Source organism: Dendropsophus ebraccatus, chromosome 4, assembly GCF_027789765.1.
Source record: "Dendropsophus ebraccatus isolate aDenEbr1 chromosome 4, aDenEbr1.pat, whole genome shotgun sequence".
Taxonomy (NCBI): Eukaryota; Metazoa; Chordata; class Amphibia; order Anura; family Hylidae; genus Dendropsophus; species Dendropsophus ebraccatus.
The window spans coordinates 155,936,654-156,080,832 of record NC_091457.1 but is presented as its reverse complement, the minus strand read 5'-3'; positions in this window follow the sequence as shown (position 1 = coordinate 156,080,832).

Sequence of the window (144,179 nt, the reverse complement as noted above, 5' to 3'; positions counted from 1 at the left end):
AATTGGGGCGGGGGGGGGGGGGGAGAAATTTTAAAAATTTGTAAAGCAGTATTTTTTTCAAATGTCCCTAAAGTGTTGTATTTTTAATTCTTAAATTAATTTGACTCCTCATTAATATTCTGCGCCTATGCAAATAAACCCTGTAAATTCAATATTCATCAGACCATTCAATCGTTATGAACTGTATTATAGAAAACCATCCTGTCAATTTGCTTTTTGGGCCTAAGTAAATCTTTACGGTATCTCGCTCAGTAAATGAAACCTTCGGTAAACATTCCCCATATCGGCTGTTTAAGTGAAATAAAGTCAGGCTAAGTGCTATTAGCTCGAGTTTCTCATTATTAATTTGGGTCAGCCGCAGCCGTTGACGCCGTCTTTATATCTTTTTAATTTGTATCTGCTCCATTGTTGATGGCTGAAATCCCAGCCCATCTGTTGACAGGCAGGATGGAGCAAAGGTCAAGGACTGCATTACACCGCTAGGCATACCTCCGCAGATAATAGGATTCCAATGCTGACGTATTATACAAAAAAAAAATGCTTTTATAATGGAAACTACAAGGGAAGAGATGATAGAATCCATGTGGTCACATCAAATGCCGCACACTATACCCCCAGGACCAAGATTACAAAGGTGTCCAATGAAGAGTTATGGGGGGTGTAGTAACATTTATCGGGGCTGTGTCATGTAAGTGGATAGAGAGCAGTGACATTCATGAAGAAGCGACATCATTGGGCTTCATGCTGTTCAGGGATCAGGCACTTGACTTTTTTGTCATTTTGTTCTTTTTTTGTTGCTGGTTGAACTGTTTACTATGGGGATCAGAAGTAATGAGCTAAAAAACGGGGCATAGAAGGATGTTACTGTATGCTTAATTGCAGTCACCTATTCAGATAAACTAAAGTAATACTTTTGCAAAAATAGGTAAATAAATAAATGATAATTATATATATATATATATATATATATATATATATATATAAATATATATTTTATTCTATTTTTTCTCATATCAACTGGCACCAGAAATTACTTCTATTTAAAAATCTCCAGTCTTCCGGTGCTTATCAGCTGTTGTATGTCCTGCAGGAAGTGGTGGATTCTTTCCTGTCTGACCCAGTGCTCTCTGCTGCCCCCTTTGTCCATGTCAGGAACTGTCAAGACTAGCAGCAAATCCCAATAGAAAACGTCTGCTCTGGACAGTTCCTGACATGGACAAAGGTGGCACTGTGTCAGACTGGAAAGAATACACCACTTCCTGCAGGACACACAGTACAGGAAGACTAGCGATTTTTAAATTTAAGGAATTTACAAATCTATATAACTTCCTGACACCAGTGGATTAAAAATAAATAAATAAAAAAATACCTGGGTGGGTGGACCAGCACGCTTGGGGGGCTGGGGGATGCCCCTAGTGCACCAAATCAGCCAATTTATATATTATTTTACCTATATAAGGAAAGGTGCAACAGATCAGTATAACAGAGGTAACATTGAAATCAGATTAATTAGTCCTCTAGCCCAGTGCTTCTCAAATCCAGTCCTCAGGCCTCACCAACAGGTCATGTTTTGAGGATTTCCCATACAAAGAACTCCTGTGATAATACCTGATGCACCTGAGTATAATTATTGCACCTGTGTAATACTAAGGAAATCCTCAAAACATGACCTGTTGGTGAGGCCTGAGGACTGGAATTGAGAAGCACTGCTCTAGCCCATACCAGTAGCTTCCTATGTGAAAAACCTAATTTTTGCAAATAGGTGTAGTGTGAACATAGCCTCAAATTGCATTCTCCCTACTCTATGTTGAATAGCGTTATCAAACCAGTACATAAGCTGTACACTTGCATTATACCCGCATACACTACTCCTATGGATTTGATGTATGATATTGTCAATCTTTTTTTCTACATTACGCGTCATGTATACACTAGTACTCACTAGCTGAGCTTTCTCATTTCCCCCTAGCTTCTTACACGCTGGAGTCACATAAGCCCCTAAGACTCTGGGCTGGCTGTAAATCCAGTGACTGGACGGTATGGAATTCATTATGATTAGGTGGAGGGGATGGTGCAGGTTCCTGGTAATAACAGGCGGCTGGGAACCTTGGCTCAAAGATCATAGAAATGTGAATAGCCCCAAGTATCCTAAGGTGAGTTCATGTGCTGACCACCCTGTTCTGTACTGCATTATATAACTGGGCAGGAAAGGAATGAGCGATTGTAAGGAGGAAAAGAACATGTTTTATGCTTTTTCACAGTCAGCTTTTAACATTTTAGGTGCATTTGCTGTAGTATATAAAGGGGTATACCAAGCTGAACATTTATGATATATCTGTAGGATTTCTTATAAATGTCTAAAAGATGTGGGTCACACCTTCTGTTGCCTAGTTTAAGGATCTGTTGCCTAGTTTAAGACCAAGGCATGATACTATATAGGGGCACAGGGACCAAATACTGTATGGGCACTTCACAGTGGGGCCTAATACTATATGAGGTCTGCACAGCAGGGCCTTATTTTATATGGGGGCCTGATACTGTATGAGGGCTTCACAGTGGGACCTAATTCTATGAGATTTCCACAGCCGATCCTTATTTTATATAGGGACCTAATACTGTATGGGGGGCTTCACAGTGGGGCCTAATACTATATGGGGTCTGCACAGCAGGGCCTTATTTTATATTGGGGCCTGATACTGTATGAGGGCTTCGCAGTGGGGCCTCATTCTATGAGATCTGCACAGCCGAGCCTTATTTTATATGGGGGCCTAATACTGTATGGTGGCTTCACACTGGGGCCTAATACTATATGGGGTCTGCACAGCAGGGCCTTATTATATATATAATACTGTATTAGGGATGCTCAGAGAGGGCTTAATACAATATAGGGGCAGAGAGGGGCCTAATACTATATGAATATACATAGGTGGGCCCCTGTGAGTTATTGAATGGATTTAACTGCATAATAATAACAACATATCTGCATAGCCTTTGTAGACTTTAAAGGGGAACTACTAGCAGGTTAGATGAATCTAATCTGCTGATAGCCCCCTATTGTACACAGGGAACTTAGGTTAAAGGTGTGTCTCTTAACTTTCATCCTCTTTGCCGATCCTGTGCAGTTTTAGGCTATGTTCACATTACGTGAACACCCGGCCGTTCCATGACCCCGGCCAGGTCACGGAACGGCCGGTCTCAGCCCGAATCGTCGCGGCCGGTACTTAAGTACCGGCCGGGTGATCTTTCTGGCTGCGGAGCTCTGATAAGGGCGTATCATCCCGGCCCGCATCAGAGCTTCCCATAGCCGGAGCCGCTCGCTTCACTGTGTGAACTGACAGATCTTTCTGCGTCCGGAATTCACTGAATTCCGGCCACAGAAACTGACATGTCAGTTTTTTCCGGCCCCATATGGGATCCCGGCCGAAGCGTATACGATGTGTGTACGCTCCGGCCGGGATCCCATTGAAAATAAGGCATTGTTCCACACCACAAAACTACGGCCGTAGTTCTGCGGCGAGAACTACGGCCGTAGTTTTACGTAGTGTGAACATAGCCTTAATGTACAGTAACACTTATCAGTGGAGCGGGCTGGCTGGGCACGTTTAGGATTGACACTCTGGGGGAGTAGCAGGGGTCAAAACAACCTTACCGTACAGAGGACTACATTAAAATTGCATGGAAACTGCACCAAGGATGAAGGCAAGAGACGTAACTCCTTCCTTGGCACCCCATGCAATGCGTCTAACCTGTTGATAGTTTCCCTTTAATGTGGCCACTGTATGGGGGAAATTTTGGTCTTTGTATCGTGGATTTTTTTAGTTGCATGGTGGTGTTAGTAGTCATTATTAGAGATGGGCGATTCTCAAGTACGCTTGAGTTTGTCTAAATCCAAGTAGTCTGAATTTGATTAGCAGTGGCTGAAGAAGATGGATGCAGCCGTAGGAAGTCCTGGAAAACATGGATGCATGGATACAGTCTGGATACAAATCATTGGAACCCATAGAAAAACTCTGAATTGGGCCACCTATAATGTAATTAGTTCAAGGCAAGCTACAAGCTTTATGTTTAAATCACTGCTTCCCACAATATAGATAGATAGATAGATAGATAGATAGATAGATAGATAGATAGATAGATAGATAGATAGATAGATAGATAAGTCCAAAATCAAAACGACTGCGGCACTCCAGTAATGAAAATTGTGCAAAGATTTATTGGCTCATAACAAAAAACAGCAATCCATGTTTTTTGTTATGAGCCAATAAATCTTTGCACAATTTTCATTACTGGAGTGCCGCAGTCGTTTTGATTTTGGACTTATCTATTACACCGGTTGGACCGAGGTGGGACAGCTGGCACCCATATACAAGTCTCCAGAGTGCTGCGTATTTTTTGTATTTTAGATAGATAGATAGATAGATAGCTTATTTGTTCATTCTGTTATTAATACAAATGCTTCTGTTATTTTATTTGTGACTTCTGCCTGATCATTCTTTTCAGACTTACTATAAGTCTTGGGGGAATTTGAGGACTGAGAGTCATTGTAAGTACCTAAAAAGACCAGCCAGTCTTATTACATCACTGCAGCATCTAAAAGGTTAAATGTCCAGGATCTGAGTTATCTCCAATCCCAGCCTTTTCGGAAGGGTTTAGTTTCAGCTGTATAAGGCTATGTTCACACTATGTATGTTTTAGTAAAACTACGATTGAAACGACGACCGTGATTAATACGAAACTGTATGTTATGTTGCTGTCTATGGAATCCCGTCAGAGTTTATACACATCGTATACGCTCCGGCCGGGATCTCTAGCTGCACCGCAAAAACTGACATGTCAGTTTTCTGCGGCTGCTATTCATTAAATAGAGGCCGCAGAAAACCCTGTCAGTTCACACAATGGAGTGAGCGGCTCAGGGGGGCTAAAGATCATCTGTCCGGTATTACAGTACCGGCCTGGATGATCTTTTCTGATCTTTTTTGGTCGGGTCACCGAACGGCCGGTCTCATACAGCATGTGAGATACTGCGTAGTGTCAGAATGGACTTAACCTTCTGGAGAGAGAAGTCCTGTACGGCCACCCAATAGTAAATGGGCGGGGGCATCACCCACCAGAGCCTTTGCCCTCTTTCTCAAGGGCTCCCTGGCAGCCACAGGATTTGCCTCTATGCTCTGTAAGCCGTTAATATGTATTATTCAGTGTTGGGTAAATACATTACACAGACAGACTTCAGATTTAGAAAGGAACTGATGAACTTAAAAGGAAGTTTGATTTTTGTGAAGAGCTGCAGAATCTCTTTTGAACAAATGTTCCGATGTTTCAAAGTCACTACTATGCGGAGACTTTGTGACATTAAACTGTTAGTATAAAGGGACACCTTGAAAAATACAAGGTGATATTCTGAATGAAACTGAGCCCCTGAATACTCATCTTACTGTGAGTAGACTCTACAAGTATTCCCCTCACTTACATATGAGCTACAGTTCATTAACCTTCCCCCTATCTGCAGCACGTTTCTCCTTTCTGACATCTATAGTTCTATCTATTGCAGTCACTATAGGAAGTTTTATCTGTAAAATATTATCAAAATGTATAATAGTGTTATAGGTCTACACAGTATTATAAGCCTATTCAAACGGGAAAAGAAAAAAAATATATATGGCTGCGTCCATAAAGAAATAGCACAACCCTTGTCCTCAGGTCATGTGTGATATTGCAGCACAGTTCCACTGAAGTGAATGAACACGAGCTGTCATACCACACACAACAGGGAGGCACCCTTTTTGGAATGAAAAAAGTATTTTTTCCCCTAATCCTGGAAATTCCTATAACTCTCTCTCTCCACTGCACTGTAAATTAACATTGCTGCAGCCTATGCCTGAGGCTGCAATGACGTTAATTTACAATCAAGGATAATACAGGCGCAGAAGCTGCACCTGTGTCATCCACATCGGGTCCCAGCTATCAGTGATGGCCGGGGACCCGCCACAACTCTCGGGACTGGAGCCGTGCTGAGAGTTAACCCTATAGATACGGTGGTCAGCACAACCGCAGCATCTATAGGGCTCCTGACAGAGAATTCTCCCTCTACAGAAGGAGAATTCTCTGTCCGGTGTCCATTGGGGCTTTGCGAAGTGATCATGTTTCCGGGCTACGGAGGCTGGCGGGGGGGGGGGGGGGGAGGGAGGAAAGGCAGGGCTCGCTGCCGTGAGCTCTGTCCCCTCCCCTCTCTCCCCTGCCACTGTCACAAGATTGTAACAGTGGCAGGGGACAGAGGAGAGGGGGCAGACATGGGGACATCAGCTTATGGGATCATTATGATCCCATAAGCTAATGTCTGAAAACGACCTGGGTATTGATGTATCAATGACCCCAGGTCGTGAAAGGGTTAAAGCACATGGATATATGCTGTTATATACCTGAAATTTGGTTTCAGACCTGAATTGGTAAAATTGATCAATGGATATGATTGAAGCTAGAAATGAATGTTCACAATTGTTTATGACAAAATGAGGTCTCCTCCGACCATATCCAACTGTATTCAAGCTCTTTAACATACAGACAGTGTAACTCTAACCCCCATCCTAAGTGAGGGCTACTAGGGTTAGGGTCCTGAAGCCTGTCCCTACTAATCTTATCTTTAGCAATAACCTTCTGATCACTAAAATGGTGGCTACTATTTTAAGCTTTAAACCAAAAAGAACACAAAATATTTCAGATTCAATAAATCCAGATGGGTACTTGATGATCCCTAGATGATTCCTAGGGGTAGTTGTTCGCCAATGGGAGCCAGACACAAAGGGCGCATTGGTTTTCTCTGTTCTCATTTTCCTGCACCAAAGCCAGGACTACATGTCTCTCTTCTGCCTTTAGAGCGAAAGCAAAAAGTTATTGTGAGAAGTAAATTTTCTGTAACATATGAGTAATGTTGAGCGAGCATGCTAAGTTAAGCATAGTGCTTGATCAGGCATCAGGGTGCTCAATTGAGTTTGATGCTTGACCAAGCACCCGGGTACCTTTACAGTAAAAAACTATGAAGCATACTTACATTTCTGTGCTCCTCCCGATGCCTTCTGGTGCTTCTGTCCCCCACTTAGAGACAGCCTGCTCAGCCAATCACTGGCTGTGGCGGGAAAGCAAAGACATTGGTTGAGCAGGCTGTCACTGAGCGGGGGACAGGAGCTGGCATCGAAGGGCATCAGGAGGAGCACAGTCAGCTAAGTATGATTTGCTTTATTGCTTTTTACTGTAGCAGCTGCACAGCAACTTGTAAAACCCAAGATGACACATTAGAAATCTGGTGGTATACCATGAATTGACTGCATACCTCTGAAGTTCTAATGTATCTTTCAGAAACCTTTTGCATTTTTACAATCTAATTTTTGTATATTTTTTTCTTTGAAGGGATGTTTAAACAAAATATACAAAAACTTTATTGAAAAATATGAAAGACACATTAGAACCCTGTCGGGATGCCATTAATTTTCTCGTTGTCCACTGATTTCAATGGGATTTGTTCCTCGAAGCACCCGAGCACTGAAAAATGCTCAGCTCGAATAACAAGCACTAAAGCATTTCAGTGCTCACTCACCCAACTTACTGGATGAGAGCACTATGGCTGTAAATCTTACAGGAGTGCCCCTCCTTACCTTTCATCCTTGTTCAATATATCTGAGTGGCACAAAATGACCATTTTGGGAAAGTGATGTCTGATGCACAAATATTGGTAAATAATAATAATAAGAATTAGAGATGAGGGAATCACTCGGAAATTCGTTTTGCGAAGTTCGCAAATATTTGTCCAAATTTTCGAAAATTCGTGAATTTCATATAAACGAATTCCATTAAAAATGGCGAGCGAACATGTTCATAAATGTTCATATGTTCTAATTGTCCGTGTTCGCCGATACGAATAATTTGTTTGATGATCGGAATGGTAACAAAATTATTTTCAAACATGCGAACGTTTATCTCGTAATATTCGCCATTGCATAATGTACGCAACTGTGTAAGTGTAAGTTAACATGTGCGTTCGCTTTTGCGGCCGCCATGTTTAGCAAATATGCAAAGCAAAATCTGGCGAATTCATGAATCGCAATGAGGCGAACTAAAAACCCGATATGCTGTGAATCAGAATTTGTCAAATTCGCTTTGCTCCTCTCTAATAATAATAATAATTTCAGCCATATACATATATTTTTTATATATATTTTGTATATATCTTTTATATGGTAACCCATGTATGACGGATGGCCCTAAGTGCTAGCCATGGTTTATATACTCAACCATACCTCAGTTGAGGACTACTACATAGTGAAAACCTAATAGTAAGAACTAGCAGCCGAATCTGTTGAGCCCTTCTGACCGCTGTACTGTAGATTGTACGGTATGCCGCCGTGCTGTGAATAATGTATAGAAGGCTTCTTAATCATTTTTTGATCAGCATTATCAATCACTGGTGATCCGGGTGATCATGGTATTGTGTGTGCACTGTTTGCCGTGGGCGCCAGGGGTCCTTTTTCTCTCTTTGATGTAGATCTAAGCATTGGTCAGTCGGCTCCGGTTCCTCGGCGTTCACGTCTTGTGACGGCTTGGGGTAATGATGACATGCCAATATTGTGTCAGGCGGTTAATGGGAATTAGATTGAGAGAGCAGTTGTGTAGTTTATCACACCTGTTTTACATTTATACGAGCCTGTGCTGTGGGCAGGAGAGCTCGGCAGTCATTTCCCTGGTAATCTACCCAGGAGCCTCCTGCCTCAGCACTTCTATTCCCCCAAGCTCTATTTGGAAAAACACATTTTTTGTCTTAATGTCGCCATTCCATAAACCTTTTTTATGCTTTTCTCTGTGACTATAACCTTTTTTCCACCTTTACCGGTGTGTAGAGGACTTGCTTCTTGCAGGTGCTGAGATCTCCGCGGACATTAGACATTCCTTAAAAATAGATTTTTTTTCTTAAAATAGGAGTCACGGCAATGGTGCTCAGTCTGTATAACATAGAGACAATCACTTCATTTTAAAGGTGAAAATCTTTTTCTTTCACATCATCTGGTTTCAGAAAGTTATATAGATTTGTAATTTACGTCCTTTTTAAAATCTCAAGTCTTCCAGCTGCTGCATGTCCTGCAGGAAGTGGTGTCTTCTTATTAGTCAGACACAGTGCTCTCTGCTGCCACCTCAATTCATGTCAGGAACTGTCCAGAACAGCAGCAAATCTCTATAGAAAACCTCTCCTGCTCTGGACAGTTCCTGACATGGACAGAGGTGGCAGCAGAGAACACTGTGTCTGAACTGGAAAGAAAACACCACTTCCTGCCGGATATACAGCAGCTGATAAGTACTGGAAGACTGGAAACTTTAAAACTAAAGTTAATTATGTCTATTTAACCTTCTGAAACCAGTTGATTTTCACCATAGTACCCCTTTAAAGTGGTGCTGTATAAAGACTTGTTGATAACGAAGTATCACAAGCATACTCGTCATGCAGACATTAAGGGTAAACAGAGTGGGCTTCCGGCTTGAGCCCTCTCTGCAGCCCGTGGTCCCCGGTTGCTATGTGCAGCTGGGGGACTGCGGGTATTAGCCAGCGAAGCCAATCGCCGCTCCCGGCTACTTAACTATTTAAATGCAGCCGTGGGTCAGTAGGGGAAAACATGCAAGCACAGTGGCCTTTTAAACTAGAGGAGGAAAAAACGAAAGCACAAAAATGAAAACTGGCTCTTTCCTTAAAGGGTTAACTGAATACTCTTGGTAAGATAAAGACCAAGCCCAAGATTCATAGTCAACAACAACAACAACGGACGTACAATTACGTAGTGTGAACATAGCCTAAGAAGGGAAAAGAAAAACAAAATTCAATAAGCGAAAGGCACCAAAAAGTAGGCGCAAAAAACCATAGCTAACATATTTAAAGGTGGCTTACCTTCCTCCTTGGTGCCAGTCCCGCACTGTTATTTGGGTAATCTTGGACTGGGAGCACTATAAGAAGCACTGCCCGGCCCCCACAGCCTAATTCTGCCCGCCCGCTCTATTGATAATTCCGAGTGGACCTGCTAGATGACACTGTGGGGGTGGGACAGTGCTCCTAACCCCCAGCTGAAAGTTACCCTAACTAACAGCACCGAGGAGGACTATATGACACAGTGTCCCGGGCGCTATAGGGGGGCTATCAGGAGGTTAGATTCGTCTAACCTGCCGATAGTTCCCCTTAAAAATGTGAAAAAAAATGCCTTTTAGGTAGAACATTAGACAATCCTCCTGTGGACGTCCAGCTAACTTGACTGCAGTTAAGAGAAAAAAAAATAAAAAATCTGCAAAAAAGTGCCCCCCCCCCCCCCCTGGATAAGGGGACATCAGTCTAAAGCTTGACCACAGTTTTGTGCACAGGGTCTCTTACAGCTATTTATCCTTACCATAAGGCACTAGAACAGAGATCATTGATCAAAGAGAAAAGACATGAGGGAACATAGGAAAGTTAACTGAGCATTTCAGGATTATCCACTTTGGCTGCATCCATCTCATAAATTGCTTTATTAACCTCATTTGTGAGCAGGATGTAAATGGCACAGCGGAGAGATGAGAGGAGCGCAGGATTCAGGGCTATTTTACTAGCTATTCTCCATCTGCTCGGCCCATGGTGAAGCAGGCGGTAGGATAAAAGAATGAAAAGGAACACGCGGCCCTGCCTCAGATGACCCTTCAGCTTTATGCACTTTACGAGAAAGCAATTGAAACATCTCGGTGTACACCGTACCAGATATCAGAACGACATCATTAACTAGGAGAGAGGCCTTGTAGCAAAGGCAAGGGAGGGCGCCGACTTCTACAGCATAATGCAAAAACAGCTGCTCCGAGAGGAAGGGAAAACAAATAGACTCGGGCCAGCACCACTTGGGTTTTACTAATTTCTTCCCCATTGATGGTAATGGAAAAATAATGCTCAAAAATGGTAAAATTGCTCATTTTAATGAGGCAGTCAGCGAAAGGAAAATGAATCTTAAATCTTAAAGGGGGCATTGGAAATTCAGGCCAATCTAATAACATGATGCCACAGAGCAGAAGGAACTGAGAAGATTCATATACTGGTTTATGGGGGAAAGAAAGATTCAGCTGCACTTCTATCTTACTTTCTTTTATATAATATAATCCCATTCTGTGCTTAGGAGTCCAGTAGGCGGTCCTACTAAGTGATTGTGCTACATCTGTACACATAGGGCCACCCACTGGACTCCAAAGCCAACAGATATTTTATATGAACAAAATACAAACCTTTCTCTGTAAAATTATATCAATCTACTTGACTCCACCTGCTCTATAACATGTGGACAGAATGAATGCACCAGATTCCCTTTAAGCATGTTTGGCATATGCATATATTCATATATTTTTTATAGCTTTATGGAATTGAATGGAGAGGTTTCCTGGTGGTCACAAGTAGTTAACAATCATCAGTAGAGATGAGCGGACCGTGTGACTTTTGGTCCGACGGCATCAACGCTCTCTCGTCATGCCTGGGATCCCGGCCACATAGTTGCGATCCTGCGAATATGCGGCCAGGATATTCCAGGGATTTCAACATCGATTCCCTGGAATATCCTGGCCGCATATTCCTGGGAGCGCAACTATGTGGCCGGGATCACAGGCACGACGAGAGAGCGAACTGCTTTCGGGCCAAAAGTCCAAACAGTTCGCTCATCTCTGATCATCAGACATTTATTGCATAGTGATGGTGCAGCCTCCATGGGTGGGACTTGTTCCTCCAGCACATCCCACACATGATAAAGTCACCACCTTGATCTTTTTTTTCCCCATGGTCCTTATTCCTGTACAATGTCTGCAGTGCGGCCCCCAGGCATTATCCATTACAAACATTAGGGGGTCCCACTTCCATGATTTGGGGGTGGGGGGCCGGACAGTAACAGTAACATCCACATGATGCCAGGACACAAGGTCTCAAGCAGAACATTGCCCATCACACTGCCCCCACCATCTTGTCTTCTTTCTATAGTGCATCCTGGTGTCAGGTAAGTGACGCTCACGCACCCGGCCATCCACATGATGGAGAATGTGATCCTTCTTCCATTGTGCCATTCTCCGTCTCTGAGACTCATGAGACAATGTAGGCAATTTTGGTTGTAGACTAGTCAGTATGAGCTTTCTGATCAGTCTGTAGGGCCACATGCCCAGCAAACTGCGATGATCTTGTGGTCTCACCTTTTTCTACCATAGCCAGAAGGGACTTTCCCGGCAATTTGCTCTACAGACTATATGGCTTAGTCTATTTTCTATGCACATCGGTAACCAATGGGTTGTCCTTCCTAGGGCCACATTTGGTAGGTACTAATCCCTACATACCAGTAAACATTACCACCATACATCGTTAAAAAATATTTGATGGTATAAAAGTGACCAGGAAGTAGGGTCCCACCAAGCAGTAGCTTGTTCCTGCCTATATAAAGTCACCCATCACTATTATAAGTTGAGCCATGATGTATTTAAAAAGGTTTCAGAGCATCTGTGTCTTCACAACTATCTGTTCCATCTATATAGCCTGTACTATTCCTCATCACTTTTATTATTTTGCCAATTTTACTTTTGCATTTTGCTATTTTTAATGGAAAACCAAACCCTGCAGCATCTACATATACATCATCTTTATGCTATGTATGCAGCATATAACTATAGCTCTTTGTATACAGCCATCCCTGCTCAGTGCATTAGCTCAGTAATCCTCTTCTCATTGCCTCTGATTCCCGTCTCCCTGTGTACAGGGTCACTGGATGAGGTGACATGCTGTAGATAGTGTAATGTACGCTGTCAGTGACCGAAGCTCTCACAGACCGCTGGTAATAGGCAGTCATATTAATGGAGTGTGACAGGAACAGGTGCGGGCTGTACAAGGGAGGCAGAGAGCTTAATATCAGGGAGCAGCTGCCAAGTAATCGCCCTTTTAAAACATTGTTACGAGATTGCAGATTTATTTTGTTACATTAACTAGATTGTAGCTCGCACATTTGGGCAGGTACCAAAATGAACATAAGAGCCCCTCAGTGTTTGAAGTACCTCAGGCCTCTCTCCACCAATAGGAAACCCCCCTGTAGCACAAAAAATAGTAAATGGTATAGGTCTGTGAGTTTCTTTTTCTAGAATCCTCCTCAGAACCAGAGTTAGTTAGAGAGTAAATCTTTCCAGCAGCCTGGCTGCTGGCCAGGGCTCATACCCTTTTCAGTGATCCAACCAGAGTCTGTTCCAGTGTTCCTGTGTTCTTGTATACCAACTAGCTATGCAGTGCTGATCATCTAAGATGTGACTACCACTGAGGTTCGCCAGTCCACACTGCAAGGTCCATCACTTTCTTCTTCATGTCTTTGTCCAGGGTTGGAGAAATGTGTTCTTGCTTATGGGTCCCCTGGCTCCACCATCTTTCTTCAGGACTTGGGTCACAGATGGCAAAGATCAGCTTCCATGTCGATGATCATGCTCCTGCATGTGCCAACCAAGCACAGCCATCCAAACTGTGCAAAGCCTCACCAGCAGAGTCTAATTCCATTTGGACTGAGCATTCCTTATGAAGTTGTCCATCTCAGCTTAGGTCAACTGTACAGAAATGCACATGCAATACTGAAATAATACTGGTGACATATAAATTTAAGCTAATGTCCATATTTTGGATCCATATTACAGACATTAACCAATACGCCGGTATGAAACTTAACCTTGGCCGATAGTGATGGAGCAATCAAATATAGATTTTGGTCATTTAACATGTGATATAAATGACCTGTGTGATTTTATCATTTTGTGCTTGACGTATTTGACCTTATCTGATTTTTTAAGCACTTTTTTTGTCTATTTTATATTTTCACCATGCATTGAGGGAACAATATATTCGAGATTCTAATCTAATTCATCATTCTTAGCGGTGAATGAATATCTAAGCCTGTTTCCTCCCCCATCATCCACTCAGGTCAGGTGCTCAGTGAAGAAAATGTATTTAAACTAGCATGTCCTTCTCCATTATGAAGAGTGCAGCGAGGAAATGTCAGCTCATATTTGTTCCCATCACTTTCAGCATTTTTGGCCGCACACCACGGCTTCGATGAAGGTAAAAGTCCACAGATCAAGTCTCTTCAAATAATCCAGGATCGGTTCAGGCTGCATTAGAAATACCACAACACTGCCCATTAGGTCTATTGCCTGAACATGAACAGAAAATGTATCGGAAAGATTTAGGGCGGATTTAGGATACTGAAATATATTTATTTGACAGAACGCATTAGAGAATTGCACTTATCGAAATTTCCACACATTTGTATTAAGACTTTGTGATGGCAAGGATGTGATTGTGGAGTTTCCGATTTTCGTAGCATGCAAAAAGATTTGGCCCGTGTTATACACTTATTAACGAAAAAAATAATGCACCAAAAAGTTTTTGTCAACTGAAACTTTATATGTGCCAATTAGAGATGAGCCAGTAGTGAAATATTCGACTTTCAAGAATTTGAATCGCATAGTCACCGAGATTCGACTATTCGAACGAATATTAGATCCCATTATAGTCTATGGGGAAAAATTCACGGCACTTGGAAATTCAGATTCGACCACTTGGAGGTCACCAAGTCCCCCATGAAACCTCCTTAACGATGCCAACACCTCCGGAATGGCACTGGGACATTAGGAGGAGAAGAAGAAGGAAAAATATTTGCGAACGCTTTGCGAACGTTTACGGCATTGTTCACACATTTCCTTCGTATTTCTTATGCAGCGTTACCTACATAATTCCAATGTGCATTCATAGAGCATCATGTTTTTCGTGCGTAACACGCGTCATGCTGTACGAACGTTACTAAAACAGTATGTATGACATGCCTTTTTCTGGGCTACTGGAACAGTATACTGTATATTAGGTGCCCTTAGAGGGCTACTAGAACAGTATATATCAAGTGCCCTTAGTAAGCTACTGGAACAGTATGTATAACATGCCCGTAGTGGGCTAAACCAGGGACACTATAAGTCACTTGTACACACAGGGTACTGGAATGAATACACCTGCTGCTGCTGCTGTTATATCATCTATTTCTTAGCACTGAGAAGGGCTTTGGATTCAGAGATGACTTTTTCGCTGGATCTTAGCTCTGAAAAGGACTTTTGGGTTCTGTAGTAATCCTGCCTAACCAAAACTAAAACCTATCTCTCCCTGCTGCAAGATCTTTCCCTGGCTAGGTTGAAAGCGCATCTACGGTTGAGAGGCGGGAGCCAAGTATTAAAGATACGAGGTCATGTGGTTAAGCCATCCAATGAGGGTATTTGCCGTTTTTGCGCTGCATGCATACTCCCAGGGTCTCTCACAGCCTCCCTGCATGGTCATTGGATTAAAAAAAGCACCAACTGTGATGGGAGGGCTTTCGAATGTTTCCCACGTATTTGCCACACTACTCGATTGAATCCAAATCTTTCAAATACCGCAATATTCGATCGAATACCATCTCGATCGAATTGTATTCGCTCATCTCTAGTGCCAATATAATAATAATAAAAATATATTATAATATGAGAGCAAAGAGAAAACTGTACAAGCAGGAATCCCTAGTACCCTGTTTGCCACCTCCAGCCCGGATACAAGATGAGATACAGTACAGATGAGACATCAGTAGTGTTGAGTGGCCATTTTCAGTTGAGCATAGCGCTTGATTGAGCATTGGGGTGCTCAACCGAGCTTGATGTTCGACCCAACCCCTTGTGATATTTGGGTAAAGGTGACCATACACCTAAATAACTGATGGACAAAGAACCATTTAGCTGTCAGTTATAGCTCCCACCCATAGTAACCTATTGCATTTTTTTCTTCTAATTTTGATATTTTGATTGATTTGTACACAAAAAAAGAAAAGAAAAAATGCAATAGGTTACTTGAAGTTACTTGAGTGCACCCTCCACTTGCTTAACAGAAGACACCAGTATAGGGAAATGTGTCACTCCACAGAAAAGTGCCCACCATGAGGCTCTATACTCCAACCTGACCCTCATCAGATCTCAAACAGTACTTGGATTCACAGGTAAAGATGGTGTGGTTCCAGTCCGTTGCAATCCAGCTTCTTGTTCATGATGCCATGGCAAACAAATGCAAAGAAGGCTAGCTGTCAATGGCTGGACATGTAGTCGGTTCTGTGATACTTAATGTTCTTCTACTAATACCTCCTAAAAGTTTGGTCAGTATGGCCTAGATACTGGCAATTTGTAGAAAGTACCACTCTGCTTCTCTTGCCCTAATATTGTACCTCCTTTGTAAGTTAGTCTGATTAGGCAGGAACAGGGGCGTAGCTAGGGGTTCAGCCTAGGGGGGGCGAGCAAGTCTGAGTGGGCCCCCAACCGATTATGTTACCCAAAGGGAACCTCACTTAACAACAATGCTTTCTAAATAATAAAGGGTATATTCTGCTCCATTACTCATAGTGAATTAAGATAAAGAGCAGTGTTAGAGGCTTCTACATTTACATATATAGACACATAAAATGAAAGAGGTTCTTCAGGATAAGAAAAACATGATTGCTCTCTTCTAGAAAAAAAAAAACACCACCCCTGTCTTTATCTTGTGTGTGTGTGTGTGTGGTATTGAAGCTCGGTTGTTTTCCACATGTTTCCACATGTCCAGCTCCCCCAGTTTTCCACATGTCCAGCTCCCCCTGTTTCCACATGTCCAGCTCCCCCAGTTTACACATGTTCAGCTCCCCCAGTTTCCACATGTCCAGCTCCCTCAGTTTCCACATGTCCAGCTCCCCCTGTTTCCACATGTCCAGCCCCCCCAGTTTCCACATGTTCAGCTCCCCCCTTTTCCACATGTCCAGCTCCCCCAGTTTCCACATGTCCAGCTCCCCCTGTTTCCACATGTCCAGCCCCCCCAGTTTCCACATGTTCAGCTCCCCCCTTTTCCACATGTCCAGCTCCCCCAGTTTTCCACATGTCCAGCTCCCCCAGTTTTCCACATGTCCAGCTCCCCCTGTTTCCACATGTCCAGCTCCCCCAGTTTTCCACATGTCCAGCTCCCCCTGTTTCCACATGTCCAGCTCCCCCTGTTTCCACATGTCCAGCTCCCCCAGTTTTCCACATGTCCAGCTCCCCCTGTTTCCACATGTCCAGCTCCCCCAGTTTTCCACATGTCCAGCTCCCCCTGTTTCCACATGTCCAGCTCCCCCTGTTTCCACATGTCCAGCTCCCCCAGTTTTCCACATGTCCAGCTCCCCCTGTTTCCACATGTCCAGCTCCCCCTGTTTCCACATGTTCAGCTCCCCCCTTTTCCACATGTTCAGCACCCCCCCTTTTCCACATGTCCAGCACCCCCCCTTTTCCACATGTCCAGCACCCCACCCCCCTTTTCCACATGTCCAGCACCACCCCCCCTTTTCCACATGTCCAGCACACCTCTGTTTTCCACATGTCCAGCCTCACCCCGTTTTCCACATGTCCAGGTCGGCCTTCCCCTGTTCTGTGTGCAGCAGCAGCAGTCATAGGCGGCCGTCCGGCTCCTATGCTGTTCAGCAAGTGACTGACCTGGTGCGAGCGCGGGAGACGGAACCCAGAGGGACAGCGCCGCGCCGGAGGTGATTGACAGGTGGGCGGCGCACGTACCAGCAGTGGTGCGCTGAGGCCATACTCAACCTCAGTGCACCCGATCAGCTTAAGATGGCGGCGGCCGCGGCGGAGTGACATGGGGGGGCAGGGCCGGACTGGGACTGAAAATCAGCCCTGGCACTCACACCCCTCCAGCCCACATACCATAACACACTTAGGTCGTGTTGTGTTGTATTTCAACTCATTTTTATTTACAGAAATGGTGCCAAGTCTATCCATCTCCTATCTATCTATCTATCTATCTATCTATCTATCTATCTATCTATCTATCATCTATCTATCATCTATCTATCTATCTATCTATCTATCCATCTATCTATCTATCCATCTATCTATCTCCTATCTATCTCCTATCTATCTCCTATCTATCTCCTATCTATCTCCTATCTATCTATCTATCTATCTATCTATCTATCTATCTATCTATCTATCTATCTATCTATCTATCTCCTATCTATCTATCTATCTATCTATCTCCTATCTATCTATCTATCTATCTATCTATTATCTATCTATCTATCTATCTACTGTATCTATCTATCTTCTATCTATCTCCTATCTATCTATCTATCTATCTATCTATCTATCTATCTATCTATGTATCTATCTATCTATCTATCTATCTATCTATCTATCTATCTATCTATCTATTATGCAACAACAGGCTACAGCAGCAATCAGAGGTGTAAGTAGGGTCCTAGGGAAATTTGTAGGATATGTAAAATAATATTACACATTTCCTGTATAATGTTAGCACTGGTAAGACAATTTTCTATGCATGATAATACTGTATATCTCTAAATAGCTATTATAGTTACCAAAAAACACCAGTATACAGGAAGCGAATATCATCATTACTGTTACTGGCCAATCTATTATAAAGAGACTGATACTACCATTATTACAGTATACAAGTAACAGATAATACCTCAACACTATGGCCACTACCATCATTACAACAACATGACTAATACCACTATACTGTCACTGAATAAAATCCACTACACGAACACAAGTAATACCAATAAAAGGAGTATACACAGGACAAATAATACCATGACCACTGCCGTCATCACCATACAGTGACTGGATAATACTGCTGTACTGTCTATAAATAATATTCCCTTTATAGCACCAGTATATAAAATGCAATATTCTACCTCAGCATTGACTAGAGATGAAGTTCAGAGAATTTGGGTTCATGTGAACCTGAACTTACTGTAAGGTCACTCATCTCTAGCAGTGACCAAATAGAGGTAGAGATCCAGCTATACAAAGGATCTACAGACCTTAAAGGGGCAGTCCACCAAAAAATAATTTCTTTCAAATCAACTGGTGCCATGAAGTGCCAGAGATTTGTAATTCACTTCTATTAAAAAATCTTAAGTCTTCCAGTACTTATCAGCTGCTGTGTGTCCAGCACGAAGTGGTGTTTTCTTTCCTGTCTGACAAAGTGCTCTCTGTTGCCTCCTCTGTCCATGTCAGGAAATGTCCAGAGCAGCAGCAAATCCCCATAGAAAACATCTCCTGCTCTCCAGACTGGAAATAATACAACTTCCTGTTGGGCATACAGCAGCTGATAAGTACTGGAAGGCTTGAGATTTTTTAATAGAAGTAACTAACAAATCTCTGGCACTTCATGGCAGCAGTTGATTTGAAAGAAAATTTTTTTGGGTGAACTACCCCTTTAAGAGTGTGTTCACACATAAAGGATATGCACCAGATTTGATGCTGCAGATAGCTTTGTTACTCAATGACGGAAAAAATGTGTTCATCCGCAGCTTCATAAAATTCAATGGCTTTATTCAACGTCACAAAACATAAAATAACAGGTGATTTAAAAGACACGCCGACGCGTTGCAGGGTGAGAACCCCTTAATCATCCCCATGATTAAGGGGTTCTCACCCTGCAACGCGTCGGCGTGTCTTTTAAATCACCTGTTATTTTATGTTTTGTGACGTTGAATAAAGCCATTGAATTTTATGAAGCTGCGGATGAACACATTTTTTCTTATCATGGATGATTCGGGCTGCGGTCTCCAATATTAGTACCCGCGAGCTTCCACATCACGGAGATCCACACATCAGGTGAAGCAAGACTGAGTGGGTGAGCTGACAACTCTTTTCCTGTTCTATTACTCAATGACGGAACCCGATATCAAATCTGCTGCAGATCCTGTACGTGTGAATGCACCAAAAAAGTGATTATGCATGATTGTGCAGTTACTTCCAGTGACTTACAGGAGGCGTCTTCCTACATGAATCATAAGTGACGTTCTTGGTAGTGAAAGCTGTCTGTTTTTTCCTTTTCTTTTCATCTGGCTCATCCCATCATGAAGATTTCTCCAGCCATGACTCGTCTCCCCAGAATCTGCGAGACAAACACTTTAGGCTCCACGTTCTAGCATCATCCTAACCTTATACCTCATTATAACCTTATATTCCCCATTGCTTTACACAGTAACAGTGCCCCCTCTGTGCTTCCACATAAGCAGTCAGGCCCAATATGTGCCTCCAAATAGTAGTCAGGCATATAGCCCCCCACACATAATATAGATGCCCTGTGCAGTCCCACATAATATAGGCCCCCCCACATAGTATAGCCCTTCACCCTGTGTAGCGCCCATAGTATATCCCCCTTTGTAGCCCCCGCATAGTATAGCCACAACATATTATTCCCCCCTTCTTGTATCCCCCAAATAGTATAGGTCCCTGTGTAGCCAGCCCCCACATAGTAAAGTCACAACATACAGGGATGTCACTCAGTATATGCACAGTATACAGGGATGTCACTCACTATATGCACAGTATACGGGGATGTCACTATATGCACAGTATACAGGGATGTCACTCACTATATGCACAGTATACAGGGATGTCACTCAGTATATGCACAGTATACAGGGATGTCACTCACTATATGCACAGTATACAGGGATGTCACTCACTATATGCACAGTATACGGGGATGTCACTCAGTATATGCACAGTATACAGGGATGTCACTCAGTATATGCACAGTATACAGGAATGTCACTCAGTATATGCACAGTATACAGGGATGTCACTCACTATATGCACAGTATACAGGGATGTCACTCACTATATGCACAGTATAGGGGGATGTCACTCAGTATATGCACAGTATACAGGGATGTCACTCACTATATGCACAGTATAGGGGGATGTCACTCAGTATATGCACAGTATACAGGGATGTCACTCACTATATGCACAGTATAGGGGGATGTCACTCACTATATGCACAGTATACAGGGATGTCACTCACTATATGCACAGTATACGGGGATGTCACTCAGTATATGCACAGTATACAGGGATGTCACTCACTATATGCACAGTATAGGGGGATGTCACTCACTATATGCACAGTATACGGGGATGTCACTATATGCACAGTATACGGGGATGTCACTCAGTATATGCACAGTATACAGGGATGTCACTCACTATATGCACAGTATAGGGGGATGTCACTCACTATATGCACAGTATACAGGGATGTCACTCACTATATGCACAGTATAGGGGGATGTCACTCACTATATGCACAGTATACAGGGATGTCACTCACTATATGCACAGTATACGGGGATGTCACTCAGTATATGCACAGTATACAGGGATGTCACTCACTATATGCACAGTATAGGGGGATGTCACTCACTATATGCACAGTATACGGGGATGTCACTCACTATATGCACAGTATACAGGGATGTCACTCACTATATGCACAGTATACAGGGATGTCACTCACTATATGCACAGTATACGGGGATGTCACTCAGTATATGCACAGTATACAGGGATGTCACTCACTATATGCACAGTATAGGGGGATGTCACTCACTATATGCACAGTATACAGGGATGTCACTCAGTATATGCACAGTATACGGGGATGTCACTCACTGTGTAGCCAGCCCCCACATATTTCCCTCCCCCGATAGTATAGCCATAACATATTATCCCCCCCCCCAGTGTAGCCCCCCCCCACATAGTATAGGTCCCTGTGCAGCCAGCCCCCACATAGAATAATCACAACATATTATCCCCCCCTGAAGCCCCCCACACAGTAAAAGCATCACTCTGTAGCCCCCCACATTGCATTTTTCCCCTGTACAGCCCCCACATAGTATAGGACCCCCTCTGTAACCACATGTTATAGGCCCCAAGTGAAGCTCCCACATGAGCATTCATGTAAAAAACAAAAAAACAAAAGTATACTCACCTCTGGTGGATCCAGCAGGTCCTCTCTGGTCCGGTGCCGTTAGCTGCTTACATATTCTGTTACCGGCAGCCCGATGCAGCCCGGCCCCGGAGGCTCACAGCTCCAGACCCGCGGCGCCTGCATCTCTCTCCCCTCCTGCTCGGGCGGGCAGCAACGGATGACGTCACACGTCTGCCGACGAGCAGGAGAGGAGAGGGATGCAGGAGGCGGTGCTGGAGCTGTGAGCCTCCGGGGCCGGGCTGCATCGGGCTGCCGGTAACAGAGGGGGGGTCTGCACTCACCCATCCAATGGCGGGCAGCGGCGGGCAGCGGCGGACAGCGGCGGACAGCGGCGGGCAGCGGCGGACAGCGGCGGGCAGCGGCGTCAAATTATAATCTCTGGAGATCACAGTGGGCCCCTGCCAGAGTGGGCCCGGGGGCGGCCGCCCCCTCTGCCCCCCATCAAATTTCGCTACTGGGCAGGAAGGATATGTAAATTCTCTCTCACACCTCTTGAGCAAAGTGATGTCCCTTCAAGTCAATTCTCACTCAGTCAAGGACTGGGGATTTTATGCCAAGCCAAACAATCTCTCTAAAAGGAAAGATTTCCCATCTGCAGACAGCAGTTTTGGACTTTTTCCCCTCATCATTGCAGAGCAGGGTGTTGTCTGGCTAGTGAGAGGTCTATTGACATGGTCCAAAGGGGTAGTGATTCCCCAGTCAATGTTCTAAGGCTCCTTGACTGAGTGAGACTTGACTTGAAGGGACATCTCTTTGCTCAAGAGGTGTGGGAGCTAATTTGAAAATCCTTTCTTCCCAGATTTGTCAGTGGAGCAGCAATGGTCTGTAAGTCTCCACACATATTTATGACGAACTCTCCTTAAGGAAAGTTACTACCCCTTTGACCCACGTCGATAGACCTCTTACTAGCCAGCCAACACCCTGCTCTGCACTGATGAGGGGCAAAAACTCCAAAACAGCTGCCTGCAGATGCAAAATGATCCCCTTTGAAGAGATTGTTTGGCATAAAATCCCCAGTCAATGTTTTAAGGCTCCTTGACTAAGCGAGACTTGACTTGAAGGACCATTTTTTGCTCAAGAGGTCTGAGAGCTAATTGGCATATTCTTTTCTTCCCAGAATTCTCAGTGGAGCAGCAATGGTCTGTAAGTTTCTACACGTCTTTATGATGGATTCCCCTTAAGGAGAGTCACTACCCCTTTAACCCCAGTCTGGTAGTCAACGATTGATCACAAAGAGGTACACTATCCCAAAGTAGCATTTGATAGTTTTTCTATTTTTTTATATGGAGGGCGGGTGGTGGGTGGCTGAATGGGGGGGATAAGTTTTGCAGCATTGTGACATTTCTATGAAGGTGCATTATTATTACTGATGATGATGATGATGATGATGATGATGATGATGACGACAACAATAAAAATGTTATTATTATATTGTTGTATTTTTCAACACAAGCAAAGTTGTTAATGTACATGGGGAATCAACGATGCAATTTATTTGTCAAAGATTTCCAACAATCTTCTTGCAAGAAATTTCAGGTCTAATAGATTTATCATCAGGAGATTTGTGGGAAAACTGCTACACTGTTTATACTGTGCTCCAGCGAAGATTAAATTTTATGGGTAGAAACTATTAGTCAGTATGGTCAAAAATATAAAACATAGAAATCTAAAATAAAGAATACAGAAAAAAAATTCTATCTATCTATCTATCTATCTATCTATCTATCTATCTATCTATCTATTCTAAATTTTTAAAATAGGGCTTTTGGTCTGTAGCTACAGTCAGTGTCGGACTGGAGTCCTTGGGCCCACCAGGGGAAATCATTCTTGGGGCCTACCCTTCTGCCACCATACTTATCTATGGTAACATTAATAAGGGTCCAGTAACACGGCGTGATATGGGGCAGTGTAGGGCTGCAAACGATTGCTAATCAGCAGGGCAGGAATATATAGAGATGTGCGGCCAACAACAATGATTTATACAGCCGCACAAAACATCAAATCAGCCGACTATCGGCCATTTGCTCGCTTGTCAGCTGATCTCTGGCACTTTTACATGGGGCTTCCTAGGAGCGCTTGTTACCGATAATTGGCCGGTGTAATTGGGCTATAAGACAATTTTCTTTGCATGATAACACTGTATACTACTGTATGCTACCAATAGCACCAGTATATAAAGAGCAAATATCCCCACACATACCGCCATACTGTTACTGACCAAATCCTGTATACTGAGAGTGATATTACCAATAATACCAGTATACAAGGGGGGATTATTATCATCATACATATTACTGCCATACTGTTACTGACCAAATCCTGTATACCAATAATACCAGAATACAAGGGGGAAATATTACACCACACCACAACCATCACTACCATATTGTTACTGACCAAATCCAGTATACTGAGACCAATAAAACACAGTACCGGATTACAAGTGACAAATACCACCACATACTGACTAATACCACCATCTACTGACTAATACCACCATATACTGACTAACAACGCCACATACTGACTAATACCACCATCTACTGACTAATACCACCATATACTGACTAACAACGCCACATACTGACTAACACCACCACATACTGACTAATACCATCGCTGCTACTGAATAATCCTCCGTACATAGATCACTATCACCTCATCCAGTCATATAGAGGTGGACGCAGCTCTACACAGGCTCTATACACCATATACATTACAGTGCAGTTATATCAGGTGACTCACAGGGGACGTCTTCTCTAATCAGAGTTCTTCCCTCTTCTTCTTGTTCTTCTCCATCTGTCCTGGGCCATTATGAGAACTTCTCCGAGCCACGAATCCACAGAATCTGCCAGGCAAACAATATTAGGCTCCTCACTCTGTCACCATCCTCATCTCTATACTAACTGCACATCTGAATTGGCCCCTTTACACCCTCATTTGGTGGGTAGCCCCGACTCTATGTATGTGTGTGTATGTATATATATATATATATATATATATATATATATATATATATATAAAATATATATCCCTTATAGTATATGGTCCCCTCTGTGTAGACACTTTATAGATGGTCCTTTGTTCAGTCCTCCATATAGATGGCCCCCAGTGTTGTCCATGTCCCATATAGGTAGACCCCCTTATGTAGTCCATCCCCATATATATAGCCCCTCCATGTTGTCCTTCTTCAATATAGATAGCCCCCTCAAGTTGTCTATTCCCCCCATATAGCCTCCTCATGTTGTCCATCCCCCTATAGCCCCCTCATGTTGTCCATCCCCCTATAGCCCCCTCATGTTGTCCATCCCCCTATAGCCCCCTCATGTTGTCAATCCCCCTATACAGCCCCTTATGTTGTCCATCCCCCTATAGCCCCCTTATGTTGTCCATCCCCCTATAGCCCCCTTATGTTGTCCATTCCCCCCCCATATAGCCCTCTTATGTTGTCCATCCCCCCCCCATATAGCCCTCTTATGTTTTCCACCCCCTATAGCCCCCAGTGCTGTCCATCCCCCATGTAGCCCCCCTCATGCTGTCCATAACCCCCTAGCCCCCCTCATGCTGTCCATCCCCCCTGTAGCCCCCCTCATGCTGTCCATCCCCCCGTAGCCCCCCTCATGCTGTCCATCCCCCCGTAGCCCCCCTCATGCTGTCCATCCCCCCGTAGTCCCCCTCATGCTGTCCATCCCCCCGTAGCCCCCCTCATGCTGTCCATCCCCCCGTAGCCCCCCCTCATGCTGTCCATAACCCCTGTAGCCCCCCTCATGCTGTCCATCCCCCCGTAGCCCCCCTCATGCTGTCCATAACCCCTGTAGCCCCCTCATGCTGTCCATAACCCCGTAGCCCCCCTCATGCTGTCCATAACCCCGTAGCCCCCCTCATGCTGTCCATAACCCCTGTAGCCCCCTCATGCTGTCCATAACCCCGTAGTGCCCCTCATGCTGGCCATTCCCCCTATAGCCCCCCTTATATTGTCCATCCCCCTATAGCCCCCAGTGATGTCCATCCCCCCCTATAGCCCCCAGTGATGTCCATCCCCCCCCTATAGCCCCCAGTGATGTCCATCCCCTCCTATAGCCCCCAGTGATGTCCATCCCCCCTCCATAGCCCCCAGTGATGTCCATCCCCCCCTATAGCCCCCAGTGATGTCCACCCCCCCCTATAGCCCCCAGTGATGTCCACCCCCCCCTATAGCCCCCAGTGATGTCCATCCCCCCCTATAGCCCCCAGTGATGTCCATCCCCCCCCTATAGCCCCCAGTGATGTCCATCCCCCCCCTATAGCCCCCAGTGATGTCCATCCCCCCCCTATAGCCCCCAGTGATGTCCATCCCCCCCTATAGCCCCCAGTGATGTCCCCCTATGATAAAAAAAAACAAAACCCAACTCACCTGTCACCACGCTCCGACGTCGGTCGCGGGCCTCTTCTTCTCTCTTCCCCGACAGACGAGAAGCTCCTGGTCCCCCGCAAGCTCCGTCACCACTGAGCTCTGTGCGCGCCGCAGTGGCTGGGACTTCCGGTATGCGCTGCGTGTACCGGAAGTCCCAGCTGCCGCATCGCACACAGAGCTCAGTGGTGACGGAGCTGCGGGGGACCAGGAGCTGCGCATCTGTCAGGGGTGGCGGAGGTACGCTTCCGATTGACAGCGCAAGAAGCCTTAGGCTTCCTGCGCTGTCAATCACTCTTGGGACCGCAAGCAGCTTCTTGCTTGCGGTCCCAAGGGTGATTGACAGCGCGGGAAGCCTATGGCTTCTTGCGCTGTCAATCGGAAGACTGCCACATTTAACTGGAAGCGATCGCTTCCAGTTAAAAGGGTGAGGGGCGGCAGTCGGCGGCTGAGTGGGCCCCCCAGGAGCACGGGGGGCCCCGCTGGGCTTACTGGGTGGAGACCACATTGATGTTTTCTCCAGCCCTGAGTCCTTTGACTGGGGGGCGGGGCCTACTCCTGCTCGGGGCCCACCGGGGAAATCCCCGGTCCCCCGGTGGCCCAGTCCGACACTGGCTACAGTATATCCATGTTTTTCAGGACATCTGCAGCAAAGGGGAATCAAACTCTGAATGTTCGGGTCCAGATAAGATTGCTGAACCCAAACATTTTGACAGGTCCGCTCAGCATTACTTATACATTATCTTTAAAAAATGTGAGTCAAGCATCAGAACAAAAGTTAGACTTAAGTAAAAGTAAAGTTAGTATTTGTCAAAAGATTAATTATCAAATCCAAATCAATTGACACCCCCAACATGTTTTACAACCTAAACAGCTTCTTCAGAGGAATGGGACATAGTGTGGATGATGACATATTTATTTATTTTTTGTATAAATATATATTTATATACATAAAAAAATCCTAGGGGGAAATTTTTTTTGTCCATATCTAAAGGTGCATAGCAAACTTCTCTTCCCTTAACACCCCCCTTTACTATATATTTTTTTTCTGTTTTAGCCTTGGTTGTCATTCAGCTGCTTGTCCTCTGGGCCGGTTGATGCTTTTTACTGTACTCTGCTGTGTTTTATTTGCTGTTTATAAAGCTCCATGTCGCATAGCCTTGTTTAACGTCCTTTCCTACTAAAAAAGGAAAAGTGTGAAAAATTGCCCAAGAAATCACAATAGCTTTTGATGCAATCAAGACAAGAGGAAACTAAGCGTACGTTACAGTATGTGCTATCTGAATACGGGGAAGAGGGAAAAAAGGGATTAAAGAGGTTTTACTGGAGATACATATATTCACACTACATTATTGGCATCTGCTTAGCATGTATGCCGGGAAAGGCTCGTGATCCACATGCTAAGCGCGTCCATTGACCCAACAAAGGCCGAATGAGTGTCCTCTGACTGTCAGTTTGTTTATATTACAGTCATCATGCCTGAAAGGGGGGACACTTTTTACCCTGACAGTCATAAATACAGTAAAATAAAGAAAGTGCAAATCATTATATAAAAAAAGTCCTTCCGGCCAATGGGCCAATATTAGTGTAGAACGAGAACAAAAAAGTTTAAGTGCTCAACTCAAGTAATGAACCCCATTAAAATTAATGGGAGACTAAAGCTTTCAACCAGGTGCCCCTGCTTGGCAGAGCGGAAGATGCCTGATTCACCTAGTGCATTTTTTGCCCCCATTTTTTGTATATAGTATACCTTGGTTTGATAGTAACTTGGATTAAGAGCGTTTTGGTTTAAGAGCTTACAGTTGTTCAAATTTGTAACTTGGTATAAGAGCATTGCTTTGGTTTAAGAGCTCTCTGTACTGGGTGTGAGGGGGAGAGGGGAGGGGCATGGTGTACATAGCGGGGTCTACAGCCCTGTACAATGACCCAGAAAGTCTCCCTCACCTTCCAAATCATAGCAGATCCAGGGGACAGAACTGTGTAGGTAATCTCTCCATAGCTGTAACCCCTAACTCCCCAGACAGAGAGTGCTGCATTTATGCGCTTACATGTACCCTGCTCATTCCTTCATGCGCCCTGCACTCTCTGCCAACCCTTGTGTTTCCCATCCTCTCCATTCCTGCTATAATGTGCCTGCACTTACACTCAGCTATACACACTGCTGCTATAGTGCGCCTGCACTCACACTCAGCTGTACACACTGCTGCTATAATCTGCCTGCATTCAGCCTTCACTCATCCATTTACACTGCTGTATAGAAAGTTTCTGTCACTGTCCTCCTGTACAGCTCTGTGATTCTCACTTGCTAATTGGTCCATGCTGAACCCCGCCCCCCCTCTTCCCCATTGCTGTCATGTGACCACACAGACCTCTGACAGCAGTGCTGCTTCTCTATTCTAGCCTGTTGTACTACGCTCCTGCATTATGGGGATCGGCAGCTCCATCTTGTATCTACAAACTGCTGCTGTCTTATCAGGGTTATACAGTTACTATACATTATACTCCACATGCTGCTATACTGTACAGTAACTTATATATCACATATCCAGCTGCTGTGTTATCAGGGTTATACAGTTACTATACATTATACACCACATGCTGCTATACTGTACAGTAACTTATATATCACATATCCAGCTGCTGTGTTATCAGGGTTATACAGTTACTATACATTATACACCACATGCTGCTATACTGTACAGTAACTTATAATATCACATATCCAGCTGCTGTGTTATCAGGGTTATACAGTTACTATACATTATACACCACATGCTGATTGCTATACTGTACAGTAACTTATATATCACATATCCAGCTGCTGTGTTATCAGGGTTATACAGTTACTATACATTATACACCACATGCTGATTGCTATACTGTACAGTAACTTATATATCACATAACCTGCTGCTGTGTTATCAGGGTTATATAGTTACTATACATTATACACCACATGCTGCTATACTGTACAGTAACTTATATATCACATATCCAGCTGCTGCTGTGTTATCAGGGTTATACAGTTACTATACATTATACTCCACATGCTGCTATACTGTACAGTAACTTATAATATGAAATATCCAGCTTTCTAAATGTTTGTTTCATCTGTTTTAAATGTTATTCAGAATAAAAAAAATCATTATATTTTGGGTGTGGAACCAATTGTCTCCATTTCAATGATTTCTTATGGAAACATTTGCTTTGGTTTAAGTGTGCATTTGGATTACAAGCACGGTCACCGGAATGAATTATGCTCGTAATCCAAGGCACCACTGTATTATATCCCGCAAAGAGATATGTACATGAAACATACAAAAATTGGAACAAAAAAAAATGAAAACCATTAAAGCAAGTAGTTAAGGATAAGTTAGGACTACCGTGCAATATGGTGGCATGCTGTTGTACAGAGTTACCTGTATGTATTCTGGCCTCAGACACCAACAATAAGTGGCCTGATAAGGGTATATGGTAGGGTAGCATAAATGCATGTAACTAAGCTCTGATCCTCTGAGAAGTGACAGAGAAACACGTTGGGATCTCCATGGTGTGGGCATCAGTAGTTATACTAATTATGATTGACTACTTTATTGCACATTCATCATATCTTTGTTATCGGATATTGAAGTGTATGACTCTGTATGCTTGTATTTTATACAATATTGGAGTGGAGTATATTTTTGTAGGTTATATACTGTATATTAGAAATCAGCAAACTTTTGAAAGGTTTGGTTAGGAATGTTTGCCGAACCTTAAATTACCTGCACAAAAACAGTGATTGCAGGTTCCTAGCTGTGTTAGGTCACGTTCACACAACGTAACTTCTGTATTAATCACGGCAAATGCAAATTGCAAAAACGTCTGTGATTAATACAAAAAATACATTGCATAGAAGTCAGAGGGAATCCTGGCCAGAGTGTGTACACATAGTATATACTCTGCCGGGATTCCAACCGGCTGCATTAAAAACTGACATGTTAGTTTTGTGCGGCCGCTATTCATTCCAAAGATATGTCAGTTCACACAATGGAACGTGCCCACATCCCAATTCAGCACAAATGAAGTTCCTCTGGCCGGTACTGCAGTACCAGCTGGGATGATCTTCACAGTCACCGGTCATTCTGTGACACGGCCAGGTCACAGAACGGCCGGTGTCTTACGCTGTGTGAACCCGGCCTTGGTGCGTTTTAGTGCAGTGCACTACACTCCTCGAGAGTCCTTCTTCTCCGGGGTCCTGTGCAGCTGCCAAAATCCTATTCAGCCAACCACTGACTGAGAAGTAACAACTCTGCGACAAGTCACTGGCTGAGATGGGCTGTCATTCATGTTTCTAGAGTGACAGCCTGCTTAGCCAATCACTGGCTGTGGTGCTGTCCCGTCTAAGTCAGTCAGCGATTGGCTGACAGGGTTATCACTCTAGAAACAAGAGTGACAGCCCGCTCAGCCAATCACTAGTCGTGGAGCTGTCCAATCTCAGTCAGTGGTCACTGGCCACCAGAACTCCAGAAGTTCAGACGCTCATTTCTATTATATATTTTATACAGCAATAAAAAAAAAATTACAAATAAAAATTGTACCTTACATTATACATTGTTTTAATATTGGAGCTGATGGATGATGGATGTGTCTACAACTAGTAACTTTTCCAGACATTTACGTCACTGCCACTATACTTTATGTCTGCCACACCCTCTTTGTGCTAAGCCACACCCCTTTTTCTTTTCTGTTTTCAGTGACACATATCTTCTGCTACTCATCCAGAGATAAGTTGGAAAGGTAATAGAGACGTATATGATTTGCAGCATAAGGCTATGTTCATACAGCGTTTTTTCAGCTCCGTTAAAAATGACTCAAAATAACGGACGTCATTTAGCAACCTTGCCTCCCCTTAGTGCAATGACTGGTGTTTGCACATTATTCTAGTTTGGGATTACTAATTGGCCTTTGGGTGTGTCTTAATTAAAAAGTTAATTGACTTTAATAGTAAAAACGGACAAAAGAACGGTGACAAAATAAAAACTGTGTGTGAACAACTAACAAAAAAACGTCCGCTGTTTGAAAAAAACGTCTGAAAATAATGATCATGTTCATTATTTTGACGCCCGCGGCAAAAACATCCGTTATTCAATACACTGTGCGCATTGGACGTCTGTCTTCCCATTGACTTCAATGCATTGCCATTATAGTCAGTTAAAGGGGTTATCCAGCACTACAAAAAAATGACCACTTTTCCCTTTCTCTTGTCTCCAGATTGGGTGGGGTTTTGAAACTCAGTTCCATTGAAGTAAGTGGAGCTTAATTGCAAACCACACCTGAACTGGAGACAACAGTAGGGGGTAAAGTGGCCATGTTTTTGTAGAGCTGGATAATCCCTTTAAATCTCTGCAAAAACTGTTGTTTTTTTTTTTAATACATAAATCATCCGCCTTTTCAATATTTTTGACGTTGTGTGGACATAGCCTAAACATGAACATTGAAGCAAAGGGGAAATACTAGAGAATCCATCCTCTCCCTGTTGTTGCATCCAGAACAGGTAAAATAAAAAAAATAAACTCACAAAAGAATTACAGCGATGATGAGATATTATTCCTTTGGTGTCGGTGATAATAATGAATCTTGAACCGCAGACGTAATTAAAAATGGTTTACACGTCCATAATGATATAACGTATGGACGTTGTGTCGTATATGTGGATTTGTGTACAGTCAGGATCCTATTATTTCACACTTTATAAAAGTTAACAAAGTTATGTGAAAGATAAAAAGGAAAAAAACTAAGAATTAATGGAATAAAAGTCTTTCTAGCGATACAAATTCAATCTGCACCAACAAGTAATGATCAGAAGTAAACAAATCAATTAAAGGGCCGGCGTGTTCTGCACTGTAACACTTAATTACATGAAGATTTACATCCGGAACCTGTTTGTTCTCCTTCAGAAAATCTCATTAATAGTGTTTTCATTTTTACATAGATACACCATTAACTTATTTCAACAAATATTAACATTGTTGTGTTCCAGAGTGATGATTATTCTTCAAACACATAAATAACACATCGTGGAGAAAAACGGCGCCATTCACGATAACCAATCACATCTGTTCTTTCATTGTCTAATTACATTAGAGAAGAGATTAATCTGATTGGCTGCTACATTATAAACAACACTTACAGGCTTTGTTTAGACAACGTTAAAATGACGGCCGTCTTTCGGGACAGTTGTTATTTTAGTTGTAATTGGCCGCAAATAATGTTCACCATCATTACTTGCGGCCGTCATAATCAATAGATGGTCGTCTTTTACCGCTAACATGGTGGCCGTCCGAACCCAAGTGTGCAGCATTTGATCACCCGTGGCTGAAGATGTTGGAAGTAGCGTGGAATGCATGTAACGGACTTCTCCCCCAACCAGGCAGCATCTGTGATAAGATACTGGGAGCGGAGGAATAAGAGGGGGATTGTAATGAATCAGCCGCGTGTTCCCCCGTTACAGTTTCCCCGTTCCCAGCATCTTATCACAGATGCTGCCCGGGTGGGCGAGAAGTCCGTTACATGCATTCCACGTCCGTGTTCCGTGCAGAACATGAAATGTGTGAATGCGACCTAAGGAGTCCTGGAAAACATTGGTACAGCCTATACAGCCAATTCTTTCCATCCAACTACTTCAGCCACAGGTAAGCAAATTACTCTAATTAAATCATTTTATCTTTTATTTCTTCTTTATATTTATAGGTTATGTTTACATAGCGTTTTCCTTTTCCGTTTATTGTTTTCTAATTTTTTATTTTTTTTTAAGGGAACCTGTCACCCCCCGTGCCGGGGCAGAGGCCATCCGACCCCCCGGTGAAGATCCTTATACTTACTCCGTGCATTAAGTCCCGCTGCTGGCCCCGCTCCCATTGCCGAGATATCGACGTCAGAAGCCCAGCACGGGCTCATCAGAGTCTGACGCTCATAGAGATTGACGGCTGCATTCATTTTCTATGAGCGTCAGACTCAGCTCTGATGACCGCGCTTGGCTTTCCGATGGCGATATCTCGGCAATGGGAGTGGGTCCATAAGCAGCACTTCGTGCACGGGGTAAGTATAAGGATCTCCACTGGGGGGTCGCCCCCCCCCCCCCCATCATTACAATGACGGCTGTTGGTACATTATTCTAGTTCCAGTGTACTGATCGCCCTTTCGGTGTGTCTTTAATTGAAAATTCCATTGAATTTAATAATAAAGATGACAGTGAAAAATGAAAAACTGTGTGTGAACAGCTAAAAATAACATCCGTTGTTTGCAAAAGACGTCCAAAAATAATTGCTGTATCATTATTTTGACATCCGCACAAACAATGTCCGTTATTTAATACACTGTGTGCATTGGGTGGCCGTCATTCCATATACTTTAATGCATTCTACTGACATCAATCAAACTGCAGGAATAACGGACATTATCTAATATTATAGTATAAGATCATACACTGGGATCTTCTCTGTGAATGTCCCTATATATAATATTGCACTTGATTACATTTTTTATTTTTTTATTTTTATGAACCAGTAAGAAACTGGTTAGTAGCCGCAACTCGCCCCAACCCCCAGCAGCAGCCGCCATCTTGGTTTACCCAGCACTGTTACCTTTCTAGTTATTTTCTCAGTAAAGTAAAGTGCTGTGGCTGTATATAATTCATTATACTTCTCTTAGGCTTGGATCATGTTTCTATGCAAATGAAAGGAAATCAGTTTAGCATACACGCTGTGCAGGAAAAGCACTTCTCAGTCCGCTCATGCTTTAATGGAAGCCTAAAAAAAAACTATTGATAAGTTTGCTCCGGAATTAATTTCACCGTTGCAGCAGAGTTCAGTTTGTGTTGGTGCTTAGTTTGCTATTTGCCCTTATTATATTACGTTATCTGCCGTTATACAAACCCACAGTAGAAAGTTATCGCAACTTGCAAACAATGAAAATGCCAAAAAATTCTTCTGCTAATACATCTGTACATGCATCTAGCGGAGAGGAAGGAAATAATAATAGCGCTCAATTATGGATACTGGAATAATATTACCTTCTCATATTCTGAAAAATCGCATTTCAAATGGGGAAGTCAGAATGTATCTTACATGAGCGAGCGACAATATTCGTGCCGGAGAATAACTCAATGGAATTCTATTAGATTTACTAGAACTAGGTGCTGTTCACATTGCCATTATGAGCGGTTCTTTTGAGTATCTGTCGCCTTCTGGTCCGCAGATAAGCCTAGTCTGAGACATTATTCTTTTCTGGGAAAAAAATTGAAATCTGTAACAATACGTTTTTGAAAACATGTATGGTTCCCCTAGTAAAACAAGCCTGTGACTGCTCAAATATATGTAATGCGTCCTTCTATTAGCATGTCTATGGACCAGTGAGAAGAAGGAATTACCTAACAGGGAGAAGACAATTTTCAGTATTAACAGCTTTACAGATACATTGTTTCCATTAGTGGCATGCTCGGTTGAGCAAAGTGCTCATAGTGCTTTTCATGTCAGTACACTAGAGCAAATATTTAAAAAGTTTTGAAGCTCCTTGCATCATCATTCATGTACACGCAGACGCCATTGCTTCCATCCTGAACTGACTACACTGCCTAAAAATGGGGGACTCTCATCAGGACGTCTCCCCCTGTACCTATCCAGGAATATAACGCCGGAATCATCTATGTGCTAATCGGTACCTAGACCCAATTTGTGCTACAACTAACAGAACGTGACACTGCCTGTACCGTATCCAGGAATACAATACCTGGCATCATTGACGCTGCATCCTAGCACCTACTACGCCATTTCCAGGCACCTATACCACATCTAACTATTACGGGTGGGCATATAAGCGTTGTTTCAAGCACTGGACGCATGGCAATCTACTAACTATGCAAATGCTACTCCAACCCGCAACCTATCTACAATTAAGCACCTAACTTCTACATATCTACAAGCAAGTGTTGCTTTTTTGGAGGGTATGATTCGTTATCCCGTTACCTCAATAACTGACAGACCAGCCACATAGGAGGACTACCTATTAGAGTCTTCTCAGACTCAACCGATATTGGGCCGTCGCATATAGCCTTATGCACCATACTACATCACCCCACCTTCCTGATGAATCTGTTGATTGAGCAGGGGAAACGCGTCAGCAGACGTGGGGTGCAATTTCTGGTTACCCACCAGAACCTTACAAACACCGCCTGCTGACATAAATTAAAGAATAATAATAATAATAAGATAAAGTTAAAAAATATATACTGTATACGCTTTATACTGTATATATATTTAAGCTTTATACTGTATACGCTTTGTAGTTTATTGTGCTCTGTGCCAGGTAAAAAAAAAAAAAAGGGAAAAAATACTCTCATGTATCGCCTGCTGCCATACGTTAAAGTTCAAAAATATACTGTATATGCCAGGATTGGCAGAGGTACCAAATCAGAAACAAACGGAATAGTTGGGTCACATAGACAAAAGGTCAGGGCAGGCAGAAATCCAGGATAGTCAGGGTACAGATGCAAGAGTCAGGAAAGTCAGGGAATAGCATAGAAGAAATACAGGAACGCTTAGCTTGCTAGGGAAACTAGACTCAATAGCCAGCGAGGGGTTAAAGGGGTACTCCGAGCTGGGGGGCTTTTTGCCTATGGCCAGGGAGGAGGTGGATGAGGGCAATAATGTCCTCTTACCTCACCGGTTCCAGCACCATGTCCCGGAAAGTGCCGCTCCCGGTCTGTGCTGCCCGGCCACTTACTTTTCTCTGCAGGGGCTTGAGATGTGACGTGGGATCCCGGCTCTGCCACTGACTGGCTGAGAAGACTTGAACCGTCTTATCTCAAGCCCGCATCAGAGACCAGGAAGCGGCCGGGCAGCACAGACCGGGAGTGGCACGATCCGGGACATGGTGCTGGAACCGGGGAGGTAAGAGGACGTCATTGCCCTCATCCACCTCCTCCCTGGCCATAGGCAAAAAGCCCCCCAGCTCGGAGTACCCCTTTAATACACTGGAGATGATTTATAGGAGGTCAGGGGTCTGGTCCATAATGTAATTGGAGAAACCAAATGTCGATCAAAAGGACACTGATCATTTAAGTCCATATTTTATTTATTTGTATATATATATATATATATATATATATATATGTATATTACCAGTGTTAAGTGGGCACTAAAATGCTCAAGTCAGTCATTTTTCAATGCTTGGGTGCTCGACTCGAATATTGAACCCCACTGAAATTAATGGGAGACTCAAGCATTTAACCAACCCCCTGTTCAGCAGAGTAGGAGGTGCCAGGTTAGTTTCTTACTTTTTATTTTGTTCTATTTTTTGTTTATTTCATCCCATGAAGGGATATGTAAACTAAATATACAGAAATAAGAATGAAAACATGTAATAGTTTTCTGCAAGACACATTAGAACTCTGGCAGTATGTCGGCAATTGCCGGTGTCAGGTGGATGATATAACTGATGGCTGAACGATTAGTTATTGAAAGTGTACACCACCTTTAACTGAGCACCGCGCCCTCCCGAGCATGCTCGCTCAACACTAATTATTATATGATAAGTACTGATATAGCATCATAATGCACTTACAAATGTGACCGTAATTTTATTTCACAGATAAAAAGCTGTATTAATCAGACTTCGCTATAAAGGCTCATAGCATGAATAATTTGGGAACAGGACATCTGGCACCCATAAACTTCCTTGACGGAATACTAAATAGTTAGGTTGAGGCCGTTACAGCAAAGTCTGATTAATGTTGTCTTTTTGTTTGATATATGCAATAATGATCTAAATGACAAATGGAATAATTTCCTACAGTAAATCTGTTATTAGCCTTTAATTTTTTTGTGATCCTTTTCCTTTGAGTTAATATTTATAAAATACTGAGGTTCTCCCTATTACTTCTGGCATGTATTGCTACATAAAACGATTTTATTAACAGCTCAACTGCAATAATTCCTCCGTTAGAAAGAAAAAAATCCTTGACCTCTTTTGAAGATAGATTGGCTTTCAACAAAGTGGTGTCTCTGTTAGGTCAAATAGCACCATCTATCTCACCTACAATGCATCAGCAATAGAAGATGATCTGGCAACGAGCTACAATAAAGAAGAAAAAGGTTATATTTAGCAATTGTTATCTAATTCCAGGGTGGTTCTCCATATTCACAGAATATATATGTTCATAACTACCTTGTTTCCCCAAAAATAAGACAGTGTCTTATATGAATCTTTGCTCCCAAAGATGTGACGAAACCCCCTCCGCTTTCCTACTCGGCTCCATTAGAATGAATAGAGCCACATCACAGAGGGGGGGATTGTCACACTGAGGGCGGGCTGGGAGTCGGGATAGTGCTTTAAAGAAAGCTGAAAAATTAACAAAACCTGGTGCATGATGTCTATTATAGGGGATTATTGCATGCAATCATTAGATTGCCTATACTGATCAATGCTATGCCATTGCATAGCATTGATCAGTATAATCAGTGATCTGCACAGAGTCTGCTTGATGCAGACTCTTAAGAAGATCGCTGATATGACAGAACGGAGGTAAGTATTACTCATCAGTCAGTGACAGGTACTTCTCCTGTCACTGGCTCCCTTAAACCCTACGAACTCTAAAGATCATGGCATTTTAGGGGTTAATGGAAGGCCGCTCATACTGAAGCTGCCCCGCACACAATTAAACCCCTTTACAGTCAGGAAAGTATATGTACAGTCCCATTGCACGGTAGGAATAGGACTCTGCAGTAGGAATGTATATATACCGATTGTGGACATGAAGGGGTTAAGCTACCGTAAAACGAATTACATGCCTATATGATCAGTGACCATGTCTCTAGAGAGGCTCAAACGTGATCTTATTCTGGATCCTTGTGATCTTGGCTACAGTGGTAATATATTTATATGGGGCATATCCTGGCTCTGACATCCACCCTCCCACTGTAGCTTCTAGATGGTTGTAGCAGCAGCTTCGACCACCTGGCGTGCCCTAACCAGCTGCTGATCCTCCAACCCTTTAATGATTCAAGACTAAAAATATGCGCATAAATTTTTGTCTTCTTCCCATAGTGCATCCTGGTACTATCTCTTCCTCAGGTAAGTGACGCACATGCACCCAAACGTCCACATTATAAAGAACCCATCACATCAGGTATCTTCTTCCTTTGCTCCATGCTCCAAATCTGGTGTTCATGTTCCCATTGTAGATGCTTTGGGAAGTAGAGAAAGTTCAGCATATTTTTAGGTCTCCTGTTGTCCTTTCTTGGGGCTTTTTTGGAAAGTACTAACCACTACATACCGGAAACACCCCACAAGACCCAGCCATCAAGACATCACAATGTGCCGTTTGTCACAGTCACTTAAATCTTTATAATTACCCATGCAAGTGGTCCCTCTATCACAACATATACAATTTACTGTTCACATGCTTTTATTAAATCCACTATGGTCTTTATGTTATGGCTGCTTATTGCATGTGTATAGACACATAACACAAGGGCTCACTGATCTGCACTGTTGCCTTGCAGCACTGGGGATGTGAGTTTGAAGCCAACCGAGGTTAACTGCATGGAGCTTATATGTTCTTCGTGCACTGAACGGGATGCCTCCAGGTACACCTTTTTCCTCCCGCTCTCAAACCACATGCCAATATGACTGACACTCTTTGAAATCGGCACTAGTAGGTAAGTGGCTGAGACTGGGAAAATGGATAGTAAGCCCCACTGGGGTCAGCGACTGATATGAATTTTGACAATCACTATACAAAGCTGTGAAAACAAAAAATGAACATTATAAGCCATAGGAAATAGATATGATCTGGTATTAGGCAAAGAGGTACAGTAAAGCATAACCAATATCTACATATCTGTACCTTGTCGGAAAATTGACCTCTGATCTTAAAGAGTCTCTCACGACAGTGACTCTTTAAAGAGTAGATATGTGTTGCGTGCAATAAGATATTTCAAGTGCAAATGATTGTACAAAGCCAATGTATTCATCTATGTAGTCCTTACCATTAGCATTATACATAATATATTTTGTGTAGGATTTTCCCTATGCACACTAATAGGGAGGGTGGGCCCTAAACGACGACTGACATTTGACTGACACACAAAATTGAACTACGTGGCTTATCATATTACTATAAGTAATTAGAATGATGTTTCCCTTCACAAACACTTAAATGAATGCTTCAAGATGAGAACTTGACTGATATACAGATGTGTCCACCCTTATCTTTTCTTTAGTTAAAGGGGTCACTTGGAGAGCAGAAAAGGTCTTACTCCTCCTGCTTTACAGCGCTCCACTTCCTCCCTCTGCCCATCTGTGCTGATAACTTCCACAGACAAAAGAGGAGTGGGAGCATGTTACCGGCATGTCCTGAATTGGTGGGAATTCACTTTGAACAATAAGGCGAATTGAGGACCCAACTCGCAGTGAATTTTGATTTGACAGATTTGCTTTGCTCATCTCTACTACTGGGATCATGTTATGAAGCAGAAGTTGAGCAGATTTTGTGGAAGTTTTGTTAAAAAAGGTTATTCTCATTTTTCTTAGTAGCCCACTGGGTGCTGTTACTTAGTGGCTGACAGCTCTTTCTGTGCGAGCATGTACACAGAATTTAGCTCCACCCACTGGACACTAAAGTCCAGAAATAGAAACAGGAATTTTAGTCAAATTTTAGTTATATTAAATCTTTTCCCACAAACCTATATATATCAATTAGCTCTATTGGACGAAGTTAGCAGAACTGATTGCTTGTGCACATTGACAGGTTCCGTTTCATAAGATTTATTTTAAGGGAAGGCTTATATCTGGGGATGTGGTTAATGGTTGTGAATAGCATCTTCCATAGAGCGAGTGCATCAGAATAAAAATCCTGGAAACACTACTGCAGCTATGGCTGCAATCCAAAGGAATATATTGAGTTATGTGCAATCTTGAGGACTACAGCTGTCACTCAATAGTTAGAAATCAATCAGTAGTGTCTCAGTGTAGCCTCAGGCGAGGAGGAAAAGATAGGCTTTACCAAGCTGACAGAACTGCCTCATCTTCTCTGACACAAAGAGCTGAAATGAGTAAATATGACATTAAAAGGACAAATATAAAAAATACAAGATATACCATGGGCAGATTCCATCATAAATGTGGAGATATTCGCACATATAACCACGGCTCTGCCTAGAAGACACAGTGCAGTCATGGCGGAAGATAGAATCCTCTTGTTAACAATGCTATAGGTAGAAATGTAGACTGCAGAACCAGTTGTCACCTGTTAACAGTCACCTTCCCTGGGTCCTAATAATGGCTATAAGATACCCCCAGGACTTATGGTAGGCCAGTATAGTGGGACCATTTGGCTGTTGGTAGAGATCATGCTCAGGTCTGATTGTTTGACATTTGAATGTCGGTGGCTAAAGAAGTTGGATGCATCCATAGGGAGTCCAGGATACCAGCTATGGCCTATGGCTGTACCCGTGTTTTTCAGGACTTCCTAGGCCTACATCCAACTTCTTCAGCCATCGGTATTAAAATATTAAACAATTGGACTTGAACATGCTCAAGTTGCTCTCATCTATAGAAGTCAGGAAAGTTTATGTCACATGTCAGCCTTTAAGGGTCATAGATGGAACCTTACAAAGACAAAGGAATCAATTGAAACCAGGCCCAAGAAAAACCTGGCATGGACCAGGTTAGTTTTTACAAACTAAACTAAACTAAACCTGCTCTTAGCAACTAAACATAAAACTAGAGAAGGGAAGATGACATGGAAGGACCAGTCCAGCCATGAATAACTCCAATACAATCTGTATTGAAGGTGTTTGAGATCCCATTCCAGGGGATGTACACCTGAATTTGTTTCCACAAGTAAGGGTGAGCTTACATGAATTTGCAGTGCTATATGAACATTACATTTACCTCTTAGGTGCACATACATACAAAGGTGGAACTAAATTATTTGCAGTAGAGAACAGGGGCGTAACTAGAAATGGCAGGGCCCTATAGCAAACTTTCCAATGGGACCCACCACCAACCCACCACACACACCTCGACCTGCATATGACTCAGCAACCCCCTCCCCCATGTATGCACACAAACACAACTTAGCCTGCATATTACTTAGCGCCCACCCTCCACTGTGACCAGCATAGTACTTAGCAAACACCCAACCTCACACCCACATACTTGGCTGCCATATCAGTTCTTCACTTAACCTGTTATAGCTGCTGCACTGTGACAAACAGGAGCAGCTATTCAGCATCAGTCTGTGGCCAGGTGCTCGCGGCGGTCCTCCTCAATAACGGCACCTGCCTGAGACTATGACTAAGCTCCCCATAAGTGTACGGCAGAGCAGAGGGGACCTGCATACTCTTAAGTGGGGGGAGAAGAAAAAAAAAGATGGTCGTCAACTACTCAAAATGAAATCCTATGTGACTGAATTGAAAGAAGTTTCTGATCTTAGAGGCACCAATTGATGTTGGAAAATTTCCCTTTAAGAAAAGTACAATGCTATGTGCCTTGAAGACACCATTTGGGGAACACCTGTTTTGGCATCCTCCTTTTCGGTAGTTTGTCTACATTGATGACATTTTGATCTGCCTCAGTACCACAGAAGACGAGCATGCCAAAATTGTAAAGTGCTGCGGAATCTGTTGGCGCTATATAAATAAAAATTATTATTATTATTATTATTATGACAAAAGAGTTTAGTTTACAAAAAGGAAATGACCTGAAACGGAATAAAAATAAGTTTCAGTTTAGGAAAACAGAAATTTGGAGCAATCACTCTTGCTAATGGAGTGGAGCCAGATCCAGACAAGAGTCCGACAATTAGCTGAAAAGAATGAAAAAGATTAAAAAAAAAAAACTGCAGGGATTTATAAAGTAAGCCAAATAAAAGTTGATCTAAGCTTGAACAAACAGACAACAGTTGCGATACCATGAGAAATTTACATATTTGCTGATATCTTATCAAGCAAGTGAAAAAAGTGCGTCCTGCGTGCATGCTGTTACACTTGTCTCAGGAATAACAACCCACTTAGCCAATCACTGACTAGGACAGCACAGCGACCAGTGATTGGCTGAGTGGGCTTTCAGTCTTGGGAATGACAGTTTGCCCACCCAGTCACTGATTGAAACAGCATCGTAGCCAGAGATCGGCTGTGCAGGCTGTCACTCTCGGCTCTTTTTTATTTTCTATGTGCATTAAAATGGGAGGCCTCCTTCGTAACAAACTCATTCTGTAACAAGCCAAACTTTTGCAAAGTGCAAAATAAATCTTGGTTTGTAACGTTCGGTTCGCTCATCTCTGAAAAACGTCAAAACCTGAAAACCTGGTCAGGCAGGCTGGGTCACAGCCAAGGAGACAGTTCCCAGTCCTATTTTGAAGGCAAAATCCAGTATAACGTGTCTCAGGTTTGCACGACTGGGCAGAGCTAGATCCTCAACTTATGCTAAGGAAACCGAGCAGGAGACAGTGGGACACATGAGCAAATAGCAATTTCTCCAAATGCTTTAAAAAAAAGTCAGTGTTCACACTTGTAGGACCTTGGAACACTTGAGTTCAACTGTCCTCCTCCACGTGGACATGTGTAATCCCCCCCTCCTGTGGTAGTAAACCCCCTTCTGGCTTTACCAGGCCCTAGCCTGGCTTTCAGGAACTTGTACAAATAAGAAGCTCAGCATACACTAGCTAACTGCTTTCCTCTCATCACTAGGATGATGGCCCTCTCCACTAGAGAAGAGAGTGACAGTCTGCTCAGCCAATCAGTGACTCTCTAGACAAGAGTGACAGCCGTCTCAGTCCCATCTCAGTCAGTAATTGGCTGAGGGGGCTAGAGGCATGAAGACACTGGGGGAACATGGACAAGTAAGCATAATATTTTTTTTCCCCGAATTTTTAAAACAATAATTTGCAAACGTCCAGCAAATCAAGCTCCACACAGTATCAGAAGAAAAGTGGAAAAAGAACCACCTGGCGGTCTACCAAAGCTAAAAAGCATCTAAACACAGTATTGTTTTCATGAGCCAGACCACCTAGATGTACCAATGGCATCCCTAACAACCGGCCCGGCCGGTTGCTAGGGGCGCAATGGCGGAGTCCATAGTAACTGTGCCACAGCCGGGACTTCTCTCCGCCAGCACTGCTGATTGTATTAAATACGTACTGACCAGGGCCGGACTGGGACTAAAAATCAGCCCTGGCATTTCCGAGCACACAGGCCCACTCACCGTGCGGTGATGAATTATGAGAGGATGTTGTGAGTGCAGCACGGCTACATGTATCATCACGGCCATGACTGGAATTACAGATAATAACACAGTAAATGGGGTCAGAAGCTTCTGTCTCTGTACTATGTAGCTGAGCTGCAGTTACAGGTCATCACCACTACACAGTGTACAGAGACAGACTGCTTCCGGCCCGGTCACTGTGCTCAGTTTAACACCACCACCACATACTGACTAATACCACCACACACTGACTAATACCACCACATACTGATTAATACCACCGCATACTGACTAATGCAACCGCATACTGACTAATACAACCACATACTAACTAATACCACCGCATACTGACTAATACCACTGCATACTGACTAATACCACCGCATACTGACTAATACCACTGCATACTGACTAATACCACCGCATACTGACTAATGTCACCGCATACTAACTAATACCACCACATACTAACTAATATCACAGCATACTGACTGACACCTCCACATACTAATACCACCACACACTGACTAATACCACCGCATACTGACTAATCCCACCGCATACTGACTAATGTCACCGCAGACAGACATATTAGGCTCCTCACTCTGACACCATCCTCATCTCTATACTAACTGCACATCTGTACTGTCCCCTTTACACCCTCATTTAGTGGGTAGGCTGACTTTATGTGACCCCCTTATTGTATATGCATCCCTCTATGTAGCCCCCTTATAGATGGCCCCCTCTCTTATCCCCCCTCTCTTATAGATGGCCCCCTCTGTTATAGATGCCCCCTCTCTCTTTTCCCCCCTCCTTTATAGATGGCCCCCTCTCTCTTCTCCCCCCTCCTTTATAGATGGCCCCCTCTCTCTTCTCCCCCCTCCTTTATAGATGGCCCCCTCTCTCTTCTCCCCCTCCCTTATAGATGCCCCCCTCTGTTATAGATGCCCCCCTCTCTCTTCTCCCCCCTCCTTTATAGATGGCCCCCTCTCTCTTCTCCCCCCTCCTTTATAGATGGCCCCCTCTCTCTTGTCCCCCCTCCTTTATAGATGGCCCCCTCTCTCTTCTCCCCCCTCCTTTATAGATGGCCCCCTCTCTCTTCTCCCCCCTACTTTATAGATGGCCCCCTCTCTCTTGTCCCCCCTCCTTTATAGATGGCCCCCCTCTCTCTTCTCCCCCCTACTTTATAGACGGCCCCCTCTCTCTTCTCCCCCCTCCTTTATAGATGGCCCCCTCTCTCTTCTCCCCCTCCCTTATAGATGCCCCCCTCTGTTATAGATGCCCCCCTCTCTCTTCTCCATCCTCCTTTATAGATGGCCCCCTCTCTCTTCTCCCCCCTCCTTTATAGATGGCCCCCTCTCTCTTCTCCCCCTCCCTTATAGATGCCCCCCTCTGTTATAGATGCCCCCCTCTCTCTTCTCCCCCCTCCTTTATAGATGGTCCCCTCTCTCTTCTCCCCCCTCCTTTATAGATGGCCCCCTCTCTCTTCTCCCCCCTCCTTTATAGATGGCCCCCTCTCTCTTCTCCCCCCTCCTTTATAGATGGCCCCCTCTCTCTTCTCCCCCTCCCTTATAGATGCCCCCCTCTGTTATAGATGCCCCCCTCTCTCTTCTCCCCCCTCCTTTATAGATGGCCCCCTCTCTCTTCTCCCCCCTCCTTTATAGATGGCCCCCTCTCTCTTCTCCCCCCTCCTTTATAGATGGCCCCCTCTCTCTTCTCCCCCCTCCTTTATAGATGGCCCCCTCTCTCTTCTCCCCCCTACTTTATAGATGGCCCCCTCTCTCTTGTCCCCCCTCCTTTATAGATGGCCCCCCTCTCTCTTCTCCCCCCTACTTTATAGACGGCCCCCTCTCTCTTCTCCCCCCTCCTTTATAGATGGCCCCCTCTCTCTTCTCCCCCTCCCTTATAGATGCCCCCCTCTGTTATAGATGCCCCCCTCTCTCTTCTCCATCCTCCTTTATAGATGGCCCCCTCTCTCTTCTCCCCCCTCCTTTATAGATGGCCCCCTCTCTCTTCTCCCCCTCCCTTATAGATGCCCCCCTCTGTTATAGATGCCCCCCTCTCTCTTCTCCCCCCTCCTTTATAGATGGTCCCCTCTCTCTTCTCCCCCCTCCTTTATAGATGGCCCCCTCTCTCTTCTCCCCCCTCCTTTATAGATGGCCCCCCTCTCTCTTCTCCCCTCTACTTTATAGATGGCCCCCTCTCTCTTCTCCCCCCTCCTTTATAGACGGCCCCCTCTCTCTTCTCCCCCCTCCTTTATAGATGGCCCCCTCTCTCTTCTCCCCCTCCCTTATAGATGCCCCCCTCTGTTATAGATGCCCCCCTCTCTCTTCTCCACCCTCCTTTATAGATGGCCCACTCTCTCTTCTCCCCCCTCCTTTATAGATGGCCCCCTCTCTCTTCTCCCCCTCCCTTATAGATGCCCCCCTCTGTTATAGATGCCCCCCTCTCTCTTCTCCCCCCTCCTTTATAGATGGCCCCCTCTCTCTTCTCCCCCCTCCTTTATAGATGGCCCCCTCTCTCTTCTCCCCCCTCCTTTATAGATGGCCCCCCTCTCTCTTCTCCCCTCTACTTTATAGATGGCCCCCTCTCTCTTCTCCCCCCTCCTTTATAGATGGCACCCTCTCTCTTCTCCCCCTCCCTTATAGATGCACCCCTCTGTTATAGATGCCCCCCTCTCTCTTCTCCCCCCTCCTTTATAGATGGCCCCCTCTCTCTTCTCCCCCCTCCTTTATAGATGGCCCCCTCTCTCTTCTCCCCCTCCCTTATAGATGCCCCCCTCTCTTATAGATGCCCCCCTCTCTCTTCTCCCCCCTCCTTTATAGATGGCCCCCTCTCTCTTCTCCCCCCTCCTTTATAGATGGCCCCCTCTCTCTTCTCCCCCCTCCTTTATAGATGGCCCCCTCTCTCGTCTCCCCCCTCCTTTATAGATGGCCCCCTCTCTCTTCTCCCCCCTCCTTTATAGATGGCCCCCTCTCTCTTCTCCCCCCTCCTTTATAGATGGCCCCCTCTCTCTTCTCCCCCCTCCTTTATAGATGGCCCCCTCTCTCTTCTCCCCCCTACTTTATAGATGGCCCCCTCTCTCTTCTCCCCCCTCCTTTATAGATGGCCCCCCCTCTCTCTTCTCCCCCCTACTTTATAGTTGGCCCCCTCTCTCTTCTCCCCCCTCCTTTATAGATGGCCCCCTCTCTCTTCTCCCCCTCCCTTATAGATGCCCCCCTCTGTTATAGATGCCCCCCTCTCTCTTCTCCCCCCTCCTTTATAGATGGCCCCCTCTCTCTTCTCCCCCCTCCTTTATAGATGGCCCCCTCTCTCTTCTCCCCCCTCTGTTATAGATGCCTCCCTCTCTCTTCTCCCCCCTCCTTTATAGATGGCCCCCTCTCTCTTCTCCCCCCTCCTTTATAGATGGCCCCCTCTCTCTTCTCCCCCCTCCTTTATAGATGGCCCCCTCTCTCTTCTCCCCCCTCCTTTATAGATGGCCCCCCTCTCTCTTCTCCCCCCTACTTTATAGATGGCCCCCTCTCTCTTTTCCCCCCTCCTTTATAGATGGCCCCCTCTCTTCTCCCCCCTCCTTTATAGATGGCCCCCTTCTCTCTTCTCCCCCCTACTTTATAGATGGCCCCCTCTCTCTTCTCCCCCCTCCTTTATAGATGACCCCCTCTCTTCTCCCCCCTCCTTTATAGATGGCCCCCCTCTCTCTTCTCCCCCCTCATTTATAGATGGCCCCCCTCTCTCTTCTCCCCCCTCCTTTATAGATGGCCCCCCTCTCTCTTCTCCCCCCTCCTTTATAGATGGTCCCCGGTCTCTGCAGCCCGCTCCTGTTACCTCCTATCACCACAGCCTGCTCGGTCCGCCTCCTGTCACCGTAGCCCGCCTCGGTCACCGCAGCCCGCTCGGTCTGCATCCTGTCACCGGAGCCCGCCTCTGCCCGCTCCGGTCACCGCAGCCCGCTCGGCCCGCCTCCTGTCACCGGATCACAGCCTCTGCCCGCTACAGTCACCGCAGCCCGCTCGGCCCGCCCCTGACGTGCGCCGCTAATCCAATCAACGTAGAGCAGCGTGGGGCCGCTGCGGTGCACGTAACACGCGTTCCACGGCCGGCCGCAGCGGCCCCACGTTGATTGGATTAGCGGCGCACGTCAGGGGCGGGCTGAGCGGGCTGCAGTGACCGGAGGGGGCAGAGGCTGTGATCCGGTGACAGGAGGCGGACCGAGCGGACTGCGGTGACCGGAGCGGGCAGAAGCGGACGGGGAAGAGAAACGGGCCGCGGCGGTGATTTTTTTTTTTTGATGCAGCCCGGGCGGCCCACGGACTGGTAATCTGGCCAGCCCAGCGGGCATTTGCCTGGCTTGCCAGATTACCAGTCCGGGCCTGGTACTGACTGGCGGCCGGCACTGCCAGTCAGCTCCACTGTGTGTACTGGGGGCTGGAGTTTCATTCCCAATAACGTAGTGTGGCTGGGACTTCGGCCTCCATAAAACTACTAATTTACCTTCACCATGCTCCCTTGCCTGCGATAGAGCCTCAGTACCTTAGTGTACCTTGACCTAGCGATTTTCCTGATTGAATTACTGGTTTCCTGATTCTGTTTTTTGGCTTCCCGACTTCGCCTTTGTTTTCTGATTTGGCACTACGACTACCGACCAATACCCACACGGCTTGCTGACTAGGTTTATTTGTGTTTGTTTAGTTCGTGTTTCCATGTTTTCACCTGTGCAGGTTTGGGACTGTCGACCAGTTATCGGCTGCCACTAAGGGCAGTTGTGGTATGTAGGCAGGGACATCTGGGCAGATGCCAGCACAGGGCTTCACCTGTCTTGTGTCTTCCTGTCTCTAACCTGACAATTGTCATGATAAAATACTTTGATTAATGTCATCTTAATCTTATGTGGTCAAAAAAACTATGGAAAAATATTGAGGGAGAATAGAAGATATTCACATAAAATTGTAAAAGCACAAAACGGGATGCAGTTATATCAGCAATACTTTGCCAATGGATAATACCCAGACTGACACCAACTCAGCAGAGTGACACCTTTACCAGATAAGCAGATGATAACACAGCTTCACTTGAACAATGTTCTTACATAGGCAGCTACCAGGAGACAAGGCCGTCATGGATGAGTTGTCAAAAAAAAAAAAAAAGCAAGACTCATAGAACAATATTGAAATGTCATGTAATGTCACTTCTGTATAATAAACCCTCTGACTATTTACTGCTGTTGTGTCATTTTTCTATCGTTATTAATTTTCTTAAAAATTGCTATTGAGAAACCCTTCAGCATTATTAATAGACGTCTGTGGGAATGAGTAGCTGTTCAGGTCAGACGCTGATATTGTGCAAGAAGGTCAGGCTCACTATGGAAATTCTCAATGATATTAAAGGGGTGCTCCAGGCAAAACAGACTTCCACAAACTGATTATCTATTATTCAACGTTGATGGCGTGGGTGACAGGTGTCATTACCCTGCTGGTCAGTGAATGAGCTCACTATTCCATTTTGCCCAGAAAACCCCTTTAAGATCAAGATTCAGTGCAGACTCCTACATCTTCTCCACACTAGGAATCACCAGATTTAGCCCTACACTTGCTAGGCTGGGTTCAAATTATAAGAGGTTAGGTGGTAATGCACAGCAATCTTGCAATACTTTACTATTGCTTATCATACAGTGGCAGGGACTGCTGTCAAATTGATGGGAGTCCAAGCTCCTTTACTCAGATTCTGTGCCACAGAAACCACATACTGTGCAGGGGGCATCTGTTGTATATCACACTGCTTAGTGAACACTTGGTGATCTGATGTGGGGAGTGCCAGGCCCAGCAAATGTAAGGTGTAAATGAGGAGTACAGGGACGAAACGTAACACACACCCCTCAGGCCCACACTACCTCATCTACCCCCACCCCCAAGTGTATTAAAAATCATATGTAAGCAAGGTATATGTGCAGAAAACCTGCAGCTTATAAGGATAAGTGCACACACAATCCAGCCATACATCACCCTGTACCAGCAGTACCTTCCATTCTTCGTGAGGACAAGACAGAATACGTTTTAAAGTTTCCATTTCCACAAGTGTGTAAGTTTTTATTTATTTTCATTGCTTTTCCAAGAATAAAAGCCCCTGAAATATACAAGAGTCAATGGATTGTTACTACTACTGGTGATCTTATTCATGGTCATACAACTATTACACCATGTGCTCCATATAAAGGGGTAGTGATCCCTTGCAGTGTTTGCAGTCCTGATTTTCCTGCATTCTATGTCTGTGTCCGGCTGTCATGTGCAGGTCATGGGTTAATGAAGTCAGTGGTGTGTAGCAGATAGTATCATTTATGGCCACTCCTTAAAACATGCCACCCTTCAGAGACTCTACAGATCTGCCGCCTGAGCAATAAGCTCATTTCACTTCATGGGATAGATGACCCTGAGTGAGTATACACTACTTACTGTGGAACGGCAGGGACTTTTTTTGGTTGACAGGAGTCCCTGCTCCTTTATGAAGTTTATGTGACATAAACATGTGATAATGGCTCACCAGCACTGCTGTCTAGAGAGCAGTGGAAAGGGTGTCTAGTAAGATTAGAGGAATAGGGCACACGCAGGACTGATTGGTCTGAATTTCCATTAGTCTGCTCTCCATCTTAGCTGCATATAACATTACAACAGTAAATCATCTGCTCTAAATGGAGTAGTTCATAGGCCATAATACTCTCTGTTTGTATACATTGACTAGATGCCAAATTATTTCCATGAGACAGGAATTCTACCCACTTTCTTTCATTAGGTCATGTACTTCCTGGGCAGAATAATTAAGCAAACGCTGAACTAGAGATCGGACTTTGCAGCTCAGTCAGCTGCTTTCGTTTGACTGATATAGGGGCTAGTGTTCCTCATGTGCATTGCTTTAGGCATGCACACCCATCAGGGACCTTTTTTGTTGCAGTACCGCCCCTTCTTGAGACTGTACAAGCTTATACCTGAGGCAAGATGCTTAACTTGCCTCATGACAGGTACTGTATAGCCCTTTGATATTTAATAGAAAACTGTTTACTAGGCAGCATCAGAGGTGCAAACAATGTCAGAAAAAGTTTTCTTGACTGTCAGCATTTAGAAAATTGAAGCCTGTAGAGAGTTAAAAATCAGTATCTTGCGAGTGTCAAGGAAAAAAATCATATAAGAGTGAGTTTTAATATGTTTGAATTAAAAAGAAAAAAATCTGAGCCAGAGGCCTCTGGAAACCCAAGCAAGATTGAAAAAGCTGGATATGTGTTAGATGTTGCTTTAAAGAGTTGGTTGAAAGGATTTGCAGAGTGAAATTTGCCATGCAGAGAACCCCAGTGGGACGGTAGCGGAAAAAAAAACACAGGCTTTTCTTCCCTGTAACAGTAAGGTCAGTGGATTCAAGAGAAGAGAGGTATCTCATTCAAAGGTTTGAAGAGATGCAGCTAATGAAGGAGGGAATGAGAGAGAGGACACAATGAACGGGACACCATAAGATATATAAATAAAGACTTTAAAAACAATGGGACGCGTAGGCAGCAGGCACGAGTAGGACCGGGAGCAAGACGGAATGCAGCAAGGAGGAATAATTGGCAGCAAACAGCAAAAAAAAAAAAATAGTAAAAGGGAGAAAAATAAAACTTTTTTGAAAAAAAGTCACTACAACTTGTTTTTGCTTCCTGCATCAGAAAACCTTTTCTTTGACGTTATTTTCCCCGTCACGAAACTAATGATTTATTGTTTCTTCCTGCAGTTTTTCTGCATTAGTTGCAATTAGCTAAGTCATATATAGGGAAAACACTCAATGCTTTTTAATGTTTGAAGCACGAAGGAAAAGGTCATAGCAGGCATATAATTCTTCGAGGGAATTTCATAGACACAGAAGTTGTAGAGTGCACAGTGCTAAGAGAGTGCAGGGAGTTACTTGTATCATATACTGTTTCTTCATTAAAAAAAAGTCTAATAAACCTAGTAATTGGGCCCCAGGACGAACACCTACAACAGAGTATGCTCTATATAAGAACAGTATACAGAACAGTATTCTTCTTGTTTTACAACTGATATTTTTTTAATATCTGGGTGTTTGCTACCTCAGTCACTGCTCTTCATAAAAATCATTGGTGTGCCCACTAGGAATAAGCAAAGAAAATTTTTGCAAGCTTTAAAAAAAAAAAAAAAAAAAAAAAATTGGTTTGCTCACCTATCCGCACTTCTCCGGTTTTCACTTCCAGTGTCTTCAGCCGCCTCCACCCTACTCAGACAATCACAGACAGAGAAGGGACAGCATCACAGGCAGTGATTGGCTAAGTGGGCTGTCACTGTTGTGTCTCGAGAAGGACAGCGGCTCAGCCAATTATTGGCCATGGTGCTGTCCCTCAGTTTGTGATTGGCTGAGCGGGCTGGAGGTGCCTGAAGACCCCAAAGACCCAAAGGAGGACACCGGGGGATTGCCGTCAGGTAAATATAGATGAGGGAACTTTGTGAACTTCACTTTAACAGCCAAACAGAGCAAATTTTTCAAAGATTCACTCATCTCTAGTTCCAACCCATCAGTAATTTCAGAAATAGATACCCATGAGTGTAAACCCTTAAAGGGGTAAAGACTAGCAGGGAAATCAATATACTTACCTGGCTCCCTCCCGCTCCTAATTTCCCAAATGCCTGGCTCCAGCAGTGGTCCTCTTCTTTACTAGTTCTGATTATGTTCCAGTTATCTGTACGTGGACAATATTTAATTATTGTACCTGTCCAAATATTTCTGGGCCCAACTTTATGCTTAAAATAGGTATCTCAAGATTAAAATGTATCCAATATATAAAGGGGGGGGGGGATATCCAGCTGATCCATTGTCGTCTGACTACTAAGACCCCCATCTACTGTATCTCAAAAATTAAGGACCCTTGTCCCATGGATACATACTGTACTTGCCCATGTTACTGTATTTGGGACTTCCAAACATTGCCTGTTCGGATTTGGCAGTCCTATACGTCCTTTAGAATGTGACTGGAACTACCACTTCATTCATTAGGAGACAATTGGATTTCAATTTCTGGGGGTCCTAGAAGTTAGGCCCCACAATCATGTCTTGGGATAACCCCTTTTTTTTTTAATTATTGTTTTTTTTATCCTCATCGATAGATATTTCTGAAGAACTTTTCCTACAATTATTACTCTAGGATGTGAGATGTAAACCTTGGTTTTAAGCCTACATTAGGATCCAGCCCAGCTTTACTGTTGACAGCCCATGGATTTCCTGATAAATGAAACTCTATTTTATTGGCGTTTCCTTTGGGGACATCATTGTAATGTGGCTCAGGATCAATTCCTCAATCAGCAGCATGAAATCCTGCAGCACAATTCTGCGCCTCTTCCTTCATCGTATTGGCGATATAGCCGAGATTTTGTGAAGCAACAAGGTTTAGTTTGAAGTCATAGAAGCAAAGGTTATCACATACATGTGATCTCATGTTTTTGACCTGACAAAACCTTTTCACTCACCACTAACACCAGTAACATTTTTGCAGTTTATCTACTAAAAGTCTCAAGTGCATTGAAAAGGAGCGGGGAACTTGTTGGACCTGCTTATGACTGAATGCTGAATGGCTGAGCGGGCCTGCCAAGTCATGTCCCAAGTCCCATCTAAAGACCAGGAAGTGTCCAGAAAATAGGGAATGGGCGGAGAACAGTGCTGGAGTCAGGGAGGTAAGTGGATATAATAGGCATTCTGAAGAAATGGGTTGCAGATAGAGTTCTCCTTTAAATCTGCATATTCTTTCCAGAGAAACTGCTGATATGCCGCAGTAGCTGTGTCCCGCAGTAGTACATAGCCATTAGTTTCACCCCTCTCTTCCCCTGCAATGTTTGTAAAATCACTAAGTGCTCTTATGCAAATTACTTGCTTAAGAGCATTTAGGGCGTTGCTCGGGGCCGGAGAGCATCACCGCCCCCTCCTGCCCTGCCCCCTCCTGCCCTGCCCACTATGCATATTCCTAACTGCATAGTGGGCTCTATTCTCTGGGAAGAACCTGCTGATAGCGACGCTTTAAAGCGTGTCATTTTGAAAATTTCACCCCTTTACAGAGAGTTGGGCCCAGCGTCTGAGTTATGTGCCAGGCAGCTATTAGGTAATGGGAAGGTTTCAAAGGGTTAAGGGAGGTTTTTGAACCTTGATTGGCTTGATGTTTTAATGAACTGATTAATGTCATTCCATCCATAACAACTAGAGAAGAGTAAAGCAAATCTGGTGAATCCAGAGGAGCTGGGAATTGCGCTTTCCATTCACTTCATTGTGCAAAGCGGACCCAGCGTGATTTGCTCCAAAACATGGTGGCTGCACATGTTAACTTACAGTACTGCCTTGTCGCTGTCCAATCACCTGCAAGCCCCACTGTGATGTCAGCACCTACCCCTCTCCTTGTATATAGTATGAGCCACTTCCTAGGGGCAGGCATTCGGCTGTGTGTGCAGAGGAGAGAAGAATCGCAGAAGGAAGGATGTTTGGGCAAGGCAGGGATATAAATTGAGAAACACAGGGAGAGAGAGCCGAGGACAGGAGAGTCCATTCTGGGTGGGTGTCTATAGGTGCTGTGAGTCAAGTTATCCCAGTGTGTGGGAGAAGTGGTCAGTGTCCACTGGATTGGCTGTGGGTGCTGTGGGTGAAGTTAACCCATTGGTATCCTAGTGTGATTGCTGTAAAGCCAGTGTGCAATTCAACCAGTCTGTGGGTGCTATGGGTTAAGTTAACAAATTGATATCCTAGTGTGTGGGTGCTGTAAAACCAGTGTCAACTTCAACCAGTCTGATTTGACTGGTGCACCAATGTCCATTGCTGTCCTGGGAGAAAGTGTCATTTTACTTCACTCATTTACCAATATCCACTGAGAAAATTGATTTTACACTGCTGGTCCACCAACGTCCACTGCTTTTTAGGGTAAAAGTTGAATGATTGACTGGCTATTTGACTTTTTCTAAAAATAGCCATTTTTTGATATTGTTAACACATCGGTTGAACAAAACATTGCTCTGTAATAAATCCACTACTGTATCTACAATAGTTTGGCTGTTTTAATCAGATTAGTTTGCGTACGGTTTGTGAATATTCGCAAATCTGACCCAATATTCACAAAACAAATTTACGTGAAACAAATTTTTGACTGCTTTGCTCATCTCAAATAACAACCTAAATACGATCACCCCCAGCATTGTTGGCTACAGTGATGGTTGATGAGTGATAGTTGATTGTAGCATTGCAGGAACATAGGCAGGGAAAATGGTGTATACATTTGGTATTGTTTTTACGGACCCAGATAACCTCACCCCCCACCCACCCCAGCAATTATACAATGCATTATAGTTCCATTGCGAAATACAAATCAACCTGTATAAAGTAATTTCCTCTTATGGCTACGCTGACAATAAAAAGTACAAAGTCATACTCTTGAAATTTGACGATGAAAAACGATAACCATGCTTGGTCATTAAGACCGAAAATATTCTGGTCATTAGGGGTTAAAGTCCTCCGCAAAATGCTGTGTAATATGACCTAGAGCGGACATTAATCTTTGTCTGGGTAATCTATTGCACAATGTGTTTTTGTCCCAAAGGAAGACACAAACAATTACTCTTTATATTGCTTCTTGGCGTCTATATTCTCTTGTACAGGACATCCGATATAGAGACACACGGACAGGTAAAGGACTAGTAATATGCTTCTTCAGGCTGAACATACAGTATACCCATCCTCTAAGACATATCTGAACTATATACTAGTATTAGAATAATTGCCATATCGATATTTAGGAATGTTCAACTCATTCTGCCTTGGTGGAAGGGTACACATTTAATCTTCCTGTAACTTTGTAGCCCGCAGCTAAAGTGAGCAGTATATGGAATACCAAGAACATACTGTACGAATCCAGCACTCGTTGAAAACACAAAATTCCTTAGTTTATTTCTAGTTCCCCATCACTGTACGTACACAACCTCCAGTCCCTAGAAAACGCTGACGTGTTTTGGGTGTATTTTACTGATCACCCTTACTCATGGCTGGCTATCTATTAACTGATCACAGTATAAGGCTATGTTCACATTTGGTATGAGACCGGCCGTTCCGTGAACGGCTGGTCTCAGAAAAGGTCATACTGGCTGATACTGCTTGTACACTGCTTGTACACTGCTTGTGCACTGAGTTCTGATCAGTGCACACCCACATCAGATTTCCCCACAGCACACAATGGAGCATGCAGATGGAGTCGCTCACTCCACAGTATGCACTGACAGTGTTTTCTGCGGCCGCTTTTCCCGGCCGGACTGTATACTATGTGTATAAACTCCGTCTGAGATTCCCTCAGCCTGCAGCACTACGTAAGTAATGCAGAACTTACGTTGTGTGAACATTGCCTAAATAAACATGTACCAGTCGCATATCATGTTGAGTATTACACGGGGCAATCAGGGGGAGCAAGCAAGCGCCAACCTGTCAGGTCAGCACTCGTTCCCTGCTCACTGCAGGCGCTATTATGGGTAAGGGGGCCGCTGGGAGCTGCAGGGAGCTGCGGGGGGGGGGGGGGGGGCATTCCATAGGAGATAGAGGCGGTCTGCACGGACCAATGGCAGCAGATCATTGCTATTGTTGTCTTTCGTCTTTCAACATGTACAATGAGATAGAAGCTTGCAAATATATTTTTTATTAGTAAAAAAAAACCACATCCCTTTAATCCTTTTGCCTCTTACAATTAAACAATGTAAAATTTTTGAAAAGAACGCGCATTTTCCATTAAAACAACAGCAGTTCTTTTCATACTGTTGCTTTAAAACAATGGCCGTTGTTTAATTCTGTGTTAAAATAACAACGGACATTCTTTTAAAAAAAAATAGTAGATTGTGTGAACATAGCGTAAATATGTATCTGTTAAATGGAAAGCAAAAATGCAGTGTGAACTTAGCCTTAGACACCGACTGATTAAAAACTTTTGACATGACATATCAAAAGTTTTTTCTAATGACAACGCCAATTTAATACTAAATTAATAGTTTTTTCTTATTGTCTATTATACTAGACCTTTCCACTGAATAATCCCTATTGTATTGAGTAGCAATATGAAGCCAATATACATACCCGTAATGTTTCTATAGACGGTAGAGACAAAACATGGAGGCAAGTAAACAAACTCTGCAGGTGAGTGTCCTGAAACCTTCTATTGGGAACCAGTTGAAAGACCGTAAAAATTGAGAACCAACATATGTGCTCTGCCTGTTAAAGGGGTATTCCATCTATCACCCCAAGATATATAACTTGCTAAAGATGAGCGCAATTCAAGCATGCTCAAGTCCAATCATTTAGCATTTGAATACTGGTGGCTGAAGAAGTTGAATGCAGCCCTAGCGAGTCCACAAAAACATTGATACAGCCATAGGCCATAGGATGTATCCATGTTTTCCAGGAGTCCTTAGGGCTGCATCCAATTTCTTCATTCAAAAATCGAATGCCACCCTCTCGGGTTTGGACGAACCCAAGTATACTTGAGGTTTGCTCATGTCTAGAAGCAATGCATTCTGGGAATTATAGTACTGAGGAGCTGGTCAACAAGGAAGAAAAGGGATTATGTGACATTGGAAGAGACCCACCAAATAAATCAAATTTTGGTGGTTTAAGAACCAGATTATTTTCTTGAAGTCAGAGTACCTCTTCAATGGGATTTATCGTGAATATAACCATTCTCCATATGTCCATTTAAAAAAAAAAAAAAGATTTACCTGTAACATTGTATATTATTTCAGCCATTCCTGCTCCGCCTGCCTCTAAACCACCTGTGAGTATCAACTATTCGTAAAATTTACATATTTGCCGGCAGAATTAACTAATTTTATTGCCTCTTCCAACAATATCATTTCCATCGGGACTGTCAGAATAGTCCGTGACAACTGTCATATGGAAAAAGAAGCATCCCACAGGTACATAGGACTTATAGTTTGGGTGATAAGCAGCTAAAGTTAAACTTTATGGACTTTTTCTACCTAAGCAACTATGTAACGTCAGGCTGAATGTACAGTACATGTTAATGGGGTCATAGCTGTCAGATGAGCTGCTGCTCGGCTCTCGGCTGTCTCCCAGATTTTATTCGAAGCATATCTTAGAGACTAATATCATATACTATACATAGCTTTATAGGCTACTTATTTATTGCATAATTTTTTTTTTTATTAAGTATTCATCATTTGCAGGCAAACTATTGAGATCATTTATAGGTAGTAAAGGAGGTTGCACTGCTCAGTCGCCCACAATGTATATCATATCTCAGAGTAGGAGCCGCCTGGTCACTGAATAGTATCACCTTGCCGGGAGCAAACTATTCTATTGCCAAAGGCAAAAGTAGCATTATGTAAAATTATTCCAACTCCTTTTTTTTTAAACTTACATGTATGATAGCTTAACACAGGGCAATGGTTCTTTGCCAGAGATAGAACTTTTCACTAAATATTTGGCTACTATATATATTTTTTTTTTCCTTTAAGAGTTAGTGCCGGAGAACAATCGGAAATGTAATTGATGTGGAGGATTCTCCCCATCATTAACCTGATTGTGCCTTAAGGCAATGAATCAATGTTTAACATCTAATTCTGGCCATGGTTATACAGCGTCGGGTTAGGCACTCATGAATGTTAAGTCAATCTTATATTGTTTTTTTAAACCTTTGAAATTTTTGCTAAAAGACGTGCTCCTAAATGTTTCTTTTCAAGTGGGTCGAAAATGTTATGACTTCACTTTCCACCATTGGAAATAATGAAAGACGTAACAGTCACGACAAGTAGAAAGCATTTCTGTCTCTGAGTGACTGCTCTACCGCCAGCAGTAAAAGGACTAGGAATTTAATTTACTATGACTTTTTTTTTTTTTTTAAATCACATCTTATTTTCTTAAAAATATTTTGGCTCTTACTTGGAATGTTTCTTATCCTATGTATATAATGCCTCCCTTGTCTTTAAGTAGCAACCTTATTCTAAGCTATGCAAGTGACGTAGTTACACATTCATCACGTTCAGCCCCCAAAGTTGCAAAAATGCTTTTTTATTTTAATTTTATCACGCAAATAAAGTATATTTTTTCTTTCACATTATCTTTTACAGTAAAATAAAGACTGCCCTTGAAAAAAGTAAAAATTGGACCCACAAAGAACAAGCCCCCATTTTGCTTCATCAACGCAGCAAGTGAAAGAGTTATGGCTCTCGGAAGCAAACATTTACAATTGGTGGCATCCGTAACTCTTTCCACTGAGTCAAAGTTCATTTTCTCAGTTAGTTTTTTCTCCTCTCTAGAAGGGCAGGATTGGGGTGAGAGTTGCACTGTAAGCCACAAAGGGGGGATTTCCGCCTCTTGCTAAAATGCATCCAGCACAGGACACAGGCGTGGGAACTTAGTATAGACTGATGGTGTAGGGACTTAGGACCATATTACATGGCCCAATTATGTAAGCGAGCGCCGATCTGCTAGATTGGTGCTCACTTACTAAGCCCATACACAGCCCGATAATCATACCGTCCTTGCCTACTAAGTGTAAAATAATAAACTTACACAGCACTTCCTTTCACTGTAGCAGGAGGGGGGCTTTGGGTGTGGGTGGTAATAACTAGCAGAAGGTGGTGCTTGTTGCAGTGCCTGTTCCTCCTGCCTCTGTTGAAGGGGGGGGGGGGGCGGCGCTGGGGGTGGTAAGTGCAGGCGTCGGATGGAATCAATGGTAGTGCCCGCTCCTCCTGTCACTATCCAACTGCCTGGGGGGTGGAGGGTGTTGACGGGAGGTGCGGCCGGTAGAAGGCATTAGTGCTCCTCTTGTCACTGTCCAGGAAGGGGGAGGGGGAGTTTGACAGGGGTGCCCATACCACTGTACCATGGAGGCAGATCCCGAGGTATACTGAGTTTCTGCCTCCATGGTAGCTATGCCACTGGTTACAGGTAAGGTTCAGGTGGGAAAAAATTAACACAAGAACAAGGGGCCACAATCTGAGGTTATTGGGGGAAAATAAAAAATAACATGAGTAAATATTACTATACTGAAAAAGAAGTAAAAGCTTGAGGCCGACTTCCTGCAGATGTGCTTGGTAAATCTACTGTAAGTGAATGTAAAGCTGGATAAACATACTGTATATCTATCCTAAGATAATAAATATATAGGTTTCTTATTGGATTTTTTCTTAAGTGAGGTTTAAACTTTTATTTATTTATTTTTATCCTTTTTATATTCTCTTGCATTGATTAGGTAAACTGATGCTCAGAGACAGAAACTATTAGCAGAGTAACCACCGCAAGCACGGAGTCCTAGTAAAGGCTGACTGTGTCATTTAGGGGTTAAATGACCAACATCAGCATGACCATGAAGTTGGTCATAGCAGCAGGTGTACAGTATACTCTGGACAGTTGCGAAGAGGTTGAAAAAAAAGCACTCCAGTTTTGTTGACCATGTAATACTCATTTCAAATTTATGGAATTTCATTCCAGCAAATACATGCATTTCAATATTGAAAGTGGGTCATGTGATCACCAGCCTGACCCACAGAAAATTACAATGTTTCATTTAGGGTATAAACCCACACACCGTATACGCAGCAGATATGCAACAAATACGCAGCAGATTTGTTGGTACAGATTTGATGCTGTGTTCAGTTATTTAGATCTAATCTGCTGCGAGTTTGCTGCGTATCGCAGCAGTAAATACACTGCATATACGGCGTGTGGGTTTATACCCTTAAGGGAATAGTCTGTCCTTGCTCAGCTGACTTGTGGCAGGATCAGGGGCAGATAAAGACTTCAAAGGGCCCCTGTGCAAAAAATGCATAAACTATTTGTTTCTCCACCTTTCTGCCTTAACCCTTTAAGGACATGGCCCATTTTCGTTTTTATGTTTTCGGTTTTTCCTCCTTGTGCATAAAAGGTCATAGCACTTGCATTTTTCCACCTAGAAACCCACATGAGCCCTTATTTTTTGCGTCACTAATTGTACTTTGCAATTACAGGCTGAATTTTTGCATAAAGTACACTGCGAAACCAGAAAAAAATTCAAAGTGTGGTGAAATAAAAAAAAAACCTATTTCTTTTATTTGGGGGAAATGTGTTTTTACGCCATTCGCCCTGGGGTAAAACTGACTTGTTATGCATGTTCCTCAAGTTGTTACGATTAAAACGATATATAACATGTATAACTTATATTGTATCTGATGGCCTGTAAAAAATTCAAACCGTTGTTAACCAATATATGTTCCTTAAAATCGCTCCATTCCCAGGCTTATAGCGCTTTTATCCTTTGGTCTATGGGGCTGTGCGAGGTGTCATTTTTTGCGCCATGATGTGATCTTTCTATCGGTACCTTGATTGCCCATATATGTCTTTTTTATCGCTTTTTATTACATTTTTTCTGGATTTGATGCGACCAAAAATGTGCAATTTTGCACTTTGGGATTTTTTTGCGCTGACGCCGTTTATCGTACAAGATCAGGAATGTGATTAATTAATAGTTCGGGCGATTACGCACGCGGCGATACCAAACATGTTTATTTATTTATTTATTTGTTTACTTTTATTTAAAACCTGGGAAAAGGGGGGTGATTCAGACTTTTATTAGGGGAGGGGGCTTTTTACTATAAACAACACTTTATTTGTCCCCTAGGGGACTTCTAGTATATACACTTGGATCTCTCATTGAGATCTCTGCAGCATAGATATGCTGCAGAGATCCATGAGATCGGCACTCGTTTGCTTTCGGCTGCTGCAGCCGAAAACGAACGAGTGCCGAGCCGAGGACGGCGCCATCTTGGACGCGTCCCCGGCCGGCATCAGTAACGGAGATCGCTCCTCCGGGACAAGGTCCCAGAGGAGCGATCTCCCGCACTAGACACCAGGGAAACGTTGCCTCCGGTAATCGGAGGCAGCTGTCAACTTTGACAGCTGCCTCCGATTAGCTAATTAGCGGGCACGGCGATCCGACCGTGCCCGCGAATAGCAGCGGTCCCGGGCTACTCGCGGCACCCGGGATCGCGGCACTTTAAAGCGGGGCCGCCGCGCGGCCCCGCTTTGAAGTGCAAGTGAGGACATATGACGTACCGGTACGTCATATGTCCTTAAGAGGTTAAAGGCACACACATATGTACGTCCGGATATCCGGTACATGTGTCCTGTTTTTTTCGGGAGGGCCCTACAGTGCAGCACAGATGTCAGGCCCCACTAGAGGACTGTACTATAGTCTGTGCAGGCATCAATGTGGGACTGGGGTATCGGTGGTCAACCAATTAAACTGATTATGGGGAGCACCCAAATATAGAACCCGTCAGAAGCGACATGCTGACCTGGTCCTATCCTGTACTGATGTATCTGTGACAACTCGCGGAATAACAAAAACTACAACTCTCAGAATGCCTTACACTTACAAAGCACTCAGAGAATGCTGGGAGTTGTAGTTCCTGAGAAGACAACCCCTTGAGTTGTCTACTCATTTGTACTTCAAATCCCAGCATATCCTGAGGGCTGCAGGCTGCAGTAAATGCTGGGAGTTGTAGTGTTTGCAGCTGTTGTACTTGGAGGGTCCTAAGTGCATTATATACTGGATGCTGGATAAGAGAATATAGCTCAGAGTGTGGAAGTAACCCCAGAATAGCACTAATAGGGGATAGAACAAAGGGGCTTTTAATCACTGCGGGGCCACAGATGGGATACATGTACTGTATGTGGCTGTACAGGTGGGATACATGTACTGTATGTGGCTGCACAGGTGGGATACATGTACTGTATGTGGCTGCATAGGTGGGATACATGTACTGTATGTGGCTGCACAAGTGGGATACATGTACTGTATGTGGCTGCACAGGTGGGATACATGTACTGTATGTGGCTGCACAGGTGGGATACATGTACTGTATGTGGCTGCACAGGTGGGATACATGTACTGTACTTGGCTGTATAGGTGAGGGACATGTACTGTATGTGGCTGCACAGGTGGGTACATGTACTGTATGTGGCTGTAGAGGTGAGGGACATGTACTGTATGTGGCTGCACAGGTGGGTACATGTACTGTATGTGTCTGTACAGGTGAGGGACATGTACTGTATGTGGCTGCTTAGGGGGGAGATCAAAGAGAAAAACAACCATGCTACAGGTGGAAGGGGGGCACAGTTATTGGCAAAAAAAGCCATAAACTTACAATCAAACATCAGCATCAGAGGGTGGGGGGGCTCTGTGCTTTCTCTTACACAGTCCACCCTCTGTCTTACAACTTCCAGCAGCCTGACAGACACATTGACAATATTAACTCACTGTCAGAGCTGCTGATGCTCCTCTTTACAGTCCTGTCCCTGGCAGCCATAACTCTGCAGGATCCCTCCAGCCCCTGTCACCACATCCTGTCCCTGGCAGCCATAACTCTGCAGGATCCCTCCAGCCCCTGTCACCACATGCTCCTCTCCTCCTCATACAAAGTATGCCGGACAGTGGAGTACTGGAGGGGGCGGGGCTGTCAGCAGCAGTGTGCAGGGGGAAAGGAGGAAAGAGGAAAACCGGCCCCGGCCGGGCACAGCATCTACTGACTAGGTGGGCCCCACAGGAGCAGAGGGCCTGCACTTCCCGGGTGCTGATACCGCCTGAGGGACTCACTACAGACATGTGACATGCTGAGCTGACACTTTAGAGTCTGAGCCTGGTGGGCCCCTCTACTGGCCTGGGCCCCTGTGCAGCTGAACAGGCTGCACAAGTGATTAGGGTGGGATGACAGCAGATATGCCCTGGCAGCTCACAGACCCCTGCCCTTCCCTTCTTGCTCTGTGTGCTGTTATCTAGGGATCAGAATTGATAGTAGTTACATACTTCCTCCGAGGCTGTGTTCACTTATTTTGGATTTGGAATTTTTTCTGTACATTTGCTGTGAATTTTCATAAAATTTTCGAACTGCTGCCCGATTCCCGCGATCTGCGCCAATTTTTAAATCTGCGCACGTATTTGTCCCACTTGGCAGCAGTCAGCAGCCTGATCTACAGTGTTGAGTCACTACATCCTCTCTCTTTGCATAGCCATGGGCTTTATTAGGAAATCATTTCAGTGGGGAAATATGAATCAGTATGGTTGGAACCAATCAGCTAAAGCAGGTAAGCACAAGGCATACGTTTAGAATGTAAATGAATTTATTTGATGGATTGCCTTATTCCAAGGGAATAAACAAGGAGTTTTTGGTAACTAGATTCTATACAGTAGTTTAATTATTTTATTACATGTTTATTTACCCTTTCCCCCTTTTTTCCTAGTTAGTCTCAGCTATTTTTTAATTTATTCATTATTCTTTCACACCTCATCAAACCTTTTTATCACCGTGTTTGTTTGGTGTTCAACACTTTTACTGCACAGTTTTCTCTTCCTTACTACGCATATATTTTCACCTCTTTTACATGTCAGTGCACATATTGTAACACATTCATTCACATGACGAAACACATTTACCTGTATGTATTATTATCAATTATTAAAGGGGAATTTTTTGTTTGTTTCTTTTCCCCCAAATGATCTGATGTCAGAAAGTGATATAGATTTGAAAATTATTTCCATTTGAAAATCGAAAGTCTTCCAGTATCAGCTGCTGTATGTCTTGCAGGAAGTGGAGTTTTCTTTTCAGTCTGACACAATGCTCTCTCAATGCTTTTTCGGATTTCATAGTTTAAAGCATCTATATGATACGGGGGTAGTGTATTTGGTTGAATTTAGCGCTCTAACATTATTATCTTTTCGATATCTCAAAGTCATTTTATTTTATTTTTTTTAGACTTCAAAATTCACCATTACAGGGTCTATGCCGGAAATTCACCATTACAGGGTCTATGCCGGAAACTCACCATTACAGGGTCTATGCCGGAAACTCACCATTACAGGGTCTATGCAGGAAACTCACCATTACAGGGTCTATGCCGGAAACTCACCATTACAGGGTCTATGCAGGAAACTCACCATTACAGGGTCTATGCAGGAAACTCACCATTACAGGGTCTATGCAGGAAACTCACCATTACAGGGTCTATGCAGGAAACTCACCATTACAGGGTCTATGCCGGAAACTCACCATTACAGGGTCTATGCAGGAAAAAGGTCACAAATCCAGTGAAGGAGCAGCAGTAGTCATTGGAGGCCAGTGGAGGATAAGAGGGATGTGATATACACACTTTCAATCAGAAGGGTCCAAGTATGGAAACTGGGTATATATATATATATATATATATATATATATATATATATATATATAGCACTTTTTTAAAAATACAATGCTATAAACCTGAACCAGATATTTTAGTCTCTCAGGATAAGACGGATGTGATATACACACTTTCAATCAGAAGGGTCCAAGTATAGAAATTGTGTATATAGCACTTTTTTTTTTAAGATGCTATACATCTGAACCAGGTATTTTTGTCTCTCAGGATAAGACAGAAATCAGAAATATAGGACTTGTATATCTGTACAGCACGTTATGGTTCCGTGCACCCTTTGCTCTCCTATGCCTAATCTATCTATCTTTCGCCCTCTCTATATTTCTCTCTCAATCACTAGATGTTTCTCCTCTCCCTTTTCCTAACCTTTCCTTTCCTTTCCCATAATATCTTCTGAGTAGTCTGTAGTACACAACAGCAGCTTGCTTCCTCTCTCTCTCTCTCTCCCTCTACACACTGCATGGTGCGGTCATGTGACCACTCCATTTAAAGCAATACCGACGTCACACAGGGGGTGGGCTAGTACAAGATCCCTGCTGATTAGATATGTTCCAGGCATCATGGGAAAGCGCTTTTCCCACCCGGACGCCTCCTGCTTTCTAGAATGGCGGCTGCCATTTTAGAAAGCAAGAAAAAAAAATCGGAGCGGATTTCCAATCGGACCAGTTCGCTCATCTCTACTCTCTACTGCCACCTCTGTCCATATCAGGAACTGAGCAGGAGAGGTTTTCTATGGGGATTTGCTGCTGCTCTGGACAGTTCCTGACATAGACAGTGGTAGCAGCAGAGAACACTGTGTCAGACTGGAAAGACTACACCACTTCTTGCAGGATATACAGCAGCTGATAAGTACTGGAAGTACTGCACTTGAATTGAGATTTAGATGTACATAACTTTCTGAACTTCTTTTTCTCTGGAGTACCTCTTATTTTTTTTTCTTGCCCCGTCACTATTTGGTACATTAATATATAAACAGAATGTGTTACTCAGGTTTATTGGACCTCTATCATATTAATAGTGCTGCATTAGAAGGATGTCTATATTAGGTTGTATCCGCGAAACCTATTCAAATAGCCTCAATGGGGAGGGGTGTATCAATGACATGATCACATGCTGTATCCGCAGCTCTATTCAAATTAAAGGAGCCAGGGGCAGATGTGGAGATGGCTGGGGGAGGGGGGTACGGAGGTTGGAGCGCCCACAATCTCTTACTTGTTCCCTATCCTGTGGTAGTTTTATCTTGGAATACCCCTTTAAGTAATGAATAATTTAATCTGAAAATATTGCACTGATCACTGAAAGGTTTGCTTTGTATCATTCGGCTCTGATATAAATTTAAAGTGAACCTGTCGTTATAACTTTTAAGATCTGAACCAAAAGTAGATGTGATATAAAGCAAGTTTGCAACTTACATTCATTATTTATTTGTTTATTTTTCGTTATCATGGAGAACACTGCACTTCCTGTTTTCTGACTTTTTTTTTTTTTTTCAAAGAGTCAGTAAACAGGAAGTGCTGTGTATCCCAGGTCATCTGTGCGCTCACAGAGAGAAGGCAGTCATGTGATTGAGCCGTGACTTTCTGTACTGTCCGGAATTCCTTTTTTAGTCTCTTCTTTTCAACCAGAAAAAAAGAGAAAATCTGGACCTGGATTTCTGGTAAGTTCAGCTTTGTTTTACAGCATGATAACAAACAATAAGAAAATGAATGTATATATATATATATATATATATATATATATATAGACTTAAACTTACTTTATATCACATCTACTATTGATTTAGATTTTGAAAGCTATAACGACAGGTACACTTTAACTCCTTAAGGATCCATGGGGTACTGCTACGTCATGGGAGCCTGTTACTTAAGGACCCATCATGTGCCTGTACGCCAGTGTATGCGGTGGCACTATGCAGTGTGATGCAGGGGTTCCGATCATTCTATCTGACTGACGGAGGTCTCTTACCTTTCTCCCGGCAGTCAGATCAGCGATCCATGGCAGGCTCTATGTATTGATCACAGATAACACTGATTAATGCTATGGCATAGCAGTGATCAGTGTTAAAAATGTTGTAATGTAAAAATGTTAAAGTCTCCTAAGGGGACATAAAAAGTGTAAAAAAAAAAATAAAGAACAAAGTTTTAATAAACACACCATAGCCCTTCCCCCAATAAAAATTTCAATTACCCCCCTTTCCCATTTTATAAATAAAACCCATAAAAATAAATAAATAAGTACACATATTATATACCCTAGCGTACATAGTCGTCCAATCTATTAAAATAAACCAATAATGTTCCCGCACGGTGAACTGTGTAAACAAAAAGTGGTGAGAAAATGCCAGGATTGATTATTTTTATTATATATATATATCAATACGTCTGATCTACACAAGTAAGGTACTAATAAGAATTAGAGATCAATGTTCAAAAAATTACACCCAATACAACCCCATAAGTGAAAAAATAAAAGCGATTTAAGAGTGATAGTGATGAGCGAATAGTGAAATATTCGAATATTCGATATTTGTACGAATATCTCCCAGATATTCGAACGTTCGATCGAATATTCGATCCCATTAAAGTCTATGGGAACAAATATTCAATTATTGAAAAAGGTCTATTCGACCACTTGGAGGTTCACAAAGTCCACCATGACACCTCAGGAAAAGGGAAGGGGGATTTGAACGCTTATCGAATTTTTATCGAATATTCAGGGTACTATTCGATAATATTCGATACTATTGAATACCTTACTATTTGATCGAATATGTATTCGATCTAACAGTATTCGCTCATCACTTAAGAGTGACAATAGGGTCATTGTAACCACACCTATTTGCAAAAAAAAAAAGTTTAAGTTAAAGGGGTAGTGCAGCGGTAAAGAATTATTCACAGAATAACACACATTATAAAGTTATACAACTTTGTAATGTATGTTATGTCTGTGAATAGCCCCCTTCCCGTGTCCCACCACCCCCACCCGTGTACCCGGAAGTGTGGTGCGCTATACATACCTGTCACGTGCCGACTCGTCTCCGATCTTCATTCAGTGACGTCTTCTTCGGCCGGCCGGCGAACAGCTCTGTCTGTTCCGAATGCCGGCCGCCCTCTGCAGCGTCATCCGATGCTCAGCCGCGATTGGCTGAGCAAAACTGTGCTCAGCCAATCGAGACTGAGCAGCTGATGACGCGGCCGCGTCATTGGCCGCTCAGCCGCGATTGGCTGAGCATAACTGTGCTCAGCCAATCGCGGCTGAGCACAGTTGTGACGCCACGGAGGGGGGACGGGCGGCAGCGACTCGCCCGTCCGTCCAAAGATGACGTTTGGCACAAAATGGCGGACGGCCCTCGACACGGATCAGGTAGTGTATAATGCACCAACACTTCCGGGTACACGGGTGGGGGGTCACGGGGAAGGGGGCTATTCACAGACATAACATATATTACAAAGTTGTATAACTTTGTAATGTGTGTTATTCTGTGAATAATTTTTTAGCGCCGCACTACCCCTTTAAAAACAGTAAAACATCAGAAAAGCCATATATATTATGTATTCAGTCTGACCTATAGAATAAAGATATCATGTCAGTTTTACCGTTTACAGTATGAGGCTATGTTTACACTGCGTATGAGTCCGGCCGCAGTACATGTGCGGCTGAAACTACGGGCGTTGGAAAAATCAACATGCGGCCGGATGCGTACGAACCGCGAACATACGACCGTAGTACAGTTATGCTTCCCTAGCTTGTTTCAAAGCGATCTGAGGCAGGTGATTTACTTGGAAATCTTCGCCCAGCCCCAAAAACCACACAGAACCTTTTGGATTGAAAAATCAAGTTCAATTTGGCTGAAATAAATACTTCGTACGGGACCGCATGGAAATCCACGGCCGTGAGTTTCAACATTTCCGTCCTCAAACAATGGTCTTGTTCATTTTTCACGGCGCCGTATACGATCCGGCCGTAAGCTCATACGTAGTGTGCATTGTGCGGCCGTATATTGTATATTTTCAAGCGAACGCATCAACCTCAAAACTACGTGTGTATATTCACGGTTCGCACTACGGCCGGAAACATACGCAGTGTGAACATAGCCTTAAAGCGCATTCCGTAAACATGGACCACCCACCCACCCCACTCCAAATTTAGCAGAATTGTAATTTTTTTCCCCCAATGTCACCTCATAAATAATATTTTGGGGGATCTGTCATACATGTTGTGGAATATCAAAAGGCACCTTAAGGGTCTATTCACACGTCAGTATATTTTCCAATCCGCAATTTTGGAACATAGCTTTATTTGCAATGGGATCACGGCCGGAGCGTACACACATCATATGTGCTCCGCCCGGGATCCCATACGCCTCCGGAAAAAACTGACATTTCAGTGAATTCCGGCCACAGAAAAACCCGGCTCCGGGCACTCGCTTCACTGTGTGCTATGGGAAGCTCTGATGCAGGTGCAGGGAAGAAACAGAGTGCTGCACCTCACACCTATGGCTGATACTAGTGCCCCTAGGCTAAATAAAAAACACATCAGAATTTTGTGTATGAATTGATCAAGCCATACTGCCCCATGTACCTCGTGCCGGTATCTGATACACATGGGTCCCTACACTAAGTCCACACCGTGCCAGTCAGTGGCCACCAACCCCGCAGGCGTGCACAGCCAGGGAACGGGGGCCATGGGACGGCCCTGCGACCCCCATGCCACAGGACCAGACCCAAAAACACCACACCAGAACCCGGCCAGCACCGCCGGCGGAGAAGGTCGCCCCCAAGCAGCACAAGTCTGGATAAGATATTACACTCACCATAGCTGCAGCAAACAGAATGGGAAAAAACAGGAGGGATTAAAACCATGTGCACTCAGGTGTCTCCTGCTAATTGCGGTCATGTGGGTCTCACCAGGAGGAGTGCAAAACACGGAGAAAAGAGAGAAACAAAATGCGGTTCAGGGAAGAAACAGAGTGCTGCACCTCACACCTATGGCTGATACTAGTGCCCCTAGGCTAAATAAAAAACACATCAGAATTTTGTGTATGAATTGATCAAGCCATACTGCCCCATGTACCTCGTGCCGGTATCTGATACACATGGGTCCCTACACTAAGTCCACACCGTGCCAGTCAGTGGCCACCAACCCCAGGTGCGCACCAGAAAGATTTCCGTGATGATCCGGACTGAGGCCGGCCGTTCCGTGACCCGGCCGGGGTCACGAAACGGCCAGGTGTTCACGTAATGTGAACATAGCCTTAGAAGTCGAGGAGGAAAAAATGAAAGCGCAAAATTGAAAATTGTTGCCTCCTTAAGGCCATTTTGGGCTCTGCCCTTAAGGGGTTAAGTAGACTCTACTATGTAGAGTGACTGAATATAAAACCCATAGCGCTTTGGAGAAATGCTTTTTTTCTTTACAGAGAGATAAAGAAGAACAAAAGCATTTTTAAAGCTAATAAAAGGATATCTTTTGCATTGTCCCTGGCTGACCCCCTGACATACTGTTCCATACCTGGCCGTGAAAAGTTTTTTTTTTTTTTTTTGTGTTTGGATTGAATGAATTTCGGGTAACCTGACTTAGTAATATTGGAGCCTGAGAATTACATATTTTGTGATGAATTGGTCAGATAAATGTTGGATATCCGGAGATTGTTATCTGACAATGACGACAATGACTATAACCTTGGCTTTGCTTAGAAACTCCTTCATAATATTTGACACAATTTACGAAATGGTAAGTACACTGAATTCTGGAAGAAAACGCTCTGTATATTATTAATTGTTGTTCCAACAGCATAAACAGGATGGGGGTTAAAAGTTTGATAGCTGGGGATCTTACTGAGACCTTGGTGATCACAACAACAGGGTTTGTGTATCGGCATCCACGCTATGCATTCAGGGGTGTAAAACTCTAATACACAAAAAAATACATAATATTGAGAATTTTTTTTTTTTTTTTCATTTTTACTCTCTTCTTTTGAATACTTTCCTCCAATACCTGTGGGGTCAAAATGGTCACCACACCCCAAGATGTATTCTTTGAGGGATGTACTTTCCAAACTGGGGTAACTTTCGCGGGGGTTCTATTCTGCTGACACTACAGGGGAGCTGCAAACGCACCTGGCGCTCAGAAAATTCTTCAGCAAAATCTGAACTGGAAATGCTAATTGTCGCTCCTTCCCTTCTGAGCCCCGCTGTGTGCCCATACAGTGGTTTACGCCCACATATGGGGTACCATTGTACTCAGGAGAACCTGTGTTTCAAAATTTGGGGTGCATTTTCTCTCATGTTGCTTATGAAAATGAGATACTTTAATCTTAACAAATATATTATTGGAAAATTTCTATTTTCCATTTTTTTTCCGGCCTAATTGTGAATACTTTCTTCTAGCCCCTGTAGGGTTAAAATGCTCATTATACCCCTATATTAATTCTTTAAGGTGTCTAGTTTCCAAAATGGGGTCACATATGGGGGTTTACAATATACAAGCCTCCTAAATCAACTTAAAAAAAGAACTGGTGCCTAAAAAAAAAAACCGGATTGGAAATTTCATGAAAATTTCATAATTTGCTGATACATTTCTAAGCCCCGTAACACCCTAAAAAGTGAAATATGTTTACAAAAATGAAGCCAGAATAAAGAGGACATATTCATAATGTGAATTACTAACTAATTTTTGTCATGTGTCTTTCTTTTTTTTGAAAGCAAAGAATTTCAAAGTTCATAAAGTGCAAATTTTTCATGATATTTTGATGTTTTTCACACAAAAAACACAAGACAGTGACCAAATTTTGCCAGTAACATAAAGTACCATACGTTAGGAAAAAACAGTCTCAGAATTGCTAGCATACGTTAAAGCATCACTGAGCTATAAGCGCATAAAGTGAGACAGGTCAGATTTTGAAAAATGAGCCTGGTCATTAAGGCCCAAATAGGCTTGGTCCCTAAGGGGTTAATGTTTCATTGAGTTTCACTATTTCTTTTTTTTTTTTTCTTCTTCATTTTCTTCTTTCATTTTTTTTTCATTATATTTACAGATGATATTATACCAAAAATCTTCAAATAATACCCCCATATAGAGTCTAATTAATATCACCATTACATCCTTATATTACTCCCATAGGCTATGTTTACACTAAGTAAAAAAAAGAAGAAAAAAAGAGAAAAGGCGGCCTCTTATTTCTTTTTAGAATGGCGTCCGTTATTACCGCATTTTAACCAACGTCAATGAATTGCATTGAAGTCAATGGAAAGACGGACATCCAATGCACACAGTCTATTAAACGGGAAGGACTTTTTTTGAACATGACAATTATTCGCGGACGTCTTTGGCAAACAGTGAACTAGAAATATATTCCAGTAGCCAACATTCCACTGACGGGTATTGAAACATGGTAAACCACAGACGTGGATACTGAAAACAATGGCCAACCCCCCCCCCCCCCCCCCAAAAAAAAAGCATAGCCATAAGCTTTGTTCACACAAGGTCCAAAAAACGGGAAAAGGTGTCCGCTTTTTGTATTCAAAAAGACGTACGTTATTGCATTATTTAAGTGACTTGAATAAAATACATTGAAGTCTATGGAATAACGGACGTCTTTTTCACACATTGTAGTGAATGTGTCTGCTTAAAAAGACGCTCCTCATTCAATACAATGGCTATGTTCAGCCAATGTGTAAAAAAGACGTCCGTTTTTCCATAGACTTCAATGCATTTTATTCAAGTCACTTAAAATAATGCAACGGACGCTGTTAAACATTGTGTGAACCTAGCAAATGTGTGAAAAAGACGTCCATTTTTCCATAGACTTCAATGCATATTATTCAAGTCACTTAAGATAATGCAATAACGTACGTCTTTTTAAACACAAAAAGTGGACGCCTTTTTACCTTTTTGGACGTTGTGTGAACATAGCCATACAGCCATAGCCACCAAAAGTGTGCACAGGAGCAGGGACTACTCTTAAGAGTCCCTGCTCTTGTATTTACACGATTATAAAAAATTTTATCTGATGTTTTGAATGAATTAAAGGGGCTGTCCAGCGGAAATCTTTTTCTTACAAATCAACTGGTGTCAGAAAGTTATGTAAATTTGTAATTTACTTCTATTAAAAATCTCAAATCTTACAGTACTTTTCAGCTGCTGTATGTCCTGCAGGAAGTGTTGTTTTGTTGTTTTGCTGACATCTCTGGCCGAGACGGGAACTGTCCAGAGTAGGAGAGGTTTTCTATGGGGATTTATAGAAAACCGAGGCAGAGTTCTTGACCTGTCTCGACCAGAGATGTCAGCAGAGAGCAGTGTGGAGATTTTTTAATAGAAGTAAATTACAAATCTATATAACTTTCTGATATCGGTTGATTTGAAAGAAAAAAGATTTTTGCTGGACAACCCCTTTAAACCCTAAACTAATTTCATCAGATCAATGCTGTATGGCACCATATTCTCTGTGTTTCCTAGGACCCTGTAAGGCAGCACTGTCCTCATACATTATAGTCCTTTATCTGATTCTTTTTTTTTTTTAATGATTGCTTTTCTAAATGTACAAACATACTGTACATGTATAAGAAAAAACATAAAAACCAATTCCACCCCTCTGACCCACTTCTAGAACATAGAATTGTATATAAATGTATTTCTTATACAATACTCTCTTGTTTATCTGCTGTCCTAGATGGATGTCTGCCTGCACTTGACGTCACAATAAGGCTCTATTCTAGGCAATTGTATTGTTGGATAGCCTCAGCGCACTATATTTTCGATGGAAAACAGGTTGGAATTCATCAGGGGTTAGCAAGGTAACATCTACCAGAACTTTTTTTTTTTAATCAGAAAATTCTTTATATTAAAGTTTTCAACAGTAAAAAACATTTACAGAAAAACAATATAGTGAAAATGTAAATGATGTGGAATAAACCGATGCATCAAAAAGGGCCATGAGTGAAAATGACATAGCAATAGTAGTGGATAATGCCGCTATGATAATGCACTTCTTATCATCAGAAGTGTTCAGCAAATAGGTGGAGACCGCACTTCTAGATTAAGTCATAGAGCAATAAACACAAACAGAATAGGGCTATGTTCACACAACATAAGTTCCGTAGGAATCATGGCCGTTGTTATAACGGCCATGATTCCCATGGAACTTATGTAGTGCTGCCTTCTGAGGGAATTCCGGCCGGTATATACATGGTATACACTCCGGACGGGATCCTTAGCAGCGTTGTAGAAAACAGACATGTTAGTTTTCTGCCGCCGCTATTCAGTTAATAGCGGCCCCAGAAAACCCTGTCAGTGCACACTATGGAGCGGGCGACTCCGGCCGCACGCTCCATAGTGTGCAGTGGGGAGTTCTGATTAGCGCGCGCATGGATGCACCCGCATCAGAACTAAGCGGCGCTAAAGATCATGCAACCGCTACCGGCTGGGATGATCTTTTCAGAGACCGTCCGGGTCACGGTGTAAACATAGCCTTGAGGTTGAAAGAGGAAGGATAGAGAGTTGAGGAAAGAAAATAATAGGGAGTTGAGGGGAGGGAAGAGGAGGGAAGGGAAGCATCCCTTGATGTAGAATGTTGGGCATGGTATAAAGGGCATCAGCAGTGAAGTAGCCTTAAAGTCTAGCAACAAAGGACCGTACAGATGTTTGAGAGAGTCCATGGCAATCATTGGTGTGGCTCTGATTCAGTTGATTGTGGTCTTCCGTTATTAATCCCGTATGATATATAAAGTTGAGCTCCGCCATCCATTCTCTTATAGTAATGATTGGACAGTCTGTTACCAATACCAGGCATAACTGTTTTGAAGTAATCCCTTAAAGAGTTTTAAGGGGGCCGAGGAGAGGAGACAATAGGGCAGTCTTAAGGGGTAGAGGGAGTAAGAGCAGTAGAAAATCTAAGGGCACAGGGTAATGGTTAATATAGTCCATGTGGTGGGGCTTTAGGAATATTGAACACACCCAAAGAGTAAGGCTGATCACAGGAAGTCCTAGTAGGCAAACCTATGGTGATTTGCTTATTGTCCAAAGTGTACAACTCGTTTAGAAAGGTAACAAGTGAAGTGTTGTTTGCTTATCTAAAGGAAGAGAAGCTGGTCAAACGTGCCACACCTGAACCTACACATGTCAGTGGGACTGGATTATTGGTCTGAGAAGGTCATGTTTAAGGAGTGATATTGAGAGTTTGCTGTTGGCTGGTTGACTGAGTGTTTGGTGGACGGCTATTTACCGGTATGGCTACCTTAAAGGAGTAATCAAAGATTAGAAAAACATGGCTGCTTTCATCCAGAAACAGTTCATCTCTTGTCTCCAGTTCAGGTGGGGTTTGCAAATAAGTCCCATTCACTTCAATAGAACTTGAAAAACCAACACCCAAGTTACTGTTTCTGGAAGCGGCCATGTTAAGCCTGGAAAACCCCCTTAACAACTATTTTACCCAAGGGACAAAATGGTTAATGGAAAGAAAAAAAAATCTTGGCGGATCCATCTTTAGTTCAATACAGGCCAAGAGTCTACTCTGATCTTTAAGTATTAAGTTCATGAAGCTATATTTTCGGAACATGTTTTAAAATAATATTGTGACTAATGATTATACCAAATTATGCTAAAAATTATTATTATCTCAAAGTTTTTGGATATCGTATTCAGAACCACACACCTCTAACCATCCTTGGTAGGTGCTCTGTAGCAACTGGTTCTTCAACCGTCAATCATAGAGTGGTAGATAGACCATGGCACACTTGGAATATGCTGGTGAAGATTTTTATTTACAGTGTAGGTAGAACAATAAAGTTTTTACTCCGACCAGAATTATACGTGAGCACAGAAAATTACACCATAAATCCATGGGATAGGTAGCAACGTTTTGGTCCTACCAGGACCTTCTTTAGGCCATAGGGCCTCTGTGTTATGAGGAACAAAGGAGTCTCCATTGGACTTGACTAGAGATAAGCAAACCGGGTTCGGGTTCGAGTCCATCCGAACCTGAACGTTCGGCATTTGATTAGCTGGGGCTGCTGAATTTGGATAAAGCTCTAAGGTTGTCTGGAAAACATGGATACAGCCAATGACTATATCCATGATTTCCACATAGCCTTAGGGCTTTATCCAACTTCAGCAGCCACCGCTAATCAAATGCCGAAAGTTCAGGTTCGGATGGACTTGAGCATGCCCGAGGTTCGCTCATCTCTAGACTTAACTCCTTTGTTCTTTATAACACAGAAATCCTATGGCCTGAAGAAAACATCTCTACTTATCCCATAGGATTTACAGTCTCATTATCTGCACTCTTGTATAATTCTGGTTGTAGTAAAAACTTTATTGTTCAACCTCAAAATTTTGTTCATTGTGGAGAAAAAATTGCTACTTTTTACTCCATTTAACCCGTAACCCTAGAACCAAATCTGTACGGAAAAACTGAAAACAATCCTGTTTCTTTTAGGGAATAAATTAAACAGTTGTCCTAGCAACCACTTGTAATTAAGTATAAACGCCAGCTGGCCTGAAAGAGCATAAAAGTGGGAATTACTCTCATAGGATTCCTTTCCCCCCCATATTTCCCAAGTTTTATCATTTTTATGATTCCTTTACCAGAGGGAAAAAGTGAACACAAAGGCTTGTTACATAACGACACAGAGTCATTAGCACGGCAAACGTTCAGACACGCGTAGCCCGGATCCAAGATTTCCCTGGATGCTGAGTGTTATTTGTAAAAGACACAGAATCTGCAGAATGGTTCAGTTCTGTATCTTTAGCTGCCACGGGGGCATGAAACGCGGAGTACTGCAAGGAGGTTCAGACCCTATGGCAGATAAAAGGATGGTTTAACCTTTGTGTGCTCTCTAGCCGAACTTCTGAGATGTGACAAAGTACTCGGTAAAGAGATAAATGTGCACAACTTTATCCGGTCTGACCTTCAAGTGGGATTTGGAGGTAGCAGGAAATGTTAAAATAAAATGTGAATAAAGGTGTAAAGGATGGTGTAGTCTACTAGGTATCGTAGAGCATCGGTAGAGCAGAGCCATGATGAGGCATGCCCATGGACGACCTTGTACCAGGCTTTGTATTCTCCTATTGCCATACTAGCTTCTTTTTTTGGATGCAAGGCGGTAAAGCTAACCATATACATTAGGTAAATGTCAGCCAAACATGCTACTTCAAAGGATCTGGTTAACTATCTAATGATTATGGTGGCCTATCAATGCATCCCTGATGGCCAATGCTGGAGGAGGCAAGAATCGGGCATGTTTGGTTTAAACCATTCCAACTTTTTGTCTTTGAAAAGATAAACCGTTATTGCAATGACGGCCGCTGAAGCATGTTAAACCATGGATGTTATTTGATACTCAAAACAACATCCGTTGTTTTGAGTATCTTAGAACAGCAAAAAAAAAAAAGAAAAATTTACCAACAGCCATCATTGTCATGACAGGCCCCCAAATATGCAAAGCCAATGACATCATTTGGAACTCAAAATGACAGACGTAATTTAAAAAAAATAAAAAATAAAAATTGAAAGAAAAAAATTCCACGTAAACATAGCCTGAGACTACATGGCACTGATAGAAGAAGTACTGTAGTTAGTGGATAAAATAAACATTGGAGGACATGTGTTCCCAGGTCTACTGGTTTCTCACCCCTGTTCTATCTCATACAGCACCAATTCTTTAAATTGAGTTAAAGGAGAACTCCAGTGAAAATTTTTATTAAAGTATTGTATTGCCCTTCAAAAGTTATACAAATCACCAATATACACTTATTATGGGAAATGCTAATAAAGTGTTTTTTCCCTGCATTTACTACTGCATCAAGGCTTCACTTCCTAGATAACATGGTGATGTCACTTCCTGGATAAAATGGTGATGTCACTTCCTGGATAACATGGTGATGTCACTTCCTAGATAAAATGGTGATGTCACGACCAGACTCCCAGAGCTGTGCGAGTTGTGGCTGCTGTAGAGGATGATGGCAGGGGAACACTGAGAGACACAGGGCACTGGAGGGACACTGAGCATCCCCCTCCCATCCTCCTCTCCAGCAGCCACAGCCTGCACAGCTCTAGGAGTCGGGTTGTGACATTACCATGTTATCCAGGAAGTGACATCACCACTTTATCCAGGAAGTGAGATCACCACGTTATCCAGGAAGTGACAACACCATATTATTCAGGAAGTGATATCACCATGTTATCCAGGGAGTGACATCATCATTTTATCCATGAAGTGACATCACCATGTTATCCAGGAAGTGACATCACCATGTTATCAAGGAAGTGACATCACCATTTTATCCAGAAAGGGTCATCACCATTTTATCCAGGAAGTGACATCACCATTTTATCCAGGAAGTGACATCACCATGTTATCCAGGAAGTGAAGCCTTGATGCAGTAGTAATTGCAGGGAAAAAAGCACTTTATAAGCATTTCCCGTAATAAGTGTATATTGGTGATTTGTATAACTTTTGGGGGGGCATTACAATACTTTAATAAAAATTTTCGACGGACTACTTCAATAAAATAATATAACATAAATTTACTTTTATCTAAAATAATTTTATAATTTTTTTGTCTTTATTAAACTTGCCCTCTCTGGTGAGTCAGGAGGTTAAAGTCCCACCTGCTGTGAGCATTGTGCCCGCGGCGTCAGGCGCAGTCATTGCTGAAATTTTGCACATAGGAGTTGCTGGAAAATGAATTTTGCTTCCTAAGCCATGTTGTGTTCTGCTCTGAGACTCAGCGTCGGCTTCTTTTCTTTCATTGTGAAAAAAAAATAGAGAGAAGTGCTTTGTGCTGCTGTTTACATTGTGCCAGGCGGAGAGGAGGTGGGCAACCGAGGATTGACTTGGCATGCCTCACTCCACGCATGGAAAGGTTCCTAACCCGTTTATTTCACACACTGTAGACTCTCATCTGGTTACTGGATGATTGTTTAACTCTTCTGTGGTATATATAGAAAGATGAGTAATATACAGGTCCTGTCTTTGTATTGTAAGGAACATTAGAAAAAAAAAATCAAATACACATTAAAATTTTTGTAAATTAAAAAATATAAATACTTATAATTCCTTAAAGGGATTGTTTTACTTTAAAAAAAAGTCTAAAAATTATAAAAACCTTTTTCTTCCAATGGTCTCTGGTGGTCTTGCAGTGATGGCATCCGATACATCATCCATACGACCATGAGCTCAGCAGAGATGCCTCCATTTATGGCACAAGACCAATCAAGCCAGTGATTGGCTATAGCTATCAAATGAATGATGTTTATGGCAGCGCGGAATTACTGGGTGGGTGATTGATATATTTTTTTAATTTCTCTTAGGATGTTTTTGGCGATCCAAGGCAATCCCTTTAAATGGGGGTTCCCAGTCAAACCCTTTCTATAGCCAGTTATTTGTGGTTCCTGCATACACAGTGAAGCACTACACTGAAGATTGTGTAGTGACCACAGTGGGTTATTGCAGTTGAGCTTCCATAGAAGTAGATGAGAACTAAGCTGCTGTAACCCAGCACGGCCATTACACAATGTATGGAGCTGTCTTCTTTAACCTTGAGACCAAAATATAAATCTTCAACTGACCCAGACCAACATAATGACTGCTTCTAGCCATGATTAAATTCTGCTGAATCTGTTGGATATACATCTTAGGACCCTCAACTATTCTATAAACAGTAAAGTAGGAGACCTGAGTGCATAATCCACTCCACAGACAAATTACCAATAGGAACCGTGCTCAATAGGGGACTGCCATCTAGAACACACTGTCAGCTCCTTAGGTAGGGCCTGACAGATTCCCTTAAAAAAAAAGACAGTGAACAACCCAGGCTTGTAAGTTGGCAAGGGACCGCGAGACCAGAAATACATACTTTTGGGATATCAATTTTGACACCATTTCCATGATCTTGGAAAGAAAAAACAGTGATGGGTTTGGAAGAACAGATGAAGACTTTCTACACAGGACTTACTAAACATATGGATGTCCAGCAATGTAGCAGTTCCATTTATTCCAGGTGCACATAGTTACACTCACGCCATTTAGTTACTCTGCTAAATTTAAAAACTTCTACAATATAACTATATAACAAAAAAAAAACTGTTCATCTTCAAATGCACAAAGCGAATACTGGATATCTGGATAATAAATTTACACTATGAATTGGTTTGGACTTAAACTATAACCCAGTAATAAAAAGATGAGTCGCCCACCCGCAACCTAAAAACTGTCGGCATCCTCTCCGGCCGTCATTGTCCTGGTGACAAAATGCAGCTTGTAAAACCCTCCGGATATTGGCGGAAATTTATCAGAACTTGTTCACGGAAAAGTGAAGCGTATCCGAATTGCAACTAATCAGATTTCTGATCTAATTTCTTGCAAAGTTCTTTTGAAAAAATATAAAAAATGACAATATTTTATCACTTAAAATTAAAAAAGGAAAGTGGAGTGGGGACTGAAGAGCAAGTGCAGCCAGTAGTCAGTCTTCACAGGATATGGCTATGTTCCCTCACCATCAAAATGATGGCCATTTTTATTAAACGGATGATGCCAACGAAGTGTAAAGTCAATGGAGGTTTGGCCAGTAGTGCACACACCGTATAGGATTATATCTGTGCAGTATGTAATATTCATGTACTTACCTGCCAATGTTGCAGCAACGTTCTTCCCTTCTGCTGATCAGGAACGTGCTCCAGCAGCCACACAGTGAGAACACTGTAGGAGCGTGCTCCGAGTCTCCCAGATGCTCCAAGTCTGGTGACGTCATCGGGACCCAACTATTCAAATAATAAACATGTTCATGATTTATGACCTGCTTTTGCAAAATACAGCAGTTTTTTGTTTGTTTTTCAATCTCTTCACACATTATCTTATTTTCACTCAAAATTATGGCCATATTTAGCTTTTATTTTACAGTGTGTAAACCTAGCCTTAGGGTAAGTTAGCAGGGACATCAGAAGCAACACATTTGTACACAGTCCCACTGACTTCTGTGTGGATTTGGCACTAAGATTTTTCCTGCCAATTTCCTTGGAACAATAAAAACACTAAATTAAAATCCATAGTTATAGATTTTACTGTGGATCCATGGGTTATATACAGAAATAGATCTTCCCATTGAAATAATTTGTGGTAATCAGTATATCTACATAATAGGCGGTATGTATCAAAGTCTATGTATCAAAATGTGCAAAATGGTTGCACCTTATGAGCCATATGGAGGTAGAAAAGGTGTGTGTGTGTGTGTGTGGGGGGGGGGGGGGCACAGAAAATTTACAAAGATTTGCACCCGGATTAGCCAAGTTACAGGCTATAAATCTATACCAGCTCTGGGCGAGCATATATTTTTTAAGCTTGTTGCACAGTAGCCTTCACTACGCAGAATAAATGAAGAGGCGTGACCCTCTTGATAAATTTCAATAATAACACAAAACTTTTCCCCTCATGGTTAGTGGTCGGGTGAAGCCATTTATTGTCAAACTAAGGTGTTTTTTTTAAATCATAATAACAACAAAAAACATCCAAAGTGTCTCAATGATACTGCGGTCAGGAGACTGAGATGTCCATTCCAGAACCTTCACTTTGTTCTGCTGTGGCCAGTGACAGGTTGTGTTTTGCATGGTTGTCATGTTGAAATGTCCAAGGACATCCCATGCGCAGATTCTGGGCTAATGAGTGCAAACTTACCTCCAGTATTTGCTGATAACGTGCTGCATTCATCTTTTCTTCATCTCTGACCAAGTTTCCTGTGCCATTTTTGCTTACACATCCCCAAAACATCAGTGAACCACCTCAGTGTGTTGGAGTAGGAATGGTGATCCTTTTTATCATAGGCCTTGTTGACACCTCTCCAAATGTAATGTTTATGGTTGTGGCCAAAATGTTAACTTCAAATTACCTGTTCCAGAAGTTTTGAGGATTGTCTCTGTGCTGTTTGGCATATTGTAGGCAAGATACTTTGTGGCATTTGCGCAGTAATGGTTTTTTTTTCTCGACCATGCAGCCCAATTTTCTTCAAGTGCCTTCTTATTGTGCATCGTGCAACAGCCACACTGCTAGTTTTCAGATAGTCATGGATTTCAGCTGATGCTGTTTGTGGGATTTTCTTAGCATCTTACAAATATTCCTGGAAGTTATGGCTGAGATTTTTTTTCAATTTGTGTCAATCTCTGTACTATGTTAGGCCAAAATCGCCAGGGTATGTGAACTTTTTATCAGGGTCATTTAGATGTTTTTGGTTGTCATGATTGACATGTCATTGGCTACAGCAGAACAAAGTGAAGGTTCAGGAGTGGCCATCTCAGTCTCCTGACCTCAATATCATGGAGCCACTCTAGGAAAATCTCAAGCCTGCAGTTCATGCAAGGCAGCCCAGGAATTTACAGAAACTGGAGGCTTTTTGGCAAGAATGGGCAGTTTTACAATCTGACAAAATAAAGAGTCTCATCCACAAATACCACAAAAAAATGTAAGCTGTCATTGATGGCTTGAGGAGGTAAATTTTTGATCAAGGTCATTTGGATGTTTTTTGTTGTCATTATTATTCAAAAAGAGAAGACACAGTAGTTTGATAATAAATGACTTCACCGGACCACTAACCCTGGCCATAAAAAAGAGTTTTTGTGTTATCCTTTTGAGCACAAGTGTATATTGACGACAACCAGAACACTGCTTTTAGAGCAGAGTGGTGGTTTGTAACTAGTTTTGAGCAAACATAAATGTTCGTATTTCCGGACAAACACACCGCTAATTGTTCCGGTTCGCCGATCATGAACAATTTCTTCGATTATCAAAATGGTTATAGTGAATATTTTTGCTTTTTTATATAATAATAATAATAATAATAATATTTTTTATTTATATAGAGCCAACAGATTCCGCAGCACTTTACAACTCTGGGGTACATACATAGACAAAAAAAATCGACATTACAGAGATACATATAATTATCCATACATGAGGAGTGAGGTCCCTGCTCGCATGCATGAGCTTACACACTATCAGGAGGGGGTGCAAGACAAAATGGCAGAGGGGCAAAGTGCATCATTGTTCTTATGGTCCGGCCATCTTTATAAATAAGGCAGTGCGGGTAAGGGTGGGTGAACCTGTCACCAGCCAATGCCTGCATGCACAGGTCTAAGTGCTTAAATGCTTGGTGTGTGTGTGCGTGTATGTATGTGTCTGTGTGCGTGGTGGAGGTGTCTGTGTGTGTCTGTGTGTGTGTGTGTGTGGAGGGGGGGTTGAGGGTTGAGTCAAAATTAGGGAACCTGGTAAGCCTGTTTGAACAGATGTGTTTTGAGGGCACGTTTGAAGCTTTGGGTATTGGTGGTGAGTCTGACAGTCTTGGGTAATGCATTCCATAGAACTGGTGCAGCTCGGGTGAAGTCCTGGAGACGGGAGTGAGAGGTGCGGATCAAGGTGGATGTTAATCGTAAGTCATTAGAGGAGCGTAGGGCACGGGTAGGGCGGTAGACAGAGATGAGGGAGGAGATGTATGGAGGTGCAGCACTGTGGAGAGCCTTGTGGGTGAGCAGGAGGACTTTATATTGTATCCTGTGTTTAACAGGGAGCCAGTGTAGTGACTGGCACAGGGGGAAGGCATCAGTATAGCGGCTGGACATGGGGATGAGCCTGGCCGCTGTATTGAGAATGGACTGGAGAGAGGAGAGTTTAGAGGAAGGAAGGCCGATTAGTAAGGAATTGCAGTAGTCTAAACGGGAATGGATCAGAACGACAATGAGAGTTTTAGCAGATTCGACAGTAAGGAAGGAACGTGAAAGATTTAATGTGAGGAGTGAAGGACAGATCTGAGTCAAACATAACCCCAAGGCAGCGGGCTTGCTGTGTAGGGGCTATGGTTGCACCACAGACAGAGATGGAGATGTCAGGTTTAGGGTGTTTGGCAGAGGGAGGGAAGACAAGAAGCTCAGTCTTAGAAAGGTTTAGTTTTAGGAATAGGGAGGACATAGCGTTAGAGACAGCAGACAGACAGTTACTGGTGTTCTGTAGAAGTGCGGGGGTGATATCACGGGAGGAGGTATACAGCTGGGTATCATCAGCATAGAGATGGTACTGAAAACCAAACTTGCTGATGATTTGTCCGATGGGTAAAGTGTAAAGTGAGAAAAGGAGAGGGCCCAGGACTGATCCCTGAGGAACCCCGACTGTAAGGGGGAGAGAAGATGACATAGAGCCAGAAAGTGATACACTAAAGGAGCGGTCAGAGAGATAGGAGGAGAACCAGGAAAGAGCAGAGTCCTTGAGGCCGATAGAGCGGAGCGTGGAGAGGAGGAGCTGGTGGTCTACAGTGTCAAAAGCTGCAGATAGGTCCAGGAGGATGAGAAGTGAATGGTTACCTTTAGATTTGGCGGAGAGGAGATCGTTAGAGACTTTAGTAAGGGCAGTTTCTGTAGAGTGGTGAGGACGGAAACCGGACTGAAGGGGGTCAAGGAGAGAGTTGTCAGAGAGGTAGTGGGTTAGGCGGGAATAGACCAGACGTTCCAACAGTTTGGAGATAAAAGGAAGATTAGAGACAGGTCAATAGTTGGCTGCACAGGAGGGGTCTAGGGAGTTTTTTTTTTCAGTAAGGGAGTGATAATGGAGTGTTTGAAAGCCGAGGGGAAGATGCCAGAGGAGAGGGAGAGATTGAAGATTTTAGTAAGGTAAGTAGTGACAACAGGAGAGAGAGACTGGACAAGGTGTGAGGGAATAGGGTCACTAGGGCAGGTGGTGGGACGAGAGGAGGAGAGGAGTCTGGAGACTTCCTCCTCTGTTACAGGTTCAAATACTGAGAGGGAAGAGGAGGAAATACAAGAGGGAATGGGATCAACACTTCTTTGGGACTGGGAGGTGATCTCCTGACGGATGGTATCTATCTTTTCCTTGAAGTAGGATGCTAGGTCTTCAGCACAGAGGTTAGTTACGGGTGTCTGAACTTTGGGTTTGAGGAGGGAGTTGAGGGTCTCAAAGAGACGTTTTGGGTTATGGGATAGAGAAGAAATGAGAGAGGTAAAGTAAGATTGTTTAGCAGAATGAAGAGCGGAGTAGTAGCTTCTAAGCACAAATTTGTAATGTAGGAGGTTTGCATCAGTTTTAGACTTCCTCCACGAACGTTCAGCACACCTAGAACACCGTCTAAGAAAACGAGTTGAAGGTGTATGCCAAGGTTGTGGTCGTCTGCGTTTTGCTGATTGAGGTGTGAGGGGTGCCATTTTGTCAAGGGTTGTTTTGAGGGTGTCGTGATAGCATTTGGCAGCCAGATTGGGACAGGAGAGTGAAGAGATAGGAGGCAGTAATGACTGTACAGAGTCTGTAAGTTGTTGGGTGTTGATGGCAAGTAAGTTTCTGTACATGACCAAGGTTGGGGTGTCAGGAGGAGAATGAGTATTAGTGATTAAAAAGGAGAGAAGATTGTGGTCCGAGAGCCCGGTAGGAGTGTTATTAAGGCGAGAAACTGGGCAAAGTCTGGAGAAGACAAGGTCCAGGGTATTCCCACCCTTGTGGGTTGGAGAGTCAGAATGCTGGGAGAGGCCAAGGGAGGAGGTTAGGGAAAGAAACTGAGAGGCCGATGGGGAAAGTGGTTTGTCAATAGGGATATTAAAATCGCCCATGATGAGGGCGGGAATGTCAGAAGATAGAAAGTAAGGAAGCCAGGTAGAAAAGTGGTCAAGAAAGCGTCGTTGTGAACCAGGGGGGCGATATATGACTGACTCTCAGGGAAAAGGACCGGAAGAGTCTAATGGTGTGCACCTCAAAAGAGGAGAATGAGAGGGAGGGCTCAGGGGGAATGACCTGGTAAGTGCAGTCCTGAGAGAGAAGTACACCCACTCCTCCACCATGTCTGTTATCAGGTCTAGAAATATGGGAAAATTGAAGACCTCCATGGGTCAGAGCAGAAGGTGAGGCTGTGTCTGACTCTTGCATGGGCGTAACTCTAGACCGAAACGCAGGCAATGGCGTAATTTACACTTTTCACCTGATAATCTGTACGCTTCTACTGTATGTTTGTTATTTTTTTTTTTTTTTTCTTATGTTCGTGTTCGGGATCTGAACCGAACATCGGGATGTTCGCTCATCAGTATCGTTAACCTTAGCATGATAGACAAACAGCAGCATATCAGGAGAAGAATGAGTATACATGTATTTGCAAATCTATTTAATTTGAGGAGTCCTACAAGTATAACTATATTAGCCAAGATGGGAATACCCCTTTACTTACACGGCTTTTACTTTAGCGCCGTTCTTTTTTGTTGACCTGAAATCAACTGGTGCTAGAAAGTAATACAGAATTGTAATTTACTTATAGTTACAAACCTCCACTCTTTCAGTCCCTATCATTTGCTGTATGTCCTGCAGGAATTGGTGTATTCTTTCCAGTTTGACACAGTGCTCTCTGCTGCCACCTCTGTCCATGTCAGGAACTGCCCACATAAGCAGAGGTGGCAGCAGAGAGCACTGTGCCAAACTGGAAAGAATACAGCACTTCCTGCATGACATACATCAGCTGCTAAGTACTAGAAGACTTGAGGTTTACAGCTTATGGATTTCAATCTTTCTAAGGTTTGGTATTTTTTTCCATCCTTCCTTGTCCCCAGCTGTACTGCTGATGCTGTGTCATGATTTTACCTTCCTACTGTGCTCTTACTTTATATGTGTCTCAGTTGTGACTCAGTTTCTATTGTTACAGATTGTATGAAATGTACTGGATTGTTCTTTCATACTTTCCTCTTGGCTGTACATCTCCCGATATGACCAGCTTAAAAAAAGAAATCTCAATCTTCCAGTACTATCAGCTGCTGTATGTCCTGCAGTAAGTGGTGTCTTCTTTCCAGTTTGACGCAGTGCTCTCTGCTGCCACCTCTGTCCATGAGCAGGAACTGTCCACAGCAGGAGAGGTTTTCTATGGGGATTTGCTGCTGCTCTGGACAGTTTCTGACAGGGACAGAGGTGGCCCCAGAGAGCACTATGTCATACTGAAAAGAAAACACCACTTCCTGCAGGACAAACAGCAGCTGACAAGTATGAAAAGACTTGAGATTTTTAAATAGAAGTAAATAACAAATCTGTATAACTTTCTGGAACCAGTGAATTTGAAAGAAAAAGATTTTCGCTGGAGCACCCCTTTAAAATCTTTGTGTTTTAAGTGCTGGACTTGGGCCACAGCATGAGCAGTTAGGACCCAGTGCAAATGCTAATGGGAAAATTCAGGAGACTGAGCATGTGTGACCACCTTAGTAGCTGTAACCAAGGACAGCAATTTTTCAAAAAACAAAGCATTTACACAGAAGACAGTCAATTACCAGAAATTCTTGTAAATTGGAAATTTTAACATTTCAATAATGCCTTGGTTTAGACTTATCTTCATTGGGTAACCCCTTTAGGACTGGAATGTGAGGTTCTGGTCTGGGTAAAAACTCCAAAATCTTTTTTTTTTTTAAACACTCTTCCATAGAAATCCTTAAATCCCACCATGTTTCAAGTCTAACAAAGCCCTCATTTCAGCTTTTTGATTGGAGGCAAGAAGGTGGCCATGTACCTTGCAGAACTATGTGACTTATTGTTGAAACACAGTCGTTCCATGTTTCCTTAACCTGAAGAGTTAATATAGCTAATAATTGTCTTCCAAACTGTTTATCAGGGTTTTTTTTTTTCTTTCTAATTTTTGAAGGACTTTGTTTGAGGAGTTAGATCTTCAGAGCCCCAGGCAATGCCAGGAAAAGTACTGCGCTCAGAAACCCATCTGAACAGGCTCGGGGACTATGTGTTCTGGCTCAGAAACATCGCTCTTTTATTTGAGGACAGTTTGTGTCGCAGATTTTACCTACACAAAGAGGATGTGATGTGCGGTAAATACCAAATCTACAGATGTATGGATTCTTTTGTTATTCACTGTTCAGAATAATTTTTATTCATTTATTTATTATTATTATTATTATATTATTATTATTCACGATGAATAATATATAATTTCTTTTAGTGATTTTTTAAAATAAAAATAAACTTAAAAAATCACATTTAGAAAAGCAGGATTATGGATTTTTTGGCTTTATTATTTAATTTTTTTTTTACAGCTACAGAAGGAATAAGACATGCGTCACATCTGCCCATTCACGTAAGCGCTCCGTTGCAGGAAAAATCGATAAATGACTCAATGTTATTCGGTAATGAAACTGCTATAATATCATAGAAAGGACAATAAATGCACACATAGACATAGTGCAGTTTGTTGTTTAACACAAACAAGGACAAGGCTATGTTCACACTATTATCATTGGTTTTATCCATTTACAGACAGATCCCAATGGATTCTATTAGGTTTACGCGAGGTTTCCTTTTCTTATAGAGGATAGAATGCTTATCGAGGTCTCATTGTTGTATGCCGGGTCATTTATGCGACGGCATCATCGACCACAGCAAGTCTTTTTTCTGTATACATTGAGGCTTTGTTTATTCACATTGTCAAAATGACGGTTGGTTTTTGTAGATGGTCGTCATTAACCCCTAACGAGCATGGACGTACATTTACACTCCCACTGCCTTAACGTAAATGTACGCCCTGCCGGGGTCCCAGGCTATGGTGCAGGCTCACGAGTTAAGCTCCCTCCATAGCCGGTGAGGTGCTATCTGAAGCCAGGCCTTCACCCTCAATGGCAGGCCGTCGCAATTGCGTGACTGCCCACCATTAACCCCTTAACCGCGTGATTGTGCTGTGACCATGGCGTTTAAGTATAAGTGACCAAAGCATCTCAGGTCACTTATTGATCGGGACCCCGGAGCGAGAAAAAATAAATGCGCTATAGGAGTTACAATAGGGTCATTTTAAATATGCCCATTTGCAAAAAAAAAAGTTTTACTGCTAATAAAAATGGTAAAATGTTAAAAAACCTAGTAAATATGCATATCGCTGTGTTTAAACTGACCTATAGAATAAGGAAAAAAATCTCAATTTTACAGTAAAGTGTATTACGTAAACATGGAAGCCCCCCAAAATTTGTGAAATCGCATTTTTTGACCCAAGTTCACCCCATAAATGATATTTTGGGTGTTTTGGCATTCATTTTAAGGCAGATTGAAAGATACAATTACAAAGTACACCTGCTCCTTAGAAAAACAAGACCTCACATGGCCCTGTAGGGGGAAAAATAATGGGTCTTAGAATGTGTGGTTGGAAAAACAAAAACGCAAAAGTGACAATTGGCCCGGTCCTTAAGGGGTTAAACAACAAATAATGGACGTTATTTTATAACAATGGCCGTAATTATACAAATAACGGTTGCCGGCATAAAAATAACAGCCTTTATTTGCAGTTAAATGACGTGTGTCCCCAAAGAATTGCTGTCATTTTGACAGTGTGTGAACATAGCCTTAAGCTTTATTCCAACTACAGGATTTTATTGGGAAAAGGTGAACACCTAAGAAAAATGGCGCCCGCAAATAATGACCATGATTTTTAATCCTGGGCGTCATTATCAATAGACGTCGGCCCTTTCCTGATAACTGCCGGAACCTTCCTGTGGTGAGATCATAACTTCAATATGTAGCTTTTAAAAGTAGAAAAAAAAAATATAGCTTTCTACCAAAAATAGCACCACATTTTCCTCAGGTTGTGTGTGTTATTACAACAATAAAAATGAGCTGGAAAATGACACATAAAATGAAAAGGGGCGCTGTTTCTGGAAGAAAGTAGCTATGTTTTTGTAGCCTTGGATGACCCCATTAAATTTTTACATGTAAAGCTATGTTCACACACCATGAAAATGGAGACGGTTTATGTTAGATGGCTGTCATTGGCTGTCATTTGACTATTAGGGGACACAGCCAGTTTTTATTTTTCCGCTTTTGAAAATCCTGGTGTTGGTTTTTAAATGTAGCCGAGAGGCATTAGTGTCAGCCATAGGTGTGAGGTGCAGCAGCTGCTTTCTCTACATATCCATATTTTACTTTTCTCCCTTTTCTGAGTGGCTAGCACACCTCCTGGTAAGATCTATGTGACCCCAATTAGCAGAAAGAACCTGTGCACATATGGTAAGTACCTCCTAGTTCTCCCATTCTACCTTCGGTGCAGTGGTGAGTAGTAAGACCTTATTCACACTTGTGTTGCTTGGTGGCCGCTTTCTGCGCCGCCAGCTCCTGCTAGGTTTTGAGAGGCCCTCAGGGTTTGGTCCTGTGTCAGTGGGGTTGCAGGGCCATTCTGTGGCCTCCCATGCCTGCTTGCCCTCGCTTTGCTGGGTTGGCGGTCACTGTCACAGTGTTGATTTAGTGTAAGGACTCATGTGGGCCAGAGGACCTGCACATGGTCCATGAGGCAATGTGGTTTGATCAAATTATATACCAACATCCTGGCGTTGGTTTTTAAATGTAGACAAGAGGCATTAGTGTTAGCCATAGGTGTGAGGTGAAGCAGCTTCTTTTCTCTCCATGTCCGTATCTATGTCTCTTCTGTTGCCAGGCAACTGTAAAATCTTTAACACCTCATTGGTAACTTCACCCACCATTGACATCACACAGTGATCACTGGACTAAGGGTGGGGAAACCGTCGCCTCTCCTGAGTAGTATAGGGGAAAGATGACACTGTTGTTTTCTTTCTTTCTTTCGGACGTAGGTAGGGAACAGAACGAGACAGTGAGCCCTAACCACTAGAACCCACCTTCTGACCCTACCTACTTGCCTCAATAGCCCTAAACGGCCGTGGACAACCACGGTGTCAGTCCCTGTCCTACACCAGGTGATACACAAAACAAAACAGAAGAAACAAATACAATAATGCAAAGTCTACGGTCCGGGTCAGCAATGGCGGTCAGCGAGGTACAAAAACGTAAGGCAGAAGAAGAGTCAGAGACAGGCAAGGAGGTCAGGGCAGGCAGCAGACAAAGCAGGTTGGAAGATCAAGCAATAGCTCAGGCAACAGAAGTACCAGAACCAGGAGAGCTGAAGCGCTTAGCTGAGTAACACTCAATAGCCAGCAGGGAAATGAAGAGCCTGCTGCTTTTTTTTATCTGGAATCAGGGACTGGGTCCAGCACTTGATTGGATCAGCCCTGATCCCAGCATCCAGCTCAGCTGGACAGGTCTTATAAGGAGTAACCCCTGCACTGCCAGAGTGTAACAGGCAATGCGGGTGTGGCTGGGAAACTAAGACAGCATTCAGACAGAACTGCAAACAAAAAACATCCAGAGGCTCAGCGCTTCCTCGGTCGCCCAGCACGGACCAAGGAGCGCAAAGTCACATTCCTGACAGTACCCCTCCTCTTATGAGGGGCCTCAGGACCCTTATTTAAAGGACCCGGTTTAGAGGGGTTATGGTCATGAAACTTCCTGATGAGACGTGGGGCATGTATATCCTTACTGGCAACCCACGTATTTTCTTCAGGACCATATCCCTTCCACTGGACAAGATATTGGACGGAATTTTGAATTTGACGAGAGTCCAATATCCTGTCCACTTCAAACTCCAGCTCCCCCTGGATAACCAGAGGAGCAGGGAGGACTGAAGGAAGCACAGGATTAACATATTTTTTGAGAAGAGACTTATGAAATACATTGTGAATTCTCATAGACCCAGGTAATCGTAATCTGAATGAAACAGGATTAATGATCTCTGTGATAACGTACGACCAATGTACTTGGGTGCTAGTTTACCAGAGGGAACCTTCAATTTCAAGTTCTTAGTTGAGAGCCATACCTTTTCTTCTATCCCGTAATCTGGGCCAGATATGCGTCTTTTGTTCGCCTGTTTCTTAGCTGTCTCTTGGGCTTTGACTAAGTTCTGAAGAGCTTGGGCCTAAACTGTGCACAGTTTAGAATAAGTACCTTCGGCCGAAGGGTTTAGGGACTCTGACGCATGTACAGAAGAATATCTGGGATTAAAGCCATAATTACAATAAAATGGCGACATCTTGAGTGACTGATTTTCACGATTATTTAGAGCAAATTCCGCTAAGGATAGAAACTCTCTCCATTTATCTTGGCTCCCTGCAACAAAACACCTCAAAAATTCACCCTTTCTGTCTGGCCATTAGATTGTGGGTGAAAAGCCGACGAAAAGGATAATGAGATGCCCAGCCGACCACAAAATTCTCTCCAAAATCTGGAGACAAATTGTACCCCCCTGTCAGAAACTACATTTTCTGGAACACCATGCAAACGTAAGATATGGTTTATGAACAATGTAGCCAAGATACGAGCATTAGGGAGCTTACGCAGGGGAATAAGGTGACACATCTTAGAAAATCTGTCAACAACCACCCAAATGACTGTTTTACCCTTAGAGGGTGGCAAATCGGTAATAAAATCCATAGAAATATGAGTCCAAGATCTGGTAGGCACCGGAAGGGGATGGAAGAGACCTTCAGGTAGTCTACGCAGAACCTTGGATCTGGCGCAAGTTTCACAGGCGTCGACAAATGATTTGACATCTCTTGCCCATGAAGGCCACCAATAATGCTGTGAGAGTAAGTACTTAGTACCTGCAATTCCGGGGTGACCAGCCAACACAGAATTATGAATCTCCTCCAAAACCTTAAGGCGAAGGTTTGGAGGAACAAACAGTTTGGACTCAGGAGTGTTCCGGGGAGCCACAGACTGAGATTCCGCAATCCGAGCTGCCAGATCGGGTTGCAAAGTGGCCACCACCACCCCGGGTGACAGGATGGTCTCTGGTTGCTCCCTGGGAACCGTGTCGATGTCAAAGCTGCGCGATAAGGCGTCAGCTTTAACATTTTTAGACCCAGGTCGAAAAGAAATTTCAAAATTAAATCGTGTAAAGAACAAAGCCCATCTGGCCTGATGAGGAGTGAGACGTTTGGCTTTATCCAGATATATCAGATTCTTATGATCTGTTAACACCTTAATTCTATGTTTAGCCCCTTCCAGAAAATGTCTCCATTCATCAAAGGCTAATTTAATGGCCAGAAGTTCCCTGTTACCTATGTCATAGTTGCTTTCGGCTTTGGAGAACTTCCTAGAAAAGTAGGCTATGGGTCTGAGGTTGGTGAGGGTCTCTGAACCTTTTGAGAGAACTGCTCCTACCCCAACCTCAGATGCGTCAAGTTCAATGACAAAGGGTTGTTCAAAGTCAGGCTGAGTTAACACAGGAGCTTCCGCAAAACACCTCTTAAGCTTGTCAAATGCCAGGATAGCCTCAGGACTCCAATTAACCAGGTCTGCCCCCTTTTTGGTTAGATCAGTTAATAATTAAGCAATAACAGAAAAACCCTTGATGAACTTTCTATAGTAATTGGCGATTCCCAGGAACCTTTTTAAGGCCTTAAGGCTACTGGGTCGCTCCCAATTTTCAATGGCTGTCACTTTAAGGGGATCCATACAAAATGAGTTGGAGGTGATCTTATACCCTAAGAATAAGACATCCTGTATCCCAAACTGGCATTTTGACAGCTTGGCGCAGAGGTGATTTTGCCTTAGCAATTCTAACACAGTACGAACATGCTGAACATGAGAGCACCAATCAGGAGAAAATATCAAAATATCATCTAGATATACCACCAAAAAACGACCCAGATGTTCACGGAACACGTCATTAACAAAATGTTGGAAGACTGCCGGAGCATTACATAATCCAAAGGGCATAACGAGGTATTCGAAATGTCCCTCAGGAGTATTAAAGGCAGTCTTCCACTCGTCTCCCTCCTTTACTCTTATTAGGTTGTATGCTCCCCGCAAATCAATCTTAGAGAACCATTTGGCTCCCACAATTTGGTTAAACAAGTCTGGAATGAGAGGCAGAGGGTGTTGATTTTTCACGGTGATCTTATTTAATTCTCGATAATCAATACAGGGGCGTAGACCACCGGCTTTTTTACCCACAAAAAAGAATCCCGCCCCCATGGGAGAAGAGGAGGGACGGATGTGACCTTTATGCAAGCTATCCTTGATATAATCTCGCATAGCCTCTCTTTCCGGACAGGACATATTAAATATTCTACCCTGAGGCTTGGTTCACACACAGTATATTTCAGGCAGTATTTGGTCCTCATGTCAGGTCTTCATTGCAACCAAAACCTGGAGTGGATTAAATACACAGAAAGGCTCTGTTCACACACTGTTGAAATTGAGTGGATGGCCGCCATATAACGGTAAAGAACTGCCATTATTTCAATACAACAGCCGTTCTTTTAAAATAACAGCAAATATTTGCCATTAAATGATGCCCATCCACTCAATTACAACATTGTGTGATCAGATCCTTTCTGTGTTCTCAAACCACTCCTGGCTTTGGTTTCTATGAGACCCTGGCATGAGGACCGAATACTGCCTGAAATATACTGTGTGTGAACCCAGCCTTAGGGTACTTAGACCCTGGTATCAAGTCAATAGTGCAATCATAGGGACGATGGGGAGGTAATCCATCCACCGATCTCTCATCAAACACATCAGCATAATCAAGCAGAAACTCAGGAATCTCCCCATCATCAGAAGAACATTCAGCAAGCGACAAAGAAATACAATAAGGAGCACACTCTGGTCCCCATCGAACCAGTTCCCTGTTGGGCCAGTCAAACACGGGGTTATGCTGGTCCAACCAGGGTAACCCCAGAATAATATCAGCAGACAAATTTTCCATAAGCAAAAAGTCAAGCTTTTCAAAATGAACTGATCCCACCTTTACCTCAAGATGGGGGGTAATGTAGCGTATATTACCCTGAGCAAAAGGGGCAGAGTCCGCTCCAGTCACATTCAACGGACATTTAAGCTGAAGCGGACATGCCCCCAGACCAGACCAGAAAGCAGTATTAATAAAGTTACCAGAAGCCCCAGAGTCAATAAATAAATTTATCTCCCAAAGTCAAAGAAATAGGCAACAACAACTTTTTTTTCTTGTCGAAGGTTACCTGTGCACCTGAATGACCCCCTCGATAATCATTCAGGCGCTGAAGTTTTCCAGCGGTGAACCAGGTCTAGCAGTACATTGTCGTACTTGATGCCCCGCTTTGCCACAGTAGAGACACAGATGGTTCTGGAGGCGATATGCACGTCTGGCCTTGGCGTCAGTTGACCCGATCTGCATAGGTTCGTCTTGCGGAGGGGACACAGGAGAGGAAGAAGGTGGTTTAGGAGGTAAGGTCAAAGGACATGAACCAGAAGGGAATTTAGACGTCTCTCTCTCTTTTCTTCTGTCCCGCATACGCCTATCTACCCGTATGGCTAAGGTCATAGTTTCCTCCAGAGTCTCAGGATTAGGATAGGCTACTAACAAGTCCTTCAGTTGGTCAGACAAGCCCGCACGAAACTGGTAACGCAGAGCTGGGTCATTCCAAGCAGAGGGTACACACCACTGCCTAAAGTCAGCACAGTAGTCTTCCACTGGTCTCTTACCCTGTCTGAGTGTCGTAAATTGGCACTCTGCCTCTGCTGCTCGGTCTGGGTCATCATACAGAAGGCCCAAGGCTAAAAAAAAAATCTGTCAAGGGTCATTAAATCAGGGGAGTCAGAAGGTAGTGAGAATGCCCATTCTTGGGGTGGGCCCTGCAGGAGGTACATAATAACGCCCACCCTCTGGGTCTCATCTCCGGAGGAGCGGGGACGTAGCCGAAAAAATAATCTGCACCCCTCCCGAAAGGTCCGGAAATTTTTCCTGTCCCCCTTAAATTTCTCAGGGAGCTGCACTGGGGGTTCAGGAGCCTGCGGGGGGGGGGGGGGGGGGGGGGGGGTCAGAGACATCTGCCTGGGCAAGGACTCTTGTTCCTGCACACGCTCAGCAAGGGTCTGAACCAACGTATTCAAAACCTGCATCAGGGTCACCAGAGTGTTCATAGGGTCCATGATGCAAATACGCCGGACGTAGGTAGGGAACAGAACGAGACAGGGAGCCCTAACCACTAGAACCCACCTTCTGACCCTACCTACTTGCCTCAACGGCCCTAAACGGCCTTGGACAACCACGGTGTCAGTCCCTGTCCTACACCAGGTGATACACAAAACAAGACAGATGAAACAAACACAATAATGCAAAGTGTACGGTCCGGGTCAGCAACGGCGGTCAGCGAGGTACAAAAACGTAAGGCAGAAGAAGAGTCAGAGACAGGCAAGGAGGTCAGGGCAGGCAGCAGACAAAGCAGGTTGGAAGATCAAGCAATAGGTCAGGCAACAGAAGTAACAGAACCAGGAGAGCTGAAGTGCTTAGCTGAGTAACACTCAATAGCCAGCAGGGAAATGAAGAGCCTGCTGCTTTTTTATCTGGAATCAGGGACTGGGTCCAGCACTTGATTTGATCAGCCCTGATCCCAGCACCCAGCTCTGCTGGACAGGTCTTATAAGGAGTAACCCCTGCACTGCCAGAGTGTAACAGGCAATGCGGGTGTGGCTGGGAAACTAAGACAGCATTCAGACAGGACTGCAAACAAAAAACAACCAGAGGCTCAGCGCTTCCTCGGTCGCCCAGCACGGACCGAGGAGCGCAAAGTCACATTCCTGACAATCGGGAGCTAGGAGCAGCGCAGACAATTGGGAAAGGTGTCACAATGAGTGGCGGATCTGTGAGTTCACCTATATACTTTTTCTGTATGTCATTTTTTATGGGATCGCTGAAGTTTCCCTTTAAGCCTGAATAATCTCTCAAATTGCATCTTCAATTCTTAGTTATATTAGACTAATACTATTCTTCCACAAGTAATACATGTCACTGCATTGTGCATCCCGTCTTGTCTTACCGTAGTGAGCGCACCGGTAATGTTTAATCTGACAATGAGCCGGCTGGTGGAACATGAGATGCATAAACACAGCAGCACAGCCAACCACAGATAGCTGAGAATTGTTATGATACATAATGTTTTATTGATTTTACTGTTTAAAAAGTGAAATGTAGCAGCCTCCAGTCTTGTAAAAGTCATAATTGCCCGATTGTTAGTGTTTTGTGAAAGCTAACAGGAGCCTCCAAAGCCTCTTCATGGCATAAACTGCACAATTATATACAAATTGGAATATGGCAACTGTGTCATGAGACCGAAAAATCGAAAGATTCTCAAATCTTAGCTTTATATTGGATCATATGCTATTCTAGTGAAGGTTTGAGCATTATACATCCAGGTCACTATTTACAATGGGGAAAATATTTTGATATTGTCTAATAATCCATTAAAAGAATCTGTCAAACTCCTAGTTATCTGGTTTGTTCATTATATGTCAAAATGTACTTCATGTTAGTAATGTTAGCAGTAAGTTTGGGTCAATACATTCACACTTGGTTTTGTAAAAACTAAAATTTAACTTTTTTTTTGCTGGTTTTAAATGATCTGCTTGTAATAAAGATAGTGGCGCAACACAAATGAGCTAATAACTCACATTCACAATAAGACTACTTTATTTTTGCATTATTTGGTCATTTTACTTCTTAGGATGTTTTTATAGGGCTTAGAAGTTTAGCAGCAATTTTTTTTCTTCAAATTTTGCATGCTGTAACGGGAGTGAGTATCAGGTACACTAACAGGGGTGACGATCAGGTGCAGTAATGGGAGCAGCTTTTAGGAACAGTATCGGGGCGACAATCAGGTACATGGGGGGCAGGGGTGACCGTCAAATATAGCAACAGGGGATAGGGGCAACAATCAGATACAGCAACAGGGGCAGCAATTGGGTAGGAAGGGGTTAATTGGTGTTAATACAGTGTTTTTATCCTACCGTACCGCTGAACTGTTCACTAGAGATGAGTGAATACTAAAATACTTGGGTGCTTGATACTCGAGACAAATATTTCCCAATGCTCGGGTGCTTGTTTTGAGTAACGAAACGAAGTCAATGGGAAAGGCATGGATGCCTCTGGGGCTGGCTAATCGCAACATTAAGCCAAATTATGGGCAACAGCTAGGTGGTGGCCCTCAATACAATTTTGATGACCCAGACCAAGATGGGCAAGAATATATGTGTAACTATGCACAGGACACAGTGAGGATAGGTATAGCTAAACAACAGATCCAAGCCAGCCAAGGTAATGTCAGCAACAGGACAAATTGATTACTGACAGCTGCACTACACGTTTAAGCCAGCAGCCAAGAGTAGCAAAAAAAAAAAAATATATATATATATATTTTCAAAATTTTAAGCCCTTAGAACGACTGTTGGGTTCTTCGTGTCAAATTCAAGTTTAAACGCCCACTAATTCCTTGCCTAACACGGTTCCTGACAGACAGCAGCTCTCTCCCTAATCTCTTCAAGCCTGACGCGAGCACACCGGGACCTAATTCTTATATGCCCAGGTCAGCTGATCTGGCCAGCCAATCGCTGCTATCGACATGTAGGGTTCCTACGTGATGCTACGAGCTTCCAAAGACTCTCCTGCATGATGATTGGTTAAAAAAAAAGCCGCCAAACATGCAGGAAGAGGAAGATGCCATTGTCTCGACTATCGCGAGATGCTCGTCCGAGTAACGAGTACCATCAAAGTACCCTAATACTCGAACGAGTACCAAGCTTGGACAAGCACGTTAGCTCACCTCTACTGTTCACCACTCCTGGCTCTGATCTTCTTTAGCACACAACAGAGCAGATCAGAGTCCGAAGGGCTGTCAAAAGGCAACCCCTCCTTTTAGTTTCCATTGAGATTGTGCCATCTGTAATGACAGACCAACGACAGTGATCCCTGGCAGAGACTAGCAGTGATAGGTCCCTGGCTTTCACAAGCTACACTGTTTTTGTAACCCTCGAAGGGGTAGCTAGCTATATGACACTGTTCATGAAACTCCTGAAGTCAACAGGAGCTACATAAGCTGTGCAAACTTTTTACTGTACTCAGCTTCCCAACCGCTTTGAGCACCGGCAATCAGGAAGGGATTGCGGGACTTCAATCTGTAGGGTCGGGTCCCAGAGATAAAATATTAGAGTTGAACAAACCGAATCTTACGAACTGAGATTTGTTCTGAACTTTGCAAAAAGTTCGGTATGAGGTTGCAAAGATGGCGGCTGCACAATTTAATATACATAAAAAAATAAATAAAAACGGTATGCATCTCTCAATGCCCCTCAATGTCCTTCTCTGGGTCTCTGGTGTCCCCCACTGATCATAGCTGCCTCCAGCCTACTCAGCCAAAGACTGACTGAGATGGAACAGATGACTTGACTCTTGTCTTGAGAGTGACAGCCCGCTCAGCCAATCACTGGTTTTGGCGATGTCCTATCTCAGTCAGCTGAGATACATGTACTGATCTGTAGAAAATGTGCATCAATTTTTTTAAAAACTATAGGGAGTCTTTAGAAGAAACGGAACGAGATACATTTATAATATTTCTTATGAACCATGAGACATATTGTGTCGGAGTTGCGCAGGTCTCTCGCTGTTTGTAAAACCAACCACATAAATTCTCCCTGTACCATAATTACCTGTGGCAGATCTGTCTTTTAATCCACAAATGTGCATTTTTTGATCATTTCGAGGATGATTTAACAAAATAAGCTTTGCAAGTGTCTAATGAAGCACATGACAAGCTCCATATACATCCGGCGTTACGTTCTGCTCACATCTACAGAATAATTACTCACTTTATATGCTTTGATTGTAACCCCCGAGGCTTCCCGCAAATTATTACCTCTTAATAACCCTGACATAGGACTTGTTTACCAGTGACAGGTAAAATTAACTGGAGTGCATGTTCGCCCCAGAGAAATAAAATTAGGAGCTCAGCAGTTTCCCTGCCATGGAAATCATCAGATGTGGCGAGGGAAAATAATCAGGATTTGTGCTTGAATATAAACACTATAATGATATATCTATACCACCACAGTCTAATAGTCTGGCACTCCCCTACTGCTTAGGAAAAAGAAGGTTATTATTAGCTGTCAATTGTATAGGAGTAAGGTTTAACCCCTTAGTGACCAATTAAATATTTACCTTATTGTCTAGTTTTATTTTTATTTTTTTTATATGGCAATATAAGTGTCATTGCTTATATTATTATTATTTTTATTATTATTATTATTATTATTATTATTATTATTATTATTATTATTATTATTATTATTATTATTATTATTATTATTATTTCAACATAGCCATATAAAGACTTGTTTTTTGTTTGTTTTGTGGAACTAGTTCAGCTTTTTAATGGAATTCTTTGGGGGTTCCTAATACGTACTAATTAAATTTGTGGGAGAAAATAAAATGAAATTATTATTATTATTATTATTATTATTATTATTATTATTATTATTATTATTATTATTATTATTATATATTTTTTTTACTTTAAATTGAAACCATTCAAATATTATTATACTGTAATCTTACTCTCTGAGTACAATTACAGTGATATTAAAAGTATTTTGTTTCTACTCTTTTTTTGTTAAAGTTTAGTAGTCTTTCATCTGTAGGTATAGTTTTTGTTAGTATAATTTTCTAACATTTTTTTCTCAACTTTTTGTTTGCTATCTTTACCCTTTGTTTTTTTTACAAGGTAGATTAACATTGTTTTTCTTTACTTATTATTTTTAAACTCAACTATTGCCAGAAAGTTACACAGATTTGTTAATCTAATGTCTTTCAGTACTTATCCGCTGCTGTATGTCCTGCAGGAAGTGGTATATTCTTTCCAGTCTGACACACTGCTCTCTGCTGCCACCTCTGTCCAAGTCAGGAACCATCCAGAGCAGTAGAAAATCTCTATAGAAAACCTCTTCTTCCCTGGACAGTCCCTGGCATGGACAGAGGTGGCAGCAGAAAACCCTGTGTCAAGCTGGAAAGAAAATTCAATTTCCTGCAGCACATACAGTAGCTGATAAGTACTGGAAAGTTTACTGAGGTTTTTTTGTATTTAATTTTGGGGTGCAGGCATTTTGGGCTTTAATACTCAGTCCCTTTTATTTTTTTTAGATACCGTTTTGATTCTCTAACTTATCCACTTAATATTATTTTGGACATGTTGTATGTTACGTTGGTGGTAAATGTCGGGTGCTACACTATGCGTGTCAGGAACTCACCTGCCCTGGGTTCTGCGTCATCCTCCTCTAGCTTGGCTTCAGCAGACGGCACTAGGACACATAGCCACCCCCGGAACCGAGTGACATCGTGGAGACCTGACGGCATCCATGGCAACCAGGGACGACGTGGCCCTGCGTCACGAAACAGAGCCTCCCAGGAGGTGCAGCTGTATAGCATTGCACTCAGGCTGATGGGCAGATCGCTCCGCCCCTGAGCCTGCAGGGCTTCAGCTGCAGTGTCACTGGAATCAGGAGGCCGGACTAATAGTGTTCTGGTCCAGGCTCCTGGTCCATTATAAATGTAGTGATTGCCAGACCTCATTGCTGGCTATTAAGTTCACTCATGCTAAGCTTGTCCCTTCTGTGATTATACTCTTTCCCTGACCTCACCCATTTTTTCCGCCTTTGTTGTCTGCCGCCTGCCCTGACCTTTGCGCCTGTCCTTGACTACTCTTTGCCTGAAAATTTTGTACTTTTGCTGCCCGCCGTTACTGACCCGGATTGTTTACCCTGATTTATTGTGTTTGTATGTCTGTTTCTGTTTTGTGTTTTGCACCCCTAGCAGTGTAGGGAACGTCACCGTGGTTGCCCGTAGTCGCCTAAGGCTGTCTTGGGACAATTAGGCAGGGTCAGGGGGTGGTATCAGTCAGGGACCAGTGTCTGTCTTTTGTCTGGTCCACTGGTTGTCGTGACAATGCACTTGTATCATAAAAAATGCAATTTAGTAAAATTCAAAGTTTTCTTCTGGTATAACATTTAAAAAACAATTACTTTTTTCTAACATCCTTTTATTTCTTTAGGATGTTAGATAGCTTAAAAATTTAGTAAGGAATTTGCAAGTTGAACTGACTGACCAATTGCAGCAATCCCCGGTTTCGTGACTACTTTGATTGGTCCCTAGGCATCTTCTAGTCGCTGGCTGCTGTTACTGTCAGGCAAAAAAAAATATAAAGAATTAGCAAGTAAAACTGGTGTGGCCTAGTGTTTCTGTGCCCTAGGTCTGTGACGGCTCTCCTTCCTTCCTCCCCACCCTCCTTATCATTAGAAACACCCCCAGGCAGAATTTCTCCTATTTATAAACTGCACCTGTGCTATAGCGACACGTGTGCACTGTTTAGATGAGCGATGAATATAAATCCTGCCCGGGGGTGTAACTAATGATAAGTAGGGTAGGGAGGAAGGAAGAAGAGGCGTCACAGACCTCGGGCACAGACACTCTAGGCCACACCTGTTTGACTCTCCTGCAAAAGGATTATTTGCTCTACCAAAGGCATCGGGCTCATTTGAAACACGACCGGTAAGGATTTACTCGCAAATCCTCAACCACAAAATGATGTCCGTATTTCGTTTTTATTTTACTGTATTCTTTTTACTATGTGTTTTGGATGGCACAAAGTAGCCAATAATAGGGCACTGCCCGAACATTCTTTCCTAATGGATATCACCTGCATTTGTTCTTCTTCATGACCTAATATAACCTCAAGAAACTCAGTACCTCCAAATTTGGGTGTAAACAACAATCCGAGAATTCTGTTTGGCAAAGGCAACAAATTTGACAAATTCTGTTTCTGTATCATCCTCTTATACTACCTGTAGATGTATTTTTCCTCTCCGGTATTTATTCTTGGTCTTCTTCGAGGCTTTGCTCGGATACACATGGATACAGTATTCAGAGCTAAATTCAGAGATTATGATGCAATAATACCCTTTACAGTCTTTTATCTGCAATGTGTGTCAGCTCAGAACCTGATGTATTTATAGTGTTGCCTTGGAGGTGCCCCTGGCTATACTTCTTTCCTGATTATTTGGATTTCTCATTGTTTTTTGCTCTATACAACTGACAAATATTTCTTTTTTTTTCTTTCTCCAGAACCTGTAAAATGGGATCTAATCAATACAACACAATAGAAATCCACTATATGAAGGAGAGTAAAGGCAAGGGCAAGAGAAATAGAATTGTTAAGCCATCCACCTAGGCCAAAATAATGAGGAAGAACAAGCCCAAAGAAACACTTATGATACATGATAAGCGGGTATCGAAAAAAAAAAATATCGTTATATCCTAAAACATAACTGAAGAGTGGTTGATCTTAACTTGACCAGCAGCAATTTTAAATGCAAGTATCACAATTAGACACAGCGTGTTGTGTGTTTCGTGTTGTTGACTCCACACTTCTTCAGATCTAGTAGACCTGCTGAAGTAGGGCGTCAACAAAACAAAACAGGCTGTGCATAATGCATAATTTTTAAATTTTTTTTTACAGATTAGCGAACAAACTTCACAAACACAGATTTATTGCGACCTTTTTGCAAAGTTGTAATGAGTTGTAATGAGCTTGTACAGATGGCAGCTGCACATTTGAATATACATAGAAAAAATGTCCTCCTACAGGTCTCTGGTGTCCCCTGCTAATCGCAGCCACCTCCAGCACACTCAGCCAATAATTTACAGGGACAGGACAGCGCCGTGGCCAGTGATTGGCTGAGCAGGCTTTCAATCTTAAGAGGAGTTGTGACAGTTCGCTCAACCAATCACTGACTGAGACCATACAGCGATGTGGCCAGTGATTGGATGAGCAAGCTGTTACTCTTGTCTCGGGAGTGACAGTCCAAGTCTGCTCAACTAATCACTGGCTGCCGCGCTGTTCCGTCAGTATTGTTTCTATCCCCTGTGGATATCGGGAGTGGCTGCAGTCTGTTACTGCCTTCACAAGAGTTATGCCCCTATTGTATGCACAACTCGCACAGGTGAGAGTTACTGCACTTGTTTTTCTGTCACCCAGTACACAATGATCCTCACCATGGAGCGTTGTCCTTTTGTTTCTGTCCTGATACTGCAGTATTGGCCTGGTAAACATCACTTCATCTTAATTGGAAGGCGGGCACATTCGGGTGTGCCCGCACTCCAGTTAGCCATAGCAGACAATATAAAGTATGGCCGGGAGTCATACTTTACATTGTCTGCACAGTCTAGTGCACTCGCTGAGTAGCGGCCTCACAAAATAGACATGGCAGTTTTCTATGCAGCCGCATGGAATCCCGGCATTAGTCTATACAGTGTGTAAATACTATGGCTGGGATTCCATAGGGGTTAACGCGATGGGCCACTGTGATTAAACTGTGGCTGTTATAGCAAATCTGCAACAACGAACGATGGTTAATAAAAAAAAAAAAATACATTGTGTGAACTTGGCCTTATTTTATTTCATACATAAACACAAGTTTTTCTAAGAAATTGTTCTTATTGTTTTATAGTTATATTGCATATTTTTCCTGCTTTTAGTTTTTTTTTTTTTAAATAAATTAAAAAGAATCTGGAATTAAGAACAAGAATGGAATTTGGCCGCTTCTCTTAGGGTGTGCATTGTTATTCAGGGGAACAAGGCGGGACTTTTTTTCTTATTTATGATTAATTTTGCACTTTTTTTCAAAACTAATCTCTGTACTGAGATTTCTATAAAAGAGTGCATATGAATATAGATGAATCTAAACAAATGTGTTACAACCTAATACAAAGCTAGGAGCTTCAAGGAAATAAACTACTTTTCTCTCTTGCTTACAAGATGGTTAATGCAGCCTGTGAAATAGTGACTTTTAAAATCCTGCTAACAAGTCTGAAAGCAGAATTGTTAATATGCAGATAAAGTTTACACTGATAGGAGTATTGATCACTCATGGCTTATTCATCAATCACTGACAGAAAGTAGCTGGGCAGCAAAGATTGCAAGTGAAACAATTCAATCCATGTGTTACTTTGTATTACAACTAAAGTCACTGGGTTTTAGAAGTGTGAATGCGCTTGGACACTTTACCTGCATCACAAGCCAGAACAATATGAACTGATGTTGGATATGACAAAAGATTGAAAAGAAATATTCCAACAGAAAGACCAATTTTCTCCTCCCGTCATCTGTAAAACACAAATTTAAAAATCGAAAAGGAGAAAAGAAAAATAAAATGAGAACATATAAAACATCTAACTTTTTTTTTTTTGCCTTGTCGAAAGCTGTGGTGCGGCCTTCATCTTCAGAAAATACTTTTTCATAAGAACATAAGAGCAGTTGAAACTTCAATATTCTGGTGCAATGACAAAAAAAAACCTAGCAGATGACTGCTCCAGTGTCCATAAAAGCAAATTGCTACCGAGCAGTCACCTCTACATTATAAGGCTAGGTTCACACACTGTATAAACAACAGCGCTGTTTGACATGTTCCTGGGGCCAATGTTATCATATTGGCCGCAGAAATATTTTTTAATTTTAACGATTGAAGTCCATGCAATTAACGCCATACATTGTGTGGACAGATTGGGAACGGCCGTTGTTCCTACATTAGCAGCTGCAAATAATTGACAACGGCCATTGTTCCCTATAGAGTTTAATTCAGTGCATTAATTTAAGACAAGAACGGCCATCGTTTGAGTCGCCAACAAAGGCCCATTCTTGTTTTAAAAAATACGCTATGAGAACATAATCAAAATGTGTCCACCGTTACCCTTCATCAGGACTCAGATGTCTCATAGAAATTAACGCCATATAGATGGCGGGGGCACCTTGTGTAGGACAATCTAATGAGTGACAGCTGTTTTTCAACTACTGTTCTTCTACTGACTCAGTAGACTCATCTACACAGCGTTTATGTCCATGTGAATACAAAAGAATAAAGAAGCATAAAATGGTGAGTGCCCTCCAGTTTCTTTTTTCAATCAATTAAGGGTGGTATTACACGGAACGATAATCGGCCGAATTGGCCCGATTCGGCCGATTATCGCTCCGTGTAATAAATGCAACGATCAGCCGATGACAACGATCATCGGCTGATCGTTGATATAGGTTAGAACCTATTTTCGTCGGGCGCCGACCGCGCACCGCTGCGTGTAATAGCGGTGCGTGGCCGGCGACTAACAATATACATTACCCATCCACGTTCCAGGGCTGCTCCTGCCGTCCGCTTCTCCCTGCGTCCCGCGCGCGCTCTAGCGTCACAGAGGCCTGTCAGCTGGTAGGCCGCTCAGCCAATCACAGGCCGCGGCAGTCCCGGCCTGTGATTGGCTGAGCGGCCTACCAGCTGACAGGCTGCTGTGACGCTAGAGAGCGCGCGGGACCCCCAGGAGAAGCGGACGCAGGAGCAGCCCTGGAACGTGGATGGGTAATGTATGCCAGTTTAGCAAGGGCTGCAAGGACATCGGTAACTATGTCCTTGCAGCTCTTGTCAAACGATTATCGGGCCGTGTAATAGGTCCAGTAAACGAGCAACGATCTAGCAGATCGCTGCTCGTTTACAGGTATTATCGGGCCCTGCTCGGCCCGTGTAATACCACCCTAAGTGTACCTGTCAATGATCAAAACTGTTGACAAGTCCTAAAGTTTGTATTTGTAAGGGTAAGAGTCGGGGATGAGGGCAAATTCAAGCATGTTCTAGTCCGATCTTAAGCAATTGAATTTGGAAGTTGGATCCAGGAAAACATGGATACAGCCATAGACCACAGGCTGTATACATGTTTCCCAAGACTCCCTAGGGCTGCATCCAACTTTTTTAGCCACCGGTAATTGAATTGAAGATTGGACTTGAGTTGAATGTTCAGACTCTTTGTGTATAAGATGTGGACGACCCCATAGACCCAGACCGATCAAAACTTTTGATGTCTTTATGTTATATCAAAAGTTTTTATTATTTTTTGTTTTTAAAAGAGATGTATTATCACCTTCCGAGATGTTTGGAGATGTAATTGAGCTGTATTTTTGGTTGTGAGATCTGTAATGGCTTGTACGCGTGTTTTAAACTTTTGTAGATTTTATTGTACAAATTACATTTGTCTAGCGGTCCTTTAACACAATCTGACAAACTCCCGATACCAGAAGTGATCACCCCAGTGATTGGATCTCGTTTACGTAGCCTTTTTTATTGTATGATTAATCGAGCAGCCATTAAACTTTTCACGGGGCAATGTATGGACAATGGTGGTGATTTCAAGTCGATGAACAAGGCATCTCTCATTTGTTGGCTAATCGGTAGCCAGATTGTTGGGAACTACTGTTTGCCAAAAACTTTTTCGACTGATTCGGCAGCTCATGTGAAATGCCCTTAAGTCTTACATCTTTCACATGTTAGACTACTTAAGGCCCTATTCCACGGAACTTTTTTGAACGATTATCGTTCATAAAATCGTTCAAACGACTGCTCGTTAACGATATTTGTTCTGTGGAATAGCTGTAAACGAGCGAACGACAACAGCGAAATCGTCATTGAGTCGTTCGCTATTTTTCTTTAACATGTCAAAAAAAAATCGTTGGTCTTTCAACAATAATTCGCTAATCTTTTCGTTGAATAAAAAATCTTTCAGTCGTTCTTGAAATGTCTACCTACATTTCCCCACGTTTTAAACGATCATGTAACGATGTAACGACCACAAAAAATCGTTACACTGCAGATATCGTTCACTTTCCCACACGTATTATGTGTTATCGTTCGCTTAAAAAAATCGTTAAGTGCTCGTTAACGAGCGGTCGTTGGAGCGAGTCTATGAACGATAATCGTTCTGTGAAATAGGGCTATTAGATTACTTTTAGATAGCAATCATCAAGCAACCAGAGATGGTCTATTGATTCCAATGCAGAAAACAGCAAACCTTCTTGTGGAGAGTAAAGATGAGTGGAACTTTAGGACTTTCCGTCCAAAAGCCTCTCACTCCAGTGCGATGCCTGTGATCCCCGGTACATAGTTGCGCTACCGGGAATCTGCGGCCGGGATCTTCCAGGGAATTCAAGATGCATTCCCTGGAAATCCAAAACTGAACTGGAGACAAGAGTCATCTCTGAAAGAAAGTGGCCATGTTTTTGTAGCACTGGATAACCCCTTTAAAATCAACAGTTTTTGGATAGTGCTAGTGGCTCAGATCACACCGTGTGAATGTTAGGCCACAGCTTTATAAATTCTACAGGAAGTTCCTATTTAAACATTATCAGAGCATGAAAAAATTTGGATGAAAATTCCTGGTAAAGGATATGACAGGAGCCAGGACCTTTACTACTGAATAGCAGAACAGTCGGTAATGAGATGGGATCGCCAGATTACAATTCAAGACACCCTCTCCTGGGCATTGAATGGCACCAAAGGGCAATAATGGACTCGAAATAAACAATGCCGCATTTGCTTGCCTTCCTGATTTTCTCATTTCTGATCCAAGGTTAAATTTTTCTACCCAGTTTCACAATAATAAAAAAAAAGTTATTTTCTATGTCAAGTCCTTGAGTTTGATAAGATAATCTTTTCATTGGATGAAAGAGAATTAGATTTATTTCATTTAGTACTAAAGAAACCTCAGCTTACTTTTTACTCTTCTAACACCAAAACAGGAGACATAAATGTTGACTAAGGCCGAGACTTTCAGCTTTCAATTATTTCCTGGGAATATCCTATGGCAATGCATGTCTGCAAAATCAAAATATATCATTTGACTTAATAAGATTAGTCTTCATGTACAAGTCTGTCATTGAACTTCAAAGGGGAGAGAACAACATTAAGCCAAAGTGAGTCGATCCCATAATAATCATTGTTTATTCTGCAGTAAGAAGACTAAACTACTATGACCCTTCAAAATTTTTATGTAGTGGAGAGGAAGGTGGCTGCACCTGTGCACCTGAAAGGTGCAGGAAGCGCGCCAACGGTGTCCCTGACGACTGGCCCGGAAAGTTGCTGGGGGTGTGGTGATGCCTCCCTTTGATTTAACTGTGGACAGAGTTTCACCACCCCCAGCAGATTGGCAAAAGGTATTTTTCTTATTGTAATCAACTGACTGGCGGGCGGCACCGCCAGTCAGCCATCAGACCACTTCTGGGGCTGGTACTCCAGGCCTTATAAGTATCCTCCCCATGCCCCTGTTCCTTGCCATAGAGAGAGCCTCATACCCTCAGTTCCCTCTTGACCTAGCATTTCTTTCTTTATTGTGTTACTGGTATCTTGACTTTCTTGCTTTGACTCTTGAGTTCTCTTTTGGATTACTTTTTTGTGCTGCACTGCCCATCAATTACTGAACCGGACCCCTGACCCTAATTTATTGTGCTTTTGTGTCTTGTCTTCATTCAGTGTTCACTTTTACAGGTTAGGGACTGTCGACCAGTTTTCCCCTGCCGTTAGGGCAGTTGAGGCAACTAGGGAGGGGCAGCAGGGCAGGCGCCAGCGTCAGAGCAGCACCTGTTCTTTGTCGTCCAGTTCCCTAACTCTGACACATGCTTTGTGCCACTATATGGTGCCTCCGAGGGGCTCCATATCACAGAGAGATTTTTCCCTAGAAACAGTGTTTCTTCTATGTGACATTTCAAGAAACGTGATATACTCTTACTATGTTGAAGCCTACAGTAGTTGAATTAGACTGAAAATTTTATGTATGGCTCTGTATAAGTTCAAAGGCAAAAGAACATACAGTAGGGTACCATCAACTTTGAGCCCATATTAAAGGGGTACTCCAGAAGATATAAAATGTTTTCATCAATGGTGCCAGAAAGTTATATAGATTTGTAAATTACTTTTGTTTAAAAAAACTCAAGTCTTCCAGTACTTATCAGCTGCTGTATATCCTGCAGGAAGTGGTGTATTCTTCCCAGTCTGACATAGTGCTCTCTGCTGCCACCTCTGCCCATTTGTAATGTCCTGGAAACCAGATTTGTAAATTACTCAGAAATCTCAAGTACTTATAGTACTTAATAGCTGCTGTATCTCTTGAAGGAAGTGGTATATTCTTGTCTATTCATTCCAGTCTGACACAGTGCTCTCTGCTGCCACCTCTGTCCATGCCAGGAACTGCCCATAGCAGGAGGAGTTTTCTATGGGGAATTGCTGCTGCTCAGGACAGTTCCTGACATGGACAGAGGTGGCAGCAGAGAGCACTGTGTCAGACTGGAAAGAATACACCACTTCTTGCATGACATAAAGCAGCTGATAAGTACTGGAAGACTTGAGCTTTTGTAAAAGAAATAATTTAGAAATCTTTATAACTTTCTGAAACCATAAAAAAAAAAAAAAAAAAATCTTCTTTCTCTCCTGAAGAAAACCTCCTTTTGAATCTTTCTAAATTGCTATTGTTATGTGGCGATAACAAATTATATTATGAATTAAAGGGTGCCAATAAAAAGTGTGAATTGTCTTGCAAAAAAAAAAAAAACTTTAGTAGAAAAATAAAAACATTATAGATCTTTGACCTCAAGGAAGCAAAAATGTAAGTAGATAAATAAATTAATTAAATCACTGCAAATTATGTGGATTAAAGGGGCGGACTGGTGATTTATTTTTGTTTTTAAAAGTGGTGATTATTTTTTTTCTTATTAATTTTTTTGTTTTTACTGATTAAAACCAGATACTTAAACACAATCTTTTTTTGCAATCAATGTCTGTTTTCTATTGCAATTTTTTTTTATTGTATTTTAGTGCATTATTATGGGGGCAGCAATCTTCCTAGACCTGCTTTTAGCATCATTTAGTAATATGGAAAAATAAATAAAGAAAATCATCTGTACTTATCATCTGCCGTATATCCTGCATATGGTGTATTCTTTCCAGTCTGACACAGTGCTCTCTGCTGCCACCTCTGTCCATGTCAGGAACTGTCCATAGCAGTAGCGAACCACCATAGAAAACCTCTCCTGCTCTGGACAGTTCCTGACATGGACAGAGATGGCAGCGGAGAGCGCTGTGTTACACTGGAAATAATCCACCATTTCCAGGGCATACAGCAGCTGATAAGTACTGGAAGACTTTAGATTTTTAAATAGAATTACATTGAAACATCTTTATAACTTTCTGGCAACAGTTAATTTGAAAGGGAAAAAAAATTCCCTGAAGTACCCTTTTAATGTTATTTGATACATATTCGATCCAAGATAATTTATCGCTCATAAAATAAATTCAATGGGGGAGATTTAAAGTGACACTGGCTCAGTTGCCCCTAGCAACCAATCAGATTCCACCTTTTATTCCTCACAGAGTCTTTGGAAAATGAAAGGTGGAATCTGATTGGTTGCTAGGGGCAACAGAGCCAGTTTCACGTTACACCATGTTTGAAGATGGAATCTGATTGGTTGTTAGGGGCAACAGAGCCAGTTTCACGTTACACCATGTTTGAAGGTGGAATCTGATTGGTTGTTAGGGGCAACAGAGCCAGTTTCACGTTACACCATGTTTGAAGGTGGAATCTGATTGGTTGCTAGGGGCAACTGAGCCAGTTCTACTTTGCACCATGTTTGATAAATCTCCCTACATGTTTTTAAAATCCAAGGCACATTGTAACAAACAGATATCCAAGTGTAATTTCTTTGAGCCCTGGTACACCTGTTTCCCCACAAGTGGAAATCCCGCTGATCGTGTTGATTCATCATTTGCTTACTTTGGTTATTGCTTTCTTCTGAATTCTATTTATGTCTTCAGAGGCAATGGTTCCTCCATGTAGAAAGTGAAGGGGTTAAAGCGGAGTAAAAATAATTTCTCCCGAGCCGCCAAGGGGAATGTGTCTTTCTGGCGGCCCGGGCTCCTCTGCAGATCGTTAACTGAACAGAAACTGCACTACAATTATTTTAACCAGAGGCTGTTCCTGACCCATAAAAATGAACCTGCATTTGTCACAGCCTGAAATAGAATAGTGGGAGCAGACTGGTTCCTGCTAACAAACGCCTGTCATCCTCAGCCTCACACAACCTGGCATATGCCAGTATCATTTCTTTGCTCAATCGGCCTTGAACCGGGATATAAATATGTCTGCAGGAACATTCATTATCCATATAACCGAGCATTGTCTGAACTGCTAAGGAAGTAAGCTGGAGACATGCGCTGCTTTGCATGTTACACCTACAGCTTGAACTCTCCGCGTCTATATATACCTTCTGCCCATTATACAGGTATACATAAATATGATATGCATTAAATACCTGCTCACTGATCCTTGACACCTGCAGTATATATATATATATATATATATATATATATATATATATATATATGCATCAGTTATACATGCTACATGTTTTATGTATTATATATGTATTATTCTACGTAATTTTGTTTAGTGGGCGCAATAAATATAATATACTGTTTATTATTACCATTTACTGTCAATTAATTTTGGAAGGTTCCATTAGACCCTACAATTTCAAGGTCTGAACTTCTTTAAAGAGGATGTACCACCAGGTACATCCTCTAGAATTTAACACATGGGGAAGCCAGTGCCGTGTTTTAAACCACGGCCCGATTCCCGTGTATGACACTTTTCTATCCAGAGGTATCAGGCCGTGCTGAAGCACTGGAGGTTTGCCGGCCCGCCCCCACTGGGAGGAAATTCCCTCCACTCTATGACGCGGCTCCATTGATTCTAATGGAGCCGCGTCATAGAAGGGAGGGAATTCCCTCCCACTGGGGGTGGGCCGGCCGACCTTTAGTGCTTGAGCACCAGCAGATACCTCTGGATAGAAAGGCACTGTACACGGAAATCGGGCCGCGGTTCGAAAAATGGACCGTGGAATTCGCTTCCCCATGACGGCGCCGTTCTATCGGTGTGTTAAATTCAAGAGGATGTACCTAGTGGTACATCCTCTTTAAGATGTAGGCTAGGGATGAGGCCACACAAGGCAGCGGCAAACGAAATGAAATGTAACAGCCGACGATTTTGTTGGCCAGATTGTGCCACCATTGGCTTCCACATTTGACTATATATGGCTAGCCACTAACTTTAACCCCTTCAAGACGGAGCCCTTTGATGCACAAAAGTCCGGCTCAGATTAATGCAATGTTCCTCCCCGCCTTCCAAGAGCCATAGCGCTTTTATTTTTCCACCTAAAGGGCTGGTTGAGGTGTCAATTTTTGCGCTATGATCTCTAGATTTTATGAATATCATATTGGTGTAACAGAAAAATTGTTTTTTATAAAAAAAAAATAATCGGATATATAATTCATAAAAATCAGCAATACTGGTGTGTGTGTATTTTTTTCCCCATTTACGCGGTTCACCATGCGAGAATAATAATGTTAGATTTTAATAGATCGGACAACTTTGCACGCTACAATATGTAATTTGTTTATTTATTTATTTTTTCATATTTTGATTTTATCAATAGATTGCATGTACTGAGCTATGCCATAGCATAGCATAGATCAGTGTTATCGTCAATCTATGTAAAGAGTTTGCCTGAGAGCAGACTCTATACATGGATCACCCATCCGACAGGACGGAGGAAAGGAGCTTACCCACGCCTGTCGACACAAGCGATCGGGACTCCTACAGCATGGCTGCGGGGGTCCTGATCACTCAGCGACAGATGCTTGATCTGTCACTGAGTACCTTAAACGCCACAATCGCTATAGATCAAGGTGTTTAAGGGGTTAATGAGAAGCAGCTGCCTCTCATTACCTCCAGCCCTGGACACTGATGTGTGCGGGACCACGCTCACTGCAGCGGTCCCGCACACATCAGAGGTCCCGTCAGTGCAGGAACGTATATATATATATATATATATATATATATATATATATATATATATATATATACATTCTTACTGCACAGGGTATGTGTAGTAGGAACATATATATACATGTTACTGACGGAAAGGGGTTAAAGTTTAGCATATTTAAATAGTAAAACATTTCCCAATTCATTCGTTAAAATAATCCTATGGCCTATCTCAAATGTTCAGTTGTCCTTGAGCTATTGGTTTAAGACTAGAAGCCATACACTGGACACACATAGGTAAGAAGGTCCTGATCCTCTATATTTTGATATCACATCTTTGGATGTAGCAGCAGCATGGAGGATATTACCAAGAGTTTATGAGCACTGTAAGCTGTCAATCCAGAACGGGGGTAAGATTTAGCACTTGGTACAAGCTTTTCTCTCTCCTTGCCTCTCCCTCTGCTTCTACTGTACCTCTTCATACACTACCCGCTTCAAAGACTTCAATGGGCAGCTTTAACCTGATCTCTCAGTGAGCTGGCAGTGAATGATACATTTTGAATTGGGGGCTTATAAAGTAACCTGATACATATAGAAATAAGCACTTATGTGAACTGATGAGATATGATAAGTTTTTACATTCATTTGAACACTTAATTTTTATAATTGGAACATGGTGTTTGGGCTTTGATAAACATAATGAGAGAAATTTATAAACCCTTTCCCGCATATGGACATTGCAGCATGTCATAGTGATGACACGGGTGCAGGAGCTGCACCCGTGCCATCCGCAGGGGGGCCCAGCTGTCAGTGATAGCCGTGCACCCGTCGCAACTGCCGAGATCTGGGCCGAGCCCGGATCTCGGCAGTTAGACCTATAGGTGCTACGATCAGTGCGATCGCAGAACCTATAGTGCTGCATAAAGGAAGAATCCTCCCTTCCTCCTCTATCGGGGCTATGCGGTGAGATCGCACAGCCCCGATGGTTGCTGTGACATCAGGGGGCATCCCCGAAGCCTCCTGGTGTCACAGCTACGGAAGCTGGTCAGGCTCAGCCTAAGGCTGAGTCTGATCAGCCTTGCCTATTATAGGCATATTGTACAGTAAAGTCCCCATGGTGGGACAATAAAATACAGTGATTAAAAAAACACACAAAAAAATAAAAAAAAAAATAAAATAATATATAATCCCCATAGCCCCCAATACAATAATGAATGTTGGGGAAAAAAAAAAAAGTAGACATATTAAGTATTGCTGCATGCGTAATGATGCTGGCAATACAATTATTACATGATTAAACCTGTGCTGTGACCACAGAAAATTTAAAATGAGAAAAATGCTCGGCTTCTGATTCCCGCTGTCTGCCCGCTCTGTGGAGAGGGTGAATACAGCCTGAGGACCGCCTGGAAAACTGGGATACAGCCTATGGCTATGGCTGTATCCCAATTTTCCAGGCGGTCCTTAAGGTTGTATCCACCCTCTCCACGGAGCGGGCAGACAGCGGGAATCAGAAGCCGAGAGTTCAGGTTCATACGAACCCGAACCTTGGCCGGTTCGCTCATCTATACCAGTAACCTAAAGTACAATACGTCACAAAAGAACTATCTAAGAATTAGAAAGAGAAGTTATAGCATCACGTAGCTACAACCGCATAACGTAAGACAGGTTGGATTCTAAAAAATGGGCTACGGTTCTGAAGGCCAAAATCCGTCCAATCCTTAAGGGGTTAAAGGAGAAGTCCGGCCAGACAAAATTTTTTAGCAAGTGCTTGGAAGGACAAAAGAAATAACATGCTCTTACCTCCCCCACTCCAGCCCTGGTGGCTGCATTCTACCGCTCTGGTCCCTGGGTCCCTGTCAGATTCCTGGTCGACATGTGAGGTCCACTCAGACAAGCAGAGGCCATAGTCAGGCGGAGAGGACATTACACTTCACGACCCAGGTCCTCGCTCCGACCAGGAAGTGGCCAGGGACCCGGGGACTGAAGCGGCAGGATATGGCAACCAGCACTGGAGCATTCAATGCATTTGGAGCCATTCTATAAACAGAAAAGCTGTAATTCCATATTGACCTGTATGGAAGAATCCATTATCTCAGGAATGCCACAGCTGTTGTCCCCAATAAAGGTCTATACTGCTCTATTGACATCTGTGACCCTCTTATGCCTAAACTGAGGAACCATTACTCAAAGTCCAGAAGAAAAATTTTTACTTTTTGGATGGGGTGCCACTGCATGTCATGTAGGAAGAGTATTGCGAAGGTTCTTAGTCTTATTCAAGACCAGGTTGCTGAAATATCAGTTTCCATTGCAATATATTCTGGTTAAAATATTTATAGGATTCAGGCCAACTTGATCCCATGTAGTTACCCCTTAGTTCTTTATATATCTGTGGTCTTCCCAACAAGCCCTTAAACGAAATTACCTTAGCTAAACCTCTTAAAGCCCTATTCCACCAACAGATCTGACGACAGATTATCTGCCAAAGATTTGAAGCCAAACCCAGGAGTGGATTTGAAAAGAGGAGAAATACAGTCTTTCCTTTATGACCTGTTCTCTGATTATAGTCTGTTCCTGGGTTTGGCTTCAAATCTTTGGTAGATAATCTTTCATCAGATCTGCTGGTGGAATAGGGCCTTTAGAAGAGGACAGATAAGCTTCACAGTGTAGGCTATTCAGAACTTTATATTCTGTCCAGAATAAGTCATGATAAGGTTTTTACAATAACTCAGCCCAAAGGTTTCCATCAACTGATCTCTTTTCCAGCTCTCCAGCCGATCAACCCTTTTGAAGATAATTTTCAAAAAGTTTTTTTTTTTTTTTTAAAACTGCTTCTTTCAACAGAAAAAAAATCTCATGTGGAGAGGAGGCCTATCCTGCACATTTAAAACATGTTGCTGCCATATAAGAAAACATAACAAACATATCATGCTTATCTCTCTGCACTCCTCCGGTGTCCCAATGTGGTTGCTGGTGTCCCTGTTGTCTTTAGCTGACGTTGCTTCCATGACGAGCTCATCTCGGGAGTGACAACCCATTCAGCCAAATACTGACTGAGACAGGACATGAGTTAATGTTTTCTTATATGGCAGAAATATGTTAAGGCTAAGTTCACTCTATGTATAATTTCATTAAACAACAGCCGTAGTTGCAGTTTTGCAACCACGGACATTGTTTGATGAAATTGGCGATCACATTGATTTCAACGGAATCCCGGTCAGGGTGTATACACTCTGTATACACACTGGCAGGGATAAATTGCAGCCGCAGAAAAAAACTGACATGTCAGTTTTGTGTGGCTGCTATTCATTGATTATAGGCCGCATAAGACTGACAGAGCAATGTAAAGTACGGCTCCGGACGGACTTTACATTGTCTGCAACGGCTAATTGAAACACGGACACACCCGTATGTGCTCGCGTTCCAATTCAAGAGAAATTAAATTCATCCTGCAGTATCCGGCCGAGTTGAACTTCACTGAGATCGGCTGTTCTGTGACAAGGCCATGTCACAGGACGGCCGGTGTCATACATAGTGTTTGCACTTAGCCAGAAGTTCCTTTTCTGCTTTCCTTTTTCAGTTGCCCTTGTTACTCAATTTTCTTATCCTTGACAAATCATTGGCACGTGCCGGTTGCGGGAGGTTGGTACTGGAGTGGGAAGTGGTGAGTACAGCGCCATTTGTGACACATTCACTTCTGTTATGTTTAATCATCGTTCTCCCGTTGATCTCTGTTCCTAATTAAATAACCCGTGAGTCATTGCTGCTACATAGTAAAACGAGTAACACGGTCTAAGGCAGGGGGTACTTTTCCTTGGCACCGTCTATGATGATATATTTGAAGTTAGACATTTCTAATGTGTGACTTTTAAGAATGTGATATTTTACATCGATTAATTACAGTTTTCATGTACTATTTAACATATGGCCTGATCTCACAGCAGGGCACCAGCCCTCATGTTCTATATAATTATCACCTTTTTACTGTATCTTTTTCAGATCCCACAAGTGAGTAGGAAATTACTAAATGCACTCAGTTAATTAACTCAATTTTGAAACTATTTTTTTTTTCTTAAATCTGAAGGAAACATTATTATCATTTAGCATAAATAGGGCCACAATGGACCAAACTATAATTTTCAATTCAGCATCCCGCATTCCAACTCTCCAATCCAGCTCCAGTATATCTTCAGGCCCCCTGTCTCCTCCAGAATGATTGAGAGCCATAGGAGACAGAAGACAGAGCAGAAGAGCTGTGGATAGGGATGCCGGACCATAGAACAGCGCAGAAGGTAAGTATGCACTGATAATTTGATCTAAAAACTGACAGCATAGGTATATTTTCGGTACTTAACCATACTTTTAGCAAAGTTTTGAATGAGTTTGTAAAGTTGGCAGTCACACAATTTAATACACACGCAAAAAAATTATGCCGATGAAGGACCGATAATAAATGTAAACGAGCGCAGCTAGATCGGAGCTCGTTTACTGGGCCTATTACACGGCCCGATAATCGTTTAACGAGGGCTGCATGGACATTGTTACGATGTCCTTGCAGCCCTTGTTTAAACTTTATACATTACCTGTCCAGGCTGCAGGGCTCTTCTTGCTCTCTGCTTCTCCCCGGGTCCTGTGGGCTCCAGCTTCAGAGCGGCCTGTCTCAGCTGACAGGCCACTCAGCCAATCATGTTTCCATTTATTATCAGTCCTTCATTGGCCCGTGTAATAGTATCCTGGCAGAATAGAACTACCTTCTGAACATGTTTGGAGATCAGGCTTTTAACTAGAGATGAGCCAGGTTCAGGTTCGAGTCGGTCCGAACACGAACGTTCGGTATTTGATTAGCTGGGGCTGTAGAACTTGGATAAAGCTCTAAGGTTGTCTGGAAAACATGGATACAGCCAATGACTATATCCATGTTTTCCAGATAGCCTAAGGGCTTTATCCAAGTTCAGCAGCCACCGCTAATCAAATGCCGAACGATCGGGCTCGGATCGACTCAAGCATGCTCGAAGTTCGCTCATCTCTAGATTTAACTTAACATTCCTAAGATATTCGGTACTGATATTGTTGTCATATTAATTCCAACCCCTTACTCAGAGTTACACTCCATCCAGTATATCAAACTATATGATCTGTGATTTCATGGTCATCGTCAGAATAACTGTTCAAATATCAGTTATAGAAGTGAGTTAGTCCTAAGGAAATAGAGACCTTGAAAATTAAAAATAGACGTTTGGCAATTACTGAGTTCCGTTCCTCCTGGGTGAAAGCCATCCGAGCCAAGCATCTCATTGGAATTTATTAATGTCCTAAATCTGGATTGTTTTCTGGGTAACGTTACGCAGTGAGCTTCAGGTGTGATCTACATTTGGTCCCCGGGGCAGAATGTCATCATATGAAGCAGTATTTCAGGAATCCCTGCCTATGATGTAGGTGACTCTAGTTTATATCCCAGATGTCAACTCCTAGTGACCTTGGGCAAATCACTTAAGAGCCAGAGGCTACAAAATGTGATTATTAATGCTTAAGGGTTATAACAGATCCTGCTGGCAATTTTTATCCGCTACAATTTAAAATGATTGTACTAAAAAAAAAAAATTGCAAATGAGATCTATTAATGTGGAGAACATTGTTAATGATTAAGCCCGGCCCACAAAGAACCAAAGCTACCTAACTTTATCATATATTCTTCATTACTAATTTTCATTACTTTTAATACATTTCTGTCATCAGAAAATGACTTTTTTTTTATTTTTTTTTTATTTAATTCGTTTTTTAATGTTTAATGGGTACTCCGGTCTTGCCACCTCAAGACAAGAACGGCACATATATGCTTTGTGGATTTGCTACTGCTCTGCACAGTTCCTGACACGGACAGAGGTGGCAGCAGAGAGCGCTGTGTCAGACTGGAAAGAATACACCACTTCCTTCAGGACATACAGCAGCTGATAGGGACTGGAAGACTTAAGATTTTTAAATAGAAATAACTTCGATATCTGCATAATTTTCTGACACCAATAGATTTGAAATCGGTTACTTTTTCTCCAGAGTAGAATTTTTTATTTTTTACATTTAAAAATAATCCTGAGATCTTGAAGATTTCAATCTCTCCACTTGGCCTTAAACTAAGCTGAGACTTTCTGTTCTGTCTTTGATGGTAAGGAACAGGCTACTGTAAAGGGATCTGCATAGAATTACAATGAAAGGTGACACTGGGAGATTGAGATGAAATAGAAACTACCACCTCCAGAGTATGCTCAGTAATGTTTCCTATTCATGTCAATGGGGCAGGCCCTGTCAATTGTAATCAACTGTATGTCCATGGGGCTTGCTGTAAACCATATCACTAAAAAGCAATGTAGGTTAGGTGTTCCCTTGAAATAATAGGTGCTGATATATATATATATATATATATATATATATATATATATATATATATCTATCTATATATATATATATCTATATATATAGATAGATATATATATAGATAGATAGATAGATAGATAGATAGATAGATAGATATTCATTTTTTTTTGTTAGGACCATATATTTGGCCTGTCAAGTGAAAATTACAGCAAAAAAAAAAAAAAAAAAAATTAGAGAGCATCAAACTTTTTGACGGACCTGCTTTAAATTGTAAGTTATATGTTGTGTATTGGAATATCAACCTCCTCTGTTATCTACTCGGTTGTGTTGGGACTGCTTCATGTCCCAACCATACTGATCCAGGCAATGGCAATTACAATTCTCAAGGCTGACCTCTAGGCTGCAATTATTTTGGCGTTGGCTATACTTGGGTGTGGAGTCTAAGGGAGCCCAGGTCTTCACTCTCAACTTCAATAACAAGACTTGGACTTAGCTGCAGGGTATGAACAGGTAGGTCATGACCCCCGAGAGCAGTTAACAATTGGCTTGTGGATTCTGTGAAGACAGCAGGACGTGTATGAGATACCAGGACCAGAATAGGACAGATGCATTGTCAGAAGTAGCCAAGAGTCAGGTAAGGGTGGGGTAGGAGGGTGGGGTAGCAGCACAGTCAGAAGTAGGCAGAGGCCAGGGCCTTCAGCATATAAAATAATATGATAACAGGCAGAAGGTCAGGGTCTGGGTGTAGCACTACAGGTACCAGGCAAACAAGGTATTGAGCAAGGAGCCCAGGTAAGGTCATACATTGACAAATAATCATGGGAAATAACAGGGTTGTCAGTAACTTACCTGACCGCGCTCCAGCGTCGTCTGGTCCGGCTGGAGCGCAGCGGCGCCCTCCTCGGCAGGGCCGGGTGACGTCACAGAGATCCGACGGCGTCCCTAGTAACCAGGGGAGCCGCGGGTCTCGCGTTAGTGTACGTCGCCCGGCCGAGCAGCTGAGTGCTGTTGAGCTCAGGCTGAGTGACGGATCTCTCTGCCACTCAGCCTGCAGTGCACCAGCTGCTATGTGTCTGGATTCAGGAGGCCGGACCAATCAGCCTTTGGTCCGGGCTCCTGATCCAGTATAAAGTGTTGTCAGTGCCAGCCTCTAATCGCTGGCTATTAGTTGTTCTGATCCCAGCTCCCCAGTCCCTTGTATTCTGCCCTATCCTTCCTCATTTGTCTTGCCTGGATTCTGACCTTTTTGCCTGTCCCCTGACTCTCCGTTTGGTCCCGATTTTGTACTGCGTTGCTCGTTTGGTTTCTGACTCGGCTAGTTGACTCCCCGCGTTGTGTTTGTCTGTCTGTCCGCGTTTTATGTTCTGCACGTATACAGCATAGGGATTGTCTTCGTGGTTGTCCGCGACCGCCTAGGGTCGACCGAGGCAAGTAGGCAGGTGACAGTGGGTGGGGTAAGATCTAGGGCCCACTGTCGAGTGTCTTGTCTTCACCTGCCAGTCGTGACAGAATAGCCAGCCTTACAGTTTTCGTGACTTGCTCCAGGATTTCTATTATGGATCCAATGAAAGCATTAGTGGAGCAAATGCAGAACCTAAACACAGTGGTACAGAGTCTTGGTGAACGGGTTCAGGAGCAGGAGGCTGCTCCCCGACAAGTTACTATGACCACCCCTTCTCCCCCTGAACCACCGGTACAACTCCCAGAAAAATTTAAGGGGGAAAGAAGAAATTTTCGGACCTTCAGAGAGGGGTGCCGATTGTTTTTTCGTTTACGTCCCCGCTCCTCAGGGGACGAGTCCCAAAGAGTGGGGATTATCATGTCACTGTTGCAGGGGCCGCCACAGGAGTGGGCATTCTCTCTTCCTCCCAACGCCATTGAGTTAACCTCCGTTGATTATTTCTTTTCAGCTTTGGGGTTATTGTATGACGACCCTGACAGGACTGCGGTAGCCGAGCGACAATTGACGTCCTTAAAACAAGGAAAAAGGCCAGTTGAGGACTACTGCGCAGAGTTCCGCCAGTGGTGTATCCCCAGTTTCGGGTGGGCCTATCTGAGCAGCTAAAGGACTGGTTGGTAGCTTATCCTCCCCCTGAAACGTTAGAGGAGACCATGACGTTAGCCATCAGGGTGGATCGTCGTACGCGGGACAGACGTAGGGAGAAAGGAACCGTCTAAAACCCCTACCTCTTTTCTGTCTCCTTCTAAACCTCCTCCTTCCCTGTTACCACCTCCGGAGGAACCCATGCAGATCGGTGCTACCGATGCGAGAACTAGACGGGCCCATCGTATGCAACATAACCTTTGTCTGTACTGTGGCAAAGCTGGACACCGTGTTCGGGAATGTACTTCCAAGCCTGGATCATCGTCGGAAAACTCCAGCGCCTGAGTGACTATCGAGGGGGTCACTCAGGCGCACAGGTACCACTCGATAAGAATAAATTAATGGTCCCCATCTCACTATGTTTGGGTGAGAAATGTATTTCGGGGTTTGCCCATGTTGATTCAGGGGCATCCGCTAATTTTATTAATTCTGGGTTTTGGTCCAGTCTGGAGATATGTCCACTTCAGCTTAAATGCCCGCTGAGTGTTACTGGGGCGGACTTTACCCCACTGGCTCAAGGTACAGTGAGATATATCACTCCTCCTCTAGAAGTAAAAGTGGGGTCGATCCATTCGGAGTGTCTTGATTTTCTGGTTATGGACAATTTGTCTTCTAATGTTATTTTAGGTTTGCCCTGGTTGACCCAGCATAACCCTGTTTTTGATTGGGCAAGCAGAGAACTCGTTCAATGGGGGCCAGAGTGTGCTGCTCACTGTCTTTCTTTAAATTTAACAGGATGTTCTTCATTAGAAGGGGAGATCCCCGAGTTTCTGTCTGATTTTCGTGATGTTTTTGATGAAAAATCGGTGGACGAACTACCCCCTCTTCGTCCATACGATTGTGCTATCGAGTTAGTTCCTGAATCTAAATACTCGATAGGGCGAATCTTTAATTTGTCTAGACCAGAGAGGGAAGCTATGCGGGATTATGTTAAGGAAAGTTTACATAAGGGTCACATTCGTCCCTCCTGTTCTCCCCTTGGGGCCGGATTTTTCTTCGTAGGTAAAAAAGATGGTGGATTACGTCCCTGCATTGATTATCGGGAGCTAAATAAAATCACCATTAAAAATCAACACCCGCTCCCTTTGATTCCTGATTTGTTTGATCAGATTGTGGGGGCCCGGTGGTTTTCTAAGATCGACCTCCGGGGGGCCTATAATTTGATTCGAATAAAGGAGGGTGACGAGTGGAAAACTGCATTCAATACCCCCGAGGGACACTTTGAATATCTGGTCATGCCCTTCGGGTTGTGTAATGCGCCCGCAGTTTTCCAACGCTTTGTCAATGATGTGTTTCGTGAGTACCTGGGTCGTTTTGTAGTGGTGTACTTGGACGATATCTTGATTTTCTCTCCAGATTGGTCTTCACATGTCAACCATGTTCGTAGAGTTATGGAACTCCTAAGACAAAATCAGTTATTTGCTAAGTTGTCGAAGTGTCAGTTTGGTGTTCAGGAGGTCTCTTTTCTGGGATATAAGATCACCCCTAGTTCTTTTGGTATGGATCCCCTTAAAGTGGCAGCCATTGAAAAGTGGGAACGCCCAAGGAATCTAAAAGCTCTTCAAAGATTTCTGGGTTTCGCCAACTACTATAGAAAATTTATTAAGGGATTCTCAGTGATTGCTAAACCCTTAACTGATCTCACCAGAAGGGGTGCTGATATGGATAACTGGACTCCTGAAGCCATTCTGGCCTTCGACAAACTCAAAACATGTTTTTCTGCCGCTCCGGTGTTGATTCAACCTAACTTTGAACTGCCTTTTATTGTCGAGGTAGATGCATCAGAGGTGGGGGTAGGGGCTGTCCTGTCACAGGGTCCAGTAACACTCACTAATCTCAGACCCATAGCCTATTTCTCTAGAAAATTCTCCAAAACCGAATGCAACTATGATGTTGGCAATAGAGAGCTCCTTGCCATTAAGTGGGCATTTGACGAGTGGAGACATTTTTTAGAGGGGGCTAAACACAAAATTAAGGTTTTAACCGATCATAAAAACCTCGTTTATTTAGATAAAGCCAAGCGCCTTACTCCACGGCAAGCCAGATGGGCATTATTTTTTACACGGTTTAATTTTGAAATCACCTTCAGACCGGGTTCCAAGAATGTAAGGGCAGATGCTTTATCTCGTAGTTTCAATATTAACGAAGTCCCTGTAAAAGAATCCGAAACCATCTTGTCTCCTGGGGTGGTGGTGGCTATACTGCAGCCCGATCTGGCTGCTCAGGTGGTTCAGTCTCAGGCTATGGCGCCTAGAAACACCCCGGAAAATAAACTATTTGTTCCCCCTAATCTTCGGTTGAAAGTGTTGGAAGAAACACATTGTTCAGTACTGGCAGGTCATCCAGGTATTGCTGGTACCAAATATCTACTGTCTCGTCATTATTGGTGGCCATCCTGGGCTACGGATACTAAACTGTTTGTAGAAGCTTGTGAGATTTGCGCCAGGTCCAAGGTTCCTCGCAGGTTACCGGAGGGACTTCTTCAACCCCTGCCTCTGCCTGCTAGACCTTGGACCCACATCTCCATGGACTTTATAACTGATTTACCACCCTCTAAGGGTAAAACGGTGATTTGGGTGGTTGTTGACAGGTTCTCGAAGATGTGTCACTTAATTCCTCTCAACAAACTTCCCAATGCTCGTATCTTGGCCTCTCTTTTTATTAGTCATGTCTTACGTTTGCATGGGGTACCAGAGAATATTGTGTCTGACCGGGGAGTACAGTTCATATCTAGATTCTGGAGGGAGTTTTGTGGTCGCCTAGGTATATCTTTGTCATTTTCTTCAGCCTTTCATCCACAATCCAATGGAATAACGGAGAGGGTAAATCAGTCACTGGAGCAATTCTTAAGGTGTTTCGTTGCAGGTTCACAGGAGAAATGGAGAGAATACTTACCATTGGCTGAATTTGCCCTAAACAATCGTGAAAGTCAGTCTCTCAAAATGTCGCCGTTCTTTTGTAATTTTGGGTTTAATCCTCGTTGTTCTTCTGTACATGCGTCCGAATCCATTAATCCATCCGCCGAAAGAATCTACAGAAAACTGTGCACAGTTTGGGCCCAGGCTCTGCAGAACCTGGTTAAAGCTCAAGAAAATTGTAAAAAACAATCTAATAAAAGACGCATATCTGGCCCTGAGTACAGGGTGGGTGACAAGGTGTGGCTCTCTTCTAGAAATTTGAAATTAAAGACACCATCTGGTAAATTGTCTCCCAAATACATTGGTCCTTATCCTATAGTTGAGATCATAAATCCAGTTTCATTTAAGCTGCTGTTGCCTAGGAGTCTAAGAATTCACGATGTTTTTCATAAATCTCTATTGAAAAGATATGTTAATCCGGTGTTACCGTCTGTTCCTCCCGCTCCGTTGGTCATTCAGGGTGAACTAGAATATGAGGTGGAGAGAGTTCTGGATTCTCGTCGGGTTCAGAATTCTTTGCAGTATTTAGTTCATTGGAAAGGATTTGGGCCAGAGGAGCGCACTTGGGTAGCAAGTAGGGATATGCATGCGTCACGTCTAGTTAGACAGTTTCATCTGCAAAATCCATCTAAGCCTGGTCCCTTAGGTAGAGGTCCGGAGGCCCCTCCTGAAGGGGGGGGGTAATGTCAGTAACTTACCTGACCGCGCTCCAGCGTCGTCTGGTCCGGCTGGAGCGCAGCGGCGCCCTCCTCGGCAGGGCCGGGTGACGTCACGGAGACCAACGGCGTCCCTAGTAACCAGGGGAGCCGCGGGTCTCGCGTTAGTGTACGTCGCCCGGCCGAGCAGCTGAGTGCTGTTGAGCTCAGGCTGAGTGACGGATCTCTCTGCCACTTAGCCTGCAGTGCACCAGCTGCTATGTGTCTGGATTCAGGAGGCCGGACCAATCAGCCTTTGGTCCGGGCTCCTGATCCAGTATAAAGTGTTGTCAGTGCCAGCCTCTAATCGCTGGCTATTAGTTGTTCTGATCCCAGCTCCCCAGTCCCTTGTATTCTGCCCTATCCTTCCTCATTTGTCTTGCCTGGATTCTGACCTTTTTGCCTGTCCCCTGACTCTCCGTTTGGTCCCGATTTTGTACTGCGTTGCTCGTTTGGTTTCTGACTCGGCTAGTTGACTCCCCGCGTTGTGTTTGTCTGTCTGTCCGCGTTTTATGTTCTGCACGTATACAGCATAGGGATTGTCTTCGTGGTTGTCCGCGACCGCCTAGGGTCGACCGAGGCAAGTAGGCAGGTGACAGTGGGTGGGGTAAGATCTAGGGCCCACTGTCGAGTGTCTTGTCTTCACCTGCCAGTCGTGACAAGGGTGGAGAAAAGGAGCTAAATAAAAAAACAAAAAAAAACAAATGAAATGCTCAGTAGTGGTATATAGCAGCCACAGGTGACCTCACACAGAAGCAGTCAATGGGAGGAAGCCTGAAAGACCATAGTAGAGTAACACCTCTTGTTGCAAGACAGATCCTAGGAACATAAGCATGAATAACATTTAGAGATAAGCAATCGCGATAGAGTACCGTGCGCTGTTCAGGTGCTCGGGAGATGTCCTCAGCCGTGGATTGTGGTAGAGTGATAAGGCGGCAATCTGCGGTAGTGGTGGTGCTCTTGGCAGGCAATAGTCCAAGCAGATAATAAAGGAATATCCCGGCACTCACCAATATTCTTAGTGTACTTTTTATTGCAGTGTCATATCATACAGGTACAAACAAGGAGGATGCAGCGTTTCGGCCAAAACACCACATCCTCCTTGTTTGTGCCTGTATGATGTGACACGCAATAAAAAGTACACTAAGAATATTGGTGAGTGCCGAGATAGTCCTTAGCCGTGGATTGGCTGAGCAGCAAAAGTACACCCCCTTAACCAACTGGGGGCCAGACTGTCCCTATGTAAGATTTCAGGTTAACCTGCTACCCTCCTCTCTGCCAAATGTTTGAGTCTGCAATTTTTTTTAATGGGGTTTGTTACTCGAGTCAAGGACTCGAACATTGAAAAATGATCAACTCCAGTAACGGGCAATGGAGCATTTTAGTGCTCGATCAATGTTGATAGAATTCTGTTAGGAGGCTGGCTGGGTCACATCTATCAGTGTCGCGCACAGTTTGCCTAACTAAATGGTGTGATCGTTGCAGAAGAAGGGCGTCAAGGCGTGAAGTGGTAATAGCTCCATTACTAACATATCCCTATGAGCTACCATACATGTGTTGGCCCCCAAGCTTTTCCCTTGCTTAGGTAGAGAGAGCTATACATGTAGTGACTGCTAGCAAGACCGGTGGTCCTGCATTACTATAGCACCGTATCTGGAGTGTTCTGTTACTGCATTGGAGATCACAGAATTCCATGGCTTCCATTGATTCCCAAATACTGACCTGAAGATCAAACCTACTTGTGAGTCTGGAAAGTAAATTATTAGTTTGTATGAAAATAGAACTTGTCCGTGACGTTCTTCTCTGAAGTGTCTTTTGATCTTCTTTCTGGCAAGGAAAGATTTTCAAGCTACACAAACTGTATTAAGTTGCATTTACAGCTGAACATGACATGCCACAGGCTTTTTTAGGCCAGATTACAGAGTATTACATTATAATACTTCCATTTCGTCCCATATGTCTGGAAACCCTCCCCTACTCCCCCTGAGCAACTTACAAATGCATTTCAAGTTCTAATATTGTAGTAAAATAAGAGTCGTTCTGAACGTGTATCTATAGGTTTCTGCTCCTGTATATCACTGTGCGGCAGAAGTAGTGAGATCATAGATTATCACAAGGTTGTTACTACACTGAGAAATACATTTTATAGGATCTTAGATCAAATAAGAATAAATTTAGCAGAACTCATTTGCCATTTATCTTGGATCCCCTGCATACAGATTTATCATTGACATTATTCTGGCAGTATATTGTAGAGCTGTATGCAGGGAGCGCACCCTAGTGGTGACTTCAAGCACACAGAATTTCATCGCCAGGCTTTATAATTATGTTAAAGAAGTTATTCAGTTTTTCAAAAAGAAAAAAAAAAGAATAGACCTGTTTTGCGGATATTAATTACATATGTGTCAAGTCTCCATATAACTTAGGCCTTTACACCACATTTTTACATACCCCCCCCCCCCACACACACACACACACATGATTTTGCTATTTAGAAAAACATCCCTTATTGCCGCGATTCAACCGACTGCAATGCATTGAAATCAATGGAAAAACGGATGTCCAATGCACACAATGTATTGAATAACTGACGTTATCGCCGCGCACGTCACAATAATTTCATGACAATCATTTTCAGACATCTTTTGCAAACAGCGGACTTTTTCTTTATTAGTTGTTCACACACAGGGGGAGATTTATCAAACATGGTGTAAAGTGAAACTGGCTCAGTTGCCCCTAGCAACCAATCAGATTCCCCCTTTCATTCCTCACAGACTCTTTGGAAAATGAAAGGTGGAATCTGATTGGTTGCTAGGGGCAACTGAGCCAGTTTCACTTTACAGCATGTTTGATAAATCTCCCCCTGTGTGTGAACAACTAATAAAGAAAAAGTCCGCTGTTTGCAAAAGATGTCTGAAAATGATTGTCATGAAATTATTGTGACGTGCGCGGCGATAACGTCTGTTATTCAATACATTGTGTGCATTGGGCGTCTGTTTTTCCATTGATTTCAATGCATTGCAGTCGGTTGAATCGCGGCAATAAGGGATGTTTTTGTAAATAGCAAAATCATGTGTGTGTGTGTGTGGGGGGGGGGGGGGGTATGTATGATAAATCTCCCCCACAGTCTTTCTTTTGACACTGTTCTTTCTCCGTTTTTACTATTAAATTCAATGGACTTTCAAGTAAGCCACACCAAACTAGAATAATGTACCAACACCAGTCATTGCACTAGACAGAAGGCTAGACAGAGAAACGACTTCTGTTATTTTAGACTCAAAATGACGGATGTCATTTTAAACCGAGTTGAAAAAATGTTGTGTGAACAGAGCCATACATAACTAGAAAATGTCTATAAAGGATCACATATCTGTTCATTTAATGACATCAATGTTGGATACTAGAAAAAAATATTTAAAGGGATCCAAATTGATGGTGTTCACGAGGCATCTTCCTTTGTCTGGGAACCAAGTGGCACTGAAAGCGCTTGATGGCTACTGCTACTACGTGCTCCATGTGGTCATGCACTGTCAGCAGCCTAATGACTTCGGATTTATTTTCATGTTAAATAATATTCGGTTTTTTTCTTGGCTCTCGTTTCTCGGAGAAGATATTAAATGCCTGCTTTGTTGCTTCTAGGCGGCCATTACTGCCTTCCAACTAGGACAAAAGCAATCAACCTAGTTTCAATGAAAAGAAAAATGTTCCTCTCTCTTCTCTTTCCCCATTTGTCCCATAAACAAGACAGCTCAGGGTCCGGGTAAGAGAGACGGAAGGCGGAAGCTGGCAGTTTATACCCAGCACGCTGCTCGATTTAATTTTATGTCTCTCATCAGCAGGTAGCAATTATTTTCTGCAGAGAAATTCCTCTCTGAATTAGTTGCCGAATGTTTAACATCTGCTTATGGTTACACAGCCGTAGTTGTGTGATGTGAGATTTACCGCTTTTTACACACCAATCAGGTACCAAGCTAATTTAAATGACATCTAATTGACTTTTTGCTTTTGTTTTTTTTTTGCATTGTATTTTTAAATTCTGTTTTGTGCAGTTTGAAAAATTTAAGTTTTCCCTGAACTGATGGAATTATTTTTTTTTTTGTTAATCTTAAAAATAGTATCGTCAATATAATATAATATAATTTATTTTATGGGACTGATATTTTTATTATCTAATGATGGCTAAAATACCATGTCTGAAAGCAAAGTTCTTGGTAGTTGGAAAAAGTCTACCTAAAAGGACCTGAAAAAGTGAAGCCTTAGGGGGACATTTATTAAGTCCGGCGTTTTCTGCGCCGGCATAAATATGTCCTCGCAGCGCCGACACTACAGAGATTTATGTAGAGGTGCACTGCCTCTACATAAATCCCATGCGCACCACAGTGTGCGCCGAGGAAACCTACCCCATCTCAGTGCTGGCGTAGGTTTCCTGTTCACTTTTCAGCCAAAATAAGGTTAAATGAAGCGAACCCAGAGTCTACGCCCCCCCTTCTTCCTCCTTCACACCCCCTCCCGACCCTATTGCGGACCGGGCAGCATGGGAATATATTTTAAAATATTTAAAATTATTCGCATCTTGCCGTTTTCTTGATAAATGTCCTCCTTAGTGTTATGATGGTATCAACATATTGCTTGTATCTAGCTGGGCAGTATGGTGGCTCTGTGGCACTAGGGTCCTAATCTCTAATCCAACCAAGGTCAATGGTTACAATGGCATGGAGTTTGTGTTTATTTCAACATAAAAACTATTGATATTATACCCCTCCATAACTCTAGAAGTAGCAATTAGAGATGAGTGAACTTCAAGCACAATTTTGTTCGTCTGAGCCCAAACTCTCGCCATTTAATCACCGTTGGCTGAAGGAACTCAATACAGCCCTAGAGAGTCTTGGAAAACATGGATACAGCCTATGGCCTTTGGATGTGTCCATGTTTTTCAGGCAGCCTTAGGGCTGCATCCAACTTTTTCAGCCATCTGTAATCAAATGTTAAGAGTTTAGGCTCAGACGAACCCGAACGTGCTCTAGAGTAGGGGTTTGGGGGACACCTGAATGTAATTGAAGCTCAACTCTAGTAACAACCTCAATGCCGACTGCAAACTCATACATATTGTAATGCTGCAATCTAGAGTTTTGATCGCACACATCATTTTAGACCACTTGGGAACTGTTAAGTGGCTGTAAAATGGCTTAAATAAACATCACAAAAATAGCTATTACTTTTGAATTCTACTGATAGAAAGCAGAAAATAGCTGGTAACATCGATTTAGTAAAATTTACGCCCGTATATTTATGGCCATTAAAAAAACGACAACAACAAAAAAATACAGTTCTGTGTGTTTTTCAAGCTGCTTTCATCCCCTAAAAAAAAACCTAATAGAAATAAATGTAAAATATAGGTCAAAAACATTTTAAAACATTGCAAAAAAGTTTTGAAAATGGACCAACTGACAAGAAATAAATGACCAAAAGTGGACATTTACTTTTTATTTTCTTAAAATATCATTTTTAGAGGACACATGGGGCTCTCTCAAATTTTGTAATTGGATTCATTATATTTTTTCTTGTGTATAGAGGCATATTAGAAATGTATATTTTATTTCTAATTTTATCATATTCTATTTTAAGGTAGGCTGCACAATGAAAAAATCACCCTTAAAAATAGTCTTGGTATGTTCCCGATGTCAACATATGGCATTACTATAACGTTGCTATCCTGAGAATAGGAACATTAGGAACAACGGAAGAAGAACAATGGGGCTGAATTACTAATAATCTTAATTTTTTAGCTGTTATGCTGTCGGTTGTGTCTGGTTTTTCACGTCAAATTCATTAACGTGGCACACGCCCTTAGTAAATCTGTAAGGTTTTTACCGGACAAAACTAAAACCCGACCATCCAGCCACACTAGAAAAGACAATTTTCTAGTGTGCACAATGAAAAAATCACCCTTAAAAATAGTCTTGGTATGTTCCCGATGTCAACATATGGCATTACTATAACGTTGCTATCCTGAGAATAGGAACATTAGGAACAACGGAAGAAGAACAATGGGGCTGAATTACTAATAATCTTAATTTTTTTAGCTGTTATGCTGTCGGTTGTGTCTGGTTTTTCACGTCAAATTCATTAACGTGGCACATGCCCTTAGTAAATCTTTAAGGTTTTTACCGGACAAAACTAAAACCCGACCATCCAGCCACACTAGAAAAGACAATTTTGTCATTTTTTTTTTTTTTTTTTTAAATTGCACTCCTTTGGTAAATATATTGGAACATCAAACTATCAGGGAAAATTGACATAAAATCATAATTTAAATGTCAGTCAGTCAGCCAGTCAATCATCCAACTTCCGCCATTCCTCTCCTCTCTGTCCCTATATCACTCTGTTAGTCTCTCCCTCCTCTGCTCTAACTGCCTGCTGCCATCCTGCTCTCTCCTCAACACACAGCCGACTGACCGCCTCCGTTACCTCTGCCTTATATAGAGGGGGTGGGGGGGGGGCTGACATCACAGAGGGGTCTGCAGCTGATTGGACAGGTGTTAGAGATTATAGTTATTCCCTTTGTCCCGCCTAGTGATGCTCCATGTGCAGCCGTCATTTAGGGTTTTTTTAAAAAAATTTCCTTAACAATTCAGCGGGAATTCACTTTCCAGAATAAAACGATGTGACAGCGCAATTCTCAGCAAATTTCCATTCGCCAAATTCACTTTGTTTATTTCTAATTGTGATGATTAGAGATGAGTGAACTTACATTATAAATGAAACAACGCGCTTTGTTAGCTCGGCAGCCTGGAAAAGCTGGATCCAGTCCTGAGAAACTGGGAGAAGTTATCCAGGACTGGCTCCAGCTATTCCAGGCCCTGGAGCAGAGCGGCATGGAGTTCAAAGGCAGACTGCTTTTAAGCCAAGTGTTTAGCTACATTTATACAGTAAATTTGCTAATAACTAGTGATAATATTCACCCTTAATACTCGGCTATATGCAATATATATTATTTAAAATATTTAGATATGTTTGGCAGGAAAAATCATCCAAATTATTTATTCAATGTGCATCCGGGACCCATAAAAAATTTCATAATTTAGCAACAATTACAAAAAATGTCGATTGGTGGGTGGATAATAGTGCGGGATAACCCCACATTTACATGATGTGTAAATACACAGACAGTAACTTCGGTTCAGATTAGTTTAATGAGGAATCATTCGATTCCAAATGCTCTCCAAAGTTAAGCAGGATTTTCCTGGGTAGAACATTTGCTTTCGTCATGGCTAAATGATTCTTGTGTATAAAACGCATGGTCTCCTGCTTACTCCAATTACTCCATTAGCAGAGCATTGAGTGGAGAGAAATCCTCCCGTCCCCTCCACCGGTAACACATGCAGAAATTCATTAATATTTATCTCATATCTAAGGAGTATTAAATTATTACGGAAGCGTTTAGATAATAATGAATTTATTTCCTCTCCCGTTTGCTCGGAGCTTTGCTCTTATTGCAGTTTATATATATATTTGTACATCCTGCACTGGAGGGAAATAAAATCTTATGTAAATGAATTATTCTAAATAAATATGATATTTATATATTCATTTTCAGAATTTTAATAGTAAATTAATCATTCGCCCTTTTCACTGTGGTAAACACCCTCTTGGCTCATCGATCTATGCTCTTTATATTGAGACAAGGAAAACATGAACTTGATTATTGTCTTCAATGACACACAGGGGGGCATATAAGAAGACTGATGTACTTAAATTAGGCCCTGCCCCCTTTCACACAAACAAATTCACTAAGAACTGAATCCAGCCGGCTGGGCACCCGAACCTGCTCCTGGCGTACCAAATCTAGACCTGTATCCAGAAGGTGAATATTTGGATCACGATTTACGCCATGCCTCCTCCCCGCCTTGACGCTGCCATCCTATCCCCACTCTGCGCCACTGCCGCCTTCCCATTGTGCCAGTAGAGGATACAGCTGGCATATGAATCTGTGCCTTGTCCATGGTGTACGCCTTAAGTGAGACTTTCATAAATGTGCCCCCCCCCCTAGACTGCTTATTCCACTAAATAAGTTATATGAAGAGTTCTCAATGACCAAAACATGGCAATTAAAGGTAGATCAGCTCTAGTTGGAGAAACTTTCAGACTGAGTCAGTGGAAGACACAGGAGAGCAGGCTAAATAAACACAGTTAGGCTATGTTCACACAACATTTTCCAGCTCTGTTTAAAATAACGTCCATTATTTTGGGTCTAAAACAGGTGTTTGCACATTATTTTAGTTTGGGGTTATTAAGTTAAGTTATTAAGTGGACTTTGGGTGCAGCTTAATTGAAAAGTCTATTGAATTTAATAGTAAAATCGGAGAAAGAACTGAGACAAAAGAAAAACTGTGTGTGAACTACAAATAAAGAACGTCCGCTGTTTGCAAAAGACGTCCTAAAATAATGATCATGTTCATCATTTTGACATCCGTAGGCAAAAATGGCTGTTGTTCAATACACTGTGTGCATTGGATGTCCGTCTTCCCATTGACTTCAATGCATTGCCATTGCTGTCAGTTAAATTGCGGAAAAAACGGGCGTTATTTTTAATATGAAAATCGGCCGCCTTTTCAATATTTTTGATGTTGTGTGAACATAGCCTTTGAAGGCCGTGTTGTCAGCGGGAGAGTTAGCACAGTATCGGGGATGAGAAAGGTATCATCACCCTGCCGATCAGAAATTGATAATGCATCCTGTGGATAGGCCGTTAATGTTAAAAACTCAGAAAACCCACTTTAATTTATTAAATCCATAACACTTCCCTATACACTCATTGAGCTTGGAGGGACCATTTAAAGTACCAAAAACTCCAGAAGTCACTGCTACCATGAAACTTTCTATTATACCATGGGAATCATTACACAAAATGTCGTCATATAAAGTGAGAGAATGACAATGACTTTTTAAAGTATATGTTTATGAAGGTACATTACAAGACTGAAGTCAAGTTGGGAATATATGCATCAGCTTGGTAAACTTAGAATAGATTGAACAAGTTTCCCACGCTGATTTTGACGGCTCCTTATCAATTATTTATAAGTCCATCACAAAACCTACCTTTTAATAAAGTACATTTTACATGATTTAGTACAGGCTTCTAATAAGAGCTGAATAAGTAATGACATCTCTTTTTATTATTATTCAGATCCATTTCTCTGGCTATTTATATACGGTACATGTGTTAACCATTTATACTGTATTCTTTGCGAAATATTTCATGAGATAATAGAAAAAAGAAGATGAGAGTTGTCAGCAGGAAGATGTCCAGCTAATTTAGCAAAGACCAGGCTGACAAGGAGTCCATTGCATTGAACCACATAAGCTGCTTTATCCTGCACATCTTTTATAATCTTCATCTATCTCGGTAACTATTAGCCTAGAGCTCAATGGTAACCCTTGATCACCTTCTCTTCTCCTACAGATGTGTCCACCCTTACACTTTCTTCAATTAAGCATTCCAATTTCAGAAAATACAGACAAGTATAGACAACTTAGACAACCAAGTTTTTTTTTTCTCTTTTAGAGACAGTCCCCTTGCCTCACTTATCTCAGCATATCCCGAGCCAAGAGGAAAGATAAGGATTAAAAGTGAGCAAACTTTTCAAAAGTTTGCTTTGTCCGGTTCTGAACTGTTCAGGTTGACAGTCCGGTTCAGCCTGAATCAGTTAGGAACAAACTGGCTTTTAAAGACTGCATAGAATCCCCAATTAACCCCCAGGGGGCCAAACTTTTGGCTATTACACCTGCACCATCAAGGGAGGGGGTTAAGGGAACCTATTCCTTACTGGGGCACAATTTGCTTTCTACAGGGGGAGGGAAGGTTAATTATACATACCATCTAGGGATGAGCGAACCGGACGAGGTTCGGGTTCGTATGAACCTGAACTATTGGCTTGTGCCCGCTCCGTGGAGAGGGTGGATACAACCTTGAGGACCGCCTGGAAAACTGGGATAGAGCCATAGCCATAGGCTATCCCAGTTTTCTAGGCGGTCCTCACGCTGTATATACCCTCTCAATGGAGCGGGCAGACAGCGGGAATCAGACGCCGAGAGTTCAGGTTCATACGTATCCGAACCTCGGCAGGTTCGCTCATCCCTATTACCATCCTGGGGTACTGGCATCAACTTTCGTCATCAGCCCTGGCCCAGCTCCATCATTTGGTAGGGTCCCACTTAATGGCAGAAATAGAAGATGCTGGGACACAAGGCGGGTAAGTATAACCCTGCCTTCCTGCCTGACCCTGTCAACAGAGCACACTCTGGCTACCAGGGGGTTAAGTCACCTGGCCTATTTCTGGCTAGGGCAGGTGCAGTGTGCTCAGCAAAGCAGGTGGCGAACAGTATGGCCCCCAAGGGGTTAAGTATGGATGCAGAGCATCATACACAGACAGGATGCAGTAAACAGCCACCGGTACAGAGGCTACATACTGTAAAGGAACAGAACGCCTGGGTACCGGTAGTCCTGGAGCATCAAATAATGGTGCTTCTGTACTGGACAGTAGCAGACTGGTATTAGGCTGGGAAGGGCCAAAATACATGTCCTTCCCACCCTTGTATTACTAGGCTTCTGCTGTCTGTATTTATTTATTTTTTTGTACCTGGCTGGTTATGGAACATTATGATTGGGAACCCTATGCATTGTTGTTGTTGTTGTTGTTGTTGTTGTTGTTGTTTTAAAGTGTGTAGGACCTCCCTCTCAAATTTCCACTTTACAAATCAGTAGCTACAACGGTGTCCCCCCTCAGCCGCTGATTGGCAGATTGCCACTCTGGTAAGATTGAACACATCTATAGGTGTATGATGGAGTTAGTATTCACCAGGAAGGATAGGTTACTTACAACCCAAGAAAGATTAGGATGGGACTCCTTTAAATAAGATGATTTTCCTATAATTTATAATTGGATGGGTCATAATTGTAATATATATGTATATATCTTTATTAGGAAAAGAGATGAGAAACTAGAGCCTCCCTTTAACACCTTACATTTGATATACTAGAAACAGAGGATCTCTGAGAGCTTATGTAGTTTTATTTCTGAGACCTTACTTATTGGGCTTTACAATGATGTATATTTTGCTGGGTGCACTGTAAGGCTATGTTCCCACACAGTATTTTGGTTAGTATTTTGCAACCAAAACCTGGAGTGGATTGAAAACACAGAAAGGCTATGTTCACACACTGTTGAAATTGAGTGGATGGCTGCCATTTAATGGCAAATAATGGCCGTTATTTTAAAATAATGGCTGGTTTAAAATAACAACAATTTTTTGGCCATTAAATGGCAGCCATCCACTTAATTTCAACAGTGTGTGAACATAAGGGGAGATTTATCAAACATGGTGTAAAGTGAAACTGGCTCAGTTGCCCCTAGCAACCAATCAGATTCCACCTTTCATTCCTCACAGACTCTTTGGAAAATGAAAGGTGGAATCTGATTGGTTGCTAGGGGCAACTGAGCTACTGTGCAAATGTGTTTGATAAATCCCCCCCGTAGTCTTTCTGTGTTTTGCTGCTCAAATAAGTCTGTTTAACTCATAGGAAGTGGCAATATGAGTCGGGGACAAGGCCTGCAACAAGGAGAGAAGCAACTTTGTAAGCATTCTAAATTTTAGAATGCTTACTTAAGACATTTGAGTAAAATATGTTTAAGTGTCCCTGTCGATATAACTTTCAAAATCTAAACCAACAGTACATGTGAAATAAAGCAAGTTTTCAATTTACATTTATTATTTATTGTTGTTATCATGTTGCAAAATAAGGCTGAACTTACCAGAAACCCAGGTCCAGTCTCCTGAAGGCAGCTATATAACAGCTATACTTACTGTATCCAGGTCCAGTCTCCTAAAGGCTGCTATATAACAACTATACTTACTGTATCCAGGTCCAGTCTCCTGAAGGCAGCTATATAACAGCTATACTTACTGTATCCAGGTCCAGTCTCCTAAAGGCTGCTATATAACAGCTATACTTACTGTATCCAGGTCCAGTCTTCTGAAGGCAGCTATATAACAGCTATACTTACTGTATCCAGGTCCAGTCTCCTAAAGGCAGCTATATAACAACTATACTTACTGTATCCAGGTCCAGTCTCCTGAAGGCAGCTATATAACAGCTATACTTACTGTATCCAGGCCCAGTCTCCTGAAGGCAGATTTCCTGACTTGTGCTGGTTAAAAAAAAAAAAATGGCTTAATGTGTTTATCAATCCAATCATGGACTTCCTATTATCTGACTGCTTCCTGTTTTTTGAGAAAAAAAAAGAGTCAGAAAACAGAAACTTAAAAAAAAATAAATAAAAAAATTATGTAAATTGCAAACTTGCTTTATATCACATCTACTGTTGATTTAGATTTTGTAAGTTAAAACAACAGGGACACTTTAAACAATAGATGTCATGGCTGCGGCAGCGACCCACACCTTGGGCCGCAGCCGCGTCTGTCTCTTCATTCCAGCGGACACCACATTCCTGATGTCAGGGTTTGGTGCCCCTGGAAGTTAAGCCCCCTTACCTATCCATGTGTCTCACAACACAATAAAGTGGGATAATGTGGTCAGCTCACCTCATCTTGATACTGGTATGACTTGTGATCCCGCAATGGATATAGGAGGGTGCACGGAAGATTCAGCGGCGGCCAGCCGTTCAGGTAAGTGATACGAATCCAAGTAAAGTGGAGGAATCCAGCACTCCAGAAAAACGATTTTCAATTAAAACGATTCTTTATTGCTCATATTATTATATCCATGTGTCTGGTCCTCCTCCTCTTTGTCAGTGGCTTATCCCCACCTCCTAGGGCGTGCGCATGACAGCTCTTTATAGTTTAAAAGGCCAGTGCACCTACTCCCTACCTGAATAAAGTGGTCCTAGCCTATGTTCCTTCCTGTGCCCCTGCATGTTTCCCGTTTGTATGCCTGTCCATGCGTCCTCCTTGTGGCAGGCTTTGGAGTAGACCGGGGACCCCTAAGACTCTGCATCCTGGTTTAGTCCAGCGTTACAATAGATGGCACAGAAGGTTAAACATTCCTAAATTTTTAAACAACATGAGCCATTGTGAAAAAATCAGTTTTTAGACTTAAGGTTCACTACCAAGGAGTTTAGTTGCCGTGCGCGCCGCTGAGATGAGTCCGATGCCCATAGAGAATAACAGCTTCATTTATTCCCTATGGGCGTCGGACTCATCTTAGCAGCACGCGCCCACGGCTTCAGGCGCTGATATCTTTGTTCTGGGACCGGCTCCAGAAACGGGACTTGTCGGAAAGGGTAAGTCCCCGGTGACAGGTTCCCTTTAATGCAAATTGCCACAAGTTGAATAAATGGAATAATTTAAGGGGGGGGGATGAATATATATATATATATATATATATATATATATATATATATATATATATAATTTTTTTTTTTTCCATCATTTTATTATATTTTTTCTTTACTGCTTTTGGCCCGGATGTAAATGATATTATATTCATAAAGAGCACAGCAACATTTGAAGTTAACATGAAATTGGATTCTTATCCAGTCTGCATATTCTTTCCTTTGATGAAAAAAGGCGACTATTGCAATAATAAAGAAATTAAACTAAATGATCCCAATGATGTTTAATGGAGGTTGTGGCTTAATGCATGCGATATACATACAGAGATTAAATGGTGCAGGAACTCGCTGAGTAAGAGCTAACCTATTGCATAAAGATCTTAGCACACTCAATTTTGCAATTCCTAGCATGGCTTGGCTGCTCATTTCTGAGTCTGTACACAAACCAGACACAATGAAAGAGACCCGAAATAATCAAACTCACTGCTCGCCTCTAACTGCTCTTCCCCTCCATTCTGCCTGTATAGGAGCGCCTGGAGAATTTCAGCGCACACTAAATCCGTGACAAATGCTCCTTTACCTAAATGGATATTTGGTAAATGATCACAAGGTTTCCCTTACCACCCATCGCTGGAGATCAGTCCCTTGCTTCCTTTAGCTTTAACCTGTTAAGTCTGAACACCGCCGAGGCCGAGGGCTGCCGCCCTGTGAAATATTAGGCATTCCCAGCGGCTGACAGCATCTGAATTATTCCCCGTAAGGGAGCTCTTAAATGGGTTCAGAGCCGGGCTAGCTTTAATTGTAGTCTGAGAAGTGACACCGGCAGAGTAAATGATATGACACTTGTTTATTTTCCCAACATACTATGAATTTTGGGCCAGTTCGATTTCCGCAGTCCCTTTCTACAGTGTGTAATAGTTTCTCTCTTTAACTATTACTAAGAGTCCTTGCCTTATTACTTTTTCTCTCTGTGATTAGAAATAAGAGAAATAATTTCTCGCAAAGATATATCCTGTGACGTGTCGGTCTAAAGGGATTGTTATTGATACAAAAAAATAAAAATAAATAATAATAATAACAAAAATAACAACAGCAACAATAATAATAATAATAATAATAATAATAATAACAATACCAATGCTACATATAAGAAAAAATATATACATTGAATTCACTCATGATTTCTGAAAGTGTTGCATTGTACATAGTGTCAGGGCTAAAAACAAAGGTATAAACAAAGCCTAAAATTGTTAGTTCTCTAAGATGAAATTAGCGACTAAAAGCAACTGGTAAAATTGTATTATTAGTCACAGTGACATAGGTTGATGAAATTTCAGACCTCTGTTCCCAACAGAGCAAGTCGAGGGGTAATTTTGACTTTGTTGGACTATGCAAAGTAGCCCTACTACATAAAAAGGAGAGATTTCCCTCTGGTGCCCCCTATTGGAGGAAGAATTCCTGTTCATTCTTGTTATAAACACAGCTAGGGATTATTTGGCAAACCCTCTAACCTGACCAGATGCAAGAACCTGGTAACTTCTGTCTGCAGTTAAGTAACTGTGATGAGTGAACTTGCCGAACGTTTGGGTCTGTCCGAACCTGAGCGGTCACTATTTTACTCCCACTGTCTGCAGAAATTGGATGGACAAACCGGAACATTGGGCAAAGTCACTCATCAGTAACAAGTAATGAGAGTCTGGCTTGTCTATTAACCCCCAGTCATGTTTTTAAAGCAGTTAGAGGGGCTGAGCATTGACTTATAGGGATATTATCTCCAATAGGTGGCACCAGAGAGCAACATTTCTTCCCTATAAAAGAAGCTTACTTTGCATATATTTTCCCAGGAGAACATTGCATGGTCTAAAAGACTCCACTTGCCCTTGACATTTATTTTTTTTAAAGGCCAGTTTCACACAGGATTCACAGCAAATTTCATGCTGCGAGTTCCGCAGGGAGATTCTGTGTCCTGCCATTTCCTATTTTTTATTAAGTATGTAAAGCCCCGGCCCTGCCCGGCTATTACATTACCTGCCCATGCTTCTGAGTCTCCCGGCTCCCTGACATCCTGCTCAGCCAATCAGTGGGTGCGGCTGGACAGAGCACTGATTGGCTGAGTGGGACGCCACTCACAGCGGAATGAAAAATCTGCTGCAAATACTGGGCAGACCTCAACTGTGCATTTAGCCTACAATGCAAAGTGTGGGGGCCGTCAAAGGAGAATAGTCAGCAGACCATGTCACAACCAACTGGCAACACATAAGCAATTATTTAGACCCAAAAACAAGAGTCAGATAACATGCCAGGGGTCACACTGAGAGAGCAATAAGTAATAATAGTACAAAATAGGAACCAAAGCAAAGGTAGAACACATATAGGATCGTGGTACAAGTAAGGGTCAGATACACAGGATACAACAACTCAGGGCACACACACACACACACACACCATAATAAAGATAAAACAGACAGCAACATTGTGACAGGTGACACCAGTATATAGATAAAACATACAGGAACATAGTGACAGGTGACACCAGTATATAGATAAGACAGACAGGAGTAAAGTACTGTAACAGGTGACACCAGTATATAGATAACACAGGCAGGAGTACAGTGACAGGTGACACCAGTATATAGATAACACAGACAGGAGTACAGTGACAGGTGACACCAGTATATAGATAACACAGACAGGAGTACAGTGACAGGTGACACCAGTATATAGATAACACAGGCAGGAGTACAGTGACAGGTGACACCAGTATATAGATAACACAGGCAGGAGTACAGTGACAGGTGACACCAGTATATAGATAACACAGACAGGAGTACAGTGACAGGTGACACCAGTATATAGATAACACAGACAGGAGTACAGTGACAGGTGACACCAGTATATAGATAACACAGGCAGGAGTACAGTGACAGGTGACACCAGTATATAGATAACACAGACAAAAGCAGTGACATGTGACACCAGTGAATAGATAACAAAGACAGAAGCACAGTGACAGGTGACACCAGTGTATAGATAACACAGACAGGAGTACAGTGACAAATGACAGCAGCATATAGATAACACAGACATTAGACATTATATGACAGTTGATACTATCTATTGTTCAACAAAACACAGTAATCACTGAACTCAAAGAGAACAGTGAAAAATAACTCCAATGAAGTACTCAATCAAGAGTCTCCACTGATGCCCCCAAAAACTTAAATATGCAAAACAAGAATCCGTGGAGTCTCGGTTGCGAGTCTCAAAACACGGGAATAGCCAGATATCTCTAGCCTGTTGCCACGGGGTGCCTCCATGATGGGGAGAGCACCACACCACCCTGATAGATAGCCCCTTAAGTCTCACTCGGTTGCAAGTATTGGAACATGGTCCATGGGGCTGGCTTCAGAGCATGTCTCTAAATGCAGTTAAAACAACTTAGACAAGATGGCTGCCACCACAATAATGTAAAAAAATAAAAATAAATAAATAATGCAATTAGATAACAGAAACAATTTAAAAAAGAACATCCACTATTTCCAGTATTTGGCTGGAAAAAAAAAAAAAATTTAGGGGCTACATTCCCTTTAAGTCACCAATATTTCCTTGATTTGCTCTCTTGCCCTTAGTTTTGTACACCCCTCGCTCTGTAATCCCCTCTGATTTGTGTGGGAGTCGCTGTAAACCTGTGGCTCCATGGCTGAGCGCTCATCCGCTGGATGTGGTAGAAACGCCGCTCGTAAAATAGTAATTGCAGAGATAATGGCGAGAGAGACGGAGATAAGTCATTTTTACAGCGCATTTGTTCTGAACCCTGTACTAACATACATTGCAGGATCTGTCTGTACCTCCGCTAATGAACGGTGATTAATCGAGCTCCGACTCCTCTTCTCTATACCGCCATGGAGGCAACAATGGAGACGAGGACATTTCCAATGCAACGTTCAATGTAAATGTCACCGGCCCGACCCCCCCACCGCTCTATTAACTCTTTTATTAGGATGTTGTTGATTCATTTTTCATATACGTTGGTTTCATCTAAGGAGAAATAATTAGACTTTAGAGCTGATCTCCCCATATAAAATAACCTTGTCATCTGTAAATCATTGCACGCTGTGCTGGCTGCATGTAAGAAAGGACAATGGGATGACGGCTATTGTTTTTTTCACTGATGAACCCTGAATCTTAGGTAACTTAGAAGATATTTACTTTCGATCCACCAATTCATGGCATAGAACAGGGACGGGGAACCTTCAGGCCTTCAACTGTTGCAAAACTACAATTCCCATCATGCCTGGACAGCCAAAGCTTTAGCTTTGGCTGTCCAGGCATGATGGGAATTGTAGTTTTACAATAGCTAAATGGCTGAAGGTTCCACATCCCTGATATACTGTAGAAGATCCCTGACTTCTTGCTAGGAGTCTGTTCACATAACGTTTAGATTGTACATTTTGGTTATACTGTACATTAGAGTATACTGTGCTGTACTTTTAATGGCCCCGGTTATCCAGCGAAAAACTTTTTCTTTGAAATCAACCGTTTTTTTAGAAAGTTATATTGATTTGTAATTTACTTCTATTTAAAAATCTTAACTCTTCCCATACTTATTAGCTGCTGTATGTCATGCAGGAAGTGATGTATTCTTTCCAGTCTGATACAGCGCTCTCTGCTGCCACCTCTGTCCATGTCAGGAACTGTCCAGAGCAGAAGAAGTTTTCTATGGGGATTTGCTGCTGCTCTGGACAGTTCCTGACATGGACAGAGGTGACAGCACTGTGTCAGACTGAAAAGAAGACTGGAGATGTAATAGAATTAAATGACAAATCTATATAACTTTCTGAAACCAGTTGATTTGAAAGAAAAAGAATTTCGCTGGAATACCCCTTTAAGTTTGATGAACCAAACATATTCTACCAATCACTATGTTTGGTTCAATTGCCAAAAAAAACCCCATAGCTGATGGCGCTATTAAAGGGGTACTTGGGCTCTGATGAAAAAAAAAAAAAAAAACAATCAATGAAAGATAGTTTTCTCACTTACCATCCCTCCTGAGTCTGTCTCTGTTGAATTTCCCGCTGTTTGCAGGTCCCTGAAGCTCCAGTTGGTGGCTTCATTTTTTCTTTACTTCCTGGTTTGGGCTTTCCCATAATGCACTTTGTCTCCTGTGATGTCTAACTGACGCTGTAAAACTGTTAGATGGCTCACAGCTTGCTCAGCCAATCAGAGCTGAGCAACCTGAGTCATCTCTGAGCCCTGAGATGATGTCCTTGTCACAAAATGGCTTCCTGGGGTCAACAGTCATTAGGTAAGAATGAGTTTTCTGGAGTTGAGGGCAGCGAGGGGTCTGGGCCCAGGTCACTTCCTCCCTTACAGACAGGTGACTGCATTTCTCCGGTCGCGTCTCTGCAACTGGACGAAGGAGGTGGGAGTGGGTATGTTAGATGGCTATGTTTATAGCGAGAGGCCATGTCATTCTCTATCTTCTTTATATACGGACGTTAAAACACAAGCACTGACTCAGACATCGCTGTCCCTATTTGACTACTGGGAACGCAAGTTGGGCAAGCCGGATCTCACTGCCCCCATCCTTAAGGGTTGGACCGCTATACGCAAGGCAGTGATAAATGAACGATGGCGTGAGACGCATTTCAAAATTATACACCACG